The 144,179-nt window shown below is 39.2% G+C and overlaps 1 protein-coding gene and 1 pseudogene across 1 annotated transcript; both read right to left on the bottom strand.

Moving 5' to 3' along the window:
- Positions 1-3,479: 3,479 nt before the first annotated feature.
- Positions 3,480-80,383, bottom strand: NAA35 (N-alpha-acetyltransferase 35, NatC auxiliary subunit). The gene is made up of 23 exons (XM_049784143.1): positions 80,345-80,383; positions 79,561-79,689; positions 68,067-68,100; positions 63,608-63,722; positions 62,628-62,702; positions 60,247-60,414; positions 55,609-55,675; positions 55,483-55,526; positions 53,002-53,052; positions 51,054-51,137; positions 48,847-48,961; positions 40,117-40,295; positions 34,233-34,292; positions 31,064-31,170; positions 26,782-26,848; positions 23,684-23,782; positions 22,730-22,908; positions 19,639-19,775; positions 10,850-10,917; positions 8,511-8,651; positions 7,552-7,674; positions 5,463-5,543; positions 3,480-3,864 (listed from the first exon to the last, which is right to left on the bottom strand). Exons 2-23 carry the CDS (start codon positions 79,682-79,684, stop codon positions 3,805-3,807), a joined length of 2,178 nt encoding a protein of 725 aa, XP_049640100.1. The 5' UTR covers positions 79,685-79,689; positions 80,345-80,383; the 3' UTR covers positions 3,480-3,804.
- A 41,194-nt stretch (positions 80,384-121,577) lies between these two features.
- Positions 121,578-125,133, bottom strand: LOC126000820 (E3 ubiquitin-protein ligase RNF14-like; annotated as a pseudogene).
- Positions 125,134-144,179: the final 19,046 nt, after the last annotated feature.

Raw genomic sequence — 144,179 nt, forward strand, 5'->3', positions numbered from 1 at the left:
GAGGAATGTGCAAAATATCAAGGAAATGAGAGAGCCAAGCGGGTTGCCAGTCTTAAAGCATGTCTAATGAGGCAACAAGATTTCTTCAAGAAAGCAACCGAAGAGAATATCGCATCAGTCGAAGCTAGTTACATGGTTAGTGAGATGATTGCTAAGGCAGGGAAACCATTCACAGAAGGCGAGTTTGTTGAAAAATGTTACAGGCTGCAAGTATTATCTGTCTGGAAAAGAAAGGTCAGTTTAACAAAATCAGCCTTTCTGCCAACACTGTGGCAGAGCGCATTTCTGACATGTCAAGTGACACTTATCATCAACTGTGTGAGAAAGCCAAATGTTTTGATGAATACTCAGTTGCTTTTGATGAGGGCACAGATATAACAGACACTGCGCAGCTCACAATTTATGTCCGTGGTGTTGATTGCAATTTTGAATTGACAGAGGAGCTGCTCACAATAATTCCAATGCATGGCCAGACCACTGCTAATGAGATATTTCGGCATTTGTGTGATGCCATGGAGAATGCAGGTTTGCCATGGAAAAGGTTTGTTGGAATAATAACCAATGGAGCGCCATCGATATCAGGGAGGAAAAATGAACTGGTGGCACTTGTTCAAAAAAAACTTTGGAAGAGGAGGGTGTAGAGAAGGCCATTGCTCTTCACTGTGTTATCTATCAGTAGTCCCTTTGCAGTAAATGCCTGTTGTTGTGAAATGCATCAACCAAATCAGATCCAGGGGCTTAAAGCACAGGAGGTTCCGTGCTTTTTGAGAGGAATTGGAGTCAGAATATGGAGATGTGCTCTATTTCACCGAGGTACGTTGGCTCAGCAGGGGAAATGTCCTGAAAAGATTTTTTGAGTTGAAAGAAGTGAAAGCCTTCATGGAGAAGGATGGGAATGCTGTTTCTGAGTTGAGTGATCACAAATGGCTCATGGACTTAGCTTTTCTTGTTGATATCACACATCAGCTGAATGTACTAACCAAGATGTTACAAGGCCCGGGGCAGCTTATCAGTGCTGCCTAGGACAACATGAGAGCATTCTCCACAAAACTTGTGTTATGGAAATCTCAGCTCTCACAGACAAACCTTTGCCATTTCCCAGCATGCAAGGAACTTGTGGATGCAGGCATACCATTCAGTGGTGAGAAATATGTTGATGCTATTTTTCAGCTAGAGAAGGAATTTGATCACAGATTTGCAGACTTCAAAAAGCACAGAGCCACTTTCCAAATTTTTGTGGACCCCTTTTCCTTTGATGTGCTTCAAATGGAGCTCACTGACCTGCAATGCAACTGATCTCAAAGCCAAGTTCAGGGACATTAGTGGAAAAGCAGACATGCATGGGCAATTTTTGAGAGAAGTGCCCCCCAGCTTCCCTGAGCTTTCCTGAATATTCAAGTACACCATGTGCCTTTTTGGGAGCACATATTTGTGTGAAAAGTGATTCTCCCCATTGAACTTTAATAAGTCAAAGTACAGGTCTAGGAAACAAAACTTTTAAAAGGAAAAAGGGGGAAAAATTTTTTTTTCCTTCATGTTTTTGAGCCACACACACAGGGTTTACTCATGGCGCTAGGCTTAGGGATCACTTCTGGCAATATGCTGCTACATTTGATCTCTGGTCAGGCATAAGCTCTGCCCACTATACTATCACTGCTTTGGCCTTATTTTGATTCTTTTATTGCCCAAATCTTGCCATTTGTACAGACCTCTTAAAATTTTCAAGAACAAAAGAGGAGGAATATTCTACTACAGCTGTTGTAGAGTGCTTGTCTACCTGATGTGCAGGGTCCTTGACTCTATTCTTGCACCGCAGAAATGCAAAACAAATTAATAGCTAGTTAGACACAGTGCTGTCTCCCCCCCTTTCCTACAAGTGAGCCAAATACATCACAGTGCAAATCCCTTCTATATATGCTAATAGACTGTTTTCTTGTTCTATCTTTAAAAATTCTTAGGTTATGACATTTCAGTTGTCTGTTTACCACTTTTGGAAAAAAGAAAGCAAGTCTACCTCATTAGGGGTTAGGGAAGTTCTTAAAATTTACTACACCAGGCAGCATAAAACTATTTAAAATAAAGTTTCAACATCAAGTTTGGATTTTAAAAAGGTTGAAAAAATAGGTATTATTCAAAGCTCAGAATCCTTGTATTATATAATCCTATGTACAGATTTAACTCTCCCTACAGAGCTATTTAAACTAAATGAAACTGCTAGGCCAGATTACAAAAGCCAGTTAAGACAGAATACTTTATTCTATTGTTCTGGTTATATTATGGGTTGATTGTTGCCAGGGTAGCATGAGAAAGTAGCAGGAGATAGGAGGCAGAGTGAACAATAAAGGGTGAGGCTCCTGCTACTAGGCACAATGTACAATGGATTTAAATCCATTTTTAGGTATGAGATGAAGCTTATATGCCTGGTTTTTGGACCACACACAGTGATGCACAGAGGTAATTTCTGAGGACTAATTCTTGAGTAAAGAATCAGAAATTCTTGTTTTGGGGGACCATATGTGATTCCAGGGACCAAATATGATGGACCATGTGCAAGACAAACATCCTACTCATTGTACTATCTCTCCAGCACTGGAATCTCATTTTAAAATGTTCCATGGGTCAAGTAGCGTATGAAATACTTTCAAATAACATCACTGGCAGACATATATAATTCTTCAAATGCTGAAAGTGAAATTGGAGAGGTGGCTGATCACATGCACTGCTGCAGACCCAAGTAAGATTCCTGTAATAACTTTTTTTTTTTTGGCTCACACCCGGCAGCACTCATATGGGTTCCATATGGGATGCCGAGATTTGAATCACCACCCTTCTGCATGCAAGGCCTTACCTCCATGCTATCTCTTTGGCCCTCCTGTAATAACTTAATTCCCTGAACATTGTTAGGAATGACCCACAAACAAAAAACTAAAAATAAGTTATTTTTATATTTTGATTTTGGGGACGATATGTGGGTTTGGGATCAAACTTAGTTTCTACATGCAATGCGAGTGCCTTAACCCTATAATATCTTTTTGGACTTGAAGCAACTTAAAATTCCCCTCTTAAAAGTGTTATAGGGGCCAGACAGATAGCATGGAGGTAGGGCATTTGCCTTACATGCAGAAGGTCAGTGGTTCGAATCCTGGCATTCCATATGGTCCCCCAAGCCTGCCAGGAGCGACTTCTGAGCCTAGAGCCAGGAGTAACCCCTGAGCGCTGCAAAGTGTGACCCAAAAAACAAACAAAAAAAAAGTGTTATAATGAAGATGTCATAAACACGTAAATATCATAATCCTTAAGTAGTTTCCTTGTATAGTTTTCGAGATCTGCCTCCCCATCCCATTCATAGATATTTTGTAAAAATGCCAAATACATGTTTAATAACATGTTGTTTGAGGCGTGCTCATAATCTTTATATAGCTCAATTGTTAGAACATCTGTAATTCAACACGTCAAAAATACTAATTCATCATCTCTGATTGTGCTTTTTTTGTCAAGAAATTTATTAAGCTTTACAAACACTATTTTCACTCACTCATAAAAAATGATTTATGATTATATCTGTAATAAAACCATGTAATGTTCTTCAATGCATTCAATAAGACCAATTTCATCCGTGGAACATAGTAAACCACTTTAAAACAGCAGTTTTCATTTGTGTTATGTAAGGCTGTCAAATTAAAAGTATTTCTTATAATGGTTGTCATCCAAGAAATCCAACGCACTTCACATTCCATGAGAAGACTGTCAGATGGATCCTCCAAGAGTCGAATCTGAAATTAGAGTCTACCTTCTCAGTCTTTCTCAAACTAGTTTTACAACAGGAAAGTATTTGTGAGCAGAGAAGTCAAATTCAGGAGGAACCTATAAAGTGAATTCAAAATTCAATTTATATATCTATAATTGTCCAAATAGTAAATCAAATATTTTTAGCTTAACATTTTCCCTCAGCTCCAGAATATATAATCATTTTCCTAGACAACAACTTCATTTAAACATCCAATAAGTATGTCCAATTTTAGGAATAAAGCAGCATGAAAGAGATTTTTTAAACTAATTTAATGACAAAAAGAGAATAAGGGAGGGCCCGGAGAGATAGCAAAGCGGCGTTTGCCTTGCAAGCAGCCGATCCAGGACCAAAGGTGGTTGGTTCGAATCCCGGTGTCCCATATGGTCCCCAGTGCCTGCCAGGAGCTATTTCTGAGCAGACAGTCAGGAGTAACCCCTGAGCACCGCCGAGTGTGGCCCAAAAACCAAAAAAAAAAAAAAAAAAAAAAAAAAAAGAGAGAATAAGGGAGAAAGAAATTATTAGTTTATCACCAGATTTATAAGAAATTATTAAAAACAGCTATTTTCTATCTCTGATGAGTAGTTAAGAAAAGTATTTTTAGTTTGAGGGTCTCTGGTTTTAGTCATGAGTCACTGGTAAAACAAGGAAGGAAATAAGAAAGACAACAAAATAAGAGATATAAGCAAATGTTGTAGCCTATGCTGGACAAATACCACCAGGGAAAAAAATGCTTCCTAGGTTAGTCTCTAACACCAGCTGAAATGAATTTATAACTACATGATATAACAATATTACCAAAGAAGCTTCCACTGCTTGATTGATAAAAAAAGGTTTTGAATAATAAAAGCACTCATATTTTTAAAGAGATAAATTTAACCCTACATATTTTCCTTTATACTCCAAGTCATTTCCAGGATTTACAGGGAATGAGGGAGAAAAAAGTCTTTGAAATTTAAGTCAAGAAAATTTTCAGGTGTCGGGAAGGTGGCGCTAGAGGTAAGGTGTCTGCCTTGCAAGCGCTAGCATAGGACGGACAGCAGTTCGATCCCCCGGCGTCCCATATGGTCCCCCCAAACCAGGGGCGATTTCTGAACGCATAGCCAGGAATAACCCCTGAGCGTCAAACGGGTGTGGCCCAAAAACCAAAAAAAAAAAAAAGAAAATTTTCAATAAATAAAAGTAATGTTATGGTCAATTTAGTATCTGCTGTTAAGCTTCCCTTAGGATGACTTACAAGCATATTAACTATTTACAGTCATATTTACATATCTTTATTTTTTTTGGTTTTTGGGGTTCCTCCTGGCTCTACGCTCAGGAATCACTCCTGGAAGGCTCAAGGGGGGGACCATATGGGATGCTGGTATTCAAACCAACGACCTTCTGCATGCAAGGCAAACACCTTATCTCCATGTTATCTCTCCGGCCCCCATATTTACATATCTTTTTTTTTTTTTTTGGTTTTTGGGCCACATCTGGCGGTACTCAGGGGTTACTCCTGTCTGCTCAGAAATAGCTCCTGGCAGGCATGGGGGACCATATGGGACACCGGGATTCAAACCAACCACCTTTGGTCCTGGATCGGCTGCTTGCAAGGCAAACGCCGCTGTGCTATCTCTCCGGGCCCATATTTACATATCTTATTGAAGAAAAGTTTTCACTATAATATCCTTACCTTAGACTCCTTTTTGTGACCTCCTGCCAATAACTTCATAACCACAAAGTTGGGTTTGGCAACTTTTAAAATTCTATTAACCTAAACAATGAATAATAGTAAGATATCAAAATATAAAATAGATAATAAAATGTCTTTATATTTTTGTTAATTTTTATACTTTATGCTATATTTCAAGATATGCACATAAACGTTTTTCTTTTAGTCCCACATAACTCTGTTTTGGTTCTCTGAAAACTTGAAAGGGTGACTTGTATCTTGCTTTCATTAAAATAAAAATTTTACAAAAGGATAACACAGTAGAATGGTGTAATCTTGTTGTAATTTATGATGCAATTTATGGCAAGTACTCTGAACACTCTATTCCTCAATTTCTTCATTTGTAAGAGTGAGAATATTAATTTGCCCTATAATGTAAAGATTTGTGGTGATATTAGTAAGAAAATTTATATATACTGTGAGCTAATAAGCTGAGTGTCCTTTAAATGTCAGCTACTACCATTTCAGACTACAATTGTCTAAAAAGGTATCTAATATGCAGAAGTAACAGTGGAATACTGCAGCAGTCCTCTTATCTTATGAAGAAGTAATGGACAGCCAGAAAAGTTTCCCACAGCCTTCTAACTGACCTCTTTCTGAAAGCAAACAATACAAGCTCAGAAACATTTTCTTTCAGCTCCAGATCACAATAATTTGCCTAGAAGACAACTCCATTTAGGTATCTGATATGCATGTACATAAGTGAGTTCCTGATCTTTCAAGATCTATTTCTATATCTGGCTCCTGTTCTACTGACAGCCCACTCCCCATAGCTCAATCCACCTATTTGGTATATCTTAGACACTCAAAGTCATGCTTGACTTTTTTGTTTCTGGATTACACCCAATTACCTATTGGGTCTGTGCTCAGGGAGCCATAGGGTTCTAAGGATCAAATCCATGTTAACCACAAGCAAGGCAAATGGCATACCTACTGTATTATCACTTTGGCCCATACCTGACTTTTTAATCTCACATCCAATTCCTTAATCATCCCGTTGGTTAGATCTTTTATATAAGGAAAATGCAATCACATTCCTCTTACAATTTCTTTTTATCAGAATTATTGCCATGGCTCTCATTTCACTCCCCAGGTCCCACCATTGTCCCTAATCTATTTTCAGCACAAAGACAAGAGAGCCTTTAAAACAAAAATCAGATCTGGTCACTCCTTTCCTCAAAGCCCTCAACAGTACCTTCCCTTGTATACCCCATTCTAATCATCCTGGTTCTTTGACTGTTCCTGTTCCTGAGGTAGAAAGGGCCTTCCAAACCAACAGGATTGATTAAGGAATTACACAAAAGGTTTCTGTGCTTATAAAGCTCAGGTCCCTAATGACATGATGTGCTTCTTCCTCTCTTTTCAATATTACTTAAAGACCACTTTAAACTGCCTGCCTCATTCCTCCCCAATCTTTTATAGCATGTTATTCTTATGATAGTTCCCCATAGAACTTTTTTATTATTAACATAGCACCTTTCCCTACTGCTAGGAGAGCTGGAATTTATTCTCACATGGTACACTGAGACATAAGAGGAAATCACTGGGCTTAACCACCTGTGACTTTTGAAAGATACTTCCTCTAATTGTGAGTACAAGTAACTATCATTTACAGAATAAAATTATTTCAATGTAGAACAAAACTGTAATGTTTAAATGCTGACTTTTGTTTGCATTGTAGGGTCACACACAACAGTTCTTAGCAGTTACTCTCAGTTTGTTTCTTGGCTGGAGTTTGCTCTTAGTAGTGCTTAAGTGACCATATAGTGCCACAAATCAAACCTGTAGTTTCCACTTGCAGAGTTTGCATTTTTGCCCTTTGAGCCATCTCCCTGGCCCAATGTTAACATTTTCTCATTTTGTACTAATATTTAAATTTACATATAGGAAGTATTTATATTATTTCTTCAACAAATAATTTGAGAAAATTAGTAAAACCACTTGAAATCCCTAGTGACAGGCTTAATATACTAATATAAAATTCACTTTTATAAAAAAAAATTCACTTTTATAACTATTTCCTCTAGAATTATCTTGATAGCTATCTTACCTCATAGTCTGGGTTTGGTATATTTTCCAGTATCATTTTTGCCTGCTGAAAGTGCTTACTAGCTGCCACATATAATTCTGGAGATTGAGGAGGAGGGCTATATTTATTGAGGTCAGACATTTCCTAAAATGGGAAAATACTATTATTAAAAATATATTTAATATACAAAATTTAAATTCCTTTTTATTTTCTATTTTCTTGGTTTTTGGGCCACACCTGGTGGTGCTCAGGGGACCATATGGGATGCTGGGGATCGAACCAGGTATGTTCTGGATCAGTCGCATGCAAGGCAAGCACCCCACTGCTGTGCTACCACTCTGGCCCTCAAAATCCTTTTTCAAAAAATTCTACACCATTCATTATGTAAGTAGCCTATATGTATTATTCAACTGTCAACCTTCAAGTATGATTTCATATTACTTTCATATTTCTGTGATAAGTACATTTAGAAAATCCAAACAAAGAGGGGACAGGGAGTTGGCTTAGTTATCTAAGAGTGCGGTCTTTATGCATTGCAGCTTTGATTTGATCCCTGGCACTACATGGTACCCTGAACATGGCAGTTAGTATACACTGAGCATCATCAAAATAACAAAAATCTAAATAACTTTATAATATTTAAAATTGTAATTTGGGCCCGGAGAGATAGCACAGCGGCGTGTTTGCCTTGCAAGCAGCCGATCCAGAACCAAAGGTGGTTGGTTCGAATCCCGGTGTCCCATATGGTCCCCCCCCGTGCCTGCCAGGAGCTATTTCTGAGCAGACAGCCAGGAGTAACCCCTGAGCACCGCCTGGTGTGGCCCAAAAACCAAAACAAACAAACAAATAAAATTGTAATTTATCATCATCTTGTTCCAATAGTCCAGGAAGAGTTTGATTTGACTATCTAAACAAAACTGTACATTTCTAGGGACGAAGTAAATATTTTACAATTACTTCTATGATATGTGCACACTTACCTTGAACTGTAGATAGTGCACTGGTGGTGGTGTCATTACACTATTGAATGGAGCAAATCTATGCTCATATCTAACCTGTTCACTATCAAGCTCAAACTTGGGTTTTCGTACTTTGCCATCCATGTCAAATGCTACCATGGTCTAAAGGGAAAAATAGAAAAGATGCTGTAAATATGAAAAAAAATGAGCTGAGCAACTTATTAATAAAAAAGAAAAACAAGTATCAATCTATTTACACAGAGATCGTGGGAGCTGGAAAGAGCAGATGCCTTGTAAGCAGCCAACCCAGGTTCAATCCCTCGCATTCCATATAGTTTCCTTAGAACACCCCAGGAGTAATTTCTGAGTGCAGAACTAGGAGTAATCACCAAGCATCAATGGGTATTGCCAAAAAACAAAAACAAAAAAGCCCCACCACCCCAATTTTTTTATTTTTAAAAACGTTATTTATGTATTAATTGATTGGTTTTTTTTGGAGTCACACCCAGTGGCACTCAGGGTTTACTCCTGGCTCTGCAATCAAAACTTGCTCCTGGTAGGCTGGGGACCATATGTGATGCCAGGAATAGAACTGGGTTCCTCCTGGGTTGGCCGCATGCAAGGCAAATGCCCTACCACTGTGCTATCTCTCTGTCCCAAAAAACCCCCCCAATTTTTTTAAAACCCCAAAATTTAAAAAAGAAAACTATTTGTGGAAATTCAGAAATCCAAAATGGAAATAGAAAATTTTGCTTTAAAATTTTTAAATTTTAAATTTCTCAAGAAAAAATTTTATAAGTCCCTTTCCTAGTAAAATTATAGCACTGAAACATTCAAGTAAATTTAAGTTTCTAGTATATAAGTTTATAAGAGAAGCACAGGCTCTTTTATACATTTTGTTGTTTTCTTTTGTTTGTTTGTTGTTTGGGTCACACCCGGCAGCGCTCAGGGGTTTCTCCTAGCTCTGTGCTTAGAAATCGCTCCTGGCATGCTCTGGGGACCATAAGGGATATTGGGATTTGAACCACCAACCTTCTGCATGAAAGGCAAACGCCTTACCTCCATGCTATCTCTCCGGTCCCTCTTTTTTTTTTGTTTTTGTTTTTGTTTTTGGGCCACACCCAGTGACGCTCAGGGGTTACTCCTGGCTACGTGCTCAGAAGTCGCTCCTGGCTTGGGGGACCATATGGGACACTGGGGGATCGAACCGCGGTCCGTCCTAGGCCAGCGCAGGCGAGGCAGGCACCTTACCTCTAGCGCCACCGCCCGGCCCCACTCTCCGGTCCCTCTTTTATACATTTTGATGTAAGTTGCATGAAATGATTTTTTTTTTGTTTTGTTTTTGGGTCACACTTGGTGGCGCTCGGGGGTTACTCCTGGCCCTCTGCTCAGTAATTGCTCCTGGCAGGCTCAGGGGACCATATGGGATGACGGGATTCAAATCACCATTGGTCCTGGGTCGGCCACTTGCAAGGCAAACGCCCTACTGCTGTGTTATCTCTGCGGCCAATGAAATGATTCCTTAAACTGCCAAATGCAACCAAAGAATTGATACTGGTTTATTATTGAAAATATCTACTTTTGGGGACTGGAACAATAATACAGTGGGTAAGGCATTTGCCTTGCACGCAGCCGACCTCGCTCAATTACCAGCATCCCATATTGTCGTCCCTCTAGGCCACCATAAATGATTTCGTGCACAGAGCCAAATGCTACACCCTGAGTATCACTGGATTAGCCCAAAATAAAAAAAGGAAAGAAAAAGAAAACACCTACATTTTCTTATTTCATTCATTGTGGAATATACCACACTTCTTATAGCCCTAAAAAAAACCCAAACTAGGGGCCGGAGAGATAAGATGGAGGTAAGGCGTTTGCCTTGCATGCAGAAGGACGGTGGTTCAAATCCTGGCATCCCATATGGTTCCCTGAACCTGCCAGCGGCGATTTCTGAGCGTAGAGCCAGGAGTGGCTCCTGAGTGCTGCGGGGTGTGACCCCCCCCCCCCAAAACCTAAACTACCTCTCTTTCAAAAAATTCGATAAATTTTCTAAAAAACCCTTTCTTCTCCTTTATTAATGGCACAAAGCTGTCATCTGGCCTTATAATTAGGCATATGAAGAAGGATAACAACTGATACAACTTAGTAGCTTGCCATTTAATGAGTAAAACTGTTTCAAACAGCAAATATTCAAATATTAGCCAGTGAAAACAACTTGGAATAATGGCAAATTTTATGCAGATTAATAATAAAACAAAGGTGATTTCAAGACCTAGAGAAAATCACAGCATAAGAGTTTACTTTAAACTACATAATAGCAATGTAATTAAAAGCAAAAATTCTCATGTTCAATAACTTACTTTAAACATTCCAGCACACATGTTCTGATATGCTTGGCTCATTGTTATCTCTCGACTCAATGGGCGAACTGTAATTAGAAAGAAAACTATCCATACATTTCCTTCCCTCCCTCCCCTTAAAAAGTTTTAAAAATCTGCCAGTTTTACTAAATTAAAATTTCATAATTTGTTCCTACAGGCTACAAAGATAGTTTAATGACTTACTAAAGAGCCGAAATACTAAGGTAATATAAAGCAATAATTTGTAATTGCAGTAACTGTAGTACTATTCATGCCCCTCTTCCCTGCCAGAGTGACTGTTTCTCCTTTTTCTCCTCTCATGGTACCTGGGCGGTACCTTTCTATGTGAACTGTAATAATATAACTTCAAAATTTCAGTCCATAATGACACAAAATATGAGAACCAAAATGAGAAAACTACAAGCAAAATGAAGAACATTGTAGATAATTATATATATTCTTAAAAAAAACTATCATAAGAAGCTCATAGCAGAGTAACGGTGACTGAGGAAAAGATCAAGATGTTGCTATATGAGATCAAGGAAAATCTAGAAAACAGCAGAAGGTAGGAAGTAGTCTAAAAAGAAATGAATAGCACATGAGAAAACAATAAACTGAGTTCAAGAAGAAAAAAATATAAGAATCATCCCAGACCCTGAATCTTTGGATAGTGATTGACCTCATAAGGGTGTTGGGATTGTTTCTTATTCTTTTTTTTTGTTGTTTTTGAGTCACACCCGGCAGCGCTCAGGGGACCATATGGAATGCTGGGATTCAAATCACCGACCTTCAGCATGCAAGGCAAATGCTTTACCTCCATACTATCTCTCCAGCTGATTTAAAACAGTTTTAAAAAGAATCCCTGCCACATGCTTTTCAGGATCCCAGTCATGTACTTTTCAACATGACTGACATCCAAAATCCACAGCTACCAGTGCTGGGACCAACTCTGCCCAGAAGAGCTGGGTCATTCTTCTTTGCTCCACAGCCGTACTATTTCAAACTCAATGATCCCCAGCACAATATGGAGAAAACATCACACTACAAGAGTAAAAATGGAGAAACAACACAGGCCAACAGCATACATAGAGAATGAAGATGGCAGCTCGGATGAAGCAAAAAGTGCCAACCACTTATTTAGTCTCTCAGATAAGGAGTTTAGAGAAGATATATAGAGGATGTTCGTAGAACTCAAAGGAAGCATGGTTGAACTGAACAAACCACAGATAAGAATCAAGACGATATGAAAATAAAAGTGAGAAAATTCAAAATGAAGTAACAGGGCTGAAAAACTTGACAGGAAAAATTAACACACTAGAAAGCTTCTCCATCAGAGTAAAAGCAACTGAGGATTAAATCAGTAAGCTGGAAGATAAGATGCATACCAACTCCACACAACAGAAGAGATTGGAAAAGAGCCTTAAAGCAAATGATCATAAAATGGAAAAAAAATCCTTAAAGTCTGTGAATAGATGAAAATAGAAGTCTTCAATAAACTCAACATAAACAACCTAAGAATCATTGGAGTTTTAGAGACCTAGAAAGAAAATCCCCATAAAAAACCAATAGTCGGGGCTGGAGAGATAGCATGGAGGTAAGGCGTTTGCCTTTCATGCAGGAGGTCATCAGTTCGAATCCCAGCGTCCCATATGGTCCCCCGTGCCTGCCAGGAGCAATTTCTGAGCATGGAGCCAGGAGTAACCCCTGAGCACTGCCGGGTGTGACCCAAAAAACCACACACACACAAAAAAAAAAAAAACAAATAGTCAGGGGCCAGAGAGATAGCATAGGGGTAAGGCATTTGCCTTGCTGCGGCCAACTCAGGATGGATGGTGGTTCAATTCCCACCATCCCATATGGTCTCCAACACTGCCAGGGGTGATTTCTGAGCACAGAGCCAGGAGTAAACCCTGGGCACTGCCGAGTATGACCAAAAAACCAAAAAAAAAAAAAAAAATATATATATATATATATATATATATATATATCAAAAGTCAAGACATCATTACATAAAAATTCCTGGAGCTAATGAAGGCATGCAACCAAATCCTGCATGCTGAAGAGTACCAGCTAAAAGAGATCTGAAGTAAAGCACCCCAAGACACATCTCAGTCACAATGATGAACACCACAGATAGAGATAGAATACTGAAAGCAGCAAGATCAAAAAGGGAAATTACATTCAAAGGAGCATCCTTAAGTTTTACAACAGATCTGTCACAAGAGACCCCCAAAGACCCAAAGGCAGTGGTGGGTTAGAGTGACAAAACTCAACAAAATGAATGCTTTGCCTAGAATACTTCAGCCAGCCAGACTCAGATTCAGGTTTGAAGGAAGCATATATGGCTTCACGGACAAACAGCTCAGAAACTTTACAGACTCAAAATTAGTCTTAAAAGACAAACTGAAAGGTCTACCCACTTTAAGAAAAAAATGACCAACAGACACACCAAACTTCTACACAAAGATGACACTAAATGCTATGACAATTATCTCTCAACATCAATGGACTATATAAACCAATTAAGAGACACAGAGTGGCAAAATGGATCAAAAAGCTGAATCCAATATATATATATATATTTTTTTTTTGTGGTTTTTGGGTCACACCCGGCAGTGCTCAGGGGTTTTTCCTGGCTCTGTGCTCAGAAACTGCTCCTGGCAGGCACGGGGGACCATATGGGACGCTGGGATTTGAACCGATGACCTTCTGCATGAAAGGTAAACGCCTTACCTCCATGCCATCTCTCCGGCCCCTGAATCCAATATTTTACTGCCTACAAGAAACACTTCTGAATAGTCAAAACAAACAAACTGCAAATCAAAGGTTGGAGGACAATCATCCAAGCAAACAACTCCCTTAAAAAGGCTGGAGTGGGGCCGGAGAAATAGTATGGAGGTAGGGTATTTGCCTTGCATGCAGAAGGACGGTGGTTTGAAACCTGGCATCCCATATGGTCCCCCGTGCCTGCCAGGGCGATATCTGAGCACAGAGCTAGGAGTAACCCTTGAGCACTGCCGGATGTGATCCAAAAACCAAAAACCAAAAACCAAAAAAAAAAAAGACTGTAGTGGCCATATTAATATCAGATGACACAAACTGTAGACTTAAAAAAGTTGTAAGGGGCCGGGCGGTGGCGCTAAAGGTAAGGCGCCTGCCTTGCCTGTGCTAGCCTTGGACGGACCGCGGTTCGATCCCCCGGTGTCCCATATGGTCCCCCAAGCCAGGAGCAACTTCTGAGCACACAGCCAGGAGTAACCCCTGAGCATTACTGGGTGTGGCCCAAAAACCAAAAAAAAAAAAAAAAAAAAGTTATAAGGGGGCCCGGAGAGATAGCACAGCGGTGCTTGCCTTGCAAGCAGCCGATCCAGAACCTAACGTGGTTGGTTCGAATCCCGGTGTCCCATATGGTCCCCTGTGCCTGCCAGGAGCTATTTCTGAGCAGACAGCCAGGAGTCACCCCTGAGCAACGCCGGGTGTGGCCCAAAAACCAAAAAAAAAAAAAAAAGTTATAAGGGACAAAGATGGACATTCCATAATAATAAAGGGATATGTACAACATGAAGAAATCGCACTCTAAACATATACACACCCAATCAGACCAGCAAAATATTTAAAACAATTGTTGACAAATCTGAAAGAAGACATCAACAGCAACACAATAATAATGGAAGACCTCAAGACCAACCTGTCACCCCTTGATAGGTCAACCAGGATGAAACCTAACAAGAAAATACTAGCTCTAAATGGAAAAAAAAATGGAAGAAAAGTGGTCCAATGCATATATATATATATATGTATGTATATAATATATATGGGACTCCATTCCCAGAAAACGGATACACATTCTTCTCCAATGCACATGCATCATTCTCCGAGATGGATCACATGCTGGCCCATAAAACATAGCTCCATAAAATCAAGAGGATAGAAATTGTACAAACTACCTTCTCAGATCATAATGCACTGAAATTAGAGGTGAACTACAAACAGACACAGAAAAATTTTAACACCTGAAAAATGAACAGCTCATTACTGAATAATTAGTGGGTCAGAAATGAAATCAAAGAAGAAATCAAAAGATTCCTGGAAATAATTGAGAATGAAGACTCAAATTACCAGAATTTGTGGGATATGAAGAAATAATAATAACAATAATAAGAAAATTTATAGCTTTGCAAGTACACATCAGGAAGGAAGAAGAGGCTTACATAAATAACTTAATGACCAAACTTAGAAAGGGATCAACAAAATGAACCAAAACTAGGTAGGCGGAAAGTGGGGCTGGAGAGATAGCATGGAGGTAAGGTGTTTGCCTTTCATGCAGAAGGTCATTGGTTTGAATCTCGGCATCCCATATGGTCCCCAAAGCCCGCCAGGAGCCATTTCTGAGCATGGAGCCAGGAGTAACCCCTGAGTGCTGCCGGGTATGACCACAAAAAAAAAAAAAAAAAAAAAAAAAAAAGAAAAAATAAAAAAAACAAGAAATAAAAGCTTAGAGCAGAAATTTATGAAGTGGAAATTCAAAGAACAATTAAAAAATTAAGTTGCGGGGCCAGGCGGTGGCGCTAGAGGTAAGGTGCCTGCCTTGCCTGCGCTAACCTTGGACAGACCGCGGTTCGATTCCCCCGGTGTCCCATATGGTCCCCCAAGCCAGGAGCAACTTCTGCGGCCAGGAGTAACCCCTGAGCGTCACCGGGTGTGGCCCAAAAAGCAAAAAAAAAGAAAAAAAAAATCAAGTTGCTTCCTTAAAATTACTACAGATTCTACAGAGATTCAAAGGGTAACAGAGACTACTTTGAGAAACTCTATTACAAGAAAAGAGAACCTGGAAGAAATGGATAAATTCTTGAACTCTGGGCCCAGAGAAATAGCATGGCGGCGTTTGCATTGCAAGCAGCCGATCCAGGACCTAGGGTGGTTGGTTCGAATCCCAGTGTCCCATATGGTCCCCCTTGCCTGCCAGGAGCTATTTCTGAGCAGACAGCCAGGAGTAACCCCTGAGCACTGCTGGGTGTGGCCCAAAAACCAAAAATAAATAAATAAATAAATAAATAAATAAATAAATAAATCTTGAACTCTTATAATCTTCCATGGTTGAACTAAAATGATCTAGCATATCTAAACAGACCCATCACTATTAAAGAAATTAAAATGGTAATAAAAAGTCTTCCCAAAAACAAAAGCCCAGGCCCAGATATTCACTAACAAATTCTTTCAAACCTTTCAAGAAGACCTACTATTGATACTCTTCAGGCTCTTCCAAGAAATTAAAGAAACAGAAACACTCCCAACTACTTTTTATGAAGCTAACATTACTTTAATACCAAAAGCAGAGAGGCTGCCAAAACAATAAACAGAAAACAAAAACAAAACACTACAGATCAATATCCCCGATGAACGCAGATGCAAAGATCCTCAAAAAAATCCTAGCAAATAAGATCCAATACCTCATCAAGAAGGTCATACAGTATGACCAAGTAGGTTTCATTCCAGAGATGCAAGGATGGTTTAACATACACAAATCAATACATATAATATACCTTATCCACAACATAAAAAATAAAAACCAGGGGCCGGAGAGATAGCATGGAGGTAAGGCGTTTGCCTTTCATGCAGGAGGTCATCGGTTCGAATCCCGGCGCCCCATATGGTCCCCTGTGCCTGCCAGGAGCAATTTCTGAGCCTGGAGCCAGGAATAACCCCTGAGCACTGCCAGGTGTGACCCAAAAACCAAAAAAAAATAAAAATAAAAATAAAAACCACATGACTATATCAATAGATATAGAGAAAGCATTTGATAAGGCCCAACACCCACTCATGATAAAAATTCTCAACAAGATGGAAATGAAAGGAACATTGCTCAACATAGTCAAGGCCATTGACAAAAATCAGTAAAAAAAATATTATAGTCAATGCAGAACTAAACGTTTGCCTCTAAAATCTGGTATAAGACAAGGCTGCCCCCCTCTCACCAATCCTAATTAATATATTACAGGAAGTACTTGCCAAAGCATTTGTCTAGAAAAAGATATCAAGGGCATCCAGATAGGAAAGGAAGAAGTCAAGCTCTCACTAACTGCAGATGACATATTATATTTAGAAAACTAAAGATTCTCAAAAAACTTCTAGAAACAATAGATTAATATAGCAAAGTGGCAAGCTAAAAAACTAACATGCAAAAATCAATGGCCTTCTTATATGCAAATGATAGAGAAGAAATAGATATTATAAAACAATCCCATTCACATTAGTGCCACACAAACTCAAACACCTTTTAGTCAACTTAACTAAAGAGGTGAAGAACCTATACAAAGAAAACTACAAGGGGCCAGAGCAATAGCACAGCGATAGGGCGTTTGCTGACCCAGGACAGACTTGGGTTTGATATCTGCCATCCCAAATGGTTCCCCAAGCCAGAAGTGATTTCTGAGCGTATAGCCAGGAGTAATCCCTGAGCATCACTGGGTGCAGCCCCAAAAAACAAAAACAAAAACAAAAACAAAAAAAGAAATAAAACTACAAAGCACTGTTTCAAGAAATAAAAGAGGACACAAGGAAATGGAGACACATACCCTGCTCATGGATTGGGTGATTAACATAATTAAAATGGCAATGCTCCCCAAAGCAATGTACAAATTTAATGCAATTCTTCTAAGTATACTCATGACATTCTTCAAAGAAGTGGATCAAATATTTCTGAAATTCATTTGGAACAATAAACACCCATGTAACCCTTAGGAAAAAGAAGATGGAAGGTATCACTTTCCCTAACTTTAAATTGTACTACAAAGCAATAGTAATTAAAACAGCACACTATTGGAATAAAGACACACACACAGATCAATGGAACAGACGAGTATTCAGAGAATGTTCACCAGACAATCAATTAATCTTTGATAAAGGGGCAGGAAAGCTTCTTTAACAAGTTGTGTTGGGAAAAATGGTCAGTCACATGTAAAAAGTGAATTTGTATCTCTAACACCATGCACAAAGGTCAAATTAAAATGGATTAAATACCTTGATATGAGACCCGGAACCACGAGATATATAAAAGAACACATAGGTAAAACACTCTATGACATTGAGACAAAAAGCATTTTCAAAAAGGAAACAGCACTCTCCAAACAAGTGGAAGCGGAAATAAACAGGTGGGACTATATTAAGCTGAGAAGCTGTTGCACCGAAAAGGAAAACAGTGAGTAGGATAAAAAAGCCACCCACAAAATGAAAGAAACTATTCATCCAATACCCATCAGATGAGGGGCTAAATCTAAGATATACAAGGTAATGACAGAACTTAACAAGAAAAAATAATCTAACCCCATCCAAACGGGGAGAAGAAATGAACAGACAATTCTTCAAGGAAAAAATACAAATGGCCAAAAGGCACATGAAAGAATGCTCCACATCACTAGTCATCAGGGAGATGCAAATCAAAACAACAGTGAGATATCATCTCATGCCACAGAGACTGGCACACATCACAAAGAACAAGAACTATCTGTGCTGGTATGGATCTGAGGACAAAGAAACTATCATTCACTGATGGTGGGAGGAATGCCATCTATGGAAAACAATATGGAGATTTCTCAAAACACTCGAATTTGAGCTCCAATAATAAGATCCAGCTCTACCTGTCACACAAAAATACAATACAAAAATGCCTTCTGCAGGGGCCGGAGAGATGGCACAGCGGTGTTTGCCTTGCAAGCAGCCGATTCAGGACCTAAGGTGGTTGGTTCGAATCCCGACGTCCCATATGGTGTCCCGTGCCTGCCAGGAGCTATTTCTGAGCAGATAGCCAGGAGTAACCTCTGAGCACCACTGGGTGTGGCCCAAAAACAAACAAACAAACAAAAAATGCCTTCTGCATACTTTTTATTCAGTGCAGTTCTATTTACAATAGCCAGAATCTGGAAACAACCCAAATGTCCTGACAACAGATGAATGGCTAAAGAAATTGATACATGTACACAATGGAATATTATTTAGAAGTCAGGAAAAAAAATAAAGTCTTGAAATTTTCCTATACATGGATGGACAAAGAAACTATTAAGCTGAGTATAATAAATCAGAGGGAGAGAGATAAGACATAGAATAGTCTCACTCATCTGTGGAATTTAAGAAAAATAATACATAGTATGGAAATAATACCCAGAGACAATAGAAGGCTGGAAGGACTGGCCCATGCTATAAAGCTTATCACAAAGAGTGATGATTGAAGTTAGAGAAATAACTAAACTAATAACTATCATGAAAATGGTAGTGAGTAAAATAAGTAGAACACGTCTCTCAAATACAGGCAAGGTATTGGGGAGGAGGAATTGAGGGGCATTGGTGGTATGAAGGTTGCATTAGTGAAGGGGGTGTTCTTTTCTATAACAGAAACCTCCAAAAAACATTTTTTAATTATATTAAAATACTGCTCAATATTGATCAAGTAAACTAATAATTCATATACAATAATTTCCAGTTATTATAAAAACAAAAAAAATTTTTTTTTTTTTGGTTTTTGGGCCACACCCAGTAACGCTCAGGGGTTACTCCTGGCTATGTGTTCAGAAGTTGCTCCTGGCTTGGGGGACCATATGGGACACCGGGGGATCGAATCGCGGTCCGTCCAAGGCTAGCGCAGGCAAGGCAGGCACCTTACCTTTAGCGCCACCGCCCGGCCCCACAAAAATGTTTTTGTAATCACGGTGCTTAAGATATTATATAAGTGAATGAATAAAAAATATATAAATAATTAGTAAAACTGAAGTGTAATAAAAAGTAACCCACAGTACCTTTCTTCTTTTTCTTTGTTTTTTTGCTGCTACGACCTTTCTGCTGTTCTTCCATTATCCTTTCCTCGGCCATCTGAGAGCCATCAGCACGACTTAATGTTGACATCAACCAGGCATAAAGGAATTCAGAGAGATACCTTAAGGAATATAAAAAAAATTTAAGTGTCTAAACGTGATAAAATTAACAAATGTACTGAACTAATTAAAAGAGCCAATTTTCGCTTTAATAGTCTTTCAATAAATCCCAAATTATCTAGTCATATAATCAACAGATTTTTATAAAAGATAAACATTACAAATTAACTTTCTCGGGGCCGGGCGGTGGCGCTAGAGGTAAGGTGCCTGCCTTGCCTGCGCTAGCCTAGGACGGACCGTGGTTCGATCCCCCGGTGTCCCATATGGTCCCCCAAGCCAGGAGCGACTTCTGAGCGCATAGCCAGGAGTAACCCCTGAGCGTCACCGGGTGTGGCCCAAAAACCAAAAAAAAACCAAAAAAAACAAAAAAAACAACAACAAATTAACTTTCTCTTTGCCATATACAGTACTGTACAAGGCAGAAAAATGAAATATCTTACATGTTTTACAGATTTATTTTTAATATAAATCACTTTATTTAAATACCATGTAACATATAGCTGATATAATTGATCATTATACAATTTCTTTTCAGGTAATTGAGAGCAAGATTATTTATAAAGAAATAAGAAAGGCAAAAAAAAAATAGAGCAACAAGAAAATTTATGAAAATAAGTGTATCTTGCAATGAGGTAATTAACTCATTGTCAGAAAGTTTAGTAAGCTCTTGTTATTGGCTGAACATTTTGTTACTTCTTTTATTTCTGAACAACAGGTGGCTTCAGATACACATTGGTGTCCAAATTGTATGTCCCTATGGGGATGGCAATAATAAAAAAAATTGGAGTTGGGGCCCGGGCGGTGGCGCTAAAGGTAAGGTGCCTGCCTTGCTTGCGCTAGCCTTGGACGGACCGCGGTTCGATCCCCCGGTGTCCCATATGGTCCCCCAAGCCAGGAGCAACTTCTGAGCACATAGCCAGGAGTAACCCCTGAGCGTTACCGGGTGTGGCCCAAAAACCAAAAAAAAAAAAAAAAAAAAAAAAAAAAAAAAATTGGAGTTGTCTAGAATTCTAAGCACTACTGATGATTATGTGGCTTTTGTGAGGCTTGGTTTTGGCTACTAGGCTTCCAGAAATATAAAAAGGTGGGGGGAAAGAGTGCCCACATTCATTCCAAAAAAGTCCTGGTGATGTTAGCCAAAATACTGGAGTTTGATCAGATTGGTATCTGTATGGAGAGCCTTAGATGAGTGAAGAAAGGCTAATGGCAAAATGGAATTGTAGGTTAGGGGTGCAACAGGTGTGTCTTTGGCAGGGTGGGGATTTGATCTGCCCTCTCCTTTCAAGATGGCCAGTTCTTTCTTTCTTCTTCCTTCCTTCCTTCCTTCCTTCCTTCCTTCCTTCCTTCCTTCCTTCCTTCCTTCCTTCCTTCCTTCCTTCCTTCCTTCCTCCCTCCCCCCTCCTTCCCTCCCTCCCTCCCTCCCCCTCCCTCCCTCTTCCCTCCCTCCCTCCCTCCCTCCTTCCTTCCCTCCTTCCCTCCTTCCTTCCTTCCTTCCTTCCTTCCTTCCTTCCTTCCTTCCTTCCTTCCTTCCTTCCTTCCTTCCTTCGGTGTGTCTTTGGCAGGGTGGGGATTTGATCTGCCCTCTCCTTTCAAGATGGCCAGTTTCCTTCCTTCCTTCCTTCCTTCCTTCCTTCCTTCCTTCCTTCCTTCCTTCCTTCCTTCCTTCCTTCCTCCCTCCCTCCCTCCCTCCTCCCTCCCTCCCTCCCTCCCTCCCTCCCTCTCTCTCTCTCTCTCTCTCTCTCTCTCTCTCTCTCTCTCTTTCACTCACTCAGATGGCCTGCATGGCCAATGTACCCATATTTTTCTTCATGACTTGGTTTACATCTCTTTTAAAAACAATCTATGGTGGGGCCAGAGCAATAACACAGCGGTAGGGCGTTTGCCTTGCATGCGACCAAACCCAGGATGAATGGTGATTCAATTCCTTACATCCCATATGGTCCCCTTCAAATTCAATTTTTTTTTTAGTTTTTGGGCCACACCGGTGATGCTCAGGGGTTACTCTGGGCTATTCGCTCAGAAATCGCTCCTGGCTTGGGGAACCATATGGGATACCAGGGGATTGAACCACGGTCCGTCCTAGGCTGGTGCATGCAAGGCAGATGCCTTAAGGCTTAAGGCTTTCACCACCACTCCGGCCCCTCAAATTAGATTTTTATAGCCATTAAGAGCTAACTGTTAAGAGTCTTAATAGCCAAAGTAACAATAACAACAAAATAACAAAATGCTTCTTCCTTCACAAGTTCAAAAGATATAAAGCATTTTCATTGTTAATGCAAATGAGTCCAAAAGCTGCATGATTTTCTTAGTCTATTTTCTATCTATGACAATTTTATCAATGTTGAAAATAATTTCTCATATTCCAGGGTGGCTCAAGTATCCTCAGTATAGAGTAAGAATTGAAGGTGAGGTCCCAGACCTCCTCAGCAAAGATCCCTAAAAACAAAAAAAAATCCTTTACTAAGCTTATCAGCTCTCCAAATAAAAACAAAGATTACCTAAGGATCATCTCTTATTGATTACTTCAAATCAACTATTAAAACAAATGAGGATAAATGCTACATCTTATAAGATTTATACTCTCAATGATAATCTTTGCCTTAATGATTAAATTTTGAAAACTTAAATTCTACCATTAGTGCCCAACATTATTGAAGTCATAGCAACATGTGTGCTAATTTTCCTTCCATAAAAAAATTAGCTTCAATTAATAATCTTAGAATCACTTTTATTGGAAATTTAAAAATATTTAATGGCTGGAAAAATAATATTGTTATGGTACTGAAAAGTATTTAAAATCATTGAGTTCCAATTTTCAAAAATTATTTTTCAAATGCTCACCACTAAAATTAAAATGTACTATTATGAAAAGTACTCCAAAATTATAGTATTTTAGAAACTCTTTTAAACCCCATTACCCACCTAACGCCAAATTTAACTCAAACTGTTCTCTTACCAATATATGTAGTAGTACTCATGCATGCTGTAGAGTTCCAATTCAAAGCCACTAAGAAGATACTGTATCATAATTCGAAGGTTATGGTAAAGGACCCATGTACCTAAGCACGCCAAATGTTGTCTTTGTGGTTCCTGTTTCAACAGCATAGTGTGAAGGGTAGCATCAACTTTCTCTGCCTATTAGAATAAAATGACAGAATAGTGACTTTTTTTAAGGTAATAAATGTTTTTAAAAGTTAACATATGGAAAAAAAATATAAATCTTACTGCCTAAAAATTCATTTTATGTCCATTTTATTTTATCCACCCCCCCCTTTTTTTTTTAGTTTTTTTTGGGTCACACCTGCCAGTGCTCAGGGGTTACTCCTGGCTGTCTGCTCAGAAATAGCTCCTGGCAGGCACGGGGGACCATATGGGACACCGGGATTCGAACCAACCACCTTTGGTTCTGGATCGGCTGCTTGCAAGGCAAACGCCCGCTGTGCTATCTCTCCGGGCCCTTTATGTCCATTTTAAAGTTTCCATTCCATTTTCTCACTTTGCAAAATGATGACCATTGGCTACACTTATTTCTTTTACACTTTCACTCTTATGTCTATTTTAAAGTTTACATTCAAGTTTCTCATTTGCAAAATGATACCACTGGCTACACTTATTTCTAGATAAATATTTAAGATCGAAGTATTATGATAATGATGTGAGCTTGCTATAATATTTAGTTCTATGCATATTTTATTATATATTCTCATTACCAAAGAAGTAAATAAAGATGTTTCTTAGTTTGAATTGTTTCTTTTGGAAAACTGATGTAGGAAATCTTTGTGTGAAAAAAAATCTATTACATTAAAAACTGCATTGAAAATACAAAGTCAAATACTGTTCTAAAGAACTGTTTCTATATGCTCTATGAACTGTTTAATTTTAAGAGTGAAGACCACTTGCTGACTCTTACCTCATCCTGCAAAGTAGCAAATTCCTCAAGGATATGACCAAGTTTATCTCTCTGCCGAGCTCTATTATGTCCATGGATCTGAATAAGACTACAGAATGGCTGCAATACACATACAATTTGTTAATTGTCAATATAAAATATTAACATTGTAAGTTCTCTACAGTGGGTTTAGGGGTCAAAAAAAGTGCTATGTACAACTCATGCCTTAGTGCATTTTTTAATTAAATGGTTTATATATAAATATATTTATATATATTTTTTGGTTTTTGGGTCACATCTGGCAGTGCTCAGGGTTACTCCTGGCAGGCTCAGAGGACCATATGGGAGGCAGGGATTAGAACCTCCCTCCTTCTGCACGAAAGGCAAATTCCCTACCTCCCTCCATGCTATCTCTTCAGCCCGAGTTTCTATAATTTTTTTGTTTTGTTTTGTTTGGGCCACACCCGGCAGCGCTCGAATTCCTCCTGGCTCTCTGCTCAGAAATCACTCCTGGCAGGTACGCGGGGGTGAGTGGGGGGCGGGGACGGGACACGGACACGAACCATATGGGAAGCCGGAAATCGAACCACCATCCTTCTGCATGCAAGGCAAATGCCCTACCGCTGCGCTAGCTCTCCGGCCCCCAGTTTCTATAATTTTTTGGGGGGGGGGGCCACACCCGGCGGTGCTCAGGGGTTACTCCTGGCTGTCTGCTCAGAAATAGCTCCTGGCAGGCACAGGGGACCATATGGGACACAGGGATTTGAACCAACCACCTTAGGTCCTGGATCGGCTGCTTGCAAGGCAAATGCCACTGTGCTATCTCTCCGGGCCCAGTTTCTATATTCTTTAAGGGTTTCTTTTCTACATATTTCAAGTCAAACATCAATGAAACCTTACTATGCTACTTTAAATATACAAGATAGCTTAATAAGGATTGAGTAAAACAAAACAGCTAACATCTATAATCCCAAAGAAAAATAGTAGGCCTCTGGTTTCAGTCTGCATGACAAATCTGGTCACCCCAGCTAGCTAGAATCAATAAACTTGCTTTAAAAAAAAGTATACATGGGGCTGGAGTGATGGCACAGGGGTAGGGCATATGACTTGCATGCAGCTGACCCAGGACGGACCTTGGTTCAATCTCCCTATCCCCCGGCGTCCCATATAATCCCCCAAGCCAGGAGTGATTTCTGAGCGCATAGCCAGAATTAGGAGTAACCCCTGGGTGTCACCAAGTGTGGCCCAAAAACCAAAGAAAAATAAAAATAATACACATAATGTCACATCCCCACATTTTTTTAAAGTATTTATTCCAAATATTCAAATTGTATTTCTTACCTGAAAACAATGAATAAAGTTCTTCACTTCCTATTCTATTTAAATAGTCTCACAAAAAATAAATTGCATTTCACTAATCTGACAACAAACTAATATGATAGACCGATACAAGGAGCTATGGATAGTAAAATTTTTATAGCCTATAATAGCTTTTGTTCTATATATTTGACAGATCGAAGCTCATTTCTGAAAGCTTATAAGAGTTTTATAAAAATAAAATATTAATATTTACTTTTAATGTTTAAAAAAAGCTTATATAGTAATCTGCCTGAAAATTATAAAATGGTAAAAATAAAATTTGTTTTTATTAATGATTCTCTTTTCATTATACCTTGTTGTCTTTCTACAACTTGAAAAGTGAAATTAAGACCCAAACAGCTGATTTGAGGTTTTTAAGAGAAATTCTTATATATAAGATGATTTTTAATCAGTTTAATCCTTTAAAAGGTTTACCTTTTATCCTAATTGAGACTTAGAAAAAGTTTGTGATCTCATCTAATAAAATCTCGATTAACTACCATCCTATTCATTTACTAAAAAGAAAAGTGCAAGGGATGCTACTTTTGTTCTTATGGTCTAAGCAGGGGTCTCAAACTCAATTTACCTGGGGGCCGCAGGAGGCAAAATCGGGGTGATCCTTGAGTGCAAAGTCAGTAGTAAGCCTTGAACATTAGGAGGTGTGACCCAAACAACTAAAACAAAACCAAACAAAAAAAGATTCCTCTAGGGCAGGGCCACAAAATGTTGTACGGAGGGCCGCAAAAGGCCCGCAGGCTGCGAGTTTGAGATCCCTGGTCTAAAGTAAAGTTTTTTTTCTTTTTATTATAATTTTTATTTTGACCAAAGTGGCTTACATATCTTTCACAGTAATATTTTAAGTACATATTAACATTGAATCAGGGGAATTCCCATCACCAAAGTTGTCCTCCCTCCACCCCCATTCCCATCTTGCATCCCATATACCCCACCCTCACACCCCAGGCTGCTAGTATAAGTGGTCCCTCTGTGTCTAGCTTCCTACTTAGTGATCATACAACTGTTTGGTCTTGGTACCCTCCATTATTTCCCCCTCTAATGAGAGTCGGAACTAGATAGTTCAAGTTATGTGGTTTTGTTTTAAAAAAAGAAAAGCAGGGCCCGGAGAGATAGCACAGCGGTGTTTGCCTTGCAAGCAGCCGATCCAAGACCAAAGGTGGTTGGTTCGAATCCCGGTGTCCCATATGGTTCCCCGTGCCTGCCAGGAGCTATTTCTGAGCAGACAGCCAGGAGTAACCCCTGAGCAACACCGGGTGTGGCCCAAAAACCACAAAAAAAAAAAAAAAAAAAAAAAAGAAAAGCAATAAAATGGGGTAAAAATCAAATAAGCCGAAAATGGGCGGAGTCCTAGAGGCTCTCAACCTCCATTTGAGAGAAGAAAGGGAAAAAGGAAGTGAAACACCACAACAATACAAAAGGAATTATCAACTAAAAAATCTAGTGAGCACTACTGCAATGAAGACAAGCACCACTAAAGTTTTTATATTGATTTACAAAAAAGGTAATTACTATTTTACCAGTATTTCTGTGGTTCCTAAGAGTAAAAGCTATCAAAAGTTACCAAAAGGTGCCTCGATATCTAATAATCTACCAGAAAAATTACAGGTTATGAGTCTTATATAAAAGAATACTGAAATTTCCCATTAATTCAGTTAAATGATTAAATGAAAAACAGCATACACAATGTTACACTCCACAATTTTTAAAGTATTCATTCCAAAGATTCAAATTGTATTTCTTACCCGAACACAGTGAGTAACAAAAGAGTCAATACAATCCTTAGCCTGGTGATTATTATATAGGCAGCACCTGTAAGATAATATTTAAATTCAAAATTTTTGAGCCAGAGATAGCATAATAGCAGACCCTGGTCTATCCCCAGCATACATGGTCCCCAAAGCATTGCCTGGTACAGCCCTGGAGGCCCCTGACCACTGAAAAGGATAGCCCAAAGATCCAGAGGGCCATCATACTGAACTAATAACTAATAAGGACTACTCTAGGTCTCCTAACTGCATTTAGAGACATGGCATATTTTTTGTTTTTCAAGTTAAAGGTTTTTGACAGCCTTGATCCAAGCAAGTCTACTGGCACCATTTTTCAACAGCAAGTACTCCGTTAGGTGTCTCTGCATTACATTTTGTTACAATACATAAAATTTGTTAAAAATCATTAGAATATTTTACACTTCTTCAGTAAGTCTATTATAGTGACCTATGATCTTTATAGTTACTACTAGGGTTATACAATATGACTGTGACCTTATTAGATGTGTTACGACTTCTTCACTGACCGTGACCTTGAATAACTTCAATTTTCAAGTCATCACTTAATGAACACATCTGATAAGACTTTAACTGCAACACTAATTCCTCAGAATCCCTGACGCAAAGGCTGGGAAAGCCAACTAATAAAGATCTAAGATGTCATTAAGACCATTCAAAATTCAGGAGCTCAAAATGTCAGCATAGAAAACTTCCATGAATGACTTTCAGGAATTCAAGATTTCATATGAAGAGGAAGTAAGAGAAACATTTTCTTTTACTAGTGTAGTCTGAACTTAAGCCTACAATATTTTCCAAGAAAAAATTTCAGGTAATTTTAATTATTTCACAGGAATTTTTATTTTCTGTTGTAACCATATGTAATTTATAGGTCAATTTTTTTTAAAAAAACAAGCTACTTATCTTCTTTCCCTTTTCCTTTTCCTATGAACCAGTTGTCTTTTTTTTTTTTTTTTTTTTTTTTTTTTTTGTGGTTTTTGGGTCACACCCGGCAGTGCTCAGGGGTTATTTCTGGCTCCAGGCTCAGAAATTGCTCCTGGCAGGCACAGGGGACCATATGGGGCGCCGGGATTCAAACCGATGACCTCCTGCATGAAAGGCAAACGCCTTACCTCCACGCTATCTCTCCGGCCCCCAACCAGTTGTCTTGTTAAGTGCTAATTTAATAGGCAAAATATTTCGCAAATCTGTCCTCTCCTTTATAGTTCCAAAATGTATTGCTTGATCTTTCAGCATACTATCAAATCATTGTAGTTTAATCCATGCTTCCATTATCACTATCAGCAAGTTTCCTATTTAAAAAGTAAATACTACAAATTTCCTCCTAAAAATTGAAATATTTCTCGAAGTCCACAAAGACCAGTTTTTACCAAGCCATTCAAGACTTTTTCAAGTATTATCCCACACTATTTTTTTTTTTTTTGGGTCACACCCGGCAGTGCTCAGGGGTTATTCCTGGCTCCAGGCTCAGAAATTGCTCCTGGCAGGCACGGGGGACCATATGGGACGCCGGGATTCGAACCGATGACCTCCTGCATGAAAGGCAAACGCTTTACCTCCATGCTATCTCTCCGGCCCCCTATCCCACACTATTTTAATCATTCAACTCCTATTTGTTTTTTTCATTCATTCAACAGAAGGTTTCCTGTGTGTTTGTTGTATGTTAGACACCATTTAGCAATTATGACACTAGTAAAAAGACAACCAAACTAGCCTGCTCAAACTTGATTAAGTAGATATTCTAACTGGCTGGGAGGGACAGGGGGAAAGAAAATGATCAATGAATTTAAGGCATATAAAGACAAATAGGGTAAAAAATTATATAGTACTTAAGAAAATAACAAAAACTTTTATGAATCATATGGGAACGTGATCAACACTGAGGATGCCTGTTTGTATTGCTCAGATATGGTTATTAACTGAGAAGTCCATGTAAATTCTCAAGCTCTCTTGTCTCTTCGTATAACACAGTTTTCTACTATATTTTTCCATCTGTTTTATGCTTTGGTTTTGGGTGCCACATCTGGCAATGCTAGTATGATGCCCAGTATAATGCTGAGGTATTAGGGAACCATGTGATGGTAAAGAATACAGGTGGACTGTCCTCTTATATGAAAAGCATGTACTCCCATCAATTAAGCTATCTCCCTGTCCCTAATTCAGTTTCCTGACAAAATCAAACTAGAATCATTTGTCATTTTCTATAGAGTGCAGTTTTGAATTTTTTTTTCATGTTCCATTCACCCATAGTTGTGTTCATTCTTTACATGCACACACTTGTGTTTGCCATTTAACTATCACTCAGGACCCTTCTGTGACTATTTTACCTTTTTTTTTTTTTTTTTTTTTGGTATTTGGGCCACACCCAGTGACGCTCAGGGGTTACTCCTGGTTCTGTGCTCAGAAATCGCTCCTGGCTTGGGGGACCATATAGGACGCTGGGGATCAAACCTAGGTCTGTCCTAGGTCTGCTGTGTGCACGGCAAATGCCCTACCCCTGCACCACTGCTCCAGCCCCATTCTGTGACTATTTTAATGATATTTATTTACATGAATCTTTTTTTTTGGGGGGGTGGGGCATATCTAGCAGTACTCATTCCTGGCTTATTCCTGGCTCTGAGATCAGGGAGTGAATAGGTGGTGCTAGGGATGAAGCTGGGATGGCTACAAGCAAAGTTCTACCCATTGTACTATTGCTACCACCCCAATTAAATGATCTTTATCTCAAGATTTGTTTCTAGAGAATCTAACCTGAGGAGGAAACCAGTTTTATGTAAGCTGTGGGCTAAATTATTCAGCAAATTGTTGGTGAGAATAACAACCAACTCCTTTTTTTTTTTTTTTTTTTTTGGCCACACTCAGTGACACTCAGGGGGTTACTCCTAATTATACGCTCAAAAATCGCTCCTGGCTTGGAGGACCATATGGGATGCCAGTAATCGAACCCAGGTCCGTCCTGGGTCAGCCACATGCAAGGCAAATGCCCTATTGCTGTGTTATCGCTCCGGCCCCTTCTTTACAAACCACTAACTCTTCTTAAAATACTATCATATATATTCACATAAAGATTTGTTGCTAGAAAATAATGGCTTCCAAAAAAAAAAAAAGGGGGGCCGGGAAGGTGGCGCTAGAGGTAAGGTGTCTGCCTTACAAGCGCTAGCCAAGGAACGGACCGCGGTTCAATCCCCCGGCGTCCCATATGGTCCCCCCAAGCCAGGGGCAATTTCTGAGCACATAGCCAGGAGTAACCCCTGAGCGTCAAACGGGTGTGGCCCAAAAACCAAAAAAAAAAGAAAATAATGGCTTCCCCTCTCAGCAACAGAAAAGATCACAAGTTCTTAAGACTCAAAATACTTATGCAAATCACTGAAAAGATAACATTTTCCAATTTATAAAAATTTAAGTTATGGAGTAAGAAATAATACAGGGGTTAAAACTCCTTTGCAAATATATATATATATATATATATATATATATATATATATATATATATGGGCCAGAGCAACAAAGGAAGCCCCAGCTTCCTTTACACACAGCCAACCTGGGTTCAATACTCCAGGCATTCCATATGGTCCCCTGAGCCTGCCAAGATTGATTTCTGAGCATAGAATTACGGGTAACACCTGAGCACCACTGGGTGTGGCCCCAAAACCAAAAACAAAAACAGTAACAATGAAAAAAAATCTTCTTAGCATTTAACTGACCCTGATTTGATCCACAGTGCAACAGACTGTCTTGGAACACATGAGTTATTCCTGAGTATGACTGGTGTGGCACTAAAATAAAAAAAAATGTTTATATACTAAAATGCCTCCATAAAACTGTGCTTTGAGGGCCGGGCGGTGGCGCTAAAGGTAAGGTGCCTGCCTTGCCAGCGCTAGCCTTGGACGGACCGCGGTTCGATCCCCCGGTGTCCCATATGGTCCCCCAAGCCAGGAGCAACCCCTGAGCGTTACCGGGTGTGGCCCAAAAACAAACAAACAAAAAAAAAAAAAAAAAAAAAAGCTATGCTTTGAACATGATAAGATACAAGTTACTGATTTTCTGAAGATCCTTATAAATTTGTCTTATCAAAGCCTGTTTAAGTCAAAACAATACGTGATATAAACCATTATTCCTATAACTAAGTTTCAAAATATTAATATGGAGATTGTTTTATGCTCTGATTATTAAGAAGCAACTTTCAGAAATGTGGGATTTTAGAAAGCATGTATACTACAAATTGTTTCATGACACTTACTTTGGAGAAAGCACCGGAGGACTAACAAAAGACCGAAGTGCATCTTTCACCATGTCTTGCATAAGATGGGTTCCAAAAACTTTTTTGTTATCTACCAAAAAAGTGGTCTTAAAAGAAATGGTACATATTAGCAATACTGACACTATGTAACAATTCGAACATGTCATTACTTTAAACTGAATTCAGTAAATACCACAGAATATAAGAGATTAAACAAAGTCGTAGGAGTTGAAGCAATATTACAGCAGGTAGGACACTTGCTTTGCATGAAGATATTCCTGGTTCAATCTAGGCAACCTGCCAAGAGTCCACCAAGTCCTACCAAGTGACCCTGAGCACAGAGCCAGGAGTAAGCACTGAGAACCATTAGGTGTGGCCCCAAAACAAAGTGCAGGAACTTAGATTTATACATATTTAACTATTCCACTTTTTCTATTTTATTGTAATTGTGATTATAGTTTTATTAAATTTTTAAAATTTGAATTAAAGTTTTTATCACACCTGGGATTTGACCTGGGATTTTGAATGATTAAGACATTCCTGATCTTTAAATTTTTTTTAACTTTTTTTTTTTTTTTTTGGGTTTTTTGGGCCACACCCATTTGACGTTCAGGGGTTACTCCTGGCTATGTGCTCAGAAATCGCCCCTGGCTTGGGGGACCATATGGGACGCCAGGGGATCGAACCGCGGTCCTTCCTTGGCTAGCGCTTGCAAGGCAGACACCCTACCTCCAGCGCCACCTACCCGGCCCCTTTTTTAACTTTTTTTTTTTTTTGGGTTTTTTTAATTTTTTTTTTTTTTTTTTTTTTTTGGTTTTTGGGGCCACACCCGTTTGATGCTCAGGGGTTACTCCTGGCTAAGCACTCAGAAATTGCCCCTGGCTTGGGGGGACCATATGGGACGCCCGGGGATCAAACCATGGTCCTTCCTTGGCTAGCGCTTGCAAGGCAGACACTTTACCTCTAGCGCACCTCACCAGCCCCTGATCTCTAATTTTTTAAGTGAAATAACATTATGTAAGTTTGAGATATGATTATAAATTAGTGTTTCTATGTTATGATTTTTGTTTGTTTGCTTTTTTGTTTTTTGGGCCACACCTGCTGATGCTCAGGGGTTCCTCCTAGCTATGCCTTAGAAATCACTTATGGCGGGGCCGGTGTGGTAGCACTAGAGGTAAGGTATCTATCTATCTGCCTTGCCAGCGCTAGCCTAGGACAGACCATCGTTCGATCCCCGGTGTCCGTCTGTCCTATGTTATTGCATGCAAGGCAAACGCCCTACCACTTGTGCTACCACTCCGACCTCAATGTTATAGTATTGTTTTAAAGTTTTTTATTTCTGTGTTCAATGAAAGTATACAGAAACAAAACTGCTTTTTGTTATTGACCTCTACCCTATAAGGGAAGTTTTAAGTTTCTTTTCAATCTACACAGAAAAACATGGCATATGTAAATAGTGTATTCCAGGGGTGGCGAAATGTTCGACACAAAGAGCCAAAATTTTTAAACTGTGAGAGTCAGAGAGCCACACACCATGCAGTGACCTACCAAACACTCACAAACACTCACACAAAAGCATCTAATTTTAACAATAATCTATTAAACACATATTACATTTTGCCATTTTGAGTGAAGGTAAAAATCCTGCAGTGATGGTGAGGGTGTGCTGTGTCCTTCACACTAAGAACATGTGCCACACAGGTTCCCTAGCTTGCTGGCCCGTGCAGTTGTTTCTGAGGGATGGGAGACGGGGCTCCACACTTGGAGATCTCTCCTCAGAGGTCCCTCCTCAGAAGCAGCAGAACAAAATCCAAACTTGGCAAAGAGACACAGTATATAAAATAATGAGAAGAGGCAAAGAACGCATTCATTTTGGCCGGGAGCCCATGCCGCTCGAGAGCCTTGTGTTTGCCACCCCTGGTGTATTCCTTTCTCAACCATGTACCTTTTCTTTTTCCTGGCATTTTTCAATATGCAGTATGTGTTGAGTAGGGACAAGAGGGTTAAGAGCATACATTCTTGCTTCCTTTTCAATATAAAGGTGATTTAATCTTTCATAATTATTTTAGTTATAGCCTCTTGTGTATGTCTTTTATCAGGTTAAAAGGCATTTTATAAAAATCCTGTTAATAGGACTTTTGGGGGGTGGAAATTTATTTTGATTTTGGTTTTTGGGCCACACCCCTGGATGCTCATGGCTGGAGGTATGCTTAGGATCACTCCTGGCAGTGCTTGGGTGACCCTGTTCTATTATTAGTTTTGCTAAATATTTGAGTAGTAATACTTAGAAATGAATGCTAAATTTTGTCAAGTGGTTATCCTTAAAATCTACAGCAATTTATTATTCAAATGCTAACCACTCCCATATTCCCAATTCTGTATTCCTAAAATATAGTCCATATGATTGTAATCTTTTTGGGGGGCGGGGGAAGGGTCACACCGGCAGCAGTCAGGGTTACTCCTGGCTCTATGCTCAGAAAATCGCCCCTGGCAGGCTCAGGGGACCATATGGGATGCTGAGATTCGAACCACCATCCTTCTGGATGCAAGGCCTTACATCCATGCTATCTCTCCGGCCCATGACTGTAATCTTAAGATTTTGAAGCCAAGAAGTTGTTTATAATATTCTCATAAAATACTTTAATGAATGTAGGAACTTTAGTTAGTACACTGTCTTTCATTCCTAATATTATTATTCCACATTCCCCTCCCTTTTTTGTTCAGAGGTTCATGAATTTTATGGATATTTAAAGAACCAAGGGCCAGAGAGATAGCATGGAGGTAAGGCGTTTGCCTTTCATGCAGAAGGTCATCAGCTCAAATCCCGGCGTCCCATATGGTCCCCCGTGCCTGCCAGGAGCAATTTCTGAGCATGGAGCCAGGAGTAACCCGAGTACTGCCGGGTGTGACCCAAAATCCACAAAAACAAAAACAAAACAAACAAACAAAAAAACCCAGATTCTAATTGCATTAAACACATTTTTACTATTTAAATTTCCTATTTTGCCAGTTTCTGCTATTCTGGAATTTCATGGCTTTAACATGTTTTGATTTTGATTTTTCTTTTCTTATTTTTAAAGCATAAATTTAAATTAGAAATTTCAGATTTTCCTATCCTAATCAACATTTTAATGTTATAAAATGTCCTCTATACACTGAAAACACTTACTTGTAATAGAGATCTTGAAAGAACACATGGTGATTGTTCACTAAATTCACAGAAAAAATCCTAAAAGTTAAAAAACAATGTTAGTAATAGATTAAATAAAAACTGGGGACCAGAAAGCTAGTACAGGGGTGAGGTGTTTGCTTTGCGCACAGCTGACCCCGGTAAATCCAGGGTTAGATATTGTCATACATATTATTTCCTGAGCACAAGCGAGAGGGATCCATGACAAGAAAGCAATAAATAAGCCTGAACAACACCTAGTGGGCTCAAAATAAATAATGAAATAACATTTTTGTTAGATCCCTGGAAGTATACTCTACTAGGATTATAATATGAAAAGCAGTTAAGACCATTTATAGAAGAATTATCTAATTATTATCAATGGGAAGATGAGTAATGCTAGGCTCGCTAGCAATGACAGTACTGTGCACAGTCCAAACAGTTCATGGACCAAAGGACCACAATTGGTGATGCTCAGCGGCCACCTTTATACCTTACAATACTGGGAATTATGTAGTGCTAAGGATCAAACTCCTGACTTCATATATGTTAAGCATGTGTTCTAACACTTGAGCTAACTAACCCCAGACTAATATTTTTAAGTGATGAATAACAACATTATGTGAATACCAATATTGAATTGGTATATCATAAAAACAATTGCATCAATAATTACAACTTATGGCAAAAGTTTACTTCCTATATCACTAAATTACCAAATAACCAGAGATACAGTATAGACAGTAGGATACTTGCTGTGTATGCAGCCAACCCAGGTGCAATCCCCAGAACCTAATTTGGTATCCCAAAACCATTAACAGTGATCCTGAGTGCAGAGCCAAGAGTAAGACCTGAACACTAAGATATGGCCCAAAACAAAACACTGAGATGTTAACATCTATCAACAAAAAAAATAGTAATTATATCAACTTCACACTTTCTTCCATTTTTCAAGTTTTGGACTAAGGTACAACATCCACATTTTAACATTTGGATCTGGGTTTGAAAGGACAGGGTGTGAACACCTGTGAGTTTGCTGTAGCAAATTAAGGTAGTTTCCTTACCTGGAAACAGATATATTATATATATATATATAATATATATATAGAAAAGAGTCAGGGGTTTCAAACTCAATTTACCTGGGGAACACAGGAGGCAAAGTCGGGGTGATCCCTGAATGCAAAGTCAGTAGTAAGCCTTGAACATTGGGGGGTGTGACCCAAACAACTAAAACAAAACAAAACAAAAAAAGATTCCTCTAGGGCAGGGCCACAAAATGTTGTATGGAGGGCCGCAAACAGCCCACTGGCTGCAAGTTTGAGACCCCTGGTAGGTAACTTTTTCCACTGAGCGCTACTATTCCTAGGACATATGGGATGCTGGGGATCGAACCCAGGTCCGTCCTGGGACAGATGCATGCAAGGCAAACGCCCTACCACTACACTATTGCTTCAGACCCAGCTTATGCTCATTTTTTAACACGTTTTAGCGAGGTTCTTTTTTCTAGTCACTAAATTCAATGAACATTTGTATTGAACTTTATTCATCTCTCAGTAGCACCTGACATGACTTCCCTCCTGAAACAATTTTTAATTTATTTTCACAAATTTCTTTCTTGATGGATACTTCTCAGCCTATTCTTCAGATTCTAAGTTTAGTTCTAGATTATCTTTTCATTAAATATATTTTCCTTATAATCATATCCCTATGCATATTCAATTGCTATCTATAATTCCAAAATATTGTAACTCTAGTACATACTTCTAAACTCTGTTTACAGCCAATATCTACTCTTCCTTTAAATATTTCAAAGACCCTTAACAAAGACCCTTATTTGCCCATCAAAGATCCCCTTTGTAAATTCCCATTTCAATAAAATCGCAGCAACCTTGTAAGTTCAGAAAGCTATACACCTTCCTGAGAGTTATCATATATCTCATTTACCTCAAAGAGAACTAAAGTCCAACTACTTATCACCTTCCAGCTGTCTTCTAATCCAAATGACCATTCTTTCTCCCTTGGACATAAACAAAACCTATTTTTTAAAATTATCCCACCCCATGATTACTCTAGTTCCCTTATAATCTTGTTTCTACAATGTAGTCAGATCTTCATAAACTTTACCCAAATATGTCACTGTACTGACCCATGCTAATCTAGCACAGAACGCTAATATTTTCTTTTGTCTTATAATAAAGATTAAAATCCTTATGGCGTCCTTGTTTGACATGTCAAATTCTCTGGCCTCATCAAATTCTCCTTTCCTATCACTATTTGTTTTTTTCAGTTTCTCAAATGTATTATTTTCTTTCCCATCACATGGAAGCTCCAACTACCTTTAATTGAAACTGAGCATTTAGTGTCCCCCAATGAATATCCATCTAATCTTCAGATCTTAGTTTTACCCTTAATTCCTTTAAGTTCTCTAAGATATGGCCCAAAACAAAACACTGAGATGTTAACATCTATCAACAAAGAAAAAAAAAGTAATTATATCAACTTCATACTTTCTTCCATCTTTCAAATTTTGGACTAAGGTACAACATGCACATTTTAACATTTGGATCTGGGTTTGAAAGGACACTAAAGTCCTTTGATCATGAAAGTCAGTTCTTTTCATAACATTTTCTGTAGTTAAATTCTATAATCATGTCAATGATTTCTTTTTGTTGTTACTGTTCTTGTTGGTTTTTGTTGTTGTTGTTTGGGTCACACCGGCGGCACTCAGGGGTTACTCCTGGCTCTGTGCTCAGAAATTGTTCCTGGTAGGCACAGGGGACCATATGGGGTGCCAGGATTCGAACCACCATCCATCCATCCATCCTGGATCGGCTGGTTGAAAAGCAAACACCTTACTGCTGTGCTATCTCTTCGGCCCGCAATGACTGATTTCTATTTCATGCTACATGATAAGTCTCAGCAATTTGAATGATAAACATTTGGGGGGTGGTGGGCCACACCTGGAGGCACTTAGGGGTTACTTCTGGCTCTGCACTCAGAAATCATTTCTGGAAGGCTTGTGGGACCACATAGGAAGCTGGGAATTGAACCTGGGTCCATCCCTGGTCTGCTGTAAACATTCTACTGCTGTGCTCTATCTTTCTGGCCCCCAGTGATAAACTTTTGATCATTGCTATATACTCAAACAGAGCACAGTGCCTACTACAATGCAAGTACTAAATGTTGGCTGAATTGATGAATAATACATGTATAGTCATTTGAATAATTGATCTATACTCTATATTTTATTGCTACTACATATCCACGCGGGATTAAAATTCATTATCTCATTTAAACTAAGTATCATAATTACTTCATAATGTCAAAAAGCATTATCTTCTACAGTCCTAATTTATGTATCCCTTCTTTAAATTTTCTCCTTGCCATTCCTTATCTCTATCTTTTTTTTGGGGGGGGAACCACATCCCAAAGTGCTCAGGAGGTACTCCATGCTCTGTGCTCAAGAATTACTCCTGAAATTGCTCCGGGAAACATATGAGGTGCCAGAGATCGAACCCATGTCAGCTGCGTGCCAGACAAATGCCCTACCTGTTGTGTTATCACTCCAGCCCCACATTACATTATTTTTAAGACAGAATTCAAAGGATGATGTAGAAAACATCCATTCAGTACAGCTTTGATGACTCTTCTATTTTCCTATGCTTAATCTTTAAGAGTCACTGAATCACAAAATACATATATTTTAAAACTTTTGAGAGTCACTAGAGTACAAAATAACAATTATTTCATTTTATCAACTTTTCATGTTGTTATATATTTTGTTTAGTTACAAACTGTCTTTAATAACTATTAGGCTAACTAAGTTATTTCTTTTAAAATATATATGCCCTTTCCCAAATTTCACTAGTATGCTATCATCCAGCAGCTTTTTTTTGTTTGTTTGTTTTTTTGTTTTTTGTTTTTTTTTGGGCCACACCCGGCGACGCTTAGGGGCTACTCCTGGCTGTCTGCTCAGAAATAGCTCCTGGCAGGCACGGGGGACCATATGGGACACCGGGATTCGAACCAACCACCTTTGGTCCTGGATCGGCTGCTTGCACGGCAAACGCCGCTGTGCTATCTCTCCAGGCCCTTATTTTAACAACAGATTTATGTACCGTATTTGCCGGCGTATAAGATGACCCCCTAATTTTGCAGTTAAAACATAGGTTTAGGCTTATATCTGCTGTATCAGACAGAATGTTCCTGTGCTGCAACTGTATGTACCAGTGAGCCAATCATAACAAGCAAAGGTTCAAAGGTTATACTGTCAAAGACTTCCTCTCTGACTCTGGCCAATCTGAGCAGGTTTTGACAGTGTAGATTCGGGTCTAGAACATTGTCTAATTTGTATGCATCAAAAGCCTGCTTGGATTGGCTGAGTTAGAGAGGTGGTCCGAGCAGCCTTGCAGTGACTGGTGCAGGATCGAGTTGGAAAATTCGTTTTGTGGCAATATTCAATTTTTGTTTAGCGGCATAGTGAAACACTTTTTGGGATATACTTGGCGTATAATACGACCCCCAATTTTCGGTTGACTTTTTTTTGTTTCAAAAGTCATCTTATACGCTGGAAAATAGGTAGGCTCTGACAATGTAGTACTTTATTCTCCATAACTTCAATATTTTTCCACTTATTCCAGGGGGGATTGGACCACACCTGGTGATACTCAAAGGTGCTTGTAGAGTGTGAAGTGTCAGTAGTAGAATTCTAGGAATGTATAGGAATATAATTTGTCATCTCATGGAGCTTATGTAAAGATGCAATATAGGAGTTGGGGAGATAGTACAGCTAGTAAGGCTGCGTTGCATGCAACCGACCCGGGTTTGATATGGTCCCCGGAGCCCTGGCAGGAGTGATTCCTGAGTGCAAAACCAGAAGTACACCCTCAGCATCACCAGGTAATGGCCCAAACACCTTAATAAAAAAGATGCAACTGAGAACAAGGAAGAGACTTCACAGAGAAAAGAACAAAAGACTACAATTACTGTATTATTGGCATGGAGGAGAAATAATAGCTAAATGTAGTGATGCAAACTACTTGTATCTAAACAACAGCATTTTATGCTTCAAATATTGAAGTATTATTTAATATTTCCTGTTAGTGTTATTTCTAAAACAATGAAAATGTCATAAATGAAATTCAATAAACTAAAATAAGCATTGTTGTCTTATAAGTCATTAAGATATTCTAGAAATATATGTATTTGTGATATAAAAATAAGTTAATAATAAAAATAAAAGAAAAATAAAGTAAATAGAAAAGCAGGTAACCGAATACTATAACATATTTTTATTTGTTTATTTTTGGGTCACTCTCAGCAGTACTCAGATCTTACTTCTGGCTCTGAGATTGGGGTTCATATATGGTGCTGGAGAATAGAACATGGCTCAGCCACATGCAAGGCAAATGCTTTACCTATAGTAGTATTATTCTGGCCCCTATGGTTAAATTTTTATGTAAAAATATCAATTTAGGTATATACATAGACAAGGTTTTGAAAACAAAAAAAGATTCAAACTCCCATTTATAATATTATAAACATATATCACTAAAATGGCAAGTATAAAATTTTATGAGGAGTAAATATGTATCTCCTTTTAAATTTTGTTTTGTTTTGTTTTGTGCCATACTGGCAGAGCTCAGTGTTTACTCTTGGTAAGCTCAAAGGACCATACAGTTTCAAGGATTAAACCTGAGTCAGATACTGGCAAGAAAAATGCCTTATCTGTTGACCTATTGCTCCAGGCAGGGGGTTAAATATGTATCTAATATATACCACAAAAACATATTTTATATATACTGCTTAAGCCTTAGCTATTCCTAAATCCCTTACCTATCAGAAAATACTCCTCTTTAAAAAGAAATAAAGTATTCGTACTTACCAGAATACAATGCAAATTTGGTAAATTGACCACCTCACAGACAGTTTTTATTCTTTCTATTAATCTTGAAAAATAGTTGACCATTTCTTCCCTTTTAATTATTTTTGCATATCGAGGAAAGGTGGGTGGAAGTAGTCTCTGGTTAACAAGAGGCTCAAAACCCATCATAATTGGATGATCTAAAAAAAAAAAAGTTCAATGACTCTCTATTTTCCTATGCTTAATCTTTAAGAGTTGCTAAGTCACAAAATATGTACATTTTAAGACATCTCAAATCACTCTGTACAAGAAAACAATGATTTCATTTTGAACCTTAAAGATGAACTCTGAACCTTTAAGTTCAAATGCTAGTAAATATAAAAACTGGTTTCCAATACAAGTCCAAACACATGTAGTTACAAAGTTCTTTCTCTGTGTATTTCATTACATGTGAACATATATTAATTTTTATGTAATATACAATAGCCATGTACTTTTTTGTTTTCTTTTTTTTCGTTTTTTGGGCCACACCCGGCAGTGCTCAGGAGTTACTCCTGGCTATCTGCTCAGAAATAGCTTCTGGCAGGCACTGGGGACCATATGGGACACCGGGATTCGAACCAACCACCTTAGGTCCTGGATCGGCTGCTTGCAAGGCAAATGCCGCTGTGCTATCTCTCCGGCCCCAGCATGTACTTTTCATGATATAAGATATAGTAGTTACCTAACATTGCACTTCTTGTTTATGGATGCATGTTTATCTCAAAATAAACACCAAGCCAAGAATGGAATAAAATATAAAGTCTGTTCTGTATTAATACTGGGATTGTGAAATCCATATTACAAAACCACAGAATTTTACTAAGAAATTCAAGTAAAAACCACAAATACAGGTTTGTATTTGCCTCAATTTATCAACCAGCAGATCTATTGAATTTAGCTTCAGTTAAACCAGAAGTCTCTACATAAACCCCATAAATTTGGAACTAAGATATATGATTACAGAAATTTACATACACAATCTCTCACACACTCTCTGCAATACACCTAAGAATAATCTAAATGGTAAGACAAGATCCTTGGCATTTGGTGCCAAATAAACTTACAAGTAATCTTTAAATTAATTCTTGTTCATGCTTTATCCTTTATACAATGTTTCCAAGTATTACAGACTCTGTAACCTTTCAATGATCAATTGAAATATTCAGTGATTTCAAGCTATGATTTATAGTGATTTTGCCCCAGCTAAAGCTGAGGGAATGAGTAATGAGAACAAAATCAATCTCTATTTCTACTTTGCATTATTTCTAGAACAAACATTTATTGGACATTCACAAGAAACTATTTAGCTTTATGCTTAAGGAATAATTACACAGTTAAATCTAGTCAGTTTAAAGGTATTAAACAGAAAACAGAATACTATGTAAACTTAAAACTTCACTTGCTTAAAGATAACAATTTTCAATAAATTTGGTCAGCTATAATATGCAAACCAGATTCCTAAAGATTACTTATGAGAAAATATAAAACAAGAGAACATCATAAAATACAGACATTTTTTTAAAGATCTGAAACAAGGAAACCACAAGCCTATAATCTACAGATAATTTATATACTATAGCATTTATTATTCAAAGAATGATAAACCAGATAGTTGTCAGGAGGTGACAATAAAAAAAATTAATATCCAACTTCAAGAGGCCCACATCCACATTCCTGAACCTGCCACAGTTGAGTGTGGCTCGCTGCCATACCCTACCATATGAGATTAATCTCTAGGGGCGTCTGTCATTTTTATTGACCTAGCTCCATGGATCCTGAAGTGCTCAAAAGCGCATCAAATTTCACACTGATTGGTTATACATCCTCTATCACTGGGTAAAGACAAAAAGGGAAAGAAAAGAGCATTCCCCAGTCTAATTCCTCAGAATTCCAGGGAGCTAACTACAAACTTCACCTTCAGCACAACAGTAGCACCACAAACCAAATAAAAGTATGCACAAGCCCACCAAATTCAATGAGTGAAAACAATAACAGAGAAGACTCAACTAGCAACAACAGCTGAATGACTTAAGTAACACCATTGTGAAGATGTTTAATGAACTCAAAGAAATAATGGCACAAGGCATAACACAGTATGAGAGCAAAAGATGAGAAAACTACAAGCATAAATATAAAGTATGGTAGGTTATATTAAAACTCAATATATCCTCCAAGCAGAAAAGTAACAGCAGTGGAGGAAAAGATATAGGGATTTTTTTTGTTTTTTTGGGCCACACCCGTTTTTTTTTTGTTTGTTTTTTTTTTTTGGTTTTTGGGTCAGACCCGGCGTTGCTCAGGGGTTACTTCTGGCTGTCTGCTCAGAAATAGCTCCTGGCAGGCACGGGGGACCATATGGGACACCGGGATTTGAACCAACCACCGTTGGTCCTGGATCAGCTGCTTGCAAGGCAAACGCTGCTGTGCTATCTCTCCGGGCCCGCCACACCCGTTTGATGCTCAGGGGTTATTCCTGGCTATGTGCTCAGAAATTGCCCCTGGTTGGGAGAGACCATATGGGACACCGGGGAATCGAACCGTGGTCCTTTCCTTGGATATCGCTTGCAAGGCAAACACCTTACCTCTAGCGCCACCTCGCCGGCCCCAGATATAGGGATTTTTTAATGAAGGGAACCTCTAGAAAATAACAGAAGGTAGGGAAAAATTCTGAAAAGAAATAAAGAGCACACAAGAGAACTATAGAATGAGTTCAACAGAAACAATGTAGAAATCATTTAAGTCCCTGAAGAACGGGTTGGAGAGATAGCATGGAGGTAAGGCATTTGCCTTGCATGCAGAAGGATGGAGGTTCAAATCCCACCATCCCATAGGGTCCCCCGAGTCTGCCAGGAGCGATTTCTGAGTGTAGAGTCAGGAGGAACCCCTGAGCGCTGCTGGGTGTGACCCAAAAACCAAAAAAAAAGTTCCTGAAGAACATGAAGGCAAATTCAATAAAGAAACAGGTGAGGAAATCATAAATAAGAATTTCCCCGAGTTCAGAAATAAAGGCAACAAGATCCAGAAAAACCAAGAGTTCCAGTGAAATTGACTCAAGAGTCTAAGTGATAGCACTGTGGTAGGGCATTTACCTTGCATGCTGCAGACCTAAGACAGACCAAGGTTTGATCCCCAGCAACCCATATGGTCCCTCGAGCCTGCCAGAAGAGAATTCTGAGCAGAGCCAGGAGCAACCTGAGTGCTGCTGGGTGTGGCCTAAAAAAGCAACACAAACAAACAAAAAAAAGAAAACAAACAAAAAGAAAAGAGACTCAAATGAAAAGTTTCCAAACATGGGGCCGGAGCGATAGCACAGTGGTAGAGTGTTTGCCTTGAATGCGGCTGACCCAGGATGGACCTGGGTTCGATTCCCAGCATCCCAAGCCAGGAGCAATTTCTGAGTGCACAGCCAGGAGTAATCCCTGAGCATCACCAGGTGCAGCCCAAAACAAACAAATAAACAAGCAAACAAAAAACAAAGAAAGTCTCCAAACATTGTGTACCTTCAGAATGACAAAATCCTCAGAGAGAATATTGAAAACAGTAAGATGAAAAATGAAACTTACATACAAAGGAAAGTCTGTAGGAGTCATAGCAGATCCATCAAATGAGACTCTATGGGGCCGGAGAGATAGCATGGAGGTAAAGCGCTTGCCTTTCATGCAAAAGGTCATCAGTTCGAATCCCGGAGTCCCATATGGTCCCCGGTGCCTGCCAGGAGCAATTTCTGAGCATGGAGCCAGGAATAACCCCTGAGCACTGCTGGGTGTGACCCAAAACCACAAAAAAAAAAAAAAAAAAAAGAGAGAGAAAAAAAAAAAAAAAAAAATGAGACTCTATGAGCCAGAAGGTATAATACAGTGCTTCAGAGATAGGAAACAGCTTGTGGATTTCAAAGCCTTGAAACCAGTCTTGCAAGAAGCAAAGATCTTCTTTAGGCTGGAGCAATAGCACTGTGGGTAGTGCATTTGCCTTGCACACAGCCGACCAGAGTTCCATCTCCTTTCGGCATCCCATATGGTCCCCAAGCCTGCCAGGAGTGTTTCTGAGCACAGAGCTAAGAGTAACTCCTGGGGCCGGCGAGGTGGCGCTAGAGGTAAGGTGTCTGCCTTGCAAGCGCTAGCCAAAGAAAGATCGTGACCGCGGTTCGGTTCGATCCCCCAGCGTCCCATATGGTCCCACCAAGCCAGGGGCAATTTCTGAGCGTGTAGCTAGGAGTAACCCCTGAGCATCAAATGGGCGTGGCCCAAAAAACCAAAAAAAAAAAAAAAAAAAAAAAAAGGAGTAACTCCTGAGCGCTGCCAGGTGTAGCCTAACACTCCCACCCCAAAAAAGGATCATCTTTAAAAGGTAAGACACGGGGCCGGGTAGGTGGCGCTGGAGGTAAGGTGTCTGCCTTGCAAGCGCTAGCCAAGGAAGGACCGCGGTTAAGGACCGCGGTTCGATCCCCCTGCGTCCCATATGGTCCCCCCAAGCCAGGGGCGATTTCTGAGCACATAGCCAGGAATAATCCCTGAGCGTCAAACGGGTGTGGCCCAAAAACCAAAAAAAAAAAAAAAAAAAAAGGTAAGACACGCTCCTTTGTACTTCACACTGGGAATGGCATTCATTAGTGGCGCTTATAGATGCACTCTATTAGATTAAGAAAGACATTTTATGTCTATCCTGGTAAGATATTTTATCTAATAACAAATTAACATTTCATTTATAATGAATGTTAACAATCTGATCAGGGATCTTTCTATGTCATTAAGAGTTTTATTACAACACTTTATTTTTTTATCAATGCAGACACTTAAGCACTATCTATAACTTTCTTCACTCATTAAACTTTACATTTGCAGGATATAAACTATTTAATGTTAACCTAAAGTGGATTAGCACAAAATCTTTTTAATATAGGCCTGTAAAACAAAAGGTTTGAAAAATGTTTATCAATGGCTTACTGATTTAAAATTTTGTGGAGATTCAGGGTATTAGTTCTATTCACCTATATGTATAGATGTTATCACCTCTGTCCCTAAGTTATCTACCCTAAACATGAGATAATATAGTAAAGTAACAATAAATGGTCAAAACAATCAGAACTGAGGACTACATCTCCAGAACTAAGCTTAAGTGCTAAGGGGCTGATACTGATGGATGGAGAAATGGGCATTCTTGTAATAGGTATGGTGATGGAATGATTCATCAGTAGAAAGTAGTTGACAATACTGTAATTCCAAGTACTACAATAAAAATGGTTAAAAAAAAAATAAGGGCTTCTGCTGTGAGTGGCAAACATAGGGCAGCAAACGTTCTACATGCAAAATCAACATCAATAGATTTTGAAAACATCATTTGGGCAGCTGGTGATCGTTGTTACTGACACCCCCCCAAATGGTTTTAAAAAAATCAAATCCCATAATACCTTTCCTCTAATATCTTTAATACATAACACAACACATTATTTTGCATTAATGAATTAGTGATTTATATTAAACTATTCTTGCCCTAAATTTGAAAGCACTGTAGATTTATGTTACAGCTCTGTAACCACACAGATATTCACAACACCCATTTTATATGTTCCCTGGTTTTAGAATGCCACCTAATCAATGATTTCACCATATATACACTTACCCTGAGGAAAATGCTAAAAGTAGAATAAATTCAGAGTAATTTACAAGAAACACAAAATTAAATTTACTACGTCCTAAGCAAATTAACATTTGTCCTGCTCAACAACTAACAAAAATAAATCAAGGGGGCATGGAAGCAAAGCTCTGAATATCTGCTCTTCGAATATTAAATAACCTAGTTCTTGCGTGCACTGATCGTTGATCCTGGCAGCTCTGCAATTTGAGTATTGGAGCTTGGTAGCTCTACTGTCTGTCATGCACAGTTACACATGCAGTATTTCCAGCTTAATCAGAGTAAGGTGAGTACAAGTAAAGCTTTTACAAAAGAGTATATTATATGCAAGCACCAGGAAATGTAACCTCTGGTAACCATTAGATCAGAACGTGGACCACAACAAAATGGTCTGACTGCCACCATGCATACAGAACTAAAGGAGGACAATCTTTGATAAATACTGAGACCAAGTTGTGGACATCACAATCTGATGTGCAACCAGCAGTGAACATAATTAAATGTTAAGCATCTCAGTGAAACACACGTACAATTCTGATCAACAGTCTCAATGACAAAGAAAAGGAGAGATTAAAAAAGATAGTAAGGATTGGGGCCAGAGTACAGTAGGTAGGGCTCTTGCCTTGCATGCTGCTGATCTGTGCTGTGTCTCCAGCACTACAAGTCCCAGGAGTGTGGTCAAGAGCACTGCCAAGTGTGGTGCAAAATAAAGTATGAATAATTAAATATATATTAATTCATGAAAAGGAAACTATTTTGGAAATACTGTTGGAAAAGAAAACAGTGTTTAGTAAAAACTGTCATTCCTAATGACAGGACAACTACTGGGAAAAACTAATGTTTTATAGAATTCATAAGCACCATGACTTAGAAACTGTCAGTCCTAGAATTTCTAGCAATGTTCCAACTCTTAATTCCACTGGTGTCAATATTTCTCAATTAACTTTCTCTGAAAGCTAATTTTTAAGGGCAATCAAAATGGCTACATATTATCTAAAATGTAAACTTTTGCAACAAAAGTGGACAATTACTTTTATAAAGGTAAGTGAATCAAGTTTTATTAAGTATCAACAATGTGCTAAGTTCAAAAGATATACACAAATAGCACATTCCCTAAAAGCACTCAGTGTTGAGTGATGGTACAGCGGTAGGACAATTGCTTGAATGTGGCTAAGCCAGGTTCCATCCCCAGATTCCCATATCGTCATCCTCTGAGCCAAACCAGGAGTAATTCCTGAGTACAGAGCCAGGAATAGTCCGTGAGTACATTGGCTGCAGCCCAAAAATAAAACAAAAATAAAAGGCTCAACATCTTGACAAAATGGGTAAAAACTGCAAAATATTATAAATATATAACAGAGACATGCAGTATTTGTGTTAAGATTATGGAGTGCAGAATAGCTAGGCCTGTGAGCCCGAACCACGCCCACAAATGCAGTTGACATATCTGAACCAGGCCAGCTCCATGGGGATATCAGAAGAGGGCAGGCCAAGCACCCCCTCACTGCCAAAGACACATCTGCTGCCTTCATCACCCAGAATCACCAATATCCTGATGGCTCTGCCTCATCACTGAACTGCTATGATTCCCTTCAGGGACACCAACTAACCAAACTTCAGGTATGGTGGTTTGGGGGCTAATATCACCAAGGCTTCTTAGAGCAAGTGTGGGCAATCTTCCCTGTATCGTCCTTTCGGGAGGCCTGCCAGGTGTAACCACACCCACAAATGCAGACACCACCTTCAAACCAGACCAGCTCCATAGACTCTTAAACCAAGCCAAGAAAGATCATGGGTACACCGCTTTCGAAAGCTGGCCATCTCAGAAGAAGAGGGCAGGCCAAGCCTCTGCCCTGCTGAAGCCACATCTGCTGCCTCCATCACCCAGAATCACCTTTTTCCTTCCTCATTACTGACCCTCTACAATTCCCTTCAGGAATACCAATCGTCAGGTACATTATTTGGGGGCTGATATCACCAGGACTTCTTGGAGAAAGTACAGGCACCCTCCCCTTGTATCTTCCTTCTTACAAGAGGTCTAGCAGGAGAGTACATTCCACTAAAAGTTATACCAATAATAGTGTTTTAAATCTTTGAACTTCATTTGTTTAATGCTGTCATCCCTATAGAAACACAACCAATTTAATAGAATGAACAGCTAACAAGAGCTTACTAAACCTTTTGCCAGTGTATTAATGACTTCACTGGAAATACAATAAATTTCACAAATGTGCTTGCTACTGTTCTTATTCTTTTTTTTTTTTTTTTAAATTTCTTCTCTTCCTTTTGCTCTTTTATTCTTTTAATAACTTCGCTTTCACTTATCTGGAAACAAATGTAGTATGATCAACTATGTGATTCGTTTTCTTTAAATATATTTTTTAAAAAATAAAACATCATATAACTCTTTCAAAGGAGTGAATAGCAAGATGTGATTTAAAAAGAATGGGACAAGAGAAATAGCACAGAGGGTAAGACACTTGCATTGTACACTGCTGATGCCAATTTGGTCCTTGGCACCACCTTATGGTCTTCATGAGCAAAGAGCCAGAATTAAGCCCTGAGCACTAAGAGTGGGAACCCCTTCCCTCAAAATAAAAATTAAAACTTTTAAAATAAAAAGATGTATTGCTGACATCAAGACATGATCACCAGACAAGGTAAATATTTAAACAGTAAGATGTAGGAGATTTAAGATGGCCACGCTGTAAAAGAGTGTTATTGATCTAGAAGAATATTTAAAAGATGAGAGAAATAATTTTATATAAATCTATGAAGTAAACTATTCCAATGTTTGGAGCGATTTACACAAGTTTGGAATAAATTAAACACTAAATATTCTTTTTTTTGTTTTTGTTTTTGGGCCATACCCGGCTGTGCTCAGGGGTTACTCCTGGCTATCTGCTCAGAAATAGCTCCTGGCAGGCAAGGGGGACCATATGGGATGCCGGGATTCAAACCAACTACCTTAGGTCTTGCATCAGCTGCTTGCAGGGCAAACACCTCTGTGCTATCTCTCCGGTCCCACTAAATATTCTTGATTAAAAAAAAAAAAAGAGTGAGAGCAAAACATACAATTACCTCCTTTTGTGGTATCATTCTGGGCCCGGATGCCATGATGTAATGAACTATGAATGGCAGAAAGAAGGTCTGCTGCTTGTACCATCAATTTTTGAGCTTCTGCAACAGCACTGGTCTAGCAAATAAATCACCAAAAACATTCTTACATATTCTTTCACTGAAAGATATACATTAAATAGGAAAATCCTATAAACAATAATGAATGTAAATGATTGTTGTAATTACATTGGTTTTTACATACTATTCACTTACAACAGAATGTCCATATTCAGTTAGGATACAAAGTTTTTTTTATTGCTATCTGTATACTTTTCGGAGACACCAAAAACCAATGGAAACTGAACTGATTTGTTCATGATAGAAAGTTTTTTGAGGGGCCGGGAAGGTGGCGCTAGAGGTAAGCAAGTGCTAGCGTAGGACGGATCACAGTTCGATGATCCCCCGGCGTCCCATATGGTCCCCCCAAGCCAGGGGCGATTTCTGAGTGCATAGCCAGGAGTAACCCCTGAGCGTCAAAGTCAAACAGGTGTGGCCCAAAAACCAAAAAAAAAAAAGAAAAAAAAAAAAGAAAGTTTTTTGAGGGGAGCGGGGCAAAGAAAAAAAAAAGTTTTTCCTGTTTTTGTTTTTAAATCCTATTTGTTTGTTTGCTTTTTTTTTTTGTTTTTTTTTTTTTGGGTCACACCTAGCAGTGCTCAGGGGTTACTCCTGGCTCTATGCTCAGATATTGCTCCTGGCAGGCTTGGGAGACCATATGGGATGCTGGGATTCGAACCACCGACCCGTATGAAATGCAAACCTTACCTCCATGCTATCTCTCTGGCCCCTATCTGTATATTTTTAAGAAACATCAAAAAAACAATAACAACTGAACGAATTTGTTCAAGGTAGAAAGGGTTTTTTTTTTTAAATCATATTTGTATATTTTCAGGAGATACCAAAAAACAATAGATAGTGATCTGTTTAGATATTCCTATATATTACTCCCTCCCCAAAAATTGAGATTTAGTCAACTAGAAAAGCAATAGTCAGCAATATAGTTGGGTAGGATATTTGACTTGCAAGAAACCAATCTGAGGTTCAATCTCTAGCATCCCCAAGTTCCCTCTGACTCTGCACAAATGAATTACTACTGCCAATAATAACCTCTAAGCATTGTGTGTCATTTCCCACCCCCCAAAATATAAGAAAATCATGGTTGCAAAAAGAAAACACAGGGCCAAAGAGATACTACAACAAGCATGATGCTTGCCTTGCACAGGGGTGACCCAGGTTCAATCCTTGGTACCAGCCATGGTCCCTGGGCCCACTAGCAGTGATCCCTGAGCACAATCAGGAATAATCCTTCAATACTACCAAGTATACCCCCTGCAAAAAATAAAAAACCAACAAAACAAAACAAAAAAAAGGGAAACACATGAAAAAATTCACACAGATAGATCAAAGAAAAATGCTGATCTCTTCACAAAGTTATATGTAAATCATTTTGGATTAATACAAATACAAAAGAAAAGAAATAATCAACACTTACACATTGTTTTTATATCTACACAGATCCAAGATAATCAAACTGAAAATTTATCCAAGATTCTCAATTTTGCTGCCTTCCTTTTTTATTACTATAAACTCTAATAAGAATTTACAGCATGATTATTTCTCAAAAAAATGCAAGGTGGTAGTGTACTAATTCACAAATATAGGCCTCTCAACAATATAAACACCATATATAACTAGTATTTATATTTGGACTTCTATACAGATGTACTTGTCTGTAAAAATTAAATCAAAAGTTTGTATAAATAAAAAGTTCTCTAAATATTGTTATATTTTATCTTTAAACATCATACACATTTTGAAGAAAGAGAAAGTGTATTTGCCCATGAACTTTCTCCTTTTCAATTCACAAAACAAGAATTATCCACAAAACTATTTCAACTTTCTATTATCTTATCCACTAATAAGTAGTATGAAGGTACTTTTATTATAACTGGTATGAACATGTTATGCAATAGAGAAAATTCATGTGACATTTCAGAAAAAAAAATCATAAGGCTATTTTGATATAAATGTCAAATATTGACTGATATGTATATATGATGAAGTATGACATTTCAATGGAACCCTCTTATAACTAATTAACAAAGCATTCTACCCCCTCTTAAAAAACAAATCAAAATTATACTAAAATAAATAATTGCAAATGCTCTTACCTCTTTCTTCGTAAAGGCTATAAGCACTGTCAGTAACACTCGAGTAAATTTCACTCTGCTGAATACTGCTAAACATTGCTGGTGCTACAAAATAAGAAAGTTCTATAAGTTAAAAGATAAATAGCACAACAGTAGGGCTTTTGCCCTTGCATGCAAACAATTCAGGATGAACCCAGGTTTGATTTCTGCCATCCCATCCCCATCCCTGAGCCTGCAGGGAGCTATTTCTGAGCACAGACAAGGAGTAACCCGAGCACTGCCAAAAAACCAAAAACACAAAACAAAAAGATAAAATGCCTACCAAAAGAATGTTTTAAAGTATAGTATTTAAGTCCTAAATTTCAATGTCAATAACTTATTACATTATAAATACATTCATTTGGTCTTTTGTTTCCTACCTGACAGTACTCAGGGTTTCTCCTGGTTCTGTACTCTTATCCTGGTGGGGCCTAGGGGAACTTATGGGGTGCTGGTCAGCTAGTAAGGCAAGCACACTGCCCTCTATTCTATGGCTCTAGCCCTACTTGATTTTTTTTTTGGGGGGGGGGGCACACCCGGTGATGCTCAGGGATTACTCCTGGCTATGCGCTCAGAAACTGCTCCTGGCTTGGGAACCATATGGGACGCCGGGGATCGAACCGAGGTCCAGCCTGGGTCATCTATGTGCAAGGCAAATGCCCTACCGCTGCACCATCGTGCTGCCCCAGTTATTGCTATTTTTGATTCATGTTGTCATTACAATTGAATTGAAATATTTTGTTTGGTATTCTGTTTAGATTTGTTGCGAACCTCCTGGGTCATTGTGCAAGTCCCCCCACTCAGACTGGGGAAGTTCTTGGAACTGCGGTCTGTTCTAGGTTAGCACATGCAAGGCAAATGCCCTCCTGCTTGTGCCACCACTCCGGCCCCCACTTGGTTTTTTTTGGGTTTTGGGTCACACCTGGCAGCACTCAGGGGTTACTCCTGGCTCTGTGCTCAGAAATCGCCCCTGGCAGGCACAGAGGGCCATATGGGATGCCGGGATTCGAACTACTGTCCTGCATGAAAGGCAAACGCCTTACCTCCATGCTATCTCTCCGGCCCCCCCACTTGGCTTTTTAAATGACTGAAAATGACCTGTAGCAAACCTAGATCTTATTCTATTGATATAGTTAGTATCAAAGAACTGATTTTCCTTTAGTCAAAGAATACATCATCATTTCAATAACTGATTTAGCATTAAAAAAGTAATGACAGAAAGGTGCTTTAGACAACAAAAAAATTGGCATCTTGATGAAGTGTTGGGCTTGAATTTTTGTTAAAGTTTAAAATCATCTGTAAAAACTGTTCGTTTTTTTTGTTTTGTTTTGTTTTGTTTTGGTCACATCCAGCAGCACTCAGGGGTTACTCCTGGCTCCACACTCAGAAATTGCTCCTGGCAGGCTTGGGGACCATATGGGATGCCGGGATTTGAACCACTGTCCTTCTTCATGCAATGCAAATGGCCTACCTCCATGCTATCTCTCCGGCTCCTAGAAACTCATTTTTCCTTCCTATCTCACAAAAATACTAAAATGTTTTCTAATCATGTGTTTGAAAAAAAAAAGCCATTATTATCACTCTGCCAAATATAAGAGAAATAAAAAGCTCTTACAATGTACAACTTTTTATGAATACTTTAAAAATGGCTTCCAAAATTTATAATAGTAGTTCATAAAACTACAACAGTAAGAAGCAGACTTCTGGGGCCAGAACGATAGCACAGTAGTAGGGAGTTTGCTTTACACGTGGCTGACCCAGGACAGACCTGGGTTCCATCAACTTGGGGTCCCTGAGTTAGGAGCCATTTCTGAGCACATAGCCAGGAGTAACTGGAGCATCACCGGGTGTGGCTTAAAAAGACAAAAAAAAAGAAAAAAGAAGAAGCAGACTTCTCTGATATTATCTACCAGAAAATAAGCTCATTTACTTCTAGTTCAACTTCTGGATCTCTTTCTTCTCCTTGACGACTCCGAGTACTCTAAGATTAAAATAAAAAGGTAATTAATACAACATAATCCCAGAGAAGAATCAGATTACAAATATACAAGTATTTGACACATTTTTCCTAAAAAAGATATTTGAAAGAAAAAAATGCTGTATTTAATATTTGTTTCCTTCTGTTAATACTATATTACTATAAATTCACAAGTTATTAAAAACAAAATAAAAGCAGAAAATAGCAGACAATAATTTTCATAAAAGATCACTAGAATTCCTGATGTGTTTAAAAGTAACTTTTGTGAGGGGCCAGTGGGAAAGTATAGCAAGTAGGGCTTTCACAAGGCAAACCTAAGACAGATCCCAGACATCCCACAGGGTACCCTTAAGCCTGCCAGAAGTGATTGCTGAGTGTAGAGCCAGAGGAATCTTTAAGTACTGCTGGGTGTGGCCAAAAAAAAAAAAACAAAAACACATTAAAAAAAAAACTTTTGAAAAGGAAATGCAAGATACTAAAGCGGATTACTTTTGACCCTTGTTTATATAAATGAGAAGAAAAGAGAAGTAAAGAAAATGATGAGGGGGGCCAGGCGGTGACGATAGAGGTAAGGTGCCTGCCTTGCCTGCACTAGCCTAGGACGGACCATGGTTTGATCCCCTGGCACCCCAAATGGTCCCCCAAGCCAGTAGCAACTTCTGAGCGCATAGCCAGGAGTAACCCCTGAGCGTCACTGGGTGTGGCCCAAAAAACAAAAAAACAAAAAAAAGAAAATGATAAGGGGAATAAGAAGTGGTAAAAAGGAAGAGCCAGGAGACTTAAATCACAGAGTAACAATGTAATCCTAAGACCCTCAAAAGCAAAACTTAAAAGTGGTGTTGGAACACTGTATGCCTGAGTATGAAACTTGATTATTAACAACTCTGTAAATAAATTCCTTAAAAAAATTAAATAAAATGGTGTGAAATATACAAGAAAATTTCTGTATTAAAAAAAAAGCACCCTTTGGGATGGAGAGTTAGTATATAGCAGGTAGGTATTGAATGTAGCCAACCCGGGCAAAATCCCCAGCATCCAATATGTTCCCCTCCAAACCCCAGCAGAAATCCCTATGCACTGCCAGAAATGTACCAAACAAAAGTCAGCTTTATAAATTCAAATTACAAAGTTATATTATAGATACCTCAATTTGCTACACTAAAGTGCAAAGCAACTTGTTAGTACAAGAGTAATACTTATTAATTTCAACAACCCAGGCCATACACCATAGAATTTGGTAAAAAAAAAAAAAAAAAAAAAAATGGCAAATTTCTAGTAGAAAGGTTACATTCTAGCCCTGGAGCTGCTATACTCAAAGAAGTCGGGCAGGTTGCTTAACTCCAGAGATATATTTTCTTCATGGAAAAGTAAAGCTTTTTGGGGGGACAATGACAATACAGCAAATAAAATACTTGCACTACACACCTCACAGGGCCTGAACAGGTTAGATCCCTGACATCCTATACACCCAAGCATTGCCACAAGTACAAGTTTGAGTGAAGACCAGGATTAATACAAGCATCACTAGGATGGCCCCAAAGCAACCACAACAACAAAAAAAGTAAAGCACTTTGTGCATTAAAGCAAATAACTAAATTTCAAGATAATAGTGAGAGATTGCCATGACAACAATGCTGTTAAAAAAAATTGTAAGTAAGGGACCGGAGAGATAGCATGGAGGTAAGGCATTTGCCTTGCAATCAGAAGGTCAGTGGTTCGAATCCCGGCATTCCATATGGTCCCCTGAGCCTGCCAGGAGTGATTTCTGAGCATAGAGCCAGGAGTAACCCCTGAGCACTGCTGGGTGTGACCCAAACCCCCCCCCCCCCAAAATAAAGTGTAAGTAATAAAAATATATTTATTTGTTTTCATTTATAAGAACCAAATCACCAGGATGATCCAGTTGGAGGATTCATAAAAGGCTGTTTTCAGATTTGAGATACAGTCATGTAGATACAGACACCATATTAGCTACTAAATAATACAGCTTTATCTTTCGAGTAAATTTAAACCCTAGAATATTATGCTATTCATAAATAGCATATTGAAATTCTAACACATTGATTAAAAAATTAAGAGCTAAGTTGCCAATAATTGAAGGTAATATTAAATTCATAGCCACCCTTTAATCAGTTTCATTAAAAATTCATTACAAACAAGACACAGCATATATACAGAAAATTAATATTTAGATGGGAGGGATCAGAAAGACAGAATAGCAGTTAGGGGTGCTTGCCTTGAATGTGACCTACTCAGTTCCATCCCTGGAATCCCATTTGATTCCTGAGCATAGCCAGGAGTGATTCCTGAGAGCAGTGCAAAGATTAACCCCTGAGCATTGCCAGGTGTATCCCAAAAACCAAACAACAACAAAAAAATATTAGAAAGGAAAAAGATCCTTTAGCAAAGAAAATATAATTTATATATATATACCTTTACTCTTCTTTGCATGTCATCCTCCACATCTTTTAGCATGCCTAGAAAAGCAGACAATGAGTAAAAAAAAAAAAACCTAATCCAAACTTAAAAATTGCAAATTACCTTGATAAATTTTTTTACCTGTAACTCGAAGATCTGTCACACTGTTAGCCATTTTAAATCCATATGTCATTGACTGAAAATCTTCCTATAAAGGCATAATTAGATACTTGAATAGTATCACTGGATTTCTCTCACAAAATCACTACTTGGTACTAATTTAAAAAGTAATGTAATGTCATCCTTTTTATCCTATTTGTCTAAATATCGTCACCATACATACATCTAAGCTCTCATTATGGGCATATCCTTATGACACCATATATACTATTGTCTATATTTAATTCAACTCTTTGTACTAAACATGGTTATGTCCTCTCACAGGTTTATTGTAAATTAAAGTAACATTAACACAAAGTAATACTTCCCACTGAAGGAATATATTCACAGGTGGATAGTATTTACTGTCACATTCACAGGTGACAAGTATGTACGATAATAATTCTGTATGATAAGGTCAGGCAATCCAGATAATACTCTTCATTAACTGTTATTATTAAATGCCACTTACACAAACTACAAAAATTTAAGACTTCTCAAACAGAATCACTGGAAATGTTGGCAAAATAATATTCCTGGGGCCGGAGAGATAGCATGGAGGTAGGGTGTTTGCCTTTCATGCAGAAGGACGGTGGTTCAAATCCTGGCATCCCATATGGTCCCGAGCCTGCCAGGAGCGATTTCTGAGCATGGAGCCAGGATTGACCCCTGAGCACTGCCGGGTGTGACTCAAAAACCAAAAACCAAAAACCAAAAAAAAAAAAGAAAAATGAAAGAAAGTGTGAAGTTGATATAATTACTATTTTTTGTTGATAGATGTTAACATCTCAGTGTTTTGTAGGTAGGTAGGGCGCTTGCCTTTCATGCAGAAGGACAGTGGTTCAAATCCCGGCATCCCACATGGTCTCCCTGAGCCTGCTAGGAGCAATTTCTGAGCCTAGAGCCAGGAGTAACCCTGAGTGCTGCTGGGTGTGACCCAAAAACAAAACAAAACAAACAAACAAAAATAATATTCCTAAAACAGTCACACTATAAAGAAAAAATTATTCATTCATGGATTCCCACTTCCAAAAATAAATAAAATACTACTAAGACATTAACAAATCAGGTGGTTTATAGACCTTTTTGAAGTCTATGAATTTAATAATAATAATAATACCTGGTCAATTAGATAAAGAAGTCAGTGCTCTATTAAGAGACTGCTTCTGTTACATTAGAATTTTGTTTGTTTGTTTTTGGGCAGCACTCAGGGGTCACTTCTGGCTCCATGCTATCTCTCCGGCCCCACACGTTAGAATTCTTATAAAAACAATTCTTGGGCCCGGAGAGATAGCACAGTGCATTTGCCTTGCAAGCAGCCGATCCAGGACCAAAGGTGGTTGGTTCAAATCCCGGTGCCCCATATGGTCCCCCATGCCTGCCAGGAGCTATTTCTGAGCAGATAGCCAGGAGTAACCCCTGAGCACCGCCAGGTGTGACCCAAAAACCAAAAACCAAAAAAAAAAAAAAAAACAAAAAACAAGACAAAAAACAAAACAAAACAAAAAAACCAATTCTTACAGAAACCTCAGAGAATAGTAGTTATTTGTAGCTGTGTCTAGAAGTACAGCAAAATGTTTATATTTGAATAAAAGTACAGCAAAATGTTTATATTTGAATAAAAAACTGTAAACAAGCAATTCATATATTGTATCTTCTTGCTACAAAGAACTGTTTGTATTATATGACTCAGGGTGTTGAGTTCAAGATCTCAACTGCAGGGTCAAAGATAGTACAAGCATTTAAGGCACTTGCCTTGCACAAGGCTGTCTTGGATTTGATTCTTAATACTGCATATGGTCTCCCCACCACTAACACCACCACCCTGCATGACCTGAGCACCACCAATGTGGCTCAAATCCCAAAAAAAGTAAACAATTCTAACTATAAACTTATCCTGTAGGTCAGGGGTGGCGAACACATGGCTCTCGAGTCATGCGGCTCCCGCCCAAAATGAATGCGCTCTTTGCCTCTTCTTATTTTGTATACTGTGGCTCTTTGCCAAGTTTGGATTTTGTTCTGCTGCTTCTTAGGAGGGGACCTCTGAGGAAAGATCTCCGAGTGTGGAGTCCCGTCTCCCATCCCTCAGAAACAACTGCACGGGCCAGCGAGCGGGGTACCCGTGTGTCACATGTTGGGTCACATCTTGCAGTTAGCTCTTAGCGTCGAGGATGCAGCACCCCTCACCATCACTGCAGGATTTTTATCCTCACTCAAAATAACAAAATGCAGTATGTGTTTAATAGATTATTGTTAAAATCAGATGCTTTTGTGTGAGTGTTTGTTTTGGCAGGTCACTGTGTGGTGTGGCTCTCTGACTCTCAGAGTTTAAAATTTTGGCTCTTTGTGTCGAACTTGTTCGCCACCCCTGCTCTAGGTAATAACAGTTCACCTTTAGTTGTGCATTATATAGTATTCTCAAGTCTCGTATATTTAAAGAGAAACTCTCAATGTTTATCTCATTACTAACTAGCATGCCCATTTACTCAAGCTGACAACATTCTGCACTTCATACTTCTCACACCCTATATCAATTCCATCAGAAAATCCTGAAGACTATCTTCAGTTTTTATATTAATTATTTCTCACTTTCAAAACTGTCTCTCAATTCATTGAATCTCATTTATACAACCACTTCTAGAAAGGTCAATTCTACACTTGTACCAGCTATAATTTACATGCCACTGAATGTCACGGGACTGTTTTTATACAAAGTCATTTCACCCACTTCCTAACAACTTCTTTTTCACAGGAAATGATGACCTATTATCGAACAGGGGTCATAAAAGAGAACAGCTGATCAATACATTCAAAACAAAAATATAAAAATATAATGGGAATCAAAGAGAAAGTAAGGTATAAATGTATTGCATATGTTCATGGGTTCAATATGCATGGCTTCAATCACCAGCACCATGTATGGTATCTTTGAGCACAGAGTCAGCAAAAATCCCTGTGCACAGGAAGGTATGGCACCAAAACATCAAAAATCTTTTACTAAAAATATTCATTTTAGGCTAATAAAATAGGAAAAATAGGAAGGGCTATATTCTCCAAAACTATCAGTGCCAATAGAGACAAAGAAAGCCTAAGGCACAACATATTAAAGGATACTACAGAGATAAATACAAGAGATGAGCCTAGATCAAGTCATATCGTGGAGAGAAAATGCTAAGAAGGAAATTACTAAATATAATGACAAAATGGAATGTGAATAGTGTATAGATTTTACAATTGAGGTTGCAAGTTGCATAAGACCCCTTTTGTAAGAAATACACATTTAAATGTTTTGAGGAAAAAAGATAATGATGTATACAACTTACTATTCTTCAACATACATACATGTATGCTTTTCTTTTAAATTGCAATTTCTTTTTTTTTTTTTTTTTTTTTTTTGGTTTTTGGGCCACACCCATTTGACGCTCAGGGGTTACTCCTGGCTATGCGCTTAGAAATCACCCCTGGCTTGGGGACCATCTGGGACACCAGGGGATTGAAACGCGGTCCATCCGCTTGCAAGGCAGACACCTAACCTGTAGCGCCACCTTCCCGGCCCCTAAATTGCAATTTCTAATGCCCTTAAGTAACTTGTTTAAAGAGCACTTTGTTTTGTTAACTATTATGATCTTGGTGGTACGGGAGATTTGTGAGGTATTTCCTAGCAGTGTTCCAGAGCTCCTCTCCCATCATTTAAAAGCCAATTGGCCGGGGTCGCATGGAGGTAACATGTTTGCCTTGCATGCAGAAGATCAGTGGTTCGAATCCCAGCATCCCATATGGTCCCCCGAGCCTGCCAGGAGCAATTTCTGATCATAGAACTCAGCAACTCTGAGTGTTGCTGGGTGTGACCCAAAAACACAAAAACAAACAAACAAACAAAAAAAGCCAATTGGCCAAGAGGGCCAGTGTTTGACTTTGAGGATTTGACACTGCTTTGAGCCTTTCAGTCATAGATTATCTAATCCACCCTGCAATGCACTGGGGCCTCTAGAGGCATACCTGGCAATGTTCTGCAGTCTCCAGAACTTTCCACAGTAATTCTGGCTCAAACCAGGAGTTGGCAGCATGTAAAGTATGTGCCTTAACTGTTATAATCCAGCCTTTTTTTTACAAAGAGATTTGGGGATGGGGGATTTGGGCTACACCTTGGGGTGCTCAGAGCTTACTCCTGACTGCTCAGGAAGCACTCCAAACAAGGTTCAGGGAACCTTATGTGGCGCAAGAAATCAAACCCAAGTTAGCCTTGTGCAAGCAAGTACAACACTATACACTGTAATTACTATCCAATGATTCAGTCCTGTCTCACATGAATTTTAATATTTGTACACTTAAATTAGTTTATATGCATTTTATCTATTTTAATGTTATTATAAACAATGCCTGCCATTCTTCCCTTTTTCCCAAAACTCATATGAAATCTTAATGCCTAAAGTGATGGCATTTGGAAGCTGAAACTTTGCTTTAGCCAATATATATGAAAACAACAATAGCATCATCTTTGAAAACCGTCTTTAGCTACACATGTGGATAAATATCCATACAAAATAATATAGGAGGCCAATGAACTGAATAATTAATTACTATTTTATAAAGAATTCTTATATTAAAAAAATATCTTACCTCTTCAAAAACAGCAGCTTTATTTACTTTTTCCCTTGCAATGTCACAGATTTTTAAGATTCCCAGAGCAAATGCTTTCATGGCAGGATCTTCTATATAATCTGGATTATGAATGTAAAGGCAGGTAAATACTGTCTGTGCCAAGGAATGGCCTTCTAACCACGTTATCTATAAAAAAAATACAAAAGAATGTATCTTTTTAAGATGGTACACAAAGTCTAAATTGATACAGCAGTCAAAGGCAGACTACCACAGATTCATATGTAGAGAAGATTAACCACAAAATTTAAAGACAATTAAAGGAAAGATAAAAAAGACTAAAATTCACTGTGAGTAAAGTTTCTAGATTTATATTTCATAAAGTGAACTTGCTGAAAAATAAAATAAATAGCATTCTTATATATAATTCACTTTACACTATCTGAAAGTTAATAAAAATGACAGTAATTCCTAAAAAGCATTCCAAAAGCTCTCTAGGATAAACAATAAAAATTTATAACCTAGAAAATTTTAGAAGGAATCATGTTCCTTTAATATAATTTGTAACACAATTTGTATCTCACCTAAAATGCTGTGAACTATCGTCAAAAAAAAAAAAAAAAAAATCCTGCCTATTTCTAATTCAAGGTTGCTGACCGGAGAGTCTTTCTAAAACACAAAATCATACAATACCATTTTTATGAGTGACTATCATGGATCAAGTAATACATGATAAAAATTATGAACATCAGGGCCGGAAGCCCCAGCCAAGGAAGGACCGCAATTCGATCTCCCAGCGTCCCATATGGTCCCCCAAGCCAGGGGCAATTTCTGAGCACTTAGCCAGGAGTAACCCCTGAGCATCAAACGGATGTGGCCCAAAACCCCAAAAAAAAAAAAAAAAAAAAAAAGAAATTATGAACATCAATAGCAGTCAAAATTGAGGAACTAAGACTCTTCAAAATTGAGTTATTATTATGTTTTTTTCACTTATCTCACCTAATATTTTCCTGACACTTTAAGAAAGGTGGGGCCGGAGAGATAGCATGGAGGTAAGGCATTTGCCTTTCATGCAGGAGGTCATCGGTTCGAATCCCGGCGCCCCATATGGTCCCCCGTGCCTGCCAGGAGCAATTTCTGAGCCTGGAGCCAGGAATAACCCCTGAGCACTGCCGGGTATGACCCAAAAACCACCAAAAAAAAAAAAAAAAAAAAAGAAAGGTAGTATTTTTCTTATACATAGAAGCAGAATTTAATTTCCCAAGTTTATACTATACTAAATGATAAACACTAAAATTATTCTTGTTAAATTGTGCAGTTTGTAGTATTTTGACTTCCAGACTAAAATCTAGCTGCTTGTTAAAGGACAAACTTAGATATAGGATCAAGATTCTCCTAAAACAGTTCCTCAGATTTGGCATAAATTCTATCTTCAGGATGGGGTGTAACAGTGTAGCAGAATGCTTTCTTCTTCAGTACAATCTCCAGCACTACCGCAAAACCACCACGAAAGAAACCAAAATACATAACTAACATCCCATTCCTCTTACCCCTACAGAAACTCAATTGCAGCTCCCTCCTACCCACCTCAAACCTTGTCTTGCTTCTATTTACCCTCATCTGCAAGCATTTTAAATTGCTAAAAAATAATAAGAGATCTTTCAAGAAAGAGACAGGTTTGACAGTAAAAAGGATCAGGATAAAGATTCTGACTATGACTCCTTCTAAGCAATGTAAGCCTTAGTAAGATAATATCAATTATTGAGAGAGCTTAAAGTAGTAAAAACAAAAATTAATGTAGAACACATTAACAACCAACAATTAGATAAACATCAATCAACTTTATATATTTCTAAAAATGATTATCTGCTATCAACGTAAAAAGAAAGGGATGGTCATAAAGTAGTAAAAAGTAAATAAAGGGAAATGTTTAAAAAAAAACAGCAAAAGTCAGCATTTCCTTACAGATAAGCAATAATGTCTTAGGAAGAACACACCATTATATAAAAACCAGTAGATGTGTCAGTTTACTACAAATTAACATAGATTAGAGGGCTACAATTTAACCCAGATTGGGAGGTTGAAGGGGAGGAATCTTCCAATCAAGTATTATCTTTATTTCAATTCCTTGGTCATTTATGAAATCTTCCACTAACAAATTTACTTAACTGAGTACCTTGAGAACAAGACTATATGTTGGGTAATGGCACTTTGTCTTCTTTGAGAAAAATATATGCCTTTACACAGAAAGCTAGAATCTATTAGTACCCAAATGAAACTAACACATTAATCTTTAGTACATAATAATATGCCAACTATTATATGCATTGCTTAACAACACTAGTCTATGCTTCAAAATTTAAGTATCAAATCAGTTTAATTAACCAATTATATTAACTTACCAAACAGCAAAAACATGTATCCATTATTCCTATCAATTCAGGCAAGGTGAGATCTTTAATTTTAATAGTGCCATCCTAAAAAAAAAGGATGAGGGGAGAGAAAAAATTATGGCTACTATATAGAATACTTTTTTTTTTAATTTTTTAGTAATTGTGAAATAACAAAATTACATGTCTGGATTTCAGGCATATAATGCTTCAACACCAATCCCTCACCAATTCCCTCTAAAAATACACTTTCTACCTCCCATTTATATTTCACCCACCTCTATGAGAGCGCTTTTTTTTCTTTTAGTTTTTGCACTGTGATATACCATATTATAGTTGATAAGAGTTCATACAAAACACTTTACCACCTTTCAGCATCATCTCTACTCACTATTGAATGCTTCCTTCTACCATAGTCCTTTTCTCTACCCTATCTGTCCCGTAGCACTTTTAAGAATCATGTTTCCTTCTGAATACCAGTTGTTTCCACTATCTTTGAATATTCAGAATTCTATCATGTTTCTTTATATCCCATGAGAGAAATCATCTGATAGCGCATATTCTAAAATAGCATTCTAAGGAAAATATATGATTGTTAACTAACATGCCAGCAAAACTGTACAGTGGGTAGAGCATTATAATCTTCGTTATGATCTAATAGAATTTTTTTTGTTTTTGTTTTTGGGCCACACCCATTTGATGCTCAGGGGTTACTCCTGCTATGTGCTTTTCCAAAGCTGCCTCTTATACACTTATTATGCTATGTTTGATTTTTAATATTAATCAAAAATATTTCTTCCTGTTTCTTGGAACATACATGGTTGTGCCCAGGGCTTACTTCTAGAGGTGCATATGGGATACTATGAACAATCAGCCAATCGGAAGGGAAGTGTCTTATATGCTGTACTATCTATCTTTACAGCCTCAAAATATTTTAACATACATAATAACAAGCTATAAAAAAAAAAAAAAACCAGAGTAGTAGTCACTACCTTGATCGCTTGTTCAAAATTGAGAACTTTTCGATTAACTTGATTTCCAATCATGCCAGCATCCATCTTGGGATCCATCATTTCAATGGCAGACATTGCTTCAAAAAGACCAAATCTGTAAATAAGAACATCAATACCACAAATTGTATTAATCCTGTAAACTTACAACTAAGATTCACACAAATAGAATGTTAGCACTCAAAATAACTACAGTCCAAACCTGCTATCACCTCTATTTTAATTAGCCTTTTAACATAAAAATTCTTCATTTACAAGGTTCTGGATATCTCCTGAGCTCAAAGAACTGGCATACAAAACTATGCACACAAGTTGGAGTTCCATTCCTGGCATCATATGGCCCTTTGAGGTAGGAGTTACGTTTATAGTCAAAGAGATAACTAAGGTGCTCACTTTGTACCATAGTCTCCGAAAGTCCCCCTGCCAGGAATGATCCCTGAGCACAAAGCCTAGAGTAAGTCCTAAGCAGAGCCAGGAGCTTGGTCAGCACCCCTTCGTCACTTGTACCCCTACAATCCTTCACCAAAAAAAGGCACCAGGTTTCCCTCAAGAACATAAAACATTCTAAACTTTTTTTATGAAACTGATGTAAATGTAATGAATTTTACTTTGTCTTCATAAATCATTTGATCCAACATGTGTCATGTTTGAAATAATCATGAAATGTTAACATTTTAGATGTCTTCATTTTCTTTATCTTTTGAAAGATCGATAATCTGAACATTAGTTTACAATGCCTAATTAATAAGTCAGAATTTTTTTTTTTTTTTTTTTTGGTTTTTGGGCCACACTCGGCGGTGCTCAGGGGTTACTCCTGGCTGTCTACTCAGAAATAGCTCTGGCAGGCACGGGGAACCATATGGGACACCGGGATTCGAACCAACCACCTTTGGTCCTGGATCGGCTGCTTGCAAGGCAAACGCCACTGTGCTATCTCTCCGGGCCCGATAAGTCAGAAATTTTTAAAGTCTATTATTTATTACTTATTAGTTATAAAAACAGATAATTCTTGAGACTCAGTCGTAAACGTAACATGAAATGAAATATGCTTCAAGTCATCAGCTACTGTTTTCCTATTCTGCTTCTCTTAATCCATTAGAAATAAACACATTGGGCCAGGAGAGATAGCACAGTGGCGTTTGCCTTGCAAGCAGCCGATCCAGGACCAAAGGTGGTTGGTTCGAATCCTGGTGTCCCATATGGTCCTCCGAGCCTGCCAGGAGCTATTTCTGAGCAGAAGCCAGGAGTAACCCCTGAGCACTGCCGGGTGTGGCCCAAAAACAAAACAAAACAAAACAAAAAAAAAAAGAAATAAACACATTAATCATGTTACTGATCATTTCTTTCAGAAAAGTAGCAGCATTTGAAAACATTGAAAAGAATTTTAGGAGTGGGACTGATAGTACAGCAAGTACGGTGCTTGCCTTACACCAGTTGACCTGAGTTCAATCCTGTTCATGACATAAGGTTCCTCAAGCACCATCAAGAGTGATCCCTGAGCACAACGTCAAGAGTTAAGCCCTGAGCACTGCCAGAGAAGGCAAAAAAAAAAAAACACCAAGAATTTTAAGGAGATTTTTCTTTTCCTACAACTTAGGTCTCTTGATGCTTTAATTTAAGACTCCATGACAGTCTTCATCTAGAAATGTAATAAATGCTAATAATTAAAAGGGTATTTTAAAACAAGGTCAGGGGCCGGGGGTGAAGCTTAAGAGTTGAGTAGTCAAAAGAAAAGAGAGTTGAGTGACATGTACAAGGCCCTCAGTTCAATTCCCAGTATCAGAGAGACTCCTGATAGCTGCTGAATATAGAACTCTGGCCTCAAGTACTGCCAAATATATCCCCCACAACAAAGAGGTAATAAAATAAATAATTCTGTATTAGAAGATAATCTTTTCAATAAAAAACAGTTCAAGATTTCCTAAATATAGACTGGAAAGATAGAACAAAGCATTAGACACTTGTTTTGCACATTCAGTTCAATCCCAGGTCCCCCTAAGAACATTGGGGAGTAACCCCAGAGTGGAAAAACAGGAAAAAGTCTGTGCATAGTAGGATATGCCCACTCAAAGAAGGTGAGGGGAGTTCTTCCAATAGCAAATTTAGTATGAAGCTATACTTTTCCAAAGCAGCCTCTTATACACAGATCAATTAAAACACAGCACAGGGGCCCGGAGAGATGGCACAGCGGCGTTTGCCTTGCAAGCAGCCGATCCAGGACCAAAGGTGGTTGGTTCAAATCCCAGTGTCCCATATGGTCCCCTGTGCCTGCCAGGAGCTATTTCTGAACAGACAGCCAGAAGTAATCCCTGAGCAATGCCGGGTGTGGCCCAAAAACCAAAAAACAAAACAAAAACAAAACAAAAAAAAAAAACACAGCACAAATCTATTTATTGGAATTACATATAAAAGTAAAATTTCAAATTGTTGCAAAAATAGAGGCAAAACTGCATAGTGAACAGTACTGAAACAACTGCCAATCATCTTGAAAAAGTGAAGTCTCTGATTCACCACAATTTGAAACAAATAAAGCCCAAGCAGTCGTAAAATGAAACCAAAATTGGGGGAGGGAGAGAATGCTCAGAAATTTACAAGAAATTTAAAAGAAAAACCAGATAATTGTATCGGCATCCTTTTCTTTGTTTTTGTTTTGCTATGCTTTTTGTTTATGGATACTAGGCTATGCACAGGAAACGGGTTACCCTGTGATGCCGGGGTTCAAACCAGAACTGGCTCCATGCAAAGCAAGTGCCATAATCCTATGTATTTCTCTTGAGCCCTATAAAAGTATTAAATTTATATATCATAATAAACTAAACCAGAGTTCAATAAAATACAAACCATTGTCTGAATTTAATGCTTTCACTATGATCTTTTTAAAGTCAATGCTCAGAAAACATGAGTAACATGATACATTATATCATTTATTAATTTAATAAAAAAATAAAAACTGGCAATGGAAAACTTAAACATATAAATATAAACTAGTAATAAAAAGTAAAAACACACACACAAAAAAAAGTAAAAACAATCAGACTTAAATACAATCTTAAAAACAAACTTAAATCAGGTAATGCAAAGTAAGAACAGCTATTTTTGGGGGGTGATACATCAGAATTTTTTATTTAGTGTACTTCATGAATATAAATTGATAGCAACTTTGACGGTAAATGAGACTAAATTCATGAATATATAATCATCTTGTTTTTAGCTGATAGTCTAAAAATTATTTGTGTGTGTATGTATATGTAGGAAAAAAATAATATACAATTAGTTCAATTTTCACTTGTTACCAAATGATTATACTACCTAAATATAACTCATAGAAATGTCATAAAACAAATTATGGAACAACCATTTTATAAAATACAAAGCAATAGTTAAAATAAACAAGGTAGAGCTTTTTACATACTAAAGAAAATGTCTTATGTCTTGGATGGGAAAATAATTCACAGAATACGAAATTACTTTTAGTTTTTATTCCTATTAATATAACAGTGACTATATTGGGGCAAAGACTAAAGATTGAATGAGAGAAATGGTATATTAGGAAGCTTTTTCCTTCTCTGATGTTTAAATCTGTCAAAACTATATATTCATGTATTACATGGACACGGAATAGCCAGGTATAAAAGAAAGAATAAAGCAGTTTAAAAACTGAAAACCCTGGGCCCGGAGAGACAGCACAGTGGTGTTTGCCTTGCAAGCAGCCGATCCAGGACCAAAGGTGGTTGGTTCGAATCCCGGTGTCCCATATGGTCCCCCGTGCCTGCCAGGAGCTATTTCTGAGCAGACAGCCAGGAGTGACCCAAAAACCAAAAAAAAAAAAAGAAACAAAATTTTGGGACTGGAGCTATAGCACAGTGGCAGGGCATTTGCCTTGCATGTGGCCAACCTGAGATGAACCTGGGTTTGATTCCCATATGATCCCCCAAGTCTGCCACTTTTCTTTTTTTCTTTTTTCTTTTTTTTTGGGGGGGGGGGTGTTGGGTCGCACCCGGCATCAGTCAGGGGTTACTCCTGGCCCTATGCTCAGAAATCGCTCTTGGCAGGCTCAGGGGATCATATGGAATGCCGGGACTCGAACCACCAACCTTCTCCATGAAAGGCAAACACCTTACCTCCATGCTATCTCTCAGGCCCCCCAAGAGTGATTTCTGAGCACAGAGCCAGTAGTAACCCCTGAGCACTGCCAGGTGTGGCCCAAACAAACAAACAAAAAAACCAACAAAATTTCATCCAATATTATCATTTCATATTTGAACAAGGACCAGGTGGCTCCAAAATGGTCAACAAGCTTTAATTATAATTTATTTTTACAGTTATTTATATATAGTAATTTGTATGTAAAAATCACTCAGACTTCAAAATATATTATTGTACATAAGAAAAAAAGATGGATTTATCACACCATTCTATTTCAAATGACACAAATACTTACAGCTTATCATGAAGTAGTTCTCCCAACTTTAATTCTAAAAGAAAAAGAAAAATTCTTTTAGTCATATATTTGTATATAGCCTCTAGTTCAAAAAAAAAATCAGGTATATTAATAACTAAATATATGCTTTTATTACATTAAAAGCAATTTCCTAAAAAATAATTTATTTCTACTCAATTACTAAACAAGTATATATTTTACAGAGTAAACACTTAAATATAAATAAAAACAATACTTTCAAGAATTAATAAAGGGTTCCAAGAAACTGAAGCAGACAGCAGCATCAAAGTCCTCTTTGTGACTCAGATGCACCATGTCACCCCAAGGTCAGCACCCTGAAAAGTCTCTGCTTTTTTGTAAGGCTACACATTTCTTCCAGTAATTCAGCTACAACAACATCCAATACCTTCAGACTGCAAAGGTCACACAAAGAAAGATAAAACAAAACCCTACTACACTTGGTGAAGATGGTAGCCCTATAGACCCAACCAGTATCAACCAGCAATGTAAACTCTCTAATAAGGCCTTTAAAGAGGAAATGTTGAGGATGTTCCTGGAACTCTAAAGAAACCATGGAATAAATAGCCAATAAAATACAAGAGGATACGAGAGCAGGAATAAGGAAACTTCAAATACAAATGACAGAACTGAAAAACTTGGTAGGTGAAACGAAAAACTTACTGAAAGCTCTAACCAGCAGAGTAACAGCTACTGAAGACAGAATCAGTAAGCTCAAAAATGAGGTGCATAACACCTCTAGACAACAGAAGATAAAATAGTCTTAAAATTAAAAAATACTAACAAAAGAACTATGCTGTGAAATTAAGAGGAATGATATAGAAATTAATGGAGTCCCAGAGGGCCAAGAAGACAACCCATCGTAGAAGTAAACATTCTGATATCACTGCTTAGAGATTCCCAAAACTAGACAGTATGTACATTCATGTCCCAAAGTGTATCAGCTAAAAAAAGATAAAAACAACGACGACAACAACATAAAAACTCCAGGACATATCCTAATCAGAATGATGAAAACTGATAACTACAATACTGAAAGCAGCAAGATCAAAGAAGGGAATCACATACAAAAGGGCAAAAATTACAGCAGATTTATTCAAGGAGATCTTCCTGGTATGAAGGTGGTAGATTTATAAGTGATAAACTCAACAAATTGAAATCCTTACCAAGAATACTTTACCCACCTAGACTCTTATTCAGATTTGAAGAAAGGAATAATACCCAACAATGGATAAACAACAGTTCAAGAACATCAGACTCAAAACAACTTTAAAAGAATTGAAGGGGTACTTTAAGTCAAGAAAACTCCACAAACTCTCCAAACTTCTACAGAAAGTTGCCATAAAACTCCATGAAAATAATCTCTCTTAATGTCAATGATCTAAATGTAGCAATTAAGAGATATGATTTAGGGGCCGGAGAGATAGCGTGGAGGTAAAGCGTTTGCCTTTCATGCAGGAGGTCATCGGTTCGAATCCCGGCGTCCCATATGGTCCCCCGTGCCTGCCAGGAGCAATTTCTGAGCCTGGAGCCAGGAATAACCCCTGAGCACTGCCTGGTGTGACCCAAAAAAAAAAAAAAAAAAAAGAGATATGATTTAAAAAAAACTTCCCAATAAGATGGGAATGGATGGAACTTTTCTCAGTATACTCAAGGCCATTTACCACAAGCCCATGACAAATATTATACTCAAAGGGCAAAATCTAAAGTCTTTTCTTTAAGATCTGGTACAAGACAAGGCTGTCTTTCTTACCACTTTCCATTCAACATAGTATTCGAAGATATCAAGGGCATCTAGATAGGAAAGGAAGAAATCAAGCTCTCACCACTTGCGGATAGCATGATACTATATTTAGAAAATCCCAAAAACTCTACCGAAAAGCTTTTAGAAACAATAGATTTATATAGTTAAGTGGCAGACTACAAAATTAACATGCAAAAATTAACAGGAAAAAAATCCACGGCATTTTAATATACAAATAATAAAAGAGAAAAAAGAGACATTAAAAAATTGTTTATAATTGTGCCTTAGAAAATCAAGTACATTGGAGCCAATTTAAAGAGGTGAAAGATCAATACAAAGAAAACTACAAAACAATGCTTCAAGAAATGGAAACATACACCCTGCTCATGGACTGGGAGGATTAACATCGTTAAAATGGCAGTATTTCCCAAAGCATTGTACTGATTTAATGAAATCCCTCTAATACTCATCTTTCAAAGAAGTGGTTAAGACTCCTGAAATTGATCTGAAACAATAAATACCCATAAATAGCTAAAGCAATCCTTAGAAAAAAGATAGGAAGCATCATTTTCCTCAATTTTAAATTGTATTATAATAAAGCAATAAATAAATAAAGTCATTAAAACAGCATGGTACTGGAACAAAGACTGACTATACCTGAATATTCTGAGACTGACCCCAGGTATACGACCAATTAATATTTGATAAAGGGCAACAAATACAAAGATGGACCTATGTAACAGGCCTCTTCAACAAGTGGTGGGAAAACTGTACATTTGCAATTACATGCAAAAAAGTAAATTCAAACCCTCTTTAATACCATGCCCAGAGGTAAAAATCAAAATGAATTAAAGACCTTGATATCAGACCCAGAACCTAGAGGAAAACAGGCAAAACACTAGATGGCACTGAGACTAGAGGCATCTTCAAGGAGGCAACACTGCTGTCCAAACAAAGAATGGGCAAAACTATTCCCCCAATACCTCTTGGAAAAAGAGCTAATGTATAAGATATATAAAGGTACTGGCAGAACTTAACAAGAAGAAGAAACATCTAACCTCATCAAAAAATAGAGAAGAATGAACAGATATTTCCTTAAAAAGAAATGCAGATGGTCAAAAGCAATATTAAAAAATGCTCCACATCACTAATAATCAGGAAGATAAAAATAAAAACAATGAGTTATAATCACATACCACAGAGAATGACACACATCACAAACAACCAGTGCTGGCATGATGTGGGGAGAAAGGGACTCTTATTTACTGTTGGAGGGAAATGCAGTCTAATCCAGCCCCTCTGGAAAACAATGTGGATATTCCTTAAAAAACTGGAACTTGAGCTTCTTTATTAAGCAGCAATACCACTCCTACATGCAAAAATGCCCTCTGCGCTCCTATGTTCATCACAGTACTATTTACAATAGCCAGAATCTGGAAGCAATCCAGGTGCCCAACAATAGATGAGTAGCTTAAGAAACTGTGGTATATCTACACAATGGAATATACTTAGCTGTTAGAAAAATGAAGTCATGAAATTTGCTTATACATGGATGGGGGTGGACAGTATATACTGAATGAAATAAATCAGAGGGAGAAGGCTATTATCACTCATATTAGATCGTATTAGGAATAGAATAATATCACTTACCTGGGGCTTAAAAGAAAAATAAAAGACCGAGTGGGAATGATAACCAGAGAAAATGGAGATGAGGATTAAGAGGATCAGCCCATGGTATAAAGCTTGCTACAAAGAACAGAGTGTAGTCAGAGTAAAGAAGGGTCTAATGAAAGGGACATTCCTGGCAACCCTTCATTAGCAGTAGTGCAAACCACAATGTCAAAAAAGGAGAGAATGAGAGAGTGAAAAAGAGAGAAAGAGAAGTAAAATGCCAGCCCCAGAGGCAAGCAGGGGAGAGGACATCAAGGAGGGTGGGAGGGAAACTGTTAAATTTGGTGGTGGGATATGCACTGGTGAAGGTTGTACAACTGTGACTCATTTATGAACAACTTTATTTGTAAAAAGTAAAACTGTGGTATGAACAACCATTGTGCTTAAATAAAATAAAAATAAAAATAGCAACAAAGCGTCTGGAGAGATGGCATAGAGGTAAGGCATTTGCCTTCCATGCAGAAGGATGGTGTTTCGAATCCCGGCATCCCATATGGTCCCCCAAGCCTGCCAGGAACAATTTCTGAGCGTAGAGTCAGAAGTAACCCTGAGCGCTTCTGGGTGTGACCCAAAAAAATAAAAATAAAAATGTTGAAACCAATAGGTTTATTAAAATTTCAAAGGAGGCCAAAGCAATAGCATAGCAGGTAGTACCTTTGACTTTCACATGGGGGTGGGGAGAGAGGGAAAGAAGAGAGAGAGAGAGAGAGAGAGAGAGAGAGAGAGAGAGAGAGAGAGAGAGAGAGAGTTCTGCCCACATGTAACTTATGAAATAGTCTTGGGAATCCCAGATTCCACTGACACCAAAACTCTGAACAAAGTTATCACATTAAAAAAAATTATCTCGGGCCCGGAGAGATAGCTCAGCGGCGTTTGCCTTGCAAGCAGCCGATCCAGGACCAAAGGTGGTTGGTTCGAATCCCGGTGTCCCATATGGTCCCCTGTGCCTGCCAGGAGCTATTTCTGAGCAGACAGCCAGGAGTAACCCCTGAGCACTGCCGGGTGTGGCCCAAAAACCAAAAAAAAAAAAAAAAAATTATCTCTAAATTTAAATTATTCTAAACAAATAGAAACATCAGATAAAAGAAAACGTTAATCCCAAAACACTTTGAGACCCTGATAGAAAAAAATATCACCTCTTAATTTTAAGAGATTTAAATTTTAATTGATCTGTTGTAAGAAAAAAAAATTAATAGTGGTACACAGCAAATACCAAGAAAACTGAACTCTAAATCCAGCAATAGAGAAAGTCAGAAATTGCCTGATTTACTACTTAATTCAGTGAGGATTGAGGCTAAAATATGGAGAAAGTCAAGTTGTCTAGATACTTAGCTATTCCCACATCATGGGAATATTAAAAACTTTCTTTGTTAAAGACAAAACAAAATCTCCAGACATATAAATTATCTGAAAACCAAAAGACATAAACCTCTTCCCTCACTTATCTGTAAATTGTAGGCAATCAAATCAAATTCACTCAACTTCTTGAAAAGTTAAGAGATTTTCTCTGCAGAATACGTTATTTCCTGAGACCATATGGGGGTTAAATTAAAGTGCGGGCTTTGCATACAAACACTGGTTCTCATACTCAGCACCACCACGAATGAACACAGAGGGCTGGAGCGGTGGCGCAGTGGTAGGGTATTTGCCCTGCAGCTAGGACAGACCATGCTCGATACCCTGGCATACTATATGGGTCCCCCAATCCAGGAGCGATTTCTGAGCATGTAGCCAGGAGTAACCCCTGAGCATTACTGGGTATGGTCCAAAAACAAAATAAGAAATTACAGAGTCAGTAGATGTCCTTAAGTCCCTCTAGATATGGCCACTAAACAAAACAGATTATGATATTTGCAAGAGGAAAGAGTTAAAAGATATCTTCAACATAAAGTCAAATCAAATCACTATACTGTGAGTCTGCTAAATGTATCAGTTCCCAATATATTTCTTGGTCTTCTACCTAGCTGGTTTGAAGCCATCAGCCAAAATGAAAGCATTTAATATAATGAAGTGAAACTTTTATATTTCAAGGTCCAAATATTCTCCAAATAGAAGAAATATAACTGAGAATAGTCACTACTTATTTTTTGTTTTGTTTTTGGGCCACACCTGGCGGTGCTCAGGGCTTACTCCTGGCTCTGCTCTTAGGGATCATTCCTGGAGAGTACACAGGAGACCATATGGAGTAATCAAACTGATCAGTAACATGCAAAGCCTTGCTATACTATTATCTCCAGCCCCTCACCTTTTTGTTTTGTTTTGTTTTGTTTTTGTGTTTGTTTTTGTTTTTTGGGTCATACCCAGCAGCGCTCAGAGGTTACTCCTGGCTCTACACTCAGAAGTCGCTCTTGGCAGGCAGGGGACCATATGGGATGCCAGGATTCGAACCACCGTCCTGCATGCAAGGCATGCATGATATCTCTCTGGGCCCTCATTGAAACATAACTAAAAGAGAAAAAAGAGCTAGAAAAATAGTCCAAAGGCTGGAGTACACATGTATGGCATTAGCAGGACGTTTAATTCTCTCTATCACAAACCCTTTCTCCTCTTCCCCAGCACCACATTTCCTGAGAACCTACAATCAGATCTGAACCAGTACCAAGCAAGATCTGACCATTAAGCACTGATAGGAAGCCTCCCCCTACTCAATATCTCTTAAAAAAAAAAATAAGGTATAAAAAGGTATTGTTTTCTAAAATGTTGAGCAAGAAATTAGATAAGTTTATCTTTTATATATATATATATATATATATTTTATTTTTAATTATGAGAACAAGGGTGCAAAGAAAGAGGACAAGGTAAAGTTACAGTGGAAGGACAATCACCCATAACATAATTCTCAGAAGTCCCCTTGCTGATATCTTAACTTTGAAATTTCAGCCAAAGAACATTAAGATAAATAAGACAGAATCCATGTACAATTACGTTGTCCCTCAAGTCCCCAGATTGTAACACATTATAATATTTCTTAACAGTACACAAGGCAATCTAAAGCCATAAAACTTACGTAACTCCTTAAACATTACAGGCATAGTATTTTCTTACATTTCCATATACATGCATATTAGCTTAAGTTAACCTCAAATTTTAAGTGAGTTCTTTTTAAGGATTAGAGTCAAAGGAGCACAGTAAAAATGGTGTTAGAGTGGCAACTGTTGTTTGCATAGGCCCACCAAAATATGAGGGACATGGAAAGAAATAACCTTGGCCTAAGTACAAAGAGACCAGACCCCTGAAGTTTCCTGGCACAAGACCAAGTGTAGGCTCCAGGCAAGCTAGATCGTCCAATCCAATACATTGGAAATTAGATAAGTTTATCTTAATGGTACCTGTGATTAAAAACAAAACAAAACACTAAGAATGAGCTAAGCCATCAGAGAGCAAAGAAAATGCAATAAAATAAGACCTCTATCTTACAGACTTGAGCTGAAAATGAACGGAAGTTAGGCTAGAAAGACAGTTCAAAGGAATAAATGCATGTTTTTAAATGTGGGAAGCCTGGCTTTGTTCCCTGGCACCGCTGGAAACAATTCCTGAGCATAGAGAGAACCAGGAATATCCCTAAGCTATGTCAGGAAGTTGGCGTGTATCATTGACTAAGGTGAGATTGCTGGCTATATATGTATGTAATATGTGGATGGAGGAATCTGTGAGAAGTTGTGTCTCTTTAGAGAACGGAATTTCCTACCAAGTAAATTAACAATTACAGCACCAGTGTTCTAGTACATAATTTGAAAACGAAAGTAGCTAAGTCATTAGAGAGAAATGTGGGGAAATAGTATACCATCTAACAAGCATAGAAGAAATGATCAAAGTTAGAACTGAATCCAGAAAATGTTGAAGAGTCACTGAAACCAATTAAAATGTGCATGATAACAGTCTTTTTTTTTTTATTTTTAATTTTTTATGGTTTTTGGGTCACACCCGGCAGTGCTCAGGGGTTACTTCTGGCTCCATGCTCAGAAATTGCTCCTGGCAGGCACGGGGGACCATATGGGACACCGGGATTCGAACCAATGACCTCCTGCATGAAAGGCAAACACTTTACCTCCATGCTATCTCTCCGGCCCCCCCATGATAACAGTCTAGAAGATTGCCTAAGGGTACCCAAAATAACACCAGTCTAGCCAGATGTCATCACACTGTCACCAAAGAGAAGTCACGGTGAAAGGAGGAAATAAGTTTTAAATTCTTTCAGAAAACTACTAGATAGTATGATTGAGGCTATGAGTGTGATTTCAAGGTAAAACAAATTTATAGCACTGCCAACAAATGTTAGTCTTAAATCTCTATGTAAAGCACATTAATTCTATTACCAATGTTTTAGTCTTAAGTACACCTCACATTTGTGCCACTTGAGACAATAATTGCAAAGCTAATTATGAAAGTGTTAGCAGGATTATTTGCTGTAGGCAGCAAAATGACTTGCTGCCCTTTCTCAATTAGAGTGAAGCAAGGATTCTTATTTATCTATTAAAGGTTCCTTCCATATAAAATAACATTTACTATTCCTCAAAATTAAAAACAAACCTCACAACTTTAGTTCTAAAGGTTCTTCTCAGTCCAGAGCATAGGTTTCCAAACTTATTGGCCTACAGCAACCTTTTCAAGGTTCCCTAGAAACCTACCTTCCTCCTTTAAGGGAACAAACAGAAAGTATTCCTCCTCCCCCATCTGTACCCCAAGCTACCTTGAATATACTAGCAGTACTTGCTGAAAGAATAAAATCAGCACAAAATGATACTATTCCCAACCTGCAAAAGACTGGTCTAGGGGCCGGGCGGTGGCGCTGGAGGTAAGGTGCCTGCCTTGCCTGCGCTAGCCTAGGACGGACCGCGGTTCGATCCCCCGGCGTCCCATATGGTCCCCCAAGAAGCCAGGAGCGACTTCTGAGCGCATAGCCAGGAGTAACCCCTGAGCGTCACAGGGTGTGACCCAAAAACCAAAAAAAAAAAAAAAAAAAAAAAAGACTGGTCTAAACTAATTTCTTCACTTTCATTTATAGAAGCAGCACTACTCCTGTAAGCCTAAATGAAACCACATATACAGTATAAAAGCTTTCCATTTAATTTCAAAATGGCATCCCTCTAAAACAGATTATTTTAAACCAGTGCAAGACAGAGGCCAGAGCCATAACACTGCACATAGGAAATTTATCTTGCAGTCAGCCAACCTGGGTTAGATTCCCAGCATCCCATATGGTCCCCTGAGCCTGCCAGAAGAGATTTCTTTTTTTTGTTTTTGTTTTTGTTTTAGTTTTTGGGTCACACCCGGCAGTGCTCAGGGGTTACTCCTGGCTGTTTGCTCAGAAATAGCTCCTGGCAGGCACGGGGGACCATATGGGACACCGGGATTCGAACCAACCACCTTTGGTCCTGGATCGGCTGCTTGCAAGGCAAACGCCGCTGTGCTATCTCTCCGGGCCCCAGAAGAGATTCCTAAGCGCAGTGTCAAAAGTAACCCCTGAGTGCTGGTAGGCGTGACCAAAAAACAATAAAATTAATGAAAGATAATACAGCTCTAGGACAAAATCATGCTATCTGCAAAGTTATTATTCAGAGTGAAGTCTGAGATAGAACTTCAAAGAAGGGACAGATACAAAATAATCTCTCTTCAGAATGATCTCTCTCACAAATTAGACAAAGATACACAGCAAGGTAGCAACAAAGGGCCAAATTTAACAAAATTGGAGAACTGATCCACAGAACTGAGGTGGTAGTGTTGGCTTGGGCAGGTGTAGTTTTTCATTTTTTTGGGGGGTAGGGGGGTGGAAGAGGTGCACAAGCATCAGAAGCAGAGAGTATTTTAGGACCTTGGGGGAGGAAAGAGGTACTCTAGTAATAGGTGCAGTGTTAGAATTACAGTTCACATGATCACATAAAACTGTCATTAGCTGTATTGTAAATTCTCAGTACTTTGACAATTCTTTTACGTACTTGTTGAAAAAAATAAAACCAGCACAAAATGACAGTTATCATTCTGTCATTAAAAGGTCTAATATATCAGAGTTTGAGAGATGTTATAACTTGCCTTGCACATAGCTGACCAAGGTTCAAGCCCTGCCAGAAGTGATTCTTAATGTACAGCGCCAGACATACCCAAATAAAAGCATGGGTACTCCAAACACAAGTCAATAAATAAAAGCTAATAATTTCTAGCCAGAGAGAGTACAAGGCTAAGGAGCTTGCCTTGTACATGCTTGAATGCACTGCCAAGACTAAGCCCTAAGCACAAGTGGGAGTGAGCCAAAGACAAAAAAAAGTCTAACATCTCTGAACAGTAAAACTACACTGTAATTCACAATTCTCTATCTCTCTACCCCTCATACTATCAAAACATCTATGGTAAGTCACCCAACTCTAGCTCTAATGTCCTTTCTACTACCTCACTTAGGCATACTTTAACTAGACGTGCTTTCTTGTGGTTTTTGGGTCACACCCGGCAGCGCTCAGGGGTTATTCCTGGCTCCAGACTCAGAAATTGCTCCTGGCAGGCATGGGGGACCATATGGGATGCCGGGATTTGAACCAATGACCTCCTGCATGAAAGGCAAACACCTTACCTCCATGCTATCTCTCCGGCCCCACTAGACGTGCTTTCAACAGTTGTAGAGGAGATACATGATTTACCATTTTGCTCATATTTACCAGATTCCCTTTCACCTGCAACTTCTCTTTACTAAAGCACTCTTCTAAACACCCTCCACTTGACCTCATTGTTCTCAGAATTTATCTTACTATGCTACAGGCAATGTCCTGTGTGTCAGAATTATTGATATTCACATTTCAGTGAGCAAAGCTTACAATAAACCAGAAATCATTAAGAATGACAGGTAGACGCTATACAGAATAAAAAACCATTATGCAGCTGAGGTGCTGGTGGTGGTGGAAAAGAATCAGAGCATGAATTTGTTTAGACAAGATAACATGAGAACCTCCTAGAAGCCAAATAAAACGAGCAAAAAGCTATATGTCTAGGACCTTGGGGATGACCACCCAAGTGATTTAATACAAGTCTTGTGACTTGAGAAGATTTATAAATACAAAGTCTAAGTATTCACCAAGTATCAGGTTCTACAGACTCTAGAAAAAAATAAAAATCTTATTCTCCATGCAACAGAAAATACAGAAAGCTCTTAATAAGGAAATGATAGGATCTGAAAATTTTAGCCTCAAATATACAATATCTTCAATTCAACAGAATGTTTATTTCCAGTTTGAAATTATTACTATGTACTTTCTTCTAAACTGTTAGAAAAAATGTAGAAAATGGTCTTCATGTCTGTATTAATGCTATAGCAAACATATTCTTTAAAATTCAGAGAATGGAAACTTGATACACCATACTTACCTGTTGATTTATTTCTTGAGAGAGTATAGAACAAAAGCTTCTAATATTTAACACTTACAAACCGCTGAAAATAGGAGAAATAGTTGATGCGTCCCTCAGGGAGAAATAAATAACGTTATTTTATTACTGCTTTGTACGCCCTGATCCCTATTATATGATCCAGGCATATCACAGATTAAGCAACAACAATTTTTCACAGGTCAACTGAAAACGTCTGCGGAGCAGGAGTTAAAAAACTGGGGCCGAGGGCCGGGTAGGTGGCGCTGGAGGTAAGGTGTCTGCCTTGCAAGCGCTAGCCAAGGAAGGACCGTGGTTCGATCCCCCGGTGTCCCATATGGTCCCCCCAAGCCAGGGGCGATTTCTGAGCACATAGCCAGGAGTAACCCCTGAGCGTCAAACGGGTGTGGCCCAAAAACCAAAAAAAAAAAAAAAACAAAAAACTGGGGCCGGAGAGATAGCATGGAGGTAAGGTGTTTGCCTTGCATGCAGAAGGACGGCAGTTCGAATCCCAGCATCCCCTATGGTCCCCCGAGCCTGCCAGGAGCGATTTCTGAACATAGAGCCAAGAGTAACCCCTGAGTGCTGCTGGGTGTGACCCCAAAACATAAACCAAACAAACAAACAAACAAAAAAACACTGGTTTTAAAAATCACAATGCAAACTGTACATATTTTTTTGCGCTTGTAATCCAAAAAAACTCTTAAAACTTACCGCGACAAGCTTCTTCAAAATCCTGAGTGATATCCACCCAGTTGGTGTTGCCTTTTTCCATCTTTTCTGGGACCCCGAGCTCCCATCCTGCATCCTCCTCTACGACAGCAGCTTTCATGACCATGACGCCTGGAAAACACGAAGGATGGAGGGAGGGAGTGTGGGAGGAATGGAGGGATGGATGGATGGATGGATGGATGGATGGATGGATGGATGGATGGATGGATGGATGGATGGATGGATGGATGAGTGGATGGAGGGATGTTCAAAGCGAGGCTGCAACCTACAAGGCCGGCCAGGCTGCAACCCAAATCAAATGGAACCAGACGCTCAAGTCGGGAATCAAGTCTCGCAAAGTGGTTGGCGCGGGAGTTGCCGCGCGTGGCCTTGGCCTCGAGTGGGAGGGGTGACAGTGCCTGGAAGTACGGGGAGGCGATGGTCAACTGGGGGAGTGCTTTGTGTCTCAACTGGGAGGTTCTTGCAGAGAGTCTGGACCTCGCCTCATTGCACTTCACGTTCTGAGCACCGGGCTGGGCTGGCCCAAGCTTCCCAGGGGCCTCCCAGGCCCTGCGCAGCCCGGCGAGCCCCGGACCCAAGGAAGGCCGCCTCTGCCCCAGCCAGAGACTGGGACCCGGGCCCGCCTCGTCGCCCCGGCAACGCCGGCCGGGCCCGGGCCTCGGCGCGCACCTGAGCCTGGCGGGAAGCCGGAGTCGCCACACGCGGGGCGGGGGGAGTTCTGCTTCAGGACCTGTGGGGCCAGGAGAGCCGGAAAGCCGATCCCTACCTACTTCACCCGTGGCCACCCGCGCCGCCGCCACGGGCAGTCGGGACTGCAGGAATGAACCACTTGAGCCGCCTCAGCCTCAGCCACCGCCGCCGACCCCGACGCCGACGCCGACGCCGCCCCCCTCAGGCCCAGACCGAAGACGGGCTGCTGGCGCGCATGCGTACGCCTGGGAGTTGCGCCGGCCACACCCCCGACCCTCTTCGCTGTCCGCCGCTCTTCTCGCGGAATGATTACTCTCGCGAGACCGGGACCGGAAGCTACCTTCCTTCCGGCTCTACAGGTTGAGGCGTGGGCCCAGCCCAGGAAAAGGCGTGATCCTGCTCCTCGTGACGTCATCGTTTCGGTCAAGCTTAGAAGGGTGACGCAAGGGGCCCGAGAGAGAGCCCAGCGAAAGGGCATTTTATTTACCTTGCACACGGCGAACCGGTGGTTCGAGTCCGGCCCGGCGTCCCAGGTGGTTCCCCGAGCCTGGCCTGCCAGGAACAACTTCTGAGCTCAGAGCCTGGAGTAACCCCTGAGCACCTACGGGTGTGCCCCAAATTAAAAAAAAGTGTTGCAAGAAGGAGTGGACTTGTCTGCAGACTCTGTGTTCTATACGCATGCACGGAGCCAATTTTGCTATTGACTAATTTTGCTATTGCTGATTTCTCTATCAAAGTTTTTCCTTTTTTAATCACAATCTTTCAATGTGCTGACTCTCATAAGCCAAGCTTATCAATACAATATATGGTGCCATGTCTCTTCTTTGTCACAATTTAAAGAATTGTTGGTAATTTTCAACTTTTAATAATATATAGATACAAATACATAATTATTGTGATTTAAGTTCCAAGTTGTGGGTAGGGCCACACCCTTCTGTACTCAAGGCTTATTCCTAGCTAATGATTCTAGGGATCACTTCCAGAAGTGTTGAATGATTCATTTGTGGTGGTAGGGAGACACCCTGGGCAGTCATTTCACAGCAAGCATATCTCTGGCCTGTAAATTGTTATTTTTTTGTTCACTTCTGGGGAGGGGGCATACCAGTTGATTCTCAGGGCTTATTTCTAGCTTTGGCTCAGGGATCACTCCTGGTGGGCTTTAGGGACGATTTGGGATGTTGAAGATCAAACCCTAGTAGACCACAGACTAGGCAAGTACCTCTTTTAAAGTTAGTATTATTTGCTCTTTTACTTCGTTCCAATTCTTAATTTGCTACATGTAAATCTTTTTTTTTTTTTTTTTTGTCAATTTTATCAGATGATGTGTAGGACCATGAGTTTTTTTTTTTTTTTTTTGATTTTTCGGGCCACACCCGTTTGATGTTCAGGGGTTACTCCTGGCTAAGCACTCAGAAATTGCCCCTGGCTTGGAGGACCATATGGGACGCTGGGGGATCGAACCCCGGTCGCGATCTTTCCTTGGCTTGGCTAGCACTTGCAAGGCAGACACCTTACCTCTAGCGTCACCTCCCAGGCCCCGAGTTTTTTTTTTTTTTTTTTAGCAACAAAGATGTCATTTAATGAGGAGATGAAATGATCATACACTTATCTGAGGAAGACCAACAGACACATGAAAAACATATTCATCACTTATCATTAGGGGAATCCAAATCAAGACAACAATGAGATACAGAAGACTGAATACGACAACAACTACAAATGAGCAGAACATTTCCTAGAATCATAAAGAAAGACTCTATCCTAGGCTTCATCCTAGGATCTGTGCAAAAATCAAGATCTCTAATTATAAAAGACTGACAACTGTGACTGAGCAGAACATTTCCTGGCACCATAAAGACCTTGAGTTTTGACAACTAACATGTCTGGAGCCTGTAGTTGGTCTCATGACAATATGTTCAAGGGTAGAGACATCCTGTATCTCTAAGACCAAGGGAATTTTCTTTCTAATTTCACAAATATTAACTGTTCACTTTTAAATTTTTATTTACAATTTATTTTTTTCTTTTTTCTTTTAATTTATTATATATATATTTATTTATAGTTTATATTATAGACAGGGGCTCCCACCCACTTTTTTTTTTTTTTTTACAGAACTATAGAACATGGGCCCGGAGAGATAGCACAGCGGCATTTGCCTTGCAAACAGTCGATCCAGGACCAAAGGTGGTTGGTTCGAATCCCGGTGTCCCATATGGTCCCCCGTGCCTGCCAGGAGCTATTTCTGAGCAGACAGCCAGGAGTAACCCCTGAGCACCGCAGGGTGTGACCCAAAAACCAAAAAAAAAGAAAAAAAAGAAAAAAAAAAGAACTATAGAACATGAGTCATCTTGCTCTGTCTCCTCACCCCTCCAAATGTGGATGGGACCAGGGGTCAAGTGATCTCAGGAGTATTGAGTGGAAATTAAAAATGGTCAAATATAAATACCCAAACCAAAGTCAACGACAATAGAATAAAGAGACCCAATCTACAACAAGCTCTACAGAAAAAGGACCTGTTACATTAGCAGTCCAGGGCTCTAGGGGTGGAGGTATGGGAGGTAATCTGGGAACTATGAAAGAGGGAAGTCAACACTGGTGGTGAGAATGGCCCCAAGTCACCGTTACTATGCACCTGAAATATAGCTGTGAAAGATTTGTAATTCATATTGGTCTTAATAAAAATTATAAAAATAAAAGTGAACAAAAACATATCATTTAAAACTGTGTCAATTAGAAAATAATAAGTATAAAGAAGTAAGTGGGCCCAAAATTGAGTCTTGAAAATAAATCCAACCCCATCATCAAATGGGTAGAAGAGATGAATAGAAATTTCCTCAAAGAAGAAATACATATGACCAAAAGGCAGGCACATGAGATATGCTCCATATCGTTAATAATCAGGGAAATGCAAATTAAAACATAATGAGATATTATTTCAGACCACAGAGCCTGGCACAATCAAGAAAAACAAGAACAACCAGTGCTGGCATGGATGCAGGGAGATTATAGACTCTGATTTGCTGCTGATTGGAATATCCACTGGTTCAACCTTTTTAGTAAACAAAATGGATATAAAACCTAGAAATTGAGTTTCCACTTAACCCAGCAATATCAGTTCTGGACATACACCCTAGGGACCCCAAAATACAATGCAGAAAAATATTTATATTTCCAGGTTCATTGCAGCACTATTTATAATAGTGAATCTAAATACAATCCAAGTATCCGAAAACAGGTGAGTGGTAAAGAAACTATGGCACATCTACACAGTGGAATGAGGGAAAGGGACAGACATAGAATGACTGCACTTATCTGTAGGATATTTTTAAAAAACATAGTATGAGACTGATATCAAAATTAATGGAAATAATGGGAGGGTAATGAAAGAAGGACAGAGAAGAGATTACCATGAAAAAAAGTTGAAAATGATCACACTAGACAAAAACTGGGAACTGGAAAAAAAGTAAAGTGATATGATTGATACCCCTTCAGTAACAGTTTTGCAAGCCATGGTGTCTAAAAGGAAAAAAAGAGAAAGTGGAAACAAGTCTATCATAGAGACAGGTTTAAGTGGGGTTGAGGGGAACATAACTGGGAAATTGATGGGAAATGAACACTAGTGAAGAGATGGATGTGAAACATTGTATGACTGAAACTCAACTATCAACTTTTTTTGCCGCTGTGCTATCTCTCCGGGCCCTGATTTAATAATTTTTAATAATGAAAAAATTGAGTTTTTAAAAGCATCTGTAAAGAGCAGTTGATTGGACACCTGTTCAATTTAAACAATTGTATTCGTTCTTGATGGGAGAGTTTAATTCATTGACATTTAAGGAAACTATTGACAGAAAGGGCTGTTGTGCCATTATATTGTGCAAGGTTATTGTTGTTATTATTGGTTTATGTAATTTCTCTTTGAGTAGCTCATTTAGGGTAGATTTGGTTAGTGCAAATATTGCTGGGTTTTTTTTGTATTTTGTCTTTTGTTTTTTTGTTTTGTTTTGTTTTGGTTTTTTTTTGGTCTGAGAATGTTTTTCATCCTCCCTCCCATATAAATGAGAGTTTCAGTTGGTAGTGGACTCTAGATTGAAAGTTTCATTCAGTAGTTTGAATATGCCATTCCACTCTTTTCTTGCCGGGATTGCTTCAAATGGGAGATCTTGTTTGATTCTTGTGTTGTTTCCTTTATGTTTTTTCTTCCTTACTGCTTTAAGACTCAATCACTCTCTTTGTTTTTAGTTTGTTTGTTTTTTGCCATTTGGATTACCAAATGTCTTGATGTTGTTCTGTTATGGCCTATTTTTTGGCACTCTATTTTTTTTTTGGGGGGGTCACACCTGGCAGCGCTTAGGGGTTACTCCTGGCTCTATGCTCAGAAATCACCCCTGGCAGGCGATGTCAGGATTCGAACCACCGTCCTTCTGCATGAAAGGCAAATGCTGTACCTCCATGCTATCTCTTCTGCCCGTTTGGCATTCTTTTTGCCTCTTGAATTTGTAGAAAAACCTCTTTCCCAAGGAGTTGAAGTTTTTTGCTATTATCTCCCTTCCTACTTATTCTTCTCCTTTCCCATTTTCTTCCCCTTCTGGAATTCCTATAATTTTGTCTCTCCTTTCTTTTTTGTCTTCTTTTTTATTTTTATTTATTATTATTATTTCTGTTTGTTTGGTTTTGTTTTTTGGGTCACACCCGGCAGTGCTCAGAAATCGCTTCTGGCAGGCTCAGAGGACCATATGGGATGCCGGGATTTGAACCAATGACCTTCTGCATGAAAGGGAAACACCTTACCTCCATGCTATCTCTCCAGCCCCCTTTTTTGTCTTCTTTATCACTACTGGTTTGTAATTTGTCTTCAAGTTCGTCTATGCGATTCTTCACCTGTATAATTCTATTATTATTTGCTAACATGTTTTTTAGTTCCTTCAGTTCCATTTGTATGGATTCTCTCATCTTCTGAAAGAATTTTTCTTTGAGTTGGTTGAATTGTTCATCTATAGATTTCTTAATTTTGCAGGCTAATGACTCCTTGATTTCCATTGCTAAACCATTAAGTGTTAATTTTAGGTCCTCGTCTATAAGGTTTGTGTGGACTTGGAGATTTGCCAGGATTTCTTTCCATATCCCCAACAGTATATGTCTTCTTAGCTTCCCCATTGATCTTTGCATTTAGTGGTTCGGAGTGCTGGAGTAACAGGGTGTTAAAAGAGGTTCTAGATCCAATCTGTCAGAAGTGTATGATATATATTGAAATGACTTCATGCGGAGCTAGTTTGGGAAAAGGTTTCGGAGAAGGAGGACTGATGAGAAGGAAGGGGGTTTCAGTAATGGCATTGGAACCCAGAAGGAGACTGAGGGAAGGCTGGAGAGGAGTCCCTGTTCAAGGGATTAGAACTGGAACCTCCCTGTTCCTGCCCAGACATAGGCCTCACTGTCCCCAGGGAACAAAGATTCAGCAATAACGCTAAGACCCAGAAGGATGCTGGGAAAGACCCAAAAAGACAGCCCCGTTTGAATTTGGTGGAAGGGATTAAGGCATGAGGTTCCCTATTCCCTCCCCAACACCAACAGGGCTGGCCTCAAAGGGCAGATGAACAGTGATGGCACTGGAACCCCTTATACTATCATTCTGACCCTAAAAGATTAAAAGAACATTGGGGGGCCACACCTGGCGGCACTCAGGGGTTACTCTGGCTCTGCCCTCAAAAATCATTCCTGGAAGACTTGTGGTACCATATGGGATGCCAGAGATTGAACCCGAGTCCATTCCAGGTTTGCTGCCTGCAAGCAAACCCCCTTTCTGCTGTGCCATCACTCCGACGCAAGATTAAAAACTTTACAAGGAAAAGCTCAACAAAGTTTTTTTTATGCCTAATTGTCATATCAATATCAAGGTGGCAAATAAAAAGGTTGTAAATTTTATATTTCTTTGGATTTGGGGAGGTTTGTTGGGTAGGCTTTTGGGTCAGAATAGGTAGTGCACAGCACAGGGGCCCTTTGGGGCCAACCTGGTTGGTGTTGGGGAGGGAATAGGGAACCTCACTCCCTACCATTGAGCTATCACTCCGGCCCCGAGACTATTATTTTTAAAGGGTTCTTTACCTTTGGTGTTTGGGTCACACCCAGCAGCGCTCTTTTTTTTTTTTTCCTATACTTGAGTAGTATTCTATTGTGCATCTGCAGCTTCAAACTATACTTAAAAGCTTTCGTAAAAAAAAAAAAAAAAAAAAGAATGTGCTACTAGACTAAGAAGAGACTCAGACCAATGGAATAAAATTGAAAGTCCAGTGACAGACCCTCAGATATGTGGTCAGTTAATCTTCAATAAAGGAACAAGTATGAAGTGGAGCAGGAATAAACTCTTCAACAAATGGAGTTGAAAAAACTGATTGGTCGCATTCAAATAAAAAATGAACTCATGCCATTTTCTTTTTTCTTTTTTTTTTTCGGGCCACACCCATTTGATGCTCAGGGGTTACTCCTGGCTAAGCGCTCAGAAATCGCCCCTGGCATGGGGGGACCATATGGGATGCCGGGGGATCTAACCAAGGTCCTTCCTTGGCTAGTGCTTGCAAGGCAGACACCTTACCTCTAGTGTCACCTCGCCGGCCCCCTCATGCCATTTTCTAAGAGCATACATAGTCAATTAAAAATAGATTAAGAACCTTGATACCAGACCCTAGTATTACAATATACTGAGAAAAACCCAAGTAGCACATTTCGTGGCACTGAATATAGAGATATTTTCAATGGTTTGATGCAATTGGCCATGCAAATGGAAACAAAGAGAAATAAGTGATACACTAAACTAAACTAAGAAGTTCTATACCATGAAGAAAATAATGACAAGAATAGAAATAAACCTTAAATATTGGGATAAAATATTTGCCCATTGTTCATCTGATAAAGGGTTGATATCCAATATATATATATAAAACCTGGTAGATCTTTACAAGGAAAAAATCTAACCTCATAGAAATAATGAAGGGAAGAGGTGAACAGACACTCAAAGATGACATACAGATGGCCAATAGTTATATGAAAAAAATGTTATGCATCCCTCATCATCAGAAAATGCAAATCAAAACAAGATATCATCTAACACCAGTGAGACTGGAACACATCACAAAAAGCATAACAACCTGTGTATGTGGGAGGTGCAGAAAAATTGCTTCATTCATTGGTGGTGAGAATGCTGACTTGTTAAACATAATCAGAGAACAATATGGGCAAACCTCAAAAAGTTTTGCTTTTGAGTTTCCATATGACCTGGCAATTTTACTTTATGACATCTACCCTAAGGTTTCAAAAAACTTTATTCAAAAAAGACATTTTTTCTCATATACTCATCGCAACACTATTCACAATAGCCCAAATCCTAAAAAAACCCAAGAGTCCAAAAAATAAAAATATGACTGGACAAAAGAAATACTAGTATCTTTAATCTCTTTTAAAGTATTTGTGCAAGTTATAGAGAATAATTTACTGCTTGGTTAGTTCATAAAATAGTCATCTAGATTAAGCATCTTAATTTCATTTGTCTTCATTCTACCCCTCAGAGTCAGACACCTCACTTTAAATCAGGGGGTCTCAAACTCAATTTACCTGGGGGCCGCAAGAGGCAAAGTCGGAGTGAGGCAGGGCCAATAAGGAATTTCGCTTACCGAATATTCACAATAAAAAATCACATTAGTAAGAAAAAAATCGCAAAAAATCGCATTAAACATTTGCATACTACGAACGGAACTGCTCTGGGTATGCGAATGTTTAATGCGATATTTTCCTTACTAATGCGATTTTTATTGCGATCATTCGGTAAACGAATAATCGCGAATACTGCGATATTTGAAGGCCGGCCGTGGGCCACAAAATGTTATACGGAGGGCCGCAAACGGCCCACGGGCCGCTAGTTTGAGACCCCTGCTTTAAATAGTAGTATCTGGGCCCGGAAAAATAGGACAGCGGCATTTGCCTTGCAAGCAGCCAATCCAGCACCAAAGGTGGTTGGTTCGAACCCCGGTGTCCCATATGATCCCATATCCCATATCCGGTGCCTGCCAGGAGCTATTCAGACAGCCAGGAGTAACCCCTGAGCAACGCCGGGTGTGGCCCAAAAACCAAAAAAAATTTAAATAAATAAATAAATAGTAGTATCTATAAAGCAATCAAAATAAAAGCCTAATAGAATATAAGATTTTATATCATTATTATCAATTTTTTTTTTTTTTTTTTTTTTTGGTTTTTGGGCCACACCCGGCGGTGCTCAGGGGTTTCTCCTGGCTGTCTGCTCAGAAATAGCTCCTGGCAGGCACGGGGGACCATATGGGACACCGAGATTCGAACCAACCACCTTTGGTCCTGGATCAGCTGCTTGCAAGGCAAACGCCGCTGTGCTATCTCTCCGGGCCCATTATTATTAATTCTTTATAAAGCTTGTTCTCCTAACATTCTCATAAGTAGCCTTTAAAGGAATATATTATATATACTTATTATATAATGTATATATATATTTGCAGAAAGTAGAGGGAGCTGCTGTGATCAGACCTGGGTGCTCAAGGATCATTTCTGGCTCTTTTTTTTTTGGGGGGGGGGTCACAGTGCTCAGGATTTACTCCTGGATCTGTGCTCAGAAATCGCTCCTGGTAGACTCCGGGGACCATATGGGATGCCTAGATTCGAACCAGGGTCGTTCCTGTGTTGGTTGGGTGCAAGGCAAACGCATTACAGCTGTGCTATCTCTCCGGCCCCTCATTTCTGGCTCTGAGCTCAGAAGTGATCCCTGTAGATAAAACTCAGAAGACCAAAACCAATGTCATTGCCACATAATCACTTACAAGATCTTCTAATCTAGAGAGTTCCCTAAACAATCCAAATTTTTATGTCAAATCAACATAAATACACACCAGCGGTGAATTCTTGCCCAAATCTTTGGACTTAGGGAATTCTCAAGGAAGCCACTTATGACTTATATCACTTATATTTTCCCATTTTATTGTGTGCTTTAAAAAATAATGAATGTGGCTAGCTCTAGCCGGCATGGGGTTGGGGGAGATTCCATGTGGAAGGCCTTCTCGCTAACTTGGGTACGCTGGAAGCCTTAATAGGCTCCCAGCATTCCCCTCTTCTGCCCCCGGCCTCCAGGCCTTCTGGGGTGGCAGCCCAGGCGGCCAGACAAGGTGGGTGTCGGTGGGGGGTGTCCCTCCTGGATGGGGTCCCAAGCTTTCCCCGCCCTTCCCTCAGCTCTAGGGAGGGAAGGGCACAGGGTGTAGGGCGGGCAGATCCTGGCTTCCGGCTCTCTCTGGATCCTCTCTTGAGCTGGAGGCTAGCTCTAGCCGACATGGGGTTGGGGGAGACCCCATGTGGAAGGCCTTCTCCCTAACTTAGGTGCGTTGGGAGCCTTGATAGGCTCCCAGCCTTCCCCTCTTCTGCCCTCGGCCTCCAGGCCTTCTGGGGTGGCAGCCCAGGCGGCCAGAAATGGTTGGTCCTAACTTGGGGTTTGCTGAGATTTGCTCGGTTGCGCTGTTTGTCACCAGCAATTTCTGACCAGTCTGCATATGGAAAACCGCGCGGGGGCACTGCTTGCATTAAAAGTATTCCTTATCTTTATGTTATGTTTTGCGTATCCAGAATGTTCATTTTGTATTCTCCCCTTTTCCACACTCCTTCAAAGCTCATTTTTACTCCTTAACTCTCTCACCCCCCCCAAACATCACTAACCCACATTACTCTTTTTAACTTCAGTATTGCACAATCCTAATCACAGACCAAAGCCATGCATTGTGTGTAACATCCCCGAACTGTTTCAAAAGACATAAAATGGACACGTATGTCTTTAGAATATTTGGTGTTTTTTCCTGACAACTATGTCTTACTAAATATTCTCTTATAGAGTGATGATTCTAACCACTTTTTATCTTCTCTTTATGAGCTGTTCAACAAGGAATTTTGGTGAAAGAGTCCCCCAGTTTAATGCTTATGATTGAACCATGTCATGGGGATTATTGGACTTGTTCTTATGTCCCCCATATGCACCAATAACGCCACGTGGCATTGCTCCTTTTTTGCATAGGCACATTAAAATGAGAAAATACTATACATACAAATAAGATCCTATCTAATAGAGATTGGAATACACAAATCTTGTAGTGCAAAGGGACCTTACACCCTGAACATTGACATAACGACCTGGCACAGGCCTCAGAAGAAAGGGCATTTTCCATTCACCCCTGAACCAGGGAAGCCATCCACGAAACATCCAGGTTTGTCTATAACATCACCTGGAAGCAATCCTCTACCACGGAAGACCCTACCACTGCTCAGACATCGACCTGCTCAAAAGAGACTTCCCTTAACACTGAGAAGACTTAACAACAATGACCTGCTTACAGGACAGGGCTTCCTGCATTGCCCTTTAATGGTGAGGTGAAACCAGAGGATGCTCCACATCCTGACTTCAATGTAGGATATGCAGATTCCAGGATCTTTAATACAGAAACATGATACCAACAACAGAGACTGTGTGAAAAGTGTGTTGGCACTACGGACAATGTCTTGGATTGGACGATCTAACTTGTCTGGAGCCTAGAGTTGGTCTTATGCCAGGAAACTTCAGGGGTAGGGTCTCTTTGTATTTAGGCCAAGGTTATTCCTTTCCACGCCTCTCATATTTTGGTGGGCCCATGCAAACAATAATTGCCACTCTAACACCATTTTTACTGTGCTCCTTTGACTCTAATCCTTAAAAAAAAAAACCACTTAAAATTTGAGGTTAACTTATGCTAATATGCATGTACATGGAAATGTAAAAAATACTATGCCTCTAATGTTTAAGGAGTTATGTAAGTTTTATGGCTTTAGATTGCCTTGTGTGCTGTTAAGAAATTTTATAATGTGTTACAATCTGGGGGCTTGAGAGACAAAGTAACTGTACATGGATTCTGTTTTATTTATCTTAATGTTCTTTGGCTGAAAGTTCAAAGTTAAGATAACAGCAAGGGGGCCCGGAGAGATAGCACAGTGGTGTTTGCCTTGCAAGCAGCCAATCCAGGACCAAAGGTGGTTGGTTCGAATCCCGGTGTCCCATATGGTCCCCCGTGCCTGCCAGGAGCTATTTCTGAGCAGACAGCCAGGAGTAACCCCTGAGCACCGCCGGGTGTGACCCAAAAACCAAAAAAAAAAAAAAAAAAAAAAAAAAGATAACAGCAAGGGGACTTCTTCTGAGAATTATGTTATGGGTGATTGTCCTTTCACTGTAACTTTACCTTGTCCTCTTTCTTTGCATCTTTGTTCTCATAATTAAAAATAAAAAAAATTAAAAAAAATAATGAATGTGATCAATACAACTGGGTATTGAGGTGTGGGAAGTAGGGGAAGGGAGATAAAGGAGAAATCTTGAGGCACTGTTGTAGAAATTAGTAACTCTACAACTATAAAACAGTTTTATTATAAAACGCCTAAATAAAAACAAAAATAATATGGATTGAAACACCAGGAGAATAACACTTTTATTAAATAAATAACGAGTTTGACCAACTTGGTTGTGGAAAAGGCAATTAATTCTTAATACAAACTTTTCAAAACCTCATGACAACATTAAGCAGCTAGGTATCCACATCCAAACAAGGTTCATTTTTCTTTTCTTTGGTTTTTGGGTCATACCCGTCAGCACTCAGGGGTTACTCCTGACAGGCTCGGGGGACCATATGGGATGTCGGGATTCGAATCATCATCCTTCTGCATGCAAGGTGAAAGCTCTACCTCCATTCTATCTCTTTGGCCCCAAGGTTCATTTTCCTATTTCTATAGTATGTGTCAATTTCTTCTGAAATACACAAGATTAATGCTGAAATAGCTCCAGGCTTATTTGGCAGTGGGGAATGAAAATGTGTTTCTATCTGTCATTTTTATCTGCAGGTTAGGTTTCCAATCATGAGATAAGGAATTCAAGCAGTTTTTTTTTTGGGGGGGGCAGGTCCACACTTGAAAGTGCTCAGGTGATTCTCTTGGCTCTGCCCTCATGTATTATTCCTTGATAACTCAAGGAACCATACCAGGTGGTGGCAAGGATCAAACCTGGGTCAGCTGCGTGCAAACACCCTATTCTGTCCTATCACTCAGGCCCCTCATAGAGAAGGTTCATGAACCCTGCTTTTGCTTCTCTGTTTATCCTTCAGGTGGCACTGTTACAAAAGGAAAGCAATCTTATCTTTGGGCCTATACTTACTTTCCATCGTGCACTATCCAACTACCAATAGTAGAAGCAAACTCACTCTTGCAGACTTACATTTTACAAAAAGAAAGCTTCAAGTTCTAATTGGCATACCTCTCTATACTAGAAAATATCTTCTGAACTTCTCTGTCATGCTTGAGAATCTGGTAAGGCAAGACATACCAGCTATTCAGATAGTACATTTCCTTCCCTACTTTATACATGACACATTTCTCAACCTTCCTTGCAGTTAGTTATATGTGACTATGTAACTATGTGAATTTAACTGATGTAATATGATTGGAAGTTACTTTATAGAACTGTGTGCCTTCTCTCCCATTTTTCCATGTCTGGCATCTGGTGGCTGAAAATGAGATGAAAGGATGTAGGACTCACTTCCAGATAAACACCTGAGTTTCATTAACTAGAGTTTCCTTGAGTGAAAAGTCATATTGTATTCTAATTCTATTGTGTGGGCATTCCACTGCATAGTATAGTGCTTCTTTTTCACATCGCTTCTTTTATCCTACCCTACACTACTATACTTGGTGAAATATTACTCTGAAGATAATTTTAACATTAACATTTACAAATTTTTGTCAAGCATCTATTTAGTCTTAAGTATGATATTGACTTAAATATCTCTACATTTTCAAGTTATACAATGTATTTGTCTCAAACTATTTGAGAAACTTTTATTTTTACTTAGGAGACTTGGGTTTTCTACTTCCTCCTAATTCAATCTTTGGAAGTGGTACAGTTCTAATAATTCATCCATTTCTGCTAGTGCTGAAGCAAACTGAATGCACATCAAAATAATAAGCATTAACACTATGTAAACATGTGGTGGAAATGAGAATAATGAAAATTTAAAAAAAAGGGTTGCTAAGTGGGTTGATAAGGGATCATGAGATATTGAAGAGGAGGGACACTGACTCTAGTGGAGATGTGGAGTTGAAACATGCTTTGCCTAAAACTCTATTATTAACAGTTGTAGATGTCATAGTACCTAAAGAGAAAACAAATTTTAAAGAAAGCCTTTTATATTACTAATTTTATGGCTTGAGAAAGTTTTACTTCTTATCAGTCTTATTTTTCAAAGCCCAATTCAAATAAAATTTTTTTGCTTAGAATCTTTAATAGATTTTTAAAACATATTAAAATTTTTTCTTTGACGTTCAAAGGAGCATTGTCCATTTATTTCTTTTTATGCTTTTATTAATATATTTATTTAAACACCATGATTACAAACATGTTTGTAGTTGGGTTTCAGTCATAAAAAGTACAACCATGGGGGCCGGAGAGCTAGCACAGCCAAAGGGCGTTTGCCTTGTATGCAGCCGATTCAGGACAAATGGTGGTTCGAATCCCAGCATCCCATATGGTCCCCCGAGCCTGCCAGGAGCGATTTCTGAGTGAAGAGCCAGGAGTAACCCCTGTGCACAGCTGGGTGTGACACAAAAACAAACAACAACAAAAAAAAAGTACAACCCTTTCACCAGTGCAATCTTTTAGCCAACATCTCTCTCTTGCCCCAATCCCTGCCTGTCTTCGAGACAGGCATTCTATTTGTCTCACTCACTACCATTGTCATGATAGTTGTCGGTGTAGTTATTTTTCTAATTGCACTCTCGAATCTTTATGGAAAGCATCATATGATGGGCTGGTCGTTTCAAACCTCATCTCTATTGTCTCTAGGTATTATTACCATACAGTCTTTTATTTTTCTTAAATCCAACAGATGAGTGAGACTATTCTGTATCTAACTCTCTCCGTCTGATTTCTTTCACTTAGCATAATAGCTGAGTATGTAACATAATAGCTACATAGTATTCCATTGTGCATATGTACCACAGTTTCTTTTTTTTTTTTTTTTTTTTTTTTGGTTTTTGGGCCACACCCGTTTGATGCTCAGGGGTTACTCCTGGCTATGTGCTCAGAAATCGCCCCTGGCTTGGGGGGACCATATGGGACGCCGGGGGATCGAACCGCGGTCCGTTCCTTGGTAGCCCTTACAAGGCAGACACCTTATCTCGAGCGCCACCTTCCCGGCCCCTTACCACAGTTTCTTTAGCCACTCATTTGTTGTTGGGCATCTAGGTTTTTTCCAGATTCTGGCTTTTGTAATAGCACTTTAATGAACATAGGTTGTTTACAGATTCTGGCTATTGTAAACAGCACTGCAATGAACATAGACATGCAGAGGGCATTTTTGTATTGTGATTTTGTGTTCCTAGGGTATTTCCCTAGGAGTGGTACTGCTGGAACGTTTGGGAGCTCAATTTTCAGGTGTTTTTTTTTTTTTTTTTTTTGGTGTTTGGGCCACACCTGGTGATGCTCAGGGGATACTCCTGGCCATTAGCTCAGAAATCGCTCCTGGCTTGAGAGACCATATGGAACGCTGGGAAATTGAACCGTGATCCGTCCTAGGCTAGCGTGTGCAAGGCAGATGTCTTACGCCCTGCACTACCACTCCAGCCCCTCAATTTTCAGTTTTCTAAGAAATCTCCATATTGTTTTCAGAAAGGCTGGACTAGATGGTATTCCCACCAGCAGTAAATGAGAGTTCCGCTCTCCCCACATCTCCTACAGCACCAATTGTTCTTGCTCTTTGTGATGTGTGCCAATCTCTGTGGCATGAGATGATATTTCATTGTTGTTTTGATTTGAATTTCCCTGTTGATTAGTGATGTGGAGCATTTTTTCATGTGCCTTTTGGCCATATTCTTTAATGATTCATCTGTTGTTGGACATCTGGGTTGTTTCCAGATTCTGGCTAATGTAAATGGAGCTGCAATGAGCATAGGCATGCAGAGGACATTTTTGTATGTGTTTTCGTGTTCCTAGGTTATATCCCTAAGAGTAGTATAGCTGAATCATATGGGAGCTCAATTTCCAGTATTTTTGAGGAATATTCATATTGTTCCCAGAAAAGCTGGACTAGACCACATTCCCACCAGCAGTGAATGAGAGTTCCTTTCTCCCCACATCCATGCCAGAACTGATTGTTCTTGTTCTTTGTGATATGTGCCAGTTTCTGTGGTGTAAGATGGTACCTCATTGTTGTTTTGATTTGCACTTCCCTGATGATTAGCGATGTGGAGCATTTTTTCACGTGCCTTATGGCCATATGTATATATATTCTTTGAGAAAGTGTCTATTCATTTCTTCTCCCACTTTTTTATGGGGTACGAGATATTTTTTGGTGTGTGTTAAGTACTGTCAGTACCTTGTATATCTTAGATGTTAGTCCCTTATCTGATGGGTATTGGGTGATTAGTTTCTTCCATTCTATGGGTGGCCTTTGTATCCTAATAACTATTTTTTTTTTTGAGGTGCAGAAGTTTCTCAGTTTAATGTAGTCCCATTTATATCTGCTTCCACTTGTTTGGACAATGGTGTTTCCTCCTTGAAGATGCCTTTAGTCTCAATGTTATGGTGTGTTTTACCTACATGTTCTTCTATATACCTTATAGTTCTGAATCTGATATCAAGGTCTTTAATCTATTTAAATCTGACCTTTGTGCATGGTGTTAGATGGAGGTCCAAATTTGCTTTTTTGCATGTGGCTGACCAATTGTTTCAACACCACTTATTGAAAAAGCTTTTCTTGCTTCATTTTGCATTTCTTGCCCCTTTATCAAAGATTAATTGATTGTATGTCTAGGGAATATTCTCCGAATACTCAAGTCTATTACATTGGTCTGAGGGTCTGTCTTTATTTCAATAACATGCTATTTTAATGACTATTGCTTTGTAGTACAATTTAAATTTTGGGAAAGTGATGCTTCCCATTTTCTTTTTCTTAATGATTGTGTTAGCTATTCATGGGTATTTATTGTTCCAAATAAATTTCAGGAGTGTTTGGTCCACTTCTTTGAATAATGTCATGGGTATCCTAAAGGAATTGCATAAAATATGTAAAATAATTTGGATAATATTGCCATTTGTTTTGTTTTGTTTTTGGACCACACCCAGTGACTCTCAGGGGTTACTCATGGCTATGTGCTCAGAAATTGTTCCTGGCCTGGGGGACCATATGGGATGCCAGGGATCCAACCCAGGTTTGTCCTGGGTCAGCTGCATGCAAGGCAAATGCCCTACCACTGTGCTATCACTACAGCCCAGTATTGCCATTTTAATGATGTCAATCCTCCCAAACCATGAACAGGGTATTGTGTCCTCTTTTATTCTTTCAAGCAGTGTTTTGTAGTTTTTTTTGTATAGGTGCTTCACATAACCCCTAGTAAAACTCACAAAGAAAGGGAGGGAGAGAAACTTAATAAACCAGATTAGAAATGAAAAGGGGGAGATAACTACAGATACTACAGAGGTAATTACAAAGGGTGATTACAGAGGTGATTACAAAGGGTAATCAGAGACTACTCTGAGAAACTCTTTGCCACAAAACATGAGAACCTGGAAGAATTAAATAAATTCTTGGACTCTTATAATCTTCCTCGATTGAACCAGGATGGTCTAGCATATCTAAGCAGACCCTTCACTATTGAGAAAATTAAAATGGTAATTGAAAGTCTTCCCAAAAGGCCCAGATATATTCACTAACAAATTCTTCCAAACGTTTTTTTTTTTTTTTGAGGTCACACCCAGCAGTACTCAGGGGTTACTCCTGGCTCTACGCTCAGAAATTGCTCCTGGGGGACCATATGGGATGCCAGAATTCGAACCGCTGACCTTCTGTATTAAAGGCAAACACCTTACCTCCATGCTATCTCTCCGGCACCTCTTTCAAACTTTTTTTTTTTTTTTTTTTTTTTTTTTTTTGGTTTTTGGGTCACACCCGGCGGTGCTCAGGGGTTACTCCTGGCTATCTGCTCAGAAATAGCTCCTGGCAGGCACGGGGGACTATATGGGACACCGGGATTTGAACCAACCACCTTAGGTCCTGGATTGGCTGCTTGCAAGGCAAACACCGCTGTGCTATATCTCCGGCCCCCCTCTTTCAAACTTTTTAAGAGGACCTACTACCAATCCTTTTCAGGCTCTTCCAGGAAATAGAAGAAGTAGAAAGACTCCCAAAGAGTTTTTATGAAGCTAACATCACTCTGATACCAAAAGCAGACAGAGATGCTACAAAAAAAAGAGAAAACTACAAATATATCTGATGAATACAGATGAAAAGATCCTCAACAAAATTCTGGCAAATAGGATCCAATGCCTCATCAAGAAGATCATGACCAAGTCAGTTTCATTCCAGAGATGCAAGGATGGTTTAACATACATAAATCAATCAACATAATATACCATATCAACAAAAAAAAAAAACAAACCACTTGACCATATCAATAAATGCAGAAAAAATATTTGAAGAGGTCCAATACCTGTTCATGATAAAAAGCATTAAACAAGATGGGAATGGAAGGAACATTTTTCTTTTTTTTTGGTTTTTGGGCCACACCCAGCGGTTCTCAGGGGTTACTCCTGGCTGTCTGCTCAGAAATAGCTCCTGGCAGGCACGGGGGACCATATGGGACACCGGGATTCTAACCAACCACCTGTGGTCCTGGATTGGCTGCTTCCAAGGCAAACGCCACTGTGCTATCTCTCCGGGCCCAGAAGGAACTTTTTAAATATAGTCAAGGCCATTTACTATAAGCCTCTGGCAAATATTTTTGCTTAATGGAGATAAACAAAAGGCCTTTCCTCTAAAATCTGGTACAAAACAAGGCTGTCCCCCTCTTTTCACTCCTATTTTATATAGTACTGCAAGTACTTGCCATAGCAATTAGCAAGAAACAGATATCAAGAGCATTCAGATAGGAAAGGAAAAAGCCAAGCTCTCACTGTTTGCAGATGACATAATACTATATTTAGAAAACCCTAAAGACTATCAAAAAAGCTTCTAGAAACATAGATTCATATAGGAAAGTGGCAGGCTACAAAATCAATGCACAAAAATTAATGGTCTTATAAACAAAAAATGATCGAGAAGAAATTGACCTTAAGGGGCCAGAGACGTAGCATAGAGGTAGGGCATTTGCCTTTTATGCAGAAGGTCATTAGTCCCATATGGTCCCCCGAGCCTGCCAGGAGCAATTACTGAGCCTGGAGCCAGGAGGAACCCCTGAGCGCTGCCGGGTATGACCCAAAAACAAAAAAACAAAACAAAACAAAAATTACCTTAAAAAATACCATTCAAAAAAAAAAAAGGTTTACATTAGTGTTAACATATATGCTTTTAGATGCACTAGCATTCTGGGGGATAAAGGAGGGAGATAAGGGATATATGCTTGGGAACAGGAATGAAGGGAGGACAACACTGGTGGTGGAAGGGCCCTCATTTATTGTCACCGTGTACCTTAAATATCACTGTGTAAGATTTGCCGTTGTGTACCATAATTATCACTGTGTAAGATTTTCTGATATATATTCTAATAAAAATTTGTCATTTAAATATAAAAAATACCATTCACAATAGTTCCACAGAAACTCAAATACCTTGGAGTCAACGTAACTATTTTTTAAATTTAAATACCATGGTTACAAGGATGCTCATAATAGTTTTTTTCACAGATAAAGTTGTTAATGATTAAGTTATATATTGTATAAGTAAAATATATATACTATATATAACAACCTTCACCAGTATACATTTCCCACCACCTCAATGTTTCCCTCTCACCCAGTCTATGCCCTCTCCCCTCCCACCAATGCTCTCCAGTTGCCTCTGAGTCAGGCATTTCACTTCACTCACTCACTTTCTCTTTTCCTCTCTCTCTTCTTTATTGACATTGTGGTTTGTACTCTGGCAAATGGAAAGACGCCATGGTTGGAATACACAATTTGAAACCCATCTCTCATATGTGTTACTATTGAATATTTTTGTGTTTCCTCCTTCAGATGCATATGGTGACATCTAATTCTCCAAAGGACCATATTTGAAGGGCTTTGAGGAAGAAGTTAAGTATTGAGAGTGGATGCCTAATGTATACAATTAGTGACCTTATAAGATGTTAGGTAATCAGTTAATCTCTTTGTCATTGTTTAAGGATAGAACTTTTTATTCTACTATCAGCAATCTCAGAAAGAAACCACCCAGAAAGGAGTCCTTCCAACCTCGAGACTGTGATTAGATAGTCCCATGTAGAATGTAATTTCTTAACAAATCAGAAGAGAATAGATAAGGAATAATAAAAATAAAAGCAGAATGAACAAATAGAATTTAAAATACAATACAAAACATCAAGAAAATCAGGGCAAGAGAGATAGCATGGAGATAGGGTGTTTGCCTTGCATGCAGAAGGAAGGTGGTTCAAATCCAAGCATCCCATGTGGTCCCCCGAGCCTGCCAGGGGTGATTTCTGAGCATAGAGCAGGAGTAACCCCAAGCGCTACTGGGTGTGACCCCCAAAAATAAACAAAAAGAAAAAAACAAAAAAAATAAAGAAAACCAAGAGCTGTTTTTTTCAAATAAGTAAATAAGATCACCAAACCCTTAACTAGCTCAGGAAGAAAACAATTACAGAAATTTCCATCAAGAGCTACCAAAAAAAATTGTGTCTTGAGAAGAAAACAGTTATACTAGCAAACCTAGTTGAGTTCTTTCAGAACAAAGTCAAGAGCTCCATTTTATAGAATATCTCATGGTGGTCAGGGCATTTGCAGGCAGCTGGCAGGAGAGTACAGAAGTAGAAATTCCAAAGCATGTTATTTTGCAAAGCATAGTCTGGAACATCTCAAGGACATGAACACATTTTTGAGGATATTCCCAGGTTATCAAGATTACAAAGCAAGACTATACTTTTGGATATCCAAAAGAAAGGTCATATCAAATTCATTCTACAGTTATGTCATATAGTCTAGACTCAGCTGTTCCGTGGAACACCTGCTCTCTGCTCTCTTCCTTCTTTAAGTTAGCCTATTTGAAATGTGGGTATGGGTCTATTTTCCTCACTTAAATCAGAAAATACATTAATAAGATAGGAAATAAAAAAGGAGTAGTTACATCAGATACAACAAAAATAAAAATTAGAGACAATTGTGAACAACTTTATTTCACTAAATTAAGCAAGTAGAAGTGGATTCACTTTTAGATTCAGAAACCACCCAAATTTTACTCAGGAGGAAATAGAAAACCTAAAAAGACTACAGCTAACGAAACTGAAACACAAACCACAAGGTTTTCCCAAAATAAAAGTTTGTGTCTAGATGTGCTTACTAATGAGTCAAAGAGAACCTTTAAAGAATTGTAGGTAATAGGGGGCCGGAGAGGGTCTGACGAGGTGGCGCTAGAGGTAAGGTGTCTGCCTTGCAAGCGGTAGCAAGGAAGGACCGCGGTTCTATCCCCTGGCGTCCCATACGGTCCCCCCAAGCCAGGGGCGATTTCTGAGTGCTTAGCCAGGAGTAACCCCTGAGCATCAAATGGGTGTGGCCCCCAAAACAAAACAAAACAAAACAAAACAAAACAAAACAAATATATATAGGGGGTCGGAGAAATAGCATGGAGGTAAGGCGTTTACTTTGCATGCAGAAGGGCAGTGGTTCGAATCCCGGCATCCTACATGGTCCCCCGAGCCTGCCAGGAGCGACTCTGAGCATAGAGCCAGGAGTAATCCCTGAGTGCTGCCGGGTGTGACCCCCCCCACACCAAGTGTAAGTAATAGGCTTACAATAGTTTTCAAATTTTGGTATTGAGGCACAAAGTTATTGTATACCCCTGCCAATAAAGTAAAGTAACCTCAATCCCAGTTTTTACATCACATCTGGTACAATGTTCCTTCTTACTCATAGTCACATTCTTCACTGATTAACAGTTTGAGTACATGTTGTCACCTCTCTTACTATCACCATGTTACCCTCTTCCCATGCTCCCTTGTTACTTCCACTCAACTCCCCTCTCAACCTCCCCATAAATCTGGCACTCTCAGGTCTGTATTCCAGTCCCCAAGTTTTATTATTGATTTGATATCATCCATACCTTTGATTTATTTCTCTAAATAACACAGATGAATGAGATCATCTTGTATCTGTCCTGCCTCTAGATTATTTATATTAGCAGACCCCTCCAATCCCATCTAAGTTGCTATAAACTCCATAGCTTTATATTTTTGTCATTGCACAGTATTCCATTTTGTATATCTATTTTTTTATTCATTCACCTATAACTGGAGAGTTTCCTCCATATATTTGATAATATACAATTTGCTGCAGTGAAGATAGGTATGCATATATATTTTAAAATTATGTCTTTCGGGTTTGGGGGTAGACACTTAAATGGGATAGATGTGTCAAACTGAAGTGCAGGCTTTGCATGTACTTCTAGTTCAGGGTTTTCTCTCTGGTCCCTGAAGCACTTTTGGGAGTGACCCATGATCACTGAGTCCAATGTAGCTCCTGAGCATATCCACTTCCAAACAAAGAAACAAATGGTAACAATTAAGAAATCATACAGAGGAATCTAAAACACATGAAGGAAGTTTGATATTATTTTTTTAGGAAAATGCAAAGTAATGTCACAATGAAATATCAGTGAGAATAACCTATATCAGAAATGTTTGTGAGATGTGAAGAAACTTGGTACAAAACTGGTCAGAATGTAAGCTTGTGCAGCTGCTACAGGACTTGGTGTTGAGGCTTCATTGAAAAATTAAAATAGAGGGCCAGAGAGATAGCATGGAGGTAGTGCATTTGCCTTGCAGGCAGAAGGACGGTGGTTTGAATCCTGGCATCCCATATGGTCCCCCGAGCCTGCCAGGAGCAATTTCTGAGCATAGAGCCAAGAGTAACCCCTGAGCGCTGCCGGGTATGACCCCCCCCAAAAAAAAAAACAAAAAAAAAATTAAAATAGAGGGACAAAAGAGATAGTGTATGTTAAAGAACTTGCCTTGCATGAGGTCAATATCCTTCCAATACTTGGCCACTATATATGGTCCCATAAAGTGATACTACCAAAAGTGATGCCTGAACACAGATCCAGGACGAAGCCCTGAGTAGAGTTTGCAGTGACTCAAAACACTTCCATATTTATTTTGTTTCTTTTCTTTTTTTCTCTCTTTTTTCTAACAATATCTTTATTTAAGCACCATGATTACAAACACGTTTGTAGTTAGATTTGTCATAAAAAAAACTACACCCTCTCTTCACCAGTGCAATCTTCCCGCCACCATGCCCCCATGTCCATCTTGCCCCAATCCCTGTCTGTCTTCAAGCAGGAATTCTATTTCTTTTTTTTTTTTTTTTTTTTTTTGGGCCATACCCGTTTGACGCTCAGGGGTTACTCCTGGCTATGAGCTCAGAAATCGCTCCTGGCTTGGGAAGGACCATATGGGACGCCGGGGGATCGAACCACGGTCCGTCCTACGGTAGCACTTGCAAGGCAGACACCTTACCTCTAGCGCCACCTTCCCAGCCCCAGGAATTCTATTTCTCTCACTCATTATCATTGTTATGATAGTTGTTAGTGTAGTTATTTTTCTAACTGCACTCATCATTCTTTGTGGTAAGCTTCATATCATGGGCAGGTCCTTTCAGCCCTCGTGTCTATTGTCTCTGGGTATTATTACAATAATGACTTTTATTTTTCTTAAATCCCACAGATAAGTGAGAACTATTCTGTGTCTATTTCTCTCCAGAGAGATATCTCACTTCACTCAGCATAATAGTTTCCATGTCCATCCATGTATAGGAAAATTTCATGGTTTTATTTTTTCCTGACAGCTTCATAGTATTCCATTGTTTCGATGTACCATAGTTTCTTTAGCCACTCATCTGTTGTTGGGCAGCTGGGTTGTTTCCAGATTCTGGCTATTGTAAATAGAGCTGCAATGAACGTAAGAGTGAAGAGAGTTTTTTTTTAATAATTTATTTTTTAAGCACAATGGTTACAAATATAATTGTAATTGTGTTTCAGCCATAAAATACACACACCCCTTCACCAGTGCAACTTTCCAGCCACCATATTCCCTCATATCCTATCTCTCCCAACCACCTGCCTGTATTTGAAAAAGGAATTGTATTTATCTTTGTCATGATAGGGGTCCTCAAACTATGGCCTGTGGGCCACATATTGTATTTGTTCTCGTTTTGTTTCTTCACTTCAAAATAAGATATATGCAGTGTGCACAGTAATTTGTTCATAGTTTTTGTTTTTACTATAGTTAGCCATCCAGCAGTCTGAGGGACAGTGAACTGGCCCCCTGTTTAAAAAGTTTGAGGACCACTGTGTTAGTATAGTTATTTCTCTAACTGCACTTACCACTCTTTGTTATAAGCTTGTTGTCATGCTTGTAACATGGCATGGAAGGACCAACCCTCATTTTTTATTGTCTCTGGGTGTTATTATTATTATACTGCCTTTTATTATTTTTAAATACCACAGATGAGTAAGGCTATTTAGTGATTATGTCTCTCTCTGACTTTTTTCACTCAACATAATAGTCTCCAAATCTATCTATGTATAAGCAAATTTATGTATAAGTAAAATGTAACTTCATTTCTTTTAGCAGCTACATAGTATTCCATTGTATAGATGTACCACAGTTTCTTTAGCCACTCATCTGCTGTTGGGCATCTGGGTTGATTCCAGATTTTGGCTATGAACATAGGCATGCAGAGGGCATTATTCTATTGTGTTTTTGTGTTCCTAGGTTATATCCCTAGAAATGGTATAGCTGATATGTGAGATCAATGTCCACTTTTTAAAGGAATGTCCACATTGTTTTCCAAAATGGCTGGACTACAATGCATTTTCCAGCAGCAAATGAGTGTTCATTTCTTCCAACATCTACGCCAGTACTGATTGTTCCTTTTCTTTGTGATATGTGCCAGTCTTTGTGGCATGAGATGATATCTTATTGTTATTTTGATTTACATCTCCCTGATGATTAGTGATGTGGAGGACTTTTTCATGTCCCTCTGGCCATAGAGGACACTTTGAAAAAGTGTCTATTCAGTTCTCATTTTTTGATGGGGTTAGACTTTATTTTCTTATTAAGTTCTGTCAGTACCTTGTATATCTTAGATATTATCCCCTTATCTGATGGGTGTTGCATGAATAGTTTCTCCCATTGTATTGGTGACCTTTTTACTTTAATCACTGTTTCCTTTGAATTGCAGAAGCTTCTCAATTTAATGTAATCCCATTTGTTTATCTCTCATTCACTGATGGTGGGAATGCCATCTAGTCCAGCCTTTCTGGAAATCAATATGATTATTTCAAATTAAACTGGAAATGAGCTCCCATATATGAACAGACATAAAGACTATTACACTGAATAAAATAAATCAGAGGGAGAGAGACAGACATAGAATAATCTCACTTATCTGTGGGATATAAGAAAAATAAAGATATGGTAATAATACCCAGAGATAATAGAGAGGTGAGCCAAAAGGACGAGCCCATTATATGCAGCTCACTACAAAGAATGGTGAATGAGATTAGAACTGCATTGATACTACCATGACCATGATAGTGAGAGAGAAAATAGAATGTCTGTCCTGAAGACAGGTAGGGATTGGGGAAGGAGAGAAATAGAAAAGTTGCACTGGTGAAGGAGTGTTCATTCTATGACTGAAACCCAATTATGAACATGATTTTAACCACGACCTGTAAATATATAAATTATTAAAGAGAGAGAGAGAGAGAGAGAGAGAGAGAGAGAGAGAGAGAGAGAGTTTGTCTTCCTGGTCAGCTTTCCCCAGTGGGAAGAAATCTGTAGTTCATGGACTTTATAGTGAGCCATAGATCTCATTCAGTCAACTCTGTATGGAGTGTGCTGAGATTGTTTATTTGAGGTTATCTTAATTTACAGTAACATGAAGTAATGTCTAAGATGCAATACTACTGTATCACTGTCATCACCACCACCATGCCCAAACTGAAATAATTGCAAATTAATTTTTCCTTTATTTGTATGACTGTGGCTTTGGAGATTGATCCCCTGGCCTCAAACACACAAGGTAAGGGCTATATAGTTTTAGTTATATCATTGACCCGAGACATCCCATGTCCTTGTGACAATATTCTTCCTTTGCCTTGTGGGCATAGAATAACATTTCCCAGTTACTTTCTGAAAGTAATAGTATTGTTTTCTTCTCTGGTAAATTTACAGTAGTTAGATGTGATATAACCTTAATGACAAATTCCATAAGGCAAAAATAATTTTCTTTTATGATTTATCATTTATCCATGATCTGCCTAATATAGGAGTTAGTAAACTTATTTTGTCAAGATCGATATAGAAATGCTTGATGATGGGCCAGAGCAGTGGCACAAGTGGTAGGATGTTTGCCTTGCATGTGCTGACCTAGGAAGGACCACGGTTCAATCCCCTGGGGTCCCAGATGGTCTCCCAAACCAGGAGTTATTTCTGAGTGCATAGCCAGGAGTATCCCCTGAGTGTCACTGGGTGTGGCCCCCCAAAAAGAAAAGAAATGCCTTATGCTTTGTGAGTTCCCAAAATAGACTTTGACAAAATAAGAATAGTTTAACATGAAAACAGCAATTAAACTGTATATTTTAAGCTGAAATAAGAAATTTATATATAATTCTTATAAAAATGTTACTTTTTCTATTGATTTTCTTCACCACAATTATTTCAAATACAAATAAAAATTCTTAGAAAAGTTATTGCAGACTCTATTAACATATATTATCAATACAAGTTACATAGAACATTAAATTGTTTAAAATGATAAAATAAATAATAAATTAGTAGAATATAGAAAAATATGTTTTTTTGTTTTTTTGTTTTTTTTTGGTTTTTGGGCCACACCCAGCGATGCTCAGGGGTTAGGAGTAACCGAAATAGCTCAGAAATAGCTCCTGGCAGGCACGGGGACCATATGGGACACCGGGATTCGAACCAACCACCTTTGGTCCTGGATCGGCTGCTTGCAAGGCAAACGCCGCTGTGCTATCTCTCCGGGCCCGAATATAGAAAAATAAAACTGAAATGTAAGTATTTTTTTTTTTAATTTAAAAACAAGGACCTGGAGAGATAGCACAGCGGCGTTTGCCTTGCAAGCAGCTGATCCAGGACCAAAGGTGGTTGGTTCGAATCCCGGTGTCCCATATGGTCCCCCATGCCTGCCAGGAGCTATTTCTGAGCAGACAGCCAGGAGTAATCCCTGAGCACCGCCGGGTGTGGCCCAAAAACCAAAAAAAAAAAAAAAAAAAAAAAAAAAAAAAATTTAAAATCAAACAGTGAGCTGGAATTAGTTGATAGACCTCTGGCTAGTATTAGGTAAATATTGATGAAACTATATAGAAACATAATATTATAATAACAGTATTAGCATTGCCCTCTATTTTGTGTCTTTAGCAGGTAGAAAATAAAAGTTTACAGTGATAGACCTTTGTACCCCTAACTTTCTTTTTTTTTTGATAATATATTTGATTAAGCACCATGATTACAAACATGTTTGTAGATGGGTTTCAGTCTTAAAAAGTACACCCCTTTCACCAGTGCAACCTTCTCACTGGCAATGCCACTCATCTCCTTCCTCTCTCAAACTGCTGGTTGTTAAGACAGGTATTCTATTTCTCTCACTCACTACCATTATCATGGTAGTTGTTAGTGTAGTTATTTCTTTAACTACACTCATCACTCTTTGTGGTAAGCTTCATATTGTGGGCCGGTCCTTCTGGCCCTCATCTCTATCGTCTCTGAGTATTATTACAATCATGTCTTTTATTTTTCTTAAATCCCACAGATGAGTGAGACTATTCTGTGTCTATCTCTCTTCCTCTGACTATTTTCACTCAGCGTAATAGTTTCTATGTCTATCCATGTATAGGAAAATTTCATTACTTCATTTTTCCTAATGGCTTCATAGTATTTCATTGTGTTGATGTACCACAGTTTCTTTAGACACTCATTTGTTGTTGGTCATCTGAATTGTTTCCAAATTCTGTCTATTGTAAATAGAGCTGCAATGAACATAGGCATAAAAGGACATTTTTGTATTGTGTTTTTGTGTTTCTAGGTTATATCCCTAGGAGTGGTATAGCTGGATCATAGGGGAGCTAAATTTTCAGTGTTGTGAGGAATATCCATCTTATTTTCCAGAAAGGCTGGACTAGACAGCATCCCATCAGCAGTGATGAGAATTCTTTTCTCTCCACATCCCCACCAGCATTGATTGTTTTTGTTCTTTGTGTGTGTGCCAGTCTCTGTGGCATAAGATAGTACCTTATTGCTGTTTTGATTTGTATTTCCCTGATGATTAGTGATGTGGAGCATTTTTTTCATGTGCCTTTTGGCCATATGTATATCTTCTTTGTGGAAGTGTCTGTTCATTCCCTTTCCTTATATTTTGATGAGGTTAGATGTTTTTTTCTTGTTAAGTTCTGTCTTCTGCCATTCTGTGGGCAACCTTTGTATCCTAGTCACTATTTCTTTTGAGGTACAGAATCCTCTCAGTTTAATATAGTCCCATTTGTTTATATCTGCTTCTACTTGTTTGGACAGTTGTGTTTCCTCCTTGAAGATGTTTTTAGTCTCAATGTCATGGAGTGTTTTCCTTACGTGTTCTTCCATATACTTTATGGTTCCTGGTCTGATTTTAAGGTCTTTAATCTACTTCATGCAAGGTGTTAGGTGGAGGTCTGAATTCATTTTTTTGCATGTGACTGACCAGTTGTTCCAACACCACTTATTAAAGAGGCTTTTCTTGCTCTATTTTGTGTTTCCTGACCCTTTATCAAAGATTAATAGATTTTTTTTTTGTATGAGGAACATTCTCTGAATAATCAAGTGCATTCCACCTATCTGAGGGTCTGTCTTTATTCAAGTATCATGCTGTTATAATGACTATTGCTTTGTAATACAGTTTAAAATTGGGGGAAAGTGATGCCTCCCATCTTCTTTTTACTCAGGGTTGCTTTATCTATTTGTGGATGTTTATTATTCCAAATAAATTTCAGTACTGTTTAATCTACTTCTTTGAAGAATGTGATGGGTATTCTTAGAGAAATTGCATTACATCTGTACAATGCTTTGGGTAGTATTGCCATTTTAATAATATAATCCTCTCAGTTCATGAACAGGGTATGTATCTCCATTACCTTGTGTTCTTTTTTTTATTTCTTGAAGCAGTGTTTTGTAATTTTCTTTGTATAGGTCTTTCACCTCTTTAGTTAAGCTGAATTCAAGGTATTTGAGTTTTTGTGGCACTAATGTGAATGGGATTTTTTATGTATATTTTTTCTCTATCATTATTTGTGTATAAGAAGGCCATTAATTTTTGCATGTTAATTTTGTAGCCTGTCACTTTGCAATATGAATCTGTTTCTAGAAACTTTTTGGTAGAGTTTTCAGGGTTTTCTAAATATAGTATTATGCCATCTGCAAACAGTGAGAGCTTGATTTCTTTTCTATCTGTATTCCCTTGATATTTTTTTCTTGCTAATTGCTATGGCAAGTATTTCCAGTACTATATTAAATAAGAGAGGGGACTGCTTTTTTTTTTGTACCAGATTTTAGAGGAAAGGCTTTTTGTTTATCTCCATTGATATAATATTTGCCATGGGGTTGTGATAAATGGCCTTGACTACAGTAAAAAAGTTCCTTCCATTCCCATCTAGTTTAATGTTTTTATCATGGATGGGTGTTGGACCTCTAAAATGTTTTTCTGCATCTATTGATATGTTCATATGGTTTTTCTTTTTTCTTTTGTTGATATGGCTTATTATGTTGATTAATTTGTGTATGTTAAACCATCCTTGCATCTCTGGAATGAAACCTACTTGGTCATGGGTGTTTGACATTCTTAATGAGGCATTGGATCCTATTTGCTAGGATTTTGTTGAGGATCTTTGCATATGTGTTCATCAGAGATATTTATTTGTAGTTTTCTTTTTTTGCAGCATATCTGTCTGTTTTTGGTTTCAGGTGATCTTAACTTCATAAAAATCTATTTGGGTGTGTTTCTGTTTCTTTAATTCCTAAAAGAGCCTGTAAAGGATTGATAATAGGTCCTCTTGAAAGGTTTGAAAGAATTAGTTAGTGAATCATCTGGGTCTGGGCTTTTGTTTTGGGGAAGACTTTTGATGACCATTTTTATTTCCTTAATTGTGATGGGTCTGTTTAGATATGCTAGATCAGTACCCCTAATTTCTAAAGGGCTTATATCATTGAAGAAGTATTATTTTGCCTTTTCTTTCATTACAAGATAATATTAGATGATTTTAGAATGAAGATATGAAGCATGGAATTATTTAGTGAGTTCATTTTTCTTATAGAGCATCTGAGAAACTTTTAGAGTATATTCTCAGGAGATTTTACTTTAAAGCCTCAAAGAGTAAACAGCTTGTACTCTGTGAAAACATTAGATAATCTTTCTGACAGTGTGTTGAGCTTATTTTCCCTAAGGCTCCAGCAAATCACAGTGGGAACATTCTTTGTTGAAGGGAGCTGCAAAGTGTCATTGCTTTATTGCTATCAACAGGAACAAAAATATTGAGGCTCTTAAAGAACCATGGGTATGATATGAAATCAAAACACAGTTTCTCCATAATTAATTTGCAGAGAAGTTAGCAACCAAAAGCATTTAAATTAAACCATTCTCTGGTTCAAAGTCTAATATTTTCTGGAACTTCCTATAACATATACATTCTATTCAAATCAGGACTGTTTTTAAAGGAAAAACTTCTGTATGGTTGTTGAATGGATTTTAAAAATCCACTTGAGCAGTCAGAATGATAGTACAGGGATAGAACAATTTTACTTGCCACCCAGCCATCATATAGCTTCCCCTGAGCCAGGAGAAAGATCTGAGCATAGCTGGGTGTGGCCCCAAATTAAACAAACAAACAAAAACCCAACAAAAATCCACTCAAAGATAATGATAAACAAGATAGCAAAAAAGGCAGCATAGTGGAAGAACTGGTCCACCAACTGAGTTTGTGTATAGGAGGCAGTGATCAAAGAGAGTGGGCAATGGGGGAGATGATGAACATACAAATGATGGGTATGGTGATGGAATTTTGTACATGGAAAACTATTATTAACAACATTGTAACCCAATACCTATCAGATAAGGGGCTAACATCTAAGATATACAAGGTACTGATAGAATTTAACAACAACAATAACAAAAACATTTTACCCTATCAAAAAGTGGAGAGAAGAAATTACCAGACATCTCCTCAAAAAAGATATACATATGGCCAAAAGGCAAATGAAAAAATGCTACACATCACTAATCATTAGGGAAATGCAAATCAAAACACAATGAGGTACCATCTCATGCCACAGAGACTGGCACATCACAAAGAACAAGAACAATCAGTTCTTGCATGGATGTGGGGAGAAATGAACTCTCATTCACTGCTGGTGGGAATGTTGTCTAGTCCAGCCTTTCTGGAAAACAAGATGATATCCCTCAAAACACTGTAAATTGAGCTCCTATATAATCCAGTTATACCAACCTAGGATATACCTAGGAACACAAAAACACAATACAAAAATGCCCTCTATATGCCTATGTTCATTGCAACTCTATTTACAATAGCCAGAATCTGGAAACAACCCAGATGACCAACAACAGATGAGTAGCTAAAGAAACTGTGGTACATATATTAGCCATCAGGATAAAAATGAAGTCATGAAATTTTTCTATACATGGATGAACATAAAATTATTATGCTGAGTGAAATGAGTCAGAGAGAGAGACACACAGAATAGTCTCACTCACCTGTGGGATTTAAGAAAAATAAAAGATAGTATGATAATAATACTCAGCACAATAGAGATTAGGTTTGAAAAAACCTGGCTATGATATGAAACTTTCCACAAAGAATGGTGAGTGCAGTTAGAGAAATGACTACATTAACAATTATCATAACAATGGTAGTGAGTGAGAGAAATAGAATGCCTGTCTAGAAGAGAGGCAGGGGGTGGAGGAGGCAGGAGTTGAGGGGCATTGGTGGTGGGAATGTTGCACTGGCCAATGGGGGGGGTATACATTTTTATGACTGAAACCCAACAACAAACATGTGCTTAAATAAATATTTTAATTAAAAAACAATAATGTAATTCACAGTACTATACTAATGATGATGTTAATGATAGAATCAAATAAAATTAAAATTCCACTTGACTTCAAGCATTGGACCTTGAAATCTGACTTTAATCATATCCCTTGCAGATTTTATCAACCACTTTCTAAATCATATGTGCTGCACTGTGGAAATAAATTTCAATATCCTACTCTTCTAGTTTATTTGTTGAAGTGGAACCAGAAAAAGGAGAGGTACTGAGCCAAGTAAGAGATGAATTAGATCTTAGTTAATTTATTTAATAAATAAGATTAAAATTTAATATTTTAATTTTTTTCAGTAAGTTACTCTAGTACACTGGAATGCAGACCTTAATGTGATAACTTGGATGTAAAAGATACAAATTGTCTGTGTTTCTTCACTTTTTAGGAAGAAGGATTTATGCTTTTTAGAATATTTCTCACTGAATAGGCTTCAAAAAGAGACTTATTTGTACATTTTCCTTTGTAAGCCTTTTACAAAAACAGTTATGCACCAAAGAAGACTTCTATGAACTGTGAAGTTCTTTGCAAATATAAGATTGCTTTATTTATTTATTTTTTATTTTTATTTTTTGGTTTTTGGGTCACACCCGGCAGTGCTCAAGGGTTACTCCTGGCTCTATGCTCAGAAATCACTCCTGGCAGACTCAGGGGACCATATGGGATGCCGGGAATTGAACCACCCACCTTCTGCATGCAAGGCAAACGGTTTACTTCCATGCTATCTCTCCAGCCCCATAAGATTACTTTTATTGCTAAACAAATGTCTTACCTGGCAATGCTCAGGGCTTACTCCTGTCTTTGCACTCGGAAATCACTTCTGATGAGATTCAGGGAATCATTTCTCGTGGGGTTCTGGTGAGGTTAGGGTGCCAGGAATTGAATCTGGGTCAGCTGTATGCAAGGCAAGCATACTAGGTCAGGGCTCAGGCTCATTAAACTGATGTTTTATTTTATAGAAAATTACTGTGGGGCCAGATAATAGTACAAAAATATAATCAGTGAAATGATCTAACATTAAGATGAAAAGACAAACCATTAAATAAAAAAAATTTCCTCTAAGGGTGCATGCCTCCTCCATGGGGGCCTTGTGAATACTTAAATACTGAAGTGGTTTTTATTCTTTTGCTTTTTTTTTTTCCAGGTGGGGCACACCTAGGCACCATACTTAGGGGTTACTTCTGGCTCTGGACTCAGGAATTACTTCTGAAAGGCTTAAGGGATCATATGGGAAGCCAGAGATTGAACCAGGATAGCTGTAAGCATGGCACACTTTCTACCCTTCCGTACTATTGCTCTGGCCCTTGAATGTGTATCCTCTAATGGTTCCCTCACTGAAGGCACAATTGTGGGGAACTTTGGCTCATTGGATTCTCTGGGATGATGACTGACGCCTGCAGCTTGCTTTTATCCTGCAGTTTGCAGTACTCATTGCTCCTGTTCGTGTTGACCCTGGTATGGATGAGTTAGCAGCAAGGGGAGTCCCATGAGAAAGAAACAGACCGAGTTATGAGAGAAGGTGAAAAACAAAAAGGGCCCCAGGTTTTGAGTAGCCTCTTGGTTCTAACTGTCTTCTTCCAACTTTATGGTTTCTCATTTGCTGTTGCTCTCATGCTGCTCTCTCTTGCTGTTCTATTCCTGTGAGCTATTTTTATTAGACAGAATTTAACATAAATCACCTAAGTAGCCAGAATTTAACATAAATTGTCTGAGGGGCAGGGTTGACAAAATTAAGGGTACTTGTACTAATTAAATTGTGTGATTAAGGGTACTTGTGCTAATTAAAAGGTGATAGGAGAAAAGAAAAAGTAAAGAGTGATTTTACAGGAGTCTATATTTTTACATATGACAACACACATTGTCCTTTCTTTTTTTTCCTGCAAGAGATGCCTAAACCCAACCATCAACAAGAGGAGTCCTGATTTTGGAACCGTATTTTACATACTCATACTATAAAATTTATGCAAAATTAAAATATGAGCAGTGCTTTAAAGATCCAACTGATGGTATAACCTCATAGGCCTTATTACGAATGTGTTTAAAATGTAATAATTTAGGTACTAGACAGAAAGATAGCTCAATAAGTTGAGGGCATGCATTGCAGGCAGACAGCCTGAGTTTAATCTCTAGCACTTCATGGTCCCTAAGCAGTGCTCAGAATGATCCCTGAGTATTAAGGGAATGACTCCTAAGTACTACCAGGTGTGGGTCAAAATTCAAATCTCCTCCCAAGTCAATCATTTCATTGCATGTACAAAGAGCATAAAAGAGCATAAAAGGACCATGGAAATAATCATGAACTATTTTTAATAATCTGCTATTGAAGGAATTGAAGACATGGAGAAAGATTGCTTACATTCCTTTTCAGGGTAGGGAATATGGTCATTAGATTGCTTTATACTAGGGGTCTTCAAACTATGGTCTATGGAGGCCATTTTTCTGACATGTCTGTTTTTTTTTTTGTTTGTTTTTTTTTGCCACTGCTGTCTGTCCTGCTTAGCACCCAATTTCTCGTGGGCCACAGTGCACATAATGTGGGATGTATGCCACACTCTCTGACTTCCCTCCTTCTCTCTGTCTTTTTACTCCTCTCAGTCTTTGGCAAGGGTTTTCAAACTACCACCTGAGGGCCACTGTTGTTCATGATATTTTTAAAACTATAGTCTGGCCCTCCAACAAGCTGAGGGACAGTGAACTGGCCTCCTGTTTAAAAAGTTTGAGGATACTTTCTATACTATTAACTTCACAGACTTGGTCTCAATTTTAAAATCACCTTGCTTAAATTTATACCCTTCCTGGCACAAAATACGTTTTGTAATAGACAACAGAAATATAAAAGCCTGGCCAATTTAGTCCAACATGGATATCCCACCATTTTCTGCTTGTTTGGTGAAGGTTTTGAGGGACCTGTTCATAGTGTGTCATAGTGTGATTTATGCCCATTTAGGCTTATTCCCCCTTCTGTTCCCATGTTGAGTCTAACAAGCTCCTCTGAGAAGCAAGTGATGGAAAAGTTAAACTCAAACTGGTTTATGCAAAAAATAAATAAATAAATAAAAGGTGGGGGTGAGATTTATAACTCAGTTAAAAACAAAAAAAAGTCCAGAAATATGCTTACTACCTACCAAGTCACCTGTAGGAGCACTAACAATTTCTAAGGCCTCAGACAATAGTTGTTCGTCTCACATTCTAGTTCTGCTTTCATGTTTAGGGCTGGGTCTTAAACAATCTCTCTTGCTGCAGTTAATGGGCTTAAGCCATGCAGGGCAGAGAATAAATGCTAGGTCTTCTCTCATTGCTTCTTACCTGTTAATAACATTTTAACCCAGTCACAGACTTCTGTTTATTATTAGAACTGAGAATAGAACTTTGCCTTGAAGCACCCAGGCCAAGAATGGTAAAGTGAGCGTTCTAGATGAAAAAACTGGACCTGGGCCCAGAGAGATAGCACAGCGGCATTTGCCTTGCAAGCAGCCAATCCAGGACCAAAGGTGGTTGGTTCGAATCCCGGTGTCCCATATGGTCCCCCGTGCCTGCCAGGAGCTATTTCTGAGCAGACAGCCAGGAGTAACCCCTGAGCACTGCAGGGTGTGGCCCAAAAACCAAAAAAAAAAAAAAAAAAAAAAAGAAAAAGAAAAAGAAAAAACTGGACCTGTTATTTCCAGAAGAAAATGGCTTTCTAAACTACTGTAGAATGCTTATGAACAAAGACAATAATATAACTGAGTAAGTAAATCAGAGATGAACAATACTAGATTTGGGAAATAGTTCAAGTGGTAGAGCTTGTGGTTACCATGTGTGAGTTCCTGGGTTATAGCCCCAGGACCTTGTCACAGGTTCACCAAACCACCAGTGTCTAGGCAGAAACTGCCGGGCCAGCTCCAGTTTTACTAGGAGTGGCCCCAGGTCTCTCCGGCACTACTGTCACACCCATAAAAAAGAACACCATTGTTATGTGAGAGATAATTGGAGGATTACCGATGTTGGATTAAGCTACATAAATTCTGGGGACATTTACCTGTAGGAATCATTACTCCTACAATTCTGCTTCAGAGCTCTCTTTGGAGCATTTGGAGTTCCCACATTCCACATTAGGGGCTGTCTGAACCTGTAGAAGATCTTAGAAAAGAAGAGTGAACTTGCTAGAGTGAAACAGGAGGTAAGGCACTTGCCTTGCATGTGACTGTGGCTGCCAGAAGTCTGCTTTGAATTCTTGAACACTACCAGGGTTCATTCCTGAGCACAGAACTAGAAATAGCTCTCACAGCACTGCTGGTTATATCCCAACTCCCCAGTGAGTGTATCAACACATTAAATTAAAAAAAGATGACTTGCTAAAGGAAGTATTGGGTTTCAAATATAATCTTAGTACCCTATAGCTAAGTCATTCATTCATTCATTTATTCATTCATTCATTCATTCAGATATCACTGAGAACTATTTATCTATTTTTTTTTTTTGCTCTTTTGGGCCACACCCTGTGATGCTCAGGAGTTACTCCTGGTTGGTGGGCCATCCTGGATCGGCTGCATGCAAGGCAAACGCCCTACTGCTCCTACTGCTGTGCTGTTGCACCGGCCCCAAGAACTATAATTTTTATAGAAATCTGGGTATTGCCTTTTTGTTGTGTTTATCATTGTTATTCATTTTCAAAAAATATGTTATCTTCAAAGTCTGTTCTTTTTATGTGTTGTTGGGATTTTTGGCCATTTTAATTAAAACTTTTAATTTATAGCATTGAGAGTTACAAAGATATTTATAGCTTTAAATTTTTAATAATTTCATTTTTTAAGACTGTGATTACAGAAATATTCATATTTGGGTTTCAGTCATAGAATGTATACCACCCTTTATGAGCACAATTTTCCTGTCATCAATATCCCCATTTCCCTTCCTCACCCGGTTGATTTCTGGGCCAGGCATTTTGTTTCTCTATCTCACCAGCATTGTCATAGTAGTTGTCAGTGCAGCTAGTGCTCTAATTATACTCACTGCTCTTTGCGGCAAGCTTTATATCATGGACTAGTTCTCCAGGCCATCTTCTCTATTGTCTCTGGATAGTATTACCATATGTCTTCTGTTTTTCTTTATTTAAACACCGTGATTATAAACATGATTGTAGTTGGGTTTCAAACATACAAAGAACACCCCCCTTCACCAGTGCAACATTCTCACTACCAATGCCCCTGATCTATCTTCTCCCCCACTTCCTGCTTATATTAGAGACAGGCATTCTACTTCTCTCACTCATTAACATTGTCATGGTAGTTGTTAGTGTAGTTATTTTTCTAACTGCACACTCACCACTCTTTTTTTTTTCACTCACCACTCTTTGTGGTGAGAGCTTCATATTGTGAGCCAGTCCTTCCGACCCTCATCTCTGGGCATTATAAGAATAATGTCTTTTATTTTTCTTAAAACCCATAGATCAGTGATATTATTCTCTCTCTCTCTCTCTCTCTCTCTCTCTCTCTCTCTCTCTCTCTCTTCTCTTCCCACCCCCTCTGGCTTATTTCATTCAGCATAACAGTTTCTATGTACATCCATGTATAGGAAAATTTCACGACTTCATCTCTCCTGACGGCTGCATAATATTCCATTGTGTATGTACCACAGTTTCTTTAGCCATTCATCTATTGAAGAGCATCTTGGTTGTTTCCAGAGTTTGGCTATTGTAAATGGTGCTGCAATGAATATAGATGTGAGGAAGGGACTCCTGTATTGCGTTTTTGTGTTCTTAGGGTAGATCCCTAGGAGTGGTATAGCTGAGTCATATGGGAGTTTAATTTCCAATTTTATAAAGAATCTCAATATTGTTTTCCATAAAGGCTGGACCAGATGGCATTCCCACCTCACTGGTTCCTTTGAAGTGCAGAAGCTTTTTAGTTTAATGTAGTCCCATTTGTTTATCTTTGCATCTACTAGATTATTTGTGCCTTTATTCACATTTGTTTCCAGGAATCTTTTCATTTACACTTTAATATCTGACCTACTGGTTATTTAGTAGTCAACAGTTTAATTTCTAAGTGTTAATGTTTTCTCTGTGTTTGTTTGTGATTCACTTGTAATTTAAGTGCATGATGATCTGAGAAGATATTTTTTAATAATTTCTATCCTTGATTTTATGGAGGTATGTTTTATGGCATAGTATGTGATCTATCCTGGGGAATGATCCATCTGCACTGGAGAAAAATGTGCATTCAATTTTCTGGGGATAGTGAGTCTTTTATATGTCTACTAAGTCATTGTTTTATATTTCTTACTTCAGATAGTATATTCACTTTTTGAATATCTTTATTTAATCACCATGATTACAAACATGTTCATATTTGGGTTTCAGTCATAAAAAGAATATTCCCCTTCACCAGTAAAATATTCCCATCACCAATGTCCCCATTTTCTCCTCCCTCCCCCACCTGTATTCAAGACAGGCATTCTATTTCTCTCACTTACTAACATTGTCATGATATTTGTCAGTGTAGTTATTTTTCTAAGTGCACTCACCACTCTTTGTGGTGAGTTTCATACCATGAGCTGGTCCTTTTAGACCTCATAGTGATAGTATATTCTTGTTATGTTTTAGTCTAGTTGACCTTTCAAGGGGTGAAAGTGCAGTGTTGAAGTTTCTTACTATTATTGTGTTGCTATTGATGTCTTTCTTCAAATCTTTCAGCAATTGTTTTAAATATTTTTTCTGGCCCTACATCGGGTGCATATACATTTAGAAGTGTGATTTCTTTCTGGTGCAAATATCTTTTGATTTATAAGAAATGTCCATATCTGTCCTTTATAACCTTTTTAAGTCTTAAATTTGTGTCTTCTTATAAAAGTATGGTCACCCCAGCCTTTTTAAAGGAGTTCTTTGCTTGAATAATCGTTTTTCAACCTTTGACTTTAAGTCTATGTTTGTTCTGACAATTCATATGTGTTTCTTGTAGACAATAAAACATTGGATTTAACATTTTGATCCAATTTGCCACTGTGTCTTTTAACTAGTATTTTTAGTCCATTTAATTGAGAGATATAGTTGTTTTGGGATAGGTGTCATATTTTTAAGGTGTTTGGTGTGTTTGTTTGGTCTGTCTTGCCTTATATTAGACTTTTTAGTTCTTCTTTTAAGATTGGGGTTGAGTCTACAAAATTCCTGAGCTGTTGTTGATCTGTGAAGCTGTGTACCCTTTATTCAAACCTAAATGGAATTCTGTCTGGATGAAATACTCTTGGCAAAACATTCATTTTGTTGAGTTTTGTCACTGTATCCCATGGCTGCCAATGTCCTTCACAGGGTTGCTTGTGACAAATCTGATGTAAATCTTAAGAATACTCCTTCATATGTAATTTCCATTTTTCATTATGCTGCATTAAGTATTCTATCCCTATCTGTGGTATTTCATTGTGACTAGGATGTTCTTTGGGGTGTTTTTCTTTGGATCTCTTTTAGCTGGCACTCTTCAAGCATGCAGGATTTGGTTGCATACACTCTTTAGCTATGGAAGTTTTTCTGGAACTATGTCCTTTATTGTTGATTCTTTATTTTTTCCTGGGCCTCAAATTATTCTTATGTTGTTTCTATTGCATTTATTCCGATTCCTATTTTCATCTATTCACATTCTTTGAAGATTTTTTTTCATCATTTAATCATTGGTTTTAAAGTTCTTCCAATCTCTTCTGTTGCACAGAGTTGTTATGCATCTCATCTTCCAACTCACTAATTCTGTCTTCAGCTGCTATTACTCTGTTCATGAGGCTTTCCAGTGAGGTTTCAATTTTGCCTACCAAGTTTTTCAGCCCTGATATTTTAGTTTGAAGTTTACTTATTTCTTTTCTTTTTTTTTTTTTTTTTTTTTTTTGGTTTTTCAGGCCACAACCGTTTGATGCTCAGGGGTTACTCCTGGCTAAGTGCTCAGAAATCGCCACTGGCTTGGGGGGGACCATATGGGACACCAGGGGATTGAACTGCAGTCTGTCCTAGGCTAGCGCTTGCAAGGCAGGCACCTTACCTCTAGCACCACCTCAACGGCCCTGATGTTTACTTATTTCTACTTTTAGATTCTCTTGATTATTTTTATAAGACAATTTTAAGTATTTTTATTTTTAAGATTAAGCAACATCATTGACTATCTGGAAACAGTCTTTTGTGATTCTTTAAATATAGACACATGGAACAGTTAAAATTCAGTGAAAAAGGGGCCGGAGAGATAGCATGAAGGTAAGGCATTTGCCTTTCATGCAGAAGGTCATCGGTTCAAATCCCGGCATCCCATATGGTCCCCCGAGCCTGCCAGGAGCGATTTCTGAGCCTGAAGCCAGGAGTAACCCCTGAGCGCTGCTGGGTGTGACCCAAAAAAAAAAAAAAGTCAGTGAAAAACAGGAAAAAAAGAACATTTTCACAGTCCCAGTTGCATCCTCAGTTCTTTGTTTCAAATAAAACCCAATTTCACTTACAAAACTATAATCAAAGATAATTTTTCCCAAAAGCCAACAGAATTTAGACACAAGGATTATGGTATCATGCTAGAATCATGCCTTGAACACTGTTGCTGAAAAAAAAATAGGGGGATAAAAAAACAAATTTCCTGTAGCTCATTAGAGAAATCTTTTACTAAGATTTCAGGTACTGTTGTTTGTGTGGAATTCTAAATACAGAGGATTAAAGTTTGACTTGCTCTGCATGGGAATCTATAGCTCTTTCTCCTCTATGAGAGGAAGAAATAAAACATGGACTGCTGGATTTAATGTTAAAATTGTCCTTTATCGAAGAAAAATAGAATCAAGGGGCCGGAGAGATGGCATGAAGGTAAGGCATTTGCCTTTCATGCACAAGGTCATCGGTTCGAATTCTGGCATCCCATATGGTCCCCCAAGCCTGCCAGGAGCGATTTCTGAGCATGAAGCCAGGAGTAACCCCTGAGCGCTGCCGGGTGTGACCCAAAAACCAAAAAAAAAAAAAAAAAAAATAGAATCAGAGTCAAGAGATTGCAGAACAAACGGGAGCAGACAAGTGGTTTGGAATTTTCTTTCTTCTGCCTAGGAAGGTGGAATAGGGCAGAAAATTCTTCAGAGCCACTAAGGGGATTTATAGATTTGGTTCAGAACTAATGAAATAATGCTATTAGGTAATCTTTAGTGTTTCTGGCATTAAGAGTATTTTTAAGATATCTAAAATAAAGAAAAAAATCTTTTTTTTTTTTGGTTTTTGGGCCACACCCGGCGGTATTCAGGGGTTACTCCTGGCTGTCTGCTCAGAAATAGCTCCTGGCAGGCACGGGGGACCATATGGGACACCGGATTCAAACCAACCACCTTAGGTCCTGGATCGGCTGCTTGCAAGGCAAACACCGCTGTGCTATCTCTCCGGGCCCAGAAAAAAAATCTTTATTCTGAAAAGCAATCAAATGGCACAGTGTCATCCAATCAATTATAGATTATACAGCTCCATCCAAAAACAATTAACCTCACAAAAATTTAGGTGGGAACAAATGTAAGGGAGTAATAGTGAGATCTGGCTATGGGACAGTTGAATAGGTTCTCAACCAGTATTCTGGAGGCCTGCTTCTTAGAGATAAGGTTTTTTTGGGGTTTTTTTTTTGTTTTTTGTTTTTTGTTTTTTTTTGGTTTTTGGTCACACCCAGCAGCGCTCATGGGTTACTCCTGGCTCTACACTTAGAAATAGCTCCTGGCAGGCTCGGGGAACCATATGGGATGCCGAGATTTGAACCACCGTCCTTCTGCATGCCAGGCAAATGCCTTACCTCCATGCTATCTCTCTGGCCCTGAGATAAGGTTTTTAAGTTCAACTCTATGTCTTTCTCTTCTAACTTAAATAGTTGTTTAAATTTTACCTATTCAGAGCTTCTGACACACTGAAATATTATTATTTCTTAGTTTTCATGTTTGAACCTATGGCTTAATTTGTACATTGAAACATGTCTGCATGAGCCTTCATCAGTAGGGCCACAAGAAAATATAAACATTGCTTTTCCATATTTTCAGCACAGGAAGAATAGATTGAATAGTATCCTAGAAAGCCTATTGTGAACTTGCATACTTGGCAAAAGATTGTAGCAAACTGTTCCGCTTCCATATTTTGAGCAGGGGTTAATTAATCTTCAATGTCTCCTTACCAAATATCTCCATTAACACCCATAGCTTTGAATGACCGGCTAAAACATGGGAGGCAGGGTTGATGAAGTTGGCTTAGGTTTTTTCTGGAGTGTGAGACCATGCAAATCCATCAAAAATACTGCATGCAATGCAATCAGTACATGTCATCTTATTACAGCCATCTAATTTCTCTACTGAGGTCTCACAGCACAAGCAGTTCTTGGAGTTAGGAGTCAGTCCTAACTTTCCATCTCTTCCAGTGCTTTCTGTATCACACTCTTCCCATACCTCTACTTCAAAAAACTTTTACTGACTTCTGCTTGCAGGTACTAGTTGCGAACACCGACAGACACCTTACATCAGGGGTCTCACACTCAATTTACCTGGGGGCCGCAGGAGGCAAAGTCGGGGTGAGGTAGGGCTGTATAAGGGATTTCACAAAAAAAAAAAAAAAAAAAAAAAAGGACAGCGGGCAGGAGCAGCGGAAATGACGTCTGTGCTAGGTGCAAAGTATTAGCAATTATTTGGTTACTGAATATTCGCAATAAAAAATCATAATAGTAAGAAAAAATCGCAAAAAATCACATTGAACATTTGCATACCTCGAACGGAACTGCTCGGGGTATACGAATGTTTAATGCGATTTTTTTTCTTACTAATGCGATTTTTTTTCTTTTTTTCTTTTTCTTTATTTTTAAAAATTTTTCTTTTTCAAGCTCCACACCAGGATTTATGAATAATCACCATCAGAGGCAATCCACTCCATGCTATCTCTCCAGCCCCTTAGAATGGTTTTCTGACTTTTTCCTTTTGGACTGGTATATACTTATGGGGAAGTTAAAAGGAAGAGTGAGGTAGGCAGGGAGGGGGGAGAGAGGGAGGGAGGGAGAGAGGGAGGGAGGGAGAGAGGGACGGAGGGAGGGAGGGGGAGAGGGAGAGAGGGAGAGAGAGAGAGAGAGAGAGAGAGAGAGAGAGAGGGAGAGAGAGGGAGAGAGAGAGGGAGAGAGGGAGAGAGAAAGAGAGGGAGAGAGAGGGAGAGAGAGAGGGAGAGAGGGAGAGAGAGAGAGGGAGAGAGGGAGAGAGAACTAATGCGATTTTTATTGCGATTATTCGGTAAGCGAATAATCGCGAATACTGCGATATTTGAAGGCCGGCCGCGGGCCACAAAATGTTGTACAGAGGGCCGCAAACGGCCCGCGGGCCGCGAGTTTGAGACCCCTGCCTTGCATGGAGAGACCCCATGGTAGTCAGCCAGCACAAGGTACAGAAGGTGAAATTTTAGCTGGCGCAAATCTGCAAGGTCCAGCCAGACTCTTTTTTTTTTTTTTTAACTCTTATCTTTTTTTTTTTTTTTTGCATATTTTTTTTTTTATTTAAACACCTTGATTACATACATGATTGTGTTTGGGTTTCAGTCATAAAAGGAACACCACCCATCACCAGTGCAACATTCCCATCACCCAAGTCCCAAATCTCCCTCCTCCCCACCCAACCCCTGCCTGTACCCTAAACAGGCTCTACATTTCCCTCGTACATTCTCAATATTAGGACAGTTCAAAATGTAGTTATTTCTCTAACTAAACTCATCACTCTTTGTGGTGAGCTTCCTGAGGTGAGCTGGAACTTCCAGCTCTTTTCTCTTTTGTGTCTGAAAATTATTATTACAAGGGTGTCTTTCATTTTTCTTAAAACCCATAGATGAGTGAGACCATTCTGCGTTTTTCTCTCTCTCTCTGACTTATTTCACTCAGCATAATAGATTCCATGTACATCCATGTATAGGAAAATTTCATGACTTCATCTCTCCTGACAGCTGCATAATATTCCATTGTGTATATGTACCACAGTTTCTTTAGCCATTCGTCTGTTGAAGGGCATCTTGGTTGTTTCCAGAGTCTTGCTATGGTAAATAGAGCTGCAATGAATATAGGTGTAAGGAAGGGGTTTTTGTATTGTATTTTTGTGTTCCTAGGGTATATTCCTAGGAGTGGTATAGCTGGATCGTGTGGGAGCTCGATTTCCAGTTTTTGGAGGAATCTCCATATCGCTTTCCATAAAGGTTGAACTAGACAGCATTCCCACCAGCAGTGGATAAGAGTTCCTTTCTCTCCACATCCCCGCCAACACTGTTTATTCTCATTCTTTGTGATGTGTGCCATTCTCTGGGGTGTGAGGTGGTATCTCATCGTTGTTTTGATTTGCATCTCCCTGATGATTAGTGATGTGGAACATTTTTTCATGTGTCTTTTGGCCATGTGTATTTCTTCTTTGTCAAAGTGTCTGTTCATTTCTTCTCCCCATTTTTTGATGGGGTTAGATGTTTTTTTCTTGTAGAGTTCTGTCAGTGCCTTGTATATTTTGGAGATTAGCCCCTTATCTGATGGGTATTGGGTGAATAGTTTCTCCCATTTAGTGGGTGGCTCTTGTATCCTGGGCACTATTTCCTTTGAGGTGCAGAAGCTTCTCAGCTTAATATATTCCCATCTGTTAATCTCTGCTTTCACTTGCTTGGAGAGTGCAGTTTCCTCCTTGAAGATGCCTGTAATGTCCTGGAGTGTTTTGCACTATGTCAGACTCTTACATGATGGGAAGCTTGCAGTTGAGGCTGGAACCAGTACACCATGTCTGCCATCAGGTTCAGGGTGGACTGGAGAAGAATGCGGTAGTAGTATGCAAACAAGTCTGTGTTCATCAGTTCTTTGACCTGACCAGTAGTGGCCATTGAAAAGCACTTGGGTTCTGGGTAGTAAGACAATGAACTTGATCTGAACAGTTTGTCTTTGATCTGGATTTCAAAGTAGTCCTTCAAACAGGTTTTGCAGTATATGTACCTGCACTCTGAAAAGTACATGCACTTACTCCCTAGATTCTCACTGAAATAGATATTACACACAAAAAAATTACTATTGAAGAATTTTTTTTCTTACTGAGCTTCATCAAAGTCCAAGATTTTCTGGATTAGATTTGACAATGATTCCACGTCCTATATGGCTCACTCACCCATGACTTCCTCTTGGTCTCCCTCAGAGCAGGCACAACTCCAACTTCTAGCTCTGCATTGAAAGAGGCTGGCATCATTCTTCTCAGCATTTATTTTTTTCAGAGCACCGATTTTTTGAGCTAAAAGGGAGAGATGATATTCTGCTATGCCCGGGTGTCCTTCTTAAATAACTGCATTCAGGTGAATAGGACACACTTCCATGATACTCTTCCCAAAGGTTGTCCAAGTTCTTGCAGAGAGCAGAGAGTTGAGTTGGTGAGAGCCATTTGTCACTAAGTGTGAATGAGGGTGGGAAGAAATATGCATAATCTGGAGGCAGTTCAAAGTTCAGCACAACTAGAGGCAGAAAGCAAATGATGTATTCAAAGCAACTATTCTGGAGATACTTATTTGAACGGTCACTCACAAATACCCTGAAATTCTGTGGCAAGTCCCAGTATATCCTGGACAGACTCTACTTTTCTGAACTCATTACCTTCATAAATACTGTACTCACCAGCACCAGCAATTCATTCTCCTGAGCTTTTCCATCTTCGTTTAATTTTTCTGACATTTAATTTTCTGATCCCCGCTTGTTGGCCCATTGTGGAGACTTCTCTTGATTATTATTTGTGGTTCATTTGTTTTGTCCCATAGATTCTTTAAATTTTTTGAGCATCCTTCAAATTTCTTCTCTAAAGTCCTTCTGAGAGAGGTTTTGTAGGTGGCTGGTACTTGTTGAGTCTTCAGAGCTATCACCTTTATTCTCTAAGCATGGTGATGTTCTGCATTGCTTTTCCATTGTGTCCTGTTTCAGTGTGATTATTTCTATGTGTTTGCTGAAGTCCATTGACTAGGGGTAAGTGCACCTGTGGAGTGAAGTGGAGCAGATATATTCCTCTATTTTTGTCCTTTTGGATGGATGGTGCTCACCTGCTTTGGCTGCCACAGAGGGAGTTGGGTCTCCTTCCTGTTTTTGTCCTTTTGGTCACCTGGCACGCACCTGCTCCAGCTGCCATGGATGCAGCCACGGAGACCCAGCTGGAGTTGGGAGCCCAGTTTTTGTCCTTTTGGGTAGGGAGCCATAGTTATGTTTTAGACATACGGTATTTCTGCAGTAATATCACTACTAAAGATAGTTCTTTTTATACAATAGTCTTAGTCCTCAAATTTTTATCCTTTGTATCTTAAAAGCCTACCATTTTCATTCTAATTTCTTTCTTCCATCTTTTTTTGGGGGGGGTCACATCCGGTGGAGCCCAGGGGTTACTCCTAGCTCTGTGCTCAAAAATCACTCCTGGCAGGTTCGGGGACCATATGGGATGCCAGGGATCGAACCTGAGTCCATCCTGGATCAGCAGCGTGCAAGGCACCCTGTGGTATCAGCTCCATTCCCTCTTCCTTCCATCTTTGAAATTTTCCATTGATCCTTCAAAGCACAATTAGATTATTAACTTCTTTTGTCTAAACTTTCATAGCCTCCCTGGACAATTAGTCACACCATCTTCCTTTATTATCTTTCCATTAACTAGTAAATTTTTTAAAACCATCTTTAATAAGACATAGTTTATGCACAATGAGCTGCACTCATTTTTACTGTATAGAACTCTGAATTTTGTAGGGGTGAGGAGTTTAGACTACATTAGGCTATGCTCAAAGCTTACTCCTATCACTCCTGGTGATGTAGGAGAATGAAATCTAGGGTTACCATATGCAAGGCAAGTACCTAACCTACTATAGTATGTCTTTGGCCCCAAGTACTATAAATTTTCATAAGTATTTGTGCCTGCTTATCTACCACAATAATCAGTATAAAGAAGAGTTCCATCACTCCCAAGTTCTTTTTTTTGTTTTGTTTTGTTTTGTTTTTGGGCCACACCCAGCGGTTCTCAGGGGTTACTTCTGGCTGTCTGCTCAGAAATAGCTCCTGGCAGGCACGGGGGACCATATGGGACACCAGGATTCGAACCAACCACCTTAGGTCCTGGATTGGCTGCTTGAAAGGCAAACACCACTGTGCTATCTCTCCGGGCCCCCAAGTTCTTCCATATTCAGTTAACCATTCCCTGTTCTCCACTGTTATCAGAGAAAATCACTCATCAACCTCTGCAGTGTAAATTATGTTTGTGTTTTTTTAATTTCCTATAAATATAATCAACAGTGTCTCAAGTCTTGACTTATTTTGTTTAGAACAATATTATGTGATTTTCCTACAATGTTGTTACATCAGTTCTTTGTTTATTTTGTGGCTAAGTATCCATTATTTCAATATGTCATACAAATGGACCAAAATTTCCTATATTCTTATTTCTATATATTGCTCAGTTTTTAACATTGTTTTGTACTATAGCACATTATATGTTAATTACCATTATATTTAATGTAATTAAATATATTCATATATATTTAATGTAAATATATTTATATTTAGTGGAAAACTCTAAAGATTTGTAATTCTAAAATAGTGCATGTGAATTGTTCAATAAAGATTCATCAAATGGTAAATGCTTAATAAATAATAGCTAATGTTTTTCTTTTAGCTCTGTGGGTCTCAGTTTTTCTTATGTATAGGAGAAAAATGCATAAGTTTTGCCTTCTATACCAATACACATATTAGGGCTCTCTATCTCATAAAAGGTATTTTCCCAGCATTTGATTAAAGTACTTTTCTCTACCAATTCAGGAATAAGGATACTGACAGGGACACAAAAGACAGACCAATTTGTGTCCATGAAATAAGATATTCAGCAGAGGGGCCAGAGCCATAGCACAAGTGGTACTACCTTGCCTGCGCTAGCTTAGGATAGCCCAGTTTGATCCCCCCTGTCCCATATGGTCCCCCAAGCCAGGAGCTATTTCTGAGTGCATAGCCAGGAGTAACCCCTGAGTGTCACCAGGCGTGGCTCAAAAACAAACAAACAAACAAACAAACAGAAAAAGATATTCAGCAGAACTAATATATGAGGTTGATGGCTATGGGGAGCCAAAGTTCATGGGAGGTCATATGTAGAAACTAGATTTGATCAGGAAATTTTTTTGAGTGTCCGGGAGCATTGAATTCAACCCTTCTTGTCAATAAAGTAGTTTTACAAAGACTGGAAGCATCGATTTTGCACACTTTATAATATAGCATTCTGGTTGTCTCATGCTACCCCTTGGCTCAAAGTCCTTCATTAGGTACCGGTCCCATTTTACCTACCAGTAATGCTTAGTGAAACTTGATTTCATTACAGGCTGGTGGCCTGTTAGGTATAATCTGCTCACTAATACCTATGATTCTGCTAATTCATAGAGGAAAGGATATGTATTGCTCATATATCTTTTTAATGTTCTCATATGTATTTCAGTTCCAGCTGCAATGTCAATGAATTGTAAAAATCTTCAGCTAGAAAAAGAAACACTGTTGAGATTACTAAGTGGCAGGGACACAAAAGGTTGAACAAGATAGGGTAGATTAGAAGTGATTTAAGAATAGTGGTGGATGGTGGAGAGAGAGATAGTCTGAGGGTTAGGGAATTTACCTTACATTCAACCAACATTTTCTCCCTCCCGCCCCAGCACCAAGAACCAACAGGAGTGACCCCTGAGCATAGAGTAGGAGTAAGCCCTGAAAAATGGAAGGGAGTTGTTTGCTTGAATGATTGTCTTACAACCTTTGACTTTGAATCTGTGTTTCCTCTGACTATTCAAATGTGTTTCTTGAGGGCTTTAAAATGTTGAATTCAATTTTCTGATCCATTTTCCACTCTGTGTCTCTAAACTGGTGCATTTAGTTAATCAACATTGAGAGATGATTATCATGAAATTTTGTGTGATCCTTTTGTAGAAGTTTGGTATTTTTGTGGAGTTCTTCTTTTAAGGTTACCTCCTTGAGTCTGTATAGATCCTGAACTGTTGTTTATCCATGAATCTGTATATGAAGCTGTTTGAAGGAAGGCCTTCAAACCTGAATGAGGGTCTGGCTGGGTGAAATATTCCTGGTGAGGAGCTCCTTCCGTTGATGTTTTTCACTATATCCCACCACTGCCTTTGGACTTGGAGGGTTTGCTTGAGATCTGTTGTAAATCTTGATGATGCTTCTTTGAAAGTAATGTCTCTTATTGATCTTGCTGCTTATAGTATCTATTTCTATTTGTACTTTTCATTATTATGACTAGGATATGCCTTGGGGTGTTTTTGTTTTGAGGGGGTTTCTTTTAGCTGGTACTCTTTGAGTATGCAAGATGTAATTGTATGTACTCTTTAACTCTGGGAGTTTCTCAGCAATGATGTCTTTGACTGTTGTTTCTTTTTGCTTGTTTGTTTGTTTTTGGGTCACACCCGACAGCATTCAGGAGTTACTACTGGCTCTATGCTCAGAAATTGCTCCTGGCAGGTTCAGGGGACCATATGGGATGCTGGGATTCGAACCACCATCCTTCTGCATGGAAGGCAAATGCCTTACCGCCATGCTATCTCGCCGGCCCCTTGACTGTTGTTTCTTCATAAAGGTTTTCTTCTGGTTTTCTGGAACTCCAGTGTTGAATTTATCCCAAATTTCTATTGTTGTTTGTTTATTTTAATGACTTCTCCATCTTATGCTGTGTTAATTTGAAGGTTTTTTTTTCCCCATCTGTTACTGTCTGGAGGTTTTCTGTGCCTCATCTTTGACCTCACTGTCCTAGCATCTGTTTCTCTGCTGGTGAGGCTTTTCCCTGAGTTTTCCATTTTGCTTACCACATTTTCCAGGTTCACTTCTGTTTATATTTTTCTTTTCTGCTCTCATATCCTCCTGTGTTTTTTGGCAGTCTGTTCCATTGTTTCTTTGAGCTCAATGAACATTTTAAGCATTTCTACTCTACTCCATTTCACAGAGGTTATATAGGATATTAGCACTGATTGACTCAATCAGTCTGTAGGATTGCAGTCTTCACTAGGAAGGTATGGTGGGGTTTGTTTTACTTTACCATGATTCTTTGTGGTCTCAAAATGTTTCTTTCCTTTCTCACTTTCAGTGTTCTCCATTGCCAGGGAGGCATCTTGGGAGTTTATGTCTGTGAGAAATTATCATTTGACTGTGTACGCTTTGGCCTGCTTGGCCTTTGACCTGGGTGGATATTTAGGCTACACTCCTCTTTGTTGTTGTGGGTGCTGGTGCAGGTTTGCCACGTGACTCAGGCTCATCACAAATTCTTACCCACAGAAAGTCTCTTTTTTCTTTGTTGCAGTCACCCTTGCAAGTCTACTGCAAGGCCTACACTCACCCCATATTTGAGCCTGATGTAAGCCCCTTTATTGTTGGGGCCACTCTTGCCAGATCCCTGCAGTTCCTGCACTCACCATTGATCTCAATATTTATCTCTTAAATATTTGCCTCTTTATCATTTATCTTTTAAATATCTCTTAAATATCAAACCCCTCTATTAAGATATGTAACAGTTGGATATAGTTTGTTTTATATATAAAAGCATCTTTATTCTGTAAAATGCAAAATAAGAGCTAATATAAAAAGTTGGCATTTAAAAACATTAAGTTGTATATTAATATATATTGTATAATAATATATTGTATAATGCTCAGGGGTTACTCCTGGCTATGTGCTCAGAAATTGCTCCTGGCTCGGGGGACCATATGGAACACCAGGCGATCAAACTTCGGTCCGTCCTAGGTCAGCCACGTGCAAGGCAAACGCCTTACCGCTGCACCACTGCTCTGGCCCTATGATTCATTTTTTGTATAATTCAAGATAATACTTCTCAACAGAGGGTCAAGTGGCCCCTAGGATATTCTCAATCGGGCTAGAGGTAAGAAATAGTGTAATTCGGGAGTCCAGTATGAAACTAGGGATTAACTGGTAAGACAAAATACTGCAAGGAAACAAGATTGGAAAGAAACCATGGTCAGGAAAAGGTTAAAACATTCTGACCTAAAATATAAAATGGCATTTAGAATGTTTTCTGTCACAGCCTTCCAGTCCTTCTCAGAAGCAACAATTCATCACTTATTTTTCAGCATATTCTGAGCATACAGTGCATACTCTGTAAATTATCAGTTAATTAATTTCCTTATTTTTAATTAAATTTTTAGTTTAGACATTGCGTTTTACAGATTTGTTCATAATATGGTTATTTCTGCCACTCAATATTTTACCAAAAATTTACTCCACACTGGTCATAAGTTTACCAACCTCCCCCAAAACCTGCTCCTTGGTAGGTAAGAATAATTACATAGTATTTTAATTTTTTTTTTTTTTTTTGGTTTTTGGGTCACACCAGGCAGTGCTCAGGGGTTACTCTTGGCTCTACACTCAGAAATCACTCCTGGCAGGCTCGGGGGACTATATGGGATGCTGGGATTTGTCCTTCTGCATGCAAAGCAAACACCCTACCTGCATGCTATCTCTCCGGCCCCAATTTACATAGTATTTTCTGTACTACTGCTGGGAAATTAGAATGAAAGTTATGGGGTATCAGGCAGCTGTGCTGTCCACAAATTTGAGGATCTGTAGAACAAGGCTGATGAGTTCTTATGGGGACAGCAGTGATTCACAGGGATTCTCTGCCTGTCCCAGTGCAATCAGCTGTGAGGCCAGAACATCCATGAGTTTCTTCTGCTAGTTGGGGCTCCCTTTTGAGTGTTACATGAGTCTATAGCATTGACGACTTGCAGATATGGAATGGCTGCTAGGGGTGTCTGGACGTAAAAAGGCATGGCAGGAAACTTTCTGTCTCTAAAGCTCACTGGAGATTTTAACCGAAAGACCAGCATACCAGGAATGCTTGGCTGCTAGGGGTCTCTTCAGAAACAAGTGGAGGGGAGGTGGAGCTGGATCTTTGATGTGGAGATAGTTGTAGAATAAATCTATGAGTGCAGCCCCAGGAATTCAGCGGGAGGGAGTATGGGGGGGCCAGGGGCAAGTCCAAAGGGTCCTAGTGAAATCAACTGCATTGTCAGTTAAAGAAAAGTTTCTGGTTTACATTAGAAAAGTTAAATTAGGGGCCGGAGAGATAGCATGGAGCTAAGGCTTTTGCCTCTCATGCAGAAGGTCAGTGGTTCGAATCCCTGCGTCCCATATGGTCCTCTGAGCCTGCCAGGAGCGATTTCTGAGCGTAGAGCCAGGAGTAACCCCAGAGCACTGCCGGGTGTAACCCAAAAACCAAAAAAAAAAAAAAAAAAAAAAAAAGTTAAATTAAATATTTTAAATCTGTTAGAATCTTCTTTAAAAATGTTTTGCTGGGGCCAGACAAATAGCACAGCGGTAAGGCATTTGCCTTGCACGTGGCTGACCTAGGATGGACCCAAGTTCAATACCCAGCATCCATTTGGTCTCCCAAGCCTGCCAGGAACTACTCTTGCCAGGAGTAACCCTTAAGTGCCCCCCAAACCAAAAATAAATAAATAAATAAATAAATAAATAAATAAATTCTTTATTTAAAGACATGTTTTTGCCATTGCTATTTTCCTTATACTCCTTGTTTCTCTTTATGGCTAGAGAAGGCATCTCATCTATGGTCTTTACTGTGTCTTAACTATCAGCATCTTAACTATATGTCTTTATTGCATGAGGCTATGTAAGAGAATAAATTCCTCAGTTATGTTTGGTAAAATGATAAGATTGTAACAGCATTACAATGCAACTTTCTCCAATAAGAAGAATATCACTACAGTTTCTGTGTGAAGTTAAGAAAAGCTAGCAAATCAAATTTACCAATGTGAAGTATAGTAATAAGAGCTATATATAATATAATAATCAGTAATATGAGATAGACTATATAAGAATTGAACTCAGCCTCTTCAATCAAAAAGCCTAGTCTATAAATTCCTCAAGACAACTTTCCCCAAATATAATATCTCAAGGTCAAACAGGAGGGTTAAGTTTTTGCTATGAAGTTGACAAATTCCTTAAGCTGCCTCTGAGCAAGACAACCAAGCCTCCAATTGCAATTCACTCTCAAGCAAGACAAAGGAGAAGCCCAGTGTTGGAGATTACCCACCATAAAGCAATCTGTCAATATAAATATGCTTGGGTGGTGGAATTGAGCTGCTTCACCATTTTAGCTGTCATGTGACTATTAGACATGCTTGGCCTATGGTGCTATATGCCACTCTTTGGCCCAATTAGACATAGCAGACCAGCAGGCCATGAGTAGCTCCTGGAGAGGAATACAATATGCCATTGTTCTGGCATGGTTTCTTGGCAATAGAACATCAACAGATTGAACTGAATTCTGAGCATGAGTGCTGAAAACCCTTGACACGCTGTGCAATGCTGCGTCCCTCCTGCTCACTTCTGCTCATCACTAGTCCTTCTTCTCCTCCTTCCACAAGCTCCTTTTCACAATTGATAAAAGAATCTGTCTTCATAAATTTTTGTTTCAAGAAACAAAGAACCTTGTGTGACATTCTGTGATATAGATATGATCATTCGTATTGCTATTAATTATAAGTAATGTGGAGAGGATATTTAATTTTTAATGCTGCTGTAACACATTACTACAACCTTAGTGGCTTTCACTAATACAAAATATATTGCATTTTACTATAGTTCTGTAAGTATTACTGGGATGGAAGATTTTGAACAGAACTGCATTTCCTTCTTGATAGTTGAGGGCAGAATTCTTTTCCTTGCATTTTTTTTTTTTTTTTGGGTTTTTGGGCCACACCCGGCAATGCTCAGGGGTTACTCCTGGCTGTCTGCTCAGAAATGGCTCCTGGCAGGCACGGGGGACCATATGGGACACCGGGATTCGAACCAACCACCTTTGGTCCTGGATCGGCTGCTTGCAAGGCAAACGCCGCTGTGCTATCTCTCCGGGCCCTTTTCCTTGCATTTTTAGCTTCTAGAGGCTGCCCACATTTCTTGGCTCATGGCCCTCCCCCACTTTTGTCTTTATTGCAGCAAGATTGCTTCTCTCTAATCTGTCTTTTCTAGAAAGATCTTCCTATAACCAGTCAGTAAAGATTATCTGCTTCTCTCTCATGAGAATAGACTGAATTCACATAATTCAGGATGATCCAGAATGACTTTCAACCCCAGAATTCTTTCTTTTCTTTTTTTGGTTTTTGGGTCACACCCAGCAGCGCTCAGGGATTACTCCTGGCTCTAAGCTCAGAAATCACTCCTGGGACCAGATGGGATGCCAGGATTCGAACCACTGACCTTCTGCATGAGACACAAATGCCTTACCTCCATGCTATATCTCCGGCCCCACCCCCAGAGTTCTTAACTCAAATCTGTACATTTTCTTTGCCATAAAAGTAGTGTATTCGGGGCCGGGCGGTGGCGCTGGAGGTAAGGTGCCTGCCTTGCCTGCGCTAGCCTAGGACGGACCGCGGTTCGATCCCCCGGCGTCCCATATGGTCCCCCCAAGAAGCCAGGAGCAACTTCTGAGCGCATAGCCAGGAGTAACCCCTGAGCGTCACAGGGTGTGGCCCAAAAACCAAAAAAAAAAAAAAAAAAAAAAAAAAGTAGTGTATTCATGTGTGTTATAATGTGAACATATTTGTGGTAGGGCATTAATCTGCCTACCTCAAGGTCCAAAATAAATGAATTCCCACAAGAAAGAGGCATTTGTTCTATGTGATCCTATGTTGTGAAGGATTTGGGGGGAAAATTCCCAGAGGGAAGTTGAAATGTCTAGTCCTAGCCAATTAGCAACTTTTCCTTATAGGTTCAGTATGACAGAACATCATAACTACTGTTCAATGTGTCAGAAATGCACCTCTTTTTCTTATATCATTTACTGTATGATCATGCCCTGTCCCCCACAACATTTTTTTAACCACTGTATGATATTCTACTGTGTATATATATATCACAATTTTTCTTATCCAATCATCTGTTGTGGGAATTTAGATTGTTTTACGTCCTGGCTGTTGTACTATGCTTGCAATGTGCATATATATATTTTCAAACTGCTATTTCTGAATTTAGGGGTAGATATTAAGAAGTGGAATTATTGTATCATATGGCATTTCTATTCATACTTATTTGACAAATTTCTTTATTGCTTTTTAAAAAGGATGAACCAGACAACATTTTCAGCAACAGTGAAAGATGTTTCCTTTCTTACTACTTCCCCACCAGCATTGGCTATTTCTATTTTCCTGTCTTTTTCTTTCTCTTTCTTTCTTTCTTTCTTTCTTTCTTTCTTTCTTTCTTTCTTTCTTTCTTTCTTTCTTTCTTTCTTTCTTTCTTTCTTTCTTTCTTTCTTTCTTTCTTTCTTTCTTTCTTTCTTTCTTTCTTTCTTTCTTTTTCTTTCTTTCTTTCTTTTTCTTTTTTCTCTAAGCTATTTTCACTGTTAGGAGATGGTATCTCATAATTTTTATCTATGTTTCAGTAATAATAAGTGACAATTAAAAACTTTTTCCATGTGCCTATTGGTCATATTTATGTTTTCCTCAGAAAAAAATCCATTCCCATGTTTTAATGGAGAAGTTATATTTTGTTGTTGTTGTTAAGTTTGTGGGTGCTTTATATACCATGGGTATTAGGCTCTGAACTATTTTGAGTAAATATTTTCTCCCTGTAAAATATAGTACTATTTAAATATAAAATATAAAAGTACAGTTGTAAGGCTCTTGCCTTGCACCTAGTTTCTATTTTTTTTGGGGGGGGGCACACCCGGTGCTCAGACTCTGTGTTCAGAAATTGCTCCAGGAAGGCATGGAGGACCATATGGGATGCCAAGATTTAAACCACCATTGGTCCTGGGTTGGCTGCTTGCAAGGCTAATGCCCTACCTCTGTGCTATCTCTCTGGTCCCTTAGCACCTAGTTTCTATCTCAGCACTGCATATGGTCCCCAAGCCTTCCTTATCAGGAATGATTCCTGAGTGCAGATTTGTCAAGTTGTTTATAACAGTCATTTCAGACATTAAATGTTCAAACACCAATTCTACCACTAGTGTGATCTTCCCTTCACCAGTCTCCTGAATCTCCCATCTACCAACATAGTCTTTCTCCATCCTGGCACAAACAAATTTACTTCATATTCTTACAATACAAAGGCAAAATTATCAAAAGGCTAAACCAGAGGGGCCAGAGATTTAGCACAGCGGTAGGGCTTTTGCCTTGCTTGCAGAAGGATGGTGGTTCGAATCCCGTATTTCATATGTTCCCCCAAGCCTGCCGGGGGCAATTTCTGAGCGTAGAGCCAGGAGTAGCCCCTGAGCACTGCCGGGTGTGACTCCCCCCCCCCAAAAAAAAAGACTAAACTAGAGTGATCAAATATTAGATCAACACAGGTCAGTTTGAAATAATAGTTACATATTTCAGTGTTATTACTAAAGTCAGTGTCTAAGGATTGACTGGAATGTCAATATGTTGGTGATATTGAACTTTCTAGTTAGGCTCATTGAGGTGGGTAGATTACTATGTAATTTTCTCATCAAATTTCCTGCTATACTACTGGCCTGACACCACAAGATATTGAGTTAACACAGAGTTACAGTTGGCCCAGAATTATAGGTCTAAAACAAATTAGATGGCTTGGAATTTTGATTCCAAATTTGATAAAATTAAGTTACAAGGAGTAACATTGGCTGCTATAGTTAATTCAGAAAGGGGAATTTGTCCTTCCTTCCCTCTTTATGAGAATGCTACAGAGGTATCAGGCAGGTAGACAAGAGACTACCTGCTCCTGGTATTGGTGGCCATTATTTTCTTCTGGATGCTAAGATGATTTGCTCTTTTATTTTTTGTTAAAAAATATCTTTGGGGGCTGGAGAGATAGCATGGAGATAAGGTGTTTGCCTTGCATGCAGAAGGTCAGTGTTTCGAATCCCGGCATCTCATATGGTCCCTTGAGCCTGCCAGGAGTGATTTCTGAGTATAGAGCCAGAAGTAGCCCCTAAGCACTGCCCGATGTGACCCAAAAACCAAAAAAAAATTTTGAAGTTAGGTTATCTCTACCAAGTAAGTACTCACCACACCCATACTTATCTGCACTATAGAACAAAAACAAAAACAAAACAAAAACAAAACTGATCAGGGGCGGGGAAGCCACGCTAGAGGTAAGGTGTCTGGCTTGCAAGCGCTAGCATAGGACAGACCGCGGTTCTATCCCCCGGTTATCCCATATGGTCCCCCCCAAGCCAGGGGCGATTTCTGAGCTCATAGCCAGGAGTAACCCCTGAGCGTCAAACGGGTGTGGCCCAAAAATAAAAACAAAAACAAACAAAAACAAACAAAAACCAAACTGATCATTTTCTTACCCTTGGTGGAAAAAGCCAAAATCATATAAAAGTAAATTTTTATTGCAGAGAAAACATGCTATTTTGCTAGGGTCTTGGAGATTCAGACTATTTGAAAAGGAATTTGGTTTAGAAATTCACAACAATGTGGAAATGTTATGTGGAAATATTTCCTGATTGCAAGCTGGGTGCTTTTTTGCACATAGAAAATTCTTTAATTTTTGTCAAAGAAGCAGTTACAGAGACCTGAAAATGTGAGGGCTCTTATAAATGTCCTGTTAGTTTAGGGCACATCCCTGCTATTCTCAAATTCTACCTGGTAGAAACAAGGTAAGAATTCTTTCTGGGTCACATAATTTTTAATGGTTTTCAGTGGGCCACACTTAGTTACAATAATGTGTTTTATTAGATGCCTGTGATACTCGCTGAGTCTTACATTAAGTTGCAATGCACACATACTTAACTGTAGTTCTCTCTGAAGTTTATCTTCCTCAGATGTGCACTGGCTTATGTGCTTGAATTCTTAGTTGGACATACAAATTAATTGAGCTCTTCTGGGGGTGACTGCCGATGCTTACACATATACAGACCAGGGGTCCATCACATATATGGTAGTAGGTAATAATATCTGAAGACAATAGAGATGAGGTCCAGAAGTACCAGTCCATGGAAGGAAGTTTGCCACAAATAGCGAGAGGGAAGGAAGGGCGTGGTGCAGTTAGGGCAGAGCAGGGACCACTATGATAATGATAGTTGGAAATTATCCTTCTAGACAAAAATTGGGTGCTGAAAGGAGGTAAAGTGATATACCTGATACCCATTCATAACAATATTGCCAACCACAGTGTCTAAAAGGAAAAAAGGAAGAGAGAGAAAGAGAAAGCCAAAGAGAAGAAAAATGTCTACCATAGAAGCCCTGTGTGGAAGGCAGTAGGGAAATTGGGGATATTGGTGGTGGGCAATATGAACTGGTCAAAGGATAGGTGTTGAGCATGGTATGACTGAAATTCAATCATGAACAATTTTATTACTTTGTATTTCAAGGTGATGCAATTTATTTATTTTTAAATGTCACATTATTCAAATGAAGACATCTATTTTCCTGGACAAACTGTGAGAGGCCCTTGTGGTATTAGTTGTTACTGCTCAGACTGTCATAACACCCAGTTTAATTTCATTGAAACATGATGATAATCAGACAGAAACGAACCTCCAATGTATTTTCCAATGTACATAGTTGTAAAATAAAAATCTACGAGTTGTGAGATCACCCCAGGCACCGTATTTCTAAACCCCATGCAGCTAGGCCTGAAGAAACAGGGTAGTGGTGAAGAAATAATATACCACATTAGTCAGGAGAGCCCTTGGAGTCAATCTGCTTTTTACCTTATGGCTTCTCTGCCTCAGCCCCAAGCCAGAAGAACTAATGCTTTCTTGAACTAAAACCAATTCTCAATCCCAGGCAGGGAAAAGGTTGAGGAATCCAGGTGGTCTTTTACATACCAAAAGAAGAGATTTAAGGAAGGAGGAAGTTGGGGGGCACATGGTTTTTTGGGGTTGATAGCTGGATATCATGTTAAACATAGCAATCATTTTACATTCTTAACCACAAATATAAAAAAGCAACGTTTATTCGATCCATGTTCATGGAAAAAATCAATGTGTTTAAGTGTGTGGTGTGTGTGTGTGTGTGTGTGTGTGTGTGTGTCCGTGTGCGTGCCTGCATGTGCTGATAGAACAGAGGCTGGATAAGTAAGGTGGCACATTGCTTTGACTCAAAATATTCTTCACCTTATGGGCCACCTAGGCTGGACCGAGGTTTGATCCCCTAGCCTAGGGCATCCAATATGGTCCCCCCAAGCCAGGAGCGATTTCTGAGCGCATAGCCAGGAGTATGGCCCCAAACCCAAATATATATAAATATATAATATATAAATATATAATATTTATAATATATATTTGGGTTTTGGGCCATACTCTCTCTATTTATATACATAACTATATTATATATTTATATATAAATAATGTACATATATACAATACATATATGTATGTAATATAAATATTATATGCATAATATATAAAAATATAAACAGTAACACCTGAGCATATTGGGTGTGGCCCCAAACCCAAATATATATTCAATATATATTTATATAAATATATATTTATAAATAATATACACATATACATATACACATATATACATATATATGTATATAGTATAAATATCATATACACAATATAAAAATTTACATAAATATATATTTATATAGTCATAATATATTCATAATATATATTCATATATTCAAATACGTATGTATATATTCTTCGGTGGCTAATTGAGCTCGGACACCTTCACCACTTAAATGCAGGTGACAGTAGAAAATGTAATATGGGGCTGCTGAGGTGTCTGTCCATAGAGCAAAGCCAAGGGGGGTGCGTAGGTGGTGGCGTGGGGGGCTCGGAGCCCAGGATTGGCCTGGAGGCGTGGCTCCTCCCGCGTCAGGACATTCCTCGGGAGTGTCCGGGTGGGCGCTCCACGCCCCACGTCGCCTCGGCCGGCTTCGGTTCGCTTCCAGTTGGGCCGCGGGCCCCAGGGTGGGCTGCACGCGGCCGGGCCTTCGGGGGCAGCGGCCTCGTCCCCCGCTCGGCCCGCGGGGTCTCGGCACGCTTCCCCCCCAGCCGCGGAGAGCGCGTCCCGGCTCGGCAGCGGGGACCGCGCGTTCCCCTCGCCACCCGCACCCGCACCCGCGGCCACCGAGCGCCGCCCAGGCGGGGCGGGGCGGGCGGGGCGGGGCGGCGCGCTGACGTTGGCCGCGCTGCGGGCTGGTTTCCGCCGCCGCCGCCTCGCCTCGCCTCGCCTCGCCCTCGCCTCCCTTCGCCTCGCCGCCGGGTTTGTATGAGCGCTCGGGCGGCGGGCGGCGCGGGATCCGCCTGGCTGCGGGGGGCCGCTCCCCGGGCCCGCCTGAGTCGGTGAGCGCCCGCCGGCCGTCCGCGCGGTCTTCCCCCCCGGGCGCCCCGAGGCCGCAGGAGCGGGCAGACGCGGCCAGCTTTTTCCGCCTCACCTGGCGGAGCTGCGGGCTCTCGGCCGACGCGATCGCGGCCCGCTGCGGGAGAGGACGCGGCCGGCCCCGCGCGCCGCCGCAACCCCGCCCGCAGTCGGCGCTGTGCGGGTGCGGTGCGGTGCGGCGCCGGGCTGAGCGCGGACTGCGGGTCGGCCTCCCGGGGGCTCTTCGCGCGGAGGTCCCCGAGCACGGTGTGGCCGCAGGGGAAGGCCAGGCAGTGTGTGTGTGTGTGTGTGTGTGGGTGTGTGTGTGTGTGTGTGTGTCTTATTCCCCTCCTTGCCAGGTTGTGTGTGTGTGTGTGTGTGTCTCATTCCCCTCCTTGCCAGGTGTGTGTATGTGTGTGTGTCTTATTCCCCTGCTTGCCAGGTTGTGTGTGTGTATGTGTGTGTGTTGCTAATTTAGAGACGGTGTGTGTGTGTGTCTTATTCCCCTCCTTGCCAGGTGTGTGTATGTGTGTGTGTGTGTGTGTGTCTTATTCCCCTCCTTGCCAGGTTGTGTGTGTGTGTGTGTGTCTCATTCCCCTCCTTGCCAGGTGTGTGTATGTGTGTGTGTCTTATTCCCCTCCTTGCCAGGTTGTGTGTGTGTGTGTGTGTGTGTGGTGTGTGCTTACTCCCCCTTCGCGGTGCGTGTGTATTCTTACTCCCCTCTTTGCCAGGAGGTGAGTTGTTGTGTGGTGTGTGTGTGTGTGTGTGGCCAGGCGGGGTGGTGTGTTGCGGTCTTACTCCCCCTCCTTGCCATTAGGCTCACACTCTCTCTCGGGGGCACTGAGTTCGGACCCGGTGGCTCCTGGTGGAGGGTGCGGGGCGTGGTTGCCCCTCGGCCTAGTGTGAGGGGCGCGGGGCTCCTCTCTGTGGCCCTTGCAGTCGCGCGAGATTCTAATCTAAAGTCCTCTTCTGCTGGTGGCTGGACTGCGAGGTGTTCCGGGTAGACTTGTGTTGGATTGTTGGAACCTGGGCACATTGCTTGGTCAGCCACTGGGAGCCCTCTCAGGAGCTTCCACTCTGCGTGTGTGTGTGTGTGTGTGTGTGTGTGTGTGTGTGTGTGTGTGACTTTCTTATCCTTTGCATCTGGGACCTCCAAAGCATCAATCTCTCTGGTTATTTAGGCTGTGTGTTGTGTGTGTGTGTGTGTGTGTGTGTGTGTGTGACTTCTTATCCTTTGCATACTGGGACCTCCAAAGCATCAAATCTCTCTGTTATTTAGGCCCTGGTCGCCTTTTGCGCCTTGCAAGCCTTCTGTCCCATAATAGTGCACTTCGGGTGTTTTTCTTTTTCCTGTGTCTCCTAGGTAGCATCTATGTCTGTCAGTATTGCTAACTCAGAGCCTGACTTCTCAGTATAAAGACACTTAGTGGAAATGGTCTTAGGGCCAAGTTTTTCCCTGTTTCAGGTGTGTTGAGTGTTGAGTACTGTTTATAGTCCTTGACAAGTCGTTATAATCAAGTCATCTGACTTCCCTCCCCCTACCAGTGTCCTTTATTGTAAACTGAGTCATCACTTTCTTTGTTTACTTCTGAGTTCTTAACAGTTTTCCATCCAGAGTAGCCAGAAAGTTATTTTTGTAAGTAAGATGTGGAATATTTTCACTTCAGCTATGGTCCCAAAGGAACAGGTGGTATGTTTAAGACACTTTAAGTGGTACATATTTTAAAAAACTTGCCAGTTGCAGGGCCCAGAGAGGTGGCACTAGAGGTAAGGATTCTGCCTTGCCGGTGCTTGCTTAGGACAGACCATGGTTCCATTATCCGGCGTCCCATATTGTCCCCCCAATCCAGGGGGCGACTTCTGGAGCGCTTAGCCAGGAGTAACCCCTGAGTATCTTGAGGTATAGCCCAAAAAGCCAAACAAACAAACCCGAAAAGAACAACAACAACAAAACTTGCCAGATGGGTCAAAACAAAGCCTAAAGGACCGTATCTGTACTTTTTGTGTGATCACCACGTGTGAGATCTTTATTCACACCTTGATAGTCTTTAGAGGAGGTTTGTTCTAGGACTTGTTGCCATTCCACTTTATAATTAAGTTCCATTCTACAATGATGAGGCCTGATTGCCATGCTTGCCGCTGACTCTGATCCCAGCACTTAACAGGAGATTCTGCTAACCCCCCCAACCGCTCCCTTCAAGCACCCCTGGCCAAGGCTGCTCCTCTCTTTGCAGTGAGGTTTGCTTTTTATTAGGTCCGTTATATTTCACAGTTAGAAAAACAATAAGGTAAAAAACCGTTATTTAGGGCCCGGAGAGATAGCACAGCGGCGTTTGCCTTGCAAGCAGCCGATCCAGGACCAAAGGTGGTTGGTTCAAATCCCGGTGGTCCCCATATGGTCCCCCCGTGCCTTCGAGGAGCTATTTCTGAGCAGACAGCCAGGAGTAACCTCTGAGCACCGCCGGGTGTGCCCAAAAAACCAAAAACAAACAAACAAACAAAAAAACCGTTATTTATAGTTATTGCTAGTTGAATGTTAGCATATAATGTTCTCACACCATCCCATGACCAGTGCTAAATTACTTTCACCAGTGTCTGCAAACTCCCTCTTCCCACCTTGTGTCCCTCTCCCTGCAATCTGCCACCTTGACAGACACATTTTTTTTTTTGTTTTTGTTTTTGTTTTTGGGCCACACCCGGTGGTGCTCAGGGGTTACTCCTGGCTGTCTGCTCAGAAATAGCTCCTGGCAGGCACAGGGGACCATATGGGACACCGGGATTCGAACCAACCACCTTTGGTCCTGGATCGACTGCTTGCAAGGCAAACACCGCTGTGCTATCTCTCCGGGCCCGACAGACACATTTTTAAGTTTGGTTTTTGAAGTTTTGATCTTATGTTTTCAGTGACTCTGTGATTTGGATATAAAACTATACTACTTTACTACATTTCTCAGAGGCCCCTGTCCCTGCTCTGTTAATGAAATTTACTTAAAAAAAAAAAAACAAAAACCTTTATATAAGCACCATGATTTGAAAAGTCCTTAATAATAGTTTGGGACATTCATTGTTCCATGAAGTTTATTTATAATGACCTCAGAATTCCCTTGAATTACTTCAACATATATTTAGAACTGCAGTCTCTGAACTTTGAAATGAAGTTGGTAAGACTTGGAACTATCCCTGTGATAGTTAACAGAGCATTGAAATGTATTAAAGTAGTTTTGAACATCTGTAGAAGTAGCTTTTATAAACTTTTCATTTTACTTGAGTTAATGATATTTTTCTTTAGAAACAGCCTCAGTCTCCTTTATATTGTTTTTTTTATAAGCTATTATCAGAATGAAGTTGTGAAATAATCGATTGGCATATAAAAATAAATCTTCCTCCCAAGGACCAGCAACATAGTACAAATAGTACAGGTGGGTAGGCCCTTTGACTTGCACATAGCAGATGCAGGTTTGATCCCTGGCATCTACATGGTCTGCGAAAACTGCCAGGAGTCATTCATGAGCTAGGAGTACTCAACTTCTGGGTGTGGCCCCCTCAACTTTTCCACCGTATTCACTTTCCTACATTTATTCCTTGTATTTGGATGTGGATCAACTTGTCAAAGGACTTTCTTGCTAGTTAGAAGTGGTCTGTGGGCATTGGGATCTTAGAGTTGTATAAAGAGAGTCCCAGATTTCACACTTTTTAGCATCTTGCTTTCTTTGTACCATGGTAGTATGGATTATATGTATTATATATTTGTATGTAGATGGACTCAGAGTCAGACTGGCTGCTTTTGAATCCTGGCATTGCTTTATTGCAAATTGTTTATTCTCTTTGTATTTTTTGAGACTAAAGAGTCATAAAAAAATGGAAAACATTCTGGTTTTAAAGAAACAAGGTGTTAGGGGCTGGTCAGAGAGTATAGAAGGGTAAAAATCTTGCCCTTATATACTGCTTACCTTTGTGTTCCCAGTTTTGAAAATGGACCAATAATGGTATATATGTTTCAGATGATCTTGTTTCTTATATGAATTAATACATGTAAAATTATTATCCCACCAGTGCCTGTGTGGTGTAAGCACTCAGGAATTATTATTGCTTCTGATTTGTCCTTAATGTTCAAGGGATCTTCCATTGTGTAAAGGACTTGGGTTGACTGAGCATTATTAGCACATAATAATTCCGTTCTTGGCCCCAATTCAGTTACTTTGAGCTCAAATGAGCACAGTCCTCATTGTACTGCTTTGGAAGCATGTAATTTAATTTTAAATAGAACAGCTATAGCAGAATTAGGATCCTGAGGACATGGGTCAGTGAGCTGCTGACATAGAACTGTCCCTTATGACAGAACATTGGATGTCTCCGTATATGGTGGATGGCAGCTGCTATTTTAATCACCTGTCCTGGAGTTGTAGATTTCTTTGCCATGCACTACTTTAAATGTTCTTGATCTGTCAAATTGTT

The sequence above is a fragment of the Suncus etruscus genome, chromosome 1 (genome assembly GCF_024139225.1).
Source record: "Suncus etruscus isolate mSunEtr1 chromosome 1, mSunEtr1.pri.cur, whole genome shotgun sequence".
In the NCBI taxonomy this organism is placed as follows: domain Eukaryota; kingdom Metazoa; phylum Chordata; class Mammalia; order Eulipotyphla; family Soricidae; genus Suncus; species Suncus etruscus.

Coding starts and splice junctions, on each gene's coding strand:
- NAA35 (XM_049784143.1), bottom strand. CDS start 79,684: ATGGTCATGAAAGCTGCTGTCGTAGAGGAGGATGCAGGATGGGAGCTC. Junction 51,138..53,001: donor ATCCAGAAGTTGAACTAGAA/GTAAATGAGCTT, acceptor CTTATTTTGTAG/CACCAGCAATGTTTAGCAGT. Junction 3,865..5,462: donor GTCACAAAAAGGAGTCTAAG/GTAAGGATATTA, acceptor TTCACTTTATAG/GTTCCTCCTGAATTTGACTT.